The sequence below is a fragment of the Tamandua tetradactyla genome, chromosome 18 (assembly GCF_023851605.1).
Source record: "Tamandua tetradactyla isolate mTamTet1 chromosome 18, mTamTet1.pri, whole genome shotgun sequence".
NCBI lineage: Eukaryota > Metazoa > Chordata > Mammalia > Pilosa > Myrmecophagidae > Tamandua > Tamandua tetradactyla.
Window position 1 is genome coordinate 73,606,775 of NC_135344.1, and position 144,179 is coordinate 73,750,953.

A 144,179-nucleotide genomic window follows, 5' to 3' on the forward strand; every position below is an offset into this window, starting at 1 on the left:
CGGTCAGTGTCCCCAATGAGGTGGCGAGGGCGTTTCCCCCGCGTGATTTCGCCCTTTCTGGAGAGAATCCAGAGAGCCGGAGACGCTGGCTGGGAACAGGACCGAGACTCAAGTTCTCCCGTGCAGGGATGGATGGGTTTAGACAGTAAACTGATAAGCCCCGGCCTGTATTCCACAGGGTAGATTTCATATTATTCATCAGCCTCCAAAGCATTTGTTTTTCTTTTTTAGCGCGGTCGAGAGCTCCCAGGAGCCCCAAGCAGGGTCAGCGCGCTCCACCCATCCGCCTTCAACGGACGTCGCTTCTTCCCGCCCGCGGACCACGCACACTACACTTCCCAGCAGGCACCACGCGCTGCGCCTCCAGGGACCGGCCGCGCTTAGGCTCCGCCCCACGCAGGGCTTGCTGGGAACTGTAGTTCACCGGCGCCTTCCGTCTCCTTCCTTCCATCAGGCATTGCCACTTGGAAGACGGTGATGCGGGACCATCATAAGGCTTCTTGTTTCGTAATCGGAGCTAACGCGAGAGAATATTGCTCCTCTAGCACCACGGGGCGCCCCGTTTCCTCCCACAAACCTTAGCGCCGCCCCTGACCACGCCCGTTCCCTTGACAGCTGGCCCGGGGGCTCCGGCCACTGCCGAGGACTGCAGTGCGCAGACGCATCGAGATCGCGCCGTGCTGGGCGGGTCTGGGGGCGGGGTGAGCGCCGAGCGGCAGGCGGCGGGGGCGCGCACGTCTGCACGCAGCCCGTCACGTGGGGCGCCGGGATCGCAGTGCGCGCGGCCGCGGCGGCTGGTGTGGGGTTGAGTCAGTTGCGAGACCGGAGCTGCTGACCCGTCCGGCGGCCGGCCCAGCAGCGCCAGGGCGGCAGGCGGAGGCGAGCTGGGAGCCGGAGCCGGGCTCGGCCGTAGAGCGTCTCCAAGCCCGTGCCTTCCCTGCCCCCGCCGGCAAACCGCCGCCGCGGGCGCGCCCCCGCTCTGCGCTGTCTCCGATGGCGTCCGCCTCTGGGACCATGGCGAAGCACGAGCAGATCCTGGTCCTCGACCCGCCCACAGACCTCAAATTTAAAGGTGGGCAGCGCGCGGTGGAGCTGACGACTGTCTCCCCTCGGGGGCTTGGCGTGGGGTCCAGGGGGCGGCGGGCGCGCGGGGTGTTGGCCTGACGGGTGCGGCGTCCCCTCCCCCACGCGCGGCCCTCCGGCTCGGGCGCACTCGCCGCCCCGCCGCCTCCCTCTCCGCGGTCCTCCTCCCCGCCCTCGCTCCTCGGTGCGCGCGCCGGCCGGGGGCGGGAGGGCCGGCCTGCTCCCGCTGCCGCTCCCGGCCGGGTCTGGCTCCCGCGCCGCCGCCATCTTGAGGCCCGCCGGGCGCTCCGGAGTGGTCCTCCCGGCCCCGCCGCTTTGGGGTGTCCCTGGCGGTCTCATCTGCGTGCTCCTCCCGTTCCGACCGCTTTGGGTTGTCCCCCTCGGCCTGACCTGGAGGTGCTCCTCCCTGCCCGACCCGGGTGCTACCCCCGGTCGGCTTCGACGTGCTCCCTTTGGCCCCGGGTACTCCTCTGGGTTCGGGGTACTCCTCTGGGTTCGGGGTGCACCTCCCCCACCGCGGCCGGGTCGTCCCCGCCGCTGGCCCTTTGACCTCCGGGCCGTTCGGAGGCTGCGGGCGGGCAGCGACCTGAGAGCAGCGCGCTGCGGTCCACGGGGGAAAGGGCGTGTGAGGCGGCGCCAGTTGCACCCGTGGCTTTCTGTCCACCGGGCGGGAGGTTCGGCATCGAGGCCGCAGCTCGCGACCCAGCCCCGGAGGGACACGGTCCCTCTGCCTCCTGCCGCCGTCCGCATCCCGGGGGAACGCCGGGTACAGCCGGCCTTTTGCCCGGAGAGGGTGTTGCTGCTCGACTTGACTGAGTTAATAACTCTCCTGTTAGGCGTTGGGAGCCCCGAGTTCTTCTGGTTATCACCTACCTGGTTTCGTTGTAAATGACGTGCGGGGAGGAAGGCTGGGCGCCAACTTGAAGATCTGCGGTGGGAGCGTCCTGGTGGTGGGGCTTCCCGTCCGCGGTGGCATTTCAGTTTACCTTGCGTGCAGAGCCCTGTCTACTCCGGTTCAGTTTAGCCCTTGAGCTGAGCGTCTCTGCTGCGGAGTCTTCAGTTTGTGGCATTTGCCTTTGGATTTGCGGTTTCCCACTTCACCGTGAAAAGGCTGTGAACGTTTCGCTCGGCTTCGTAAACGTCATTAATTTCTTTTGCAGCAACACCCACGATAAACTTACTAGTCTAACTTAGTGGTGCTTGAGGAATCCGGGGGCTATTTCGTCCGTTTGCGTTTCAGTATGTAGACGGAGGGTAGTTTAGGGAAGGAAATTAAAAAATGAACATTTGTGGATTTTTTTTTAAAAGAACTGCTGAAAGATTGTGACGTTCTTGAGTAGACTCTTTTATCCTAAGTATAGAGTGAGCTCCCTTTTGGAAGTCGTTATCTTGTATTTCAGTTTCAGTAGCTTACAATTTTGTAAGGTGTATAGCAGTTCCAGCGTTAAGAGAAGTTATTGTTGTATAAGGTCGTATCCAAAAGGAAAAAATACATCATTTTTCCATAGAAAATTTTAAATTAAAAAATTTTTTTGGAATAGTTTTAGCAAGTTCTTTTCTCTTTCACTCTGGAATTATGAGAGTATTGCATAACTTTTTAACTTTGCAGTTCTCTTAGTACATTTGTAAATTTCTTTGAATGGTAATGTGAGTTGCTTGTTAGGTAAGGATTTGATTTTATAGACAACTCTAAGAAGTATTTTGAGGTGCAGTGAGTGCATGACTTTCCATAGTTTTAGCTGAAAAAAAAACTTTTGAGGAATCCAAAAATTATCTAACTCAAATATCGATTATCATAAGCTGAGGAATTTTAATGTAAACTATTATGTGTGTTCTTTCTGCAGTTTAAATATTTTGTTTTCGTCTTTTGACAGCCTGAATTTAAAGAGAACATTTCCTTTATCTGATAACCAGTGTGTTGGGTTAGAAGCATTTAAAAACCAGTTTAGGCCAGGAATTGTCCACAGTTTGAAGGTTTCTTCCTAGAGTGGTTGTAATGCTGTCATAGTAAAAGAAATAATAGTAGGTTAAAAAACAACCCCAAACCCTACATGATGACTACATTTGATTAATGATGTTCAGCAATGAGTAATTCATTCAGCAGGTATCAGCTTATATTGGGGGAGTCATTGCTAATCAAGGTAGAGAAAAGATTCCCATGGTTAGTTCATAGTTTAATGGGGAAGGCATACAATTAAAAAACAGTAAAATGTGTTAGGTTTTGTCTTTGCCCTTGAAGAACTTCCAAGACTAATCAGGGAGACAAAAAAGGCAGGAAGATGCTCTAACAGAGGCACAAACATATCTATAAGAAAAGAGGGCCCCGCTTCTTTTCTACTTCCTCCTCACATTAGAGTAGGAAGCCTTAAAGGAAGAGACTAGCTATGGTAGGTGGGTGGTAGGGAGTGGGGAGAATGGCCAAAGACAATGGTTGAGTAAACTCACTGATGTGAAAGAATGCTTGGCATATACTCCCCCCCGCCTTTTTCTTTTTATTAGAGAAGTTGTAGGTTTATAAAAATTATGCAGAAAATAAAGTTCTCATATACCCCTTTGTGTACACGGTTTTCGCAGTTATCAACACTTTGCATTATCATGGTACCTTGTTATAATTGATGAAGTATACTTATAGTATTTATAATATAACTATAGTCCATAGTTTACATTGGGGCTCACTGTGTTGTACAGTTTTCTGTTTTTGTTTCTTTAAAATTTTAATTTTCACAACATACATTCCCTAAAACTTCCCTTTTTGACCACATTCAAATATGTAATTCGGTGGTGTTAATTATATTCACCTTGTGTTACCATCACTGCCATCCATTATCAAAACGATTCCATCAAACTAAACAGAGACTTTATACTAAATCTTAACTCCACAATCCCTGCTTCCATACTGGTCTCTGGTAACCTGCATTCTAGCTTCTGACTCTGAAATTGCTGCTTCTAATTATTTCTTTCCAGTGAGGTCATATGATACTTGTCCTTTTGTATCTGGCTTATTTCACTCAACATGGTTTTTTAAATGTTCATCCATGTTGTTGCATGCATTAGAACTTCATTCTTTTCTATGGGTGGATAATAGTTTTTTATGTGTATATACCACATTTTGTTTATTCATTTATTAGTTGATGGACACTTGTGTTGCTTCCATCCTTTGCAGTTGTGGATGGTACTGCTGTGTATGTCGGTGTGCAAACGTTGGTGTCCCCACTTTGGTGTCCTTGCTTTCAGTTCTTTTGAGTATATACCTAGAAGTGGGATTGCCGGGTCATATGGTCCTTCTGTTCTTAGCTTTCTGAGGAATTGAATGTAATTCTGAGGAACTGAATGTAATTCCCACCATCAATGAATGCGTATTCCTATTTTTCCACATCCACTCCAAACACTTGCTATTTTCTTTCTTTTTTATAATGGTAGCCATTCTCGTGGATGTGAAATGGTATTTCTTAGTGGCTTGGTTTTGTGTATCCGTAATGGCTAATGATAAGCATCTTTGCATTTTGGCCATTTATGTAGCTTCTTTGGAGAACTGTCTATTCAAGTCTTTTGCCCATTTTAAAAATGTGTTCTTTGTTTTTTTGTTGAGTTGTTGGGTTTCTTAATAAATTCTGGATATTAAATCTTTATCAAATATGTGTTTTCCAAATATTTTCTCCCATTCTGTGGTTGTGTTTTTACTATCATAAAGTCCTTTGCAGAAAGTTTTTAATTTTGATGAAATCCTGCTTATCTTTTTTTTTTCTTCTGTTGCTTGTGTTTTTGGTGAAAAGACAAGGAAACCATTGTCTAACAAGGTCCTGATGATACTTCCCTATGTGTTTTTCTTCTAGGAGTTTTAGAGTTTTTATTCTGAAGTCTGATACATTTTAAGTTAGTTTTTGTATACCGTGTGGGGTAGGGAGTCCAGTTTCATTCTTTTGCATATAAATATCTAGTTTTCTTGTGCCATTGTTGAAGAAACTATTCTTACCCCATCGAATAGACGTGGCTCCCTTGTCAAAAATCAAATGGCCATGAATGTATGAGTCTATTTTTGAACTCTCCGTTTAATTACATTGCTCTGTATGTCTGTTCTTGTGGCAGTACCATGCTGTTTTTAATACTGTAGCTTTGTAATAATTTTCAAAATTGGGGAGTGTGAATCCTCCAACTTTGTTCTTCCTTTTCAAGATATTGGTTGTTTGCAACCTCTTACACTTCCATACAGATTTGATGATTGACTCTTGCATTTCTGCAAAGAAGGTTTTGGAATTTTGATTGGAATTGCATTGACTCTGTAATTTGGGTAGAATTAACATCTTAACAGTATTTAGTCTTCCAGTTGGTGAACAAGGACTGTCCTTCCATTTACTTAGGTCTTCTTGGATTTCTTTTGGCAGTTTTTTCTAGTTTTCTGATTATGAGTTTTGTATATCCTTGGTTAAATTTGTTTCTAGATACTTGATTCTTTTAGTTGCCATTGTAAATGGAAGTGTCCTTGATTTTCTCTTTGGATTGTTCATTACTAGTGTATAGAAATACTACTGATTTTTGCTTGTTGATTTTGTACCCTGCCGCTTTGCCGAAATTCTTGGTTTTATCAAGAAGGGGTGCTAGATTTTGTCAAATGCTGTCTTTCTCCATCAGTTGAGATGATCATGTTTTTTTTTTTTTTCTTTGCTCTATTAATATGGTGTACTAGATTAATTGATTTTCTGGTGTTGGCCCAACCTTGCATGCCTGGAATAAATAAATCCCACTCGTTCATGGTGTATAATTCTTTCAGTGTGCTGTTGGATTTGGTTTGCTAGTATTTTGTTGAAGGTATTTGCATCTATATTTATAGGGATTTTTATTTATATTTATTGGTCTGTAATTTTCCTTCTTTGTAGTATCTGTATCTGGCTTGGTGTAAGGATGATGTTGGCCTCGTAGAATATTAGGAAATGTTCCCACCTCCTCAATTTTTTGAACTTTTAAGCAGGATTGATATTAATATTTCTTGGAATGTTTGTTAAAATATAACAATGAAGCCATCTGTTCTTAGATTTTTCTTTCTTGGGAGATTTTTGATTACTGATTCATTCTGTTTACTTGTTTTGGGTATGTTGAAATCTTGTTTATCTTTTTGAGTCAGTTTAGATGGTTTATGTGTTTCTAGAAATTTGTCCATTTCATCTAGATTGTCTAACTTGTTGGCATGCACTTGTTCATAGTGTCTTCTTATAATTCTTTATATTTCTGTGGTGTCAGTAGTAATGTCCCTGCGTTCGTTTATCTTTGCTCTAACTTTTGTTTTTCCTTTCTGCTTGCTTTGAGTTTAGATTGCTCCTCCAGGTGTGAGATTAGGTCTCTGATTTGAGAACTTTTTTTCTAAGTATTTTAGGGTGTAAATTTCTCTCTCAGTACTGCCTTTGTTACATTCTGTAGGTTTTGCGGAAGATAATTCCTTATTTCCCTTGTGATTTCTTCTTTGACCCATGCTTAAAAGTGGTGTTTAATTTCTGCATTTTGTGAATTTTACAGTTCTCTCTCACACTGATGTCTAGCTTCATTTCATTGAGGTCAGAGAAGACACATTGTATGATTTCAGTATTTTAAGATTTATTGAGAGTTGTTTTGTGACTTCATATTTGGTCCCATACGCACTAGAGAAGAATGTATATTCAGCTGCTCGTAAGTGAGGGTTCTGTGTATGTCTGATAGGGCTAGTTGGTTTGTAGTATCATTCAAGTTCAAATCTTTTATTTTCTTATTGGTCTTCAGTCTAAATGTTCTATCCAAGTGGTGTATTGAAGTCTTCTACTATTAATGTAGGGTCATCTGTTTCTCCCTTCAAATCTGTCAGTATTTGCCTTATATATTTTGTGGCTCTGCTGGTAACTGCAGGTATAATTGTGATATATTCTGGAATTGACTCCTTTATCAGTATGTAGTGACCTACTTTGTCCCTTCTAACAGTTTTTGACATAAAGCCTATTTTATCTAAGTATAGCTTCTTCAGCTCTCTTCTAGTTACTGTTTCATGAAATATTTTTTTCCAAGTTGCACTTTCATTCTACTTGGGTATCTGAATTTAAGATGAGTCCTTTGTGTAGTTGGTTCATGCTTTTTTTAATTTTTTATCTCTTCTGCATTTTTGACTGGGAATTTAGTTCATTTACATTTAAAGAACTACTGATAATGCAGGGCTTTCTTCTGTCATTTTGTTATTATGTCTTTATAACACCTCTACCTTTTTTGTCCCTCAGTTCTTCTATTAATACCTACTTTAATGTTTATTTTTTGTAGTTTATGCCATTTTGAGTCCCTTCTCAGTTATTTCTGTATTATTTTTCTTGCATTTCTTTGGTTACCATTGGGCTTTGATATGACATCCTAAATCTATAGCAATCATATTTGATTTGATACCTACTTTAATAGTATGCACATATGTAGTTTCCATACCTCTCCTTCCCTTGACCTTTTTGGTGTACTTGTTACGAATTATATTTTTATACATTCTATGTCCCAGACCATGGATTTCTTATTACTTTGTGCACTTGGATTTTAGAACATGTAAGATATAAAAGCAGTGGAGTTAAATACCAAAAAATACAATGCAATGGTACTGACATTTAAAATTGTCCATATTGCCTTTATTTAGAGGCGTTTATTTCTAACGCCAGTTGTATTCACTGTCTAGTGTCCTTTTCAGTCTGGAGAACTCCCTTTAGCATTGTTTGTAGGACAGGTCTCCTGGTGATGAATTCCCTCAGCTTTAGTTCATCTGGGAGTGTGTTAATCTCCCTCTTATTTTTGAAAGACAGTCTCACTGGAAGCAAATTCTTGGTTGACAGTTATTTTCTTTCAGCATTTAAGTTGAAATGCTCTCATAGTTTCTGATGAGAAATAGTGCTTAATCTTACTGGGACTTCCATGTACATAATATGTTGCTCTTTTCTTGCAGCTTTTAGAACTCCCTGTCTTTGGCATCCAACACTTTGAGTACTATATTTGTCTGGGCATGGTTGTGTTGACGTTTATCCTGTTTAGGGTACTTTCGGCTTTTGGAATGTGCATATTCATGGGGCTTTTTTTTGTAAGTTTGTAAGTTTCCTACTATTATTTCTTTGAATGTTCTTTCTGTCCCTTTCTCTGTTCTCTCCTTTGGGATTACCAAAATGCGTATATTTGGATGCTTGGTGGTATTCCACAGGTATTTTACGCTTTCTTCACTTTTTTCATTCTTTTTTTTCTTTCTGCTCCTCTGCCTGAATCGTTTCAGTTGTCTTGTTTGAGTTTGTGGGTTTTTCTTTCTGTCAGTTCCAGTCTGGTTTTGTAACCCTTTCCCTAGAGGGCAGGTTTTCATTTCAGTTATTGTGGTCTTTTAACTCCATTTTTTTGGTATGTCGCCTTTTAAAAATGTCTGTCTTTATCGAGATACTCAAACTGTTCCTACATTATTTTCCTTATATTCTTTAGTTCTTTGTCTGTGTTTTCCTTTTAAATCCTTCAGCATATTGAGGGTCTTTGTTTTCCTTTAAGTCTTCAGTGTGTCCAAAGACTGGTGTCACCTTTATTGATAGTTTCTGGATTTTTACCTTTTTTCCTTTGCATGAACCATAATTTCCTGTTTCTTTTGTCTTGTAATTTTGTGTTCATCACTGCCCATGGTTATACTATAAATGGAATTTAGTCTCTGAAATGTCTGTTCCTTAAGTTTGTATCCAGCTAGTGATAGGACAGAGATTTCCTTGACTGCCAGGTGTTAAAAAAACAAGCAAACTACAGCAAAAATACTTTTCTACAGTCTTTGCCAGTTGGTGTTGAGTTGGCTGTGTTCTCCTTCAGATTTAGCCCTTTTATTGAGAATATCAGCTTGAAGTAAATGTGCAGTACAGGGTTATTTCTAACTTCTGAACCTGGTTCTTGTCTTGGGCTTGTTCATATTCTTGACCTTAGGAATTTCCTCATTTACAGGAATTGAATTGTTCCCTTCACTCTCTCTAAAACGGATTTTTCACCGTCTTGGGTCCTCTGTCGTGTTACTTAAAGAAGGTAATTTTGTCCCAGGCTGCTCCATCTTAGCTGTTTCTTAGACTGCTTCAGCTATCCTCAGACTCCTTCTTCCTGAAGTGCAAGTTTTCTCAGAGGTTAAGCCAGAGCCAGGTATTCTGATTCACTTTATCAGGTTGCTGCCCAGTTGACTGGCACTGACATACAGCCCCTCCAGTATGCACATAGGGTTTATTCTTTTTTTCCCATTTTTTTTTTTTTAACATGGGCAGGCACCGGGAATCGAACCTGGGTCCTCTGGCATGGCAGGCAAGTGCCTGCTGAGCCACCGTGGCCCGCCCTATAGGATTTATTCTGTTCCCTCTGGAACGGGGCCAGGGACCCACAATGAGAACACAAGCTAGCTCTACATTGTGCCATGGAGGGAGTGGCCAGCAATGGTGCCATGAACTGCTTCTCCCATTTTTTTTAGAGCAAGTAGGTAAAAAAGTTTATTAAGTGCACATGCAGAGAACGGAGCATGCGGGCACTCTGGCAGATGATGAAAGATTTCTCCCAATTTTAAAACTGATTTCTTGATCCAGCTTATACCCTGTTACTGTAACCCCTTAAGTATTTTCTGCTGTTTTGAGAAATATGGCTTCTCAATTTTTGCTACTTGTTTAAAGATTCTGTAGGGGTATAGCATGTTGGAGCATCTTATACCACCATCTTGGTTGAATGGAAGCCCAGTGATATACTTTAATGTCCAGTTGTTTGTTGTGGGTCTCAGTTTAATGATGGAATAATAGGGAATATTGGGAGAGTAGAGGGATAGAATGTACTAGGAGGTGTCATTTGATATCTTTTGAGTCATTTATTCTTAATGTTATTCATTTAGCCAAAGGGAAATAGTTTGTTTTGATGGAGATACCTCTTTATTCAGGTATATGAGTCGACATAAGTGAGGAGGCTCATTTAGAATCAACAGTCTGTTTAGTTTGATGATGATATAAAAAGGCACTTTATTCTGACTTGTCCTAAATCATTTGTAACTTTTTAGTTTAAGTGAAGGTTCAGTTTTGCAAAATTCTTTGTCATCTTCTAGTTCGCTTATTTAAATGATTTTGACTGTATTTGTCTAAGGTGGTTTCTCCAGAAGTGACTCATTTAATCATTTTGAGATTGGGCAGTGAGTTTTTCTGTTATAGGCTTAACAAAATCGTCTTGGTATGAATTATCAGTACTTTGCACAGTTGTGGAGAGGGGTTTATCAGTTATACTTCAGTGCTGTTCATTTTGAACCGTTGTTAATTTATGAAACTGCTTTTATAATGTAATGAATTCTAAAGCAAATCTTTTATTGTTTTAATAAAGAAAAAAAGGTAGATTTTTAAAAATACTGCTGTTTAAACTTTGGCAGTAATTTGACCTCGAGTTCAAGACTGAAGCACAAAGGATGATATAAAACATTTCTGTTTTTGCTGGCTCTTTGGCAAATTTAGGTGTTACCTTTCACTTCCTTCTGTTTTACAGTGGGTACACCAACATGCCTGGGGTAGTTTCTCCCCCCAAACACATAAATGTCGTCTTATTACTACGTTACATATAAATCTTTCCTTCCATGATGTGCTACATCCTCACTTATTAACACCTTCGTGCTCATCTGAAAACATCCAAATCATTCCGATATTGTAGATTAGTTACCTGATTAAAGTTTTTTCCCCAAGTTTTAGTTTTTTAGTTTTTATTGTGAAAACATATATACAACATAAAATTTCCCATTTTAACTGCTTTCAAGTATACAGTGCGAAGGTAATAATTACATTCACAATGCTGTGCTATCATCACATCGTCCATTACCAAACTTTTCTATCACCCCAAACAAAAATTGCAATGGTTAAGCAGTAACTCCTTAGTTAACCTCCCCACTTCTAAGCAGTGTTCTGCTGCCTGTGTGAATTTGCATATGCTAGGCATTTTATATTAGTGAAATCATACAATGTCTGTCCTTTTGTGCATGTCTTATTTCACTCAACATGTAGCAAGTATCAGAACTTCATTCCTTTTTATTGCTGAATACTATTCTATTGTATATATGTACCACATTTTGTAATCCATTCATCTCTTGTTAGAAGCTTGAGTTGCTTCCACCTTTTTGCTGTTGTGAATAGTGCTATCACCATTAGTGTATAAGTATCTATTCATGTCCCTGCTTTCAGTTCTTTTGGGTACATACCTAGAAATGGGATTGCCAGGTCATATGGTAATTCTGTATTTAATTTTCTGAGGAACTTGCCAAACTGTTTTCTGCAGTGGCTGTACCATTTTACATTCCCATCATCGTTACTAATTCTCTACATCCTTGCCACAACTTTTTTTGTTTTTTAAAAGTAGTCATTCTCTTGAGTGTGAATGGTATCCATTGTGGTTTTGATTTCCATTTCTCATTGCATGGGTTGTCTTTTTGTTTTCATGATAATGCCCTTTGATGCACAAAAGTTTTTAATTTTGAAGTTTCCTTTTAATCTTTTTTTTTTTCGTTGCTTGTGCTTTGGTGTCATATCTAAGAATTTATTGCGAGAATCCAGTACAAGGTCCTGAAGAGATCTCTCTGTTTTCTTCTAAGTGTTTTATACTTTTAGCTCTTATATTTAGATTGGTTTTTTTTGAGTTAATTATTGTATGTGGTGTGAGGTCAAGGTCCACTTTGATTTTTTTTTTTTTGACGTGTGGATCCCAGCGCCACTTGTTGAAGGGTTTTTCCCTGACTGAATGGTGTCTTCTTTTTCAGAAATCAGTTGGACACGGATGTGTGAGTTTATTTCTGAATGCTCAGTTGTATTTTATTGGTCTGTATGTCTGTCCTTGTGCCATTACCACTCTGCTTTGGTTTCTGAAGCTTTGTAATAGGTCTTGGAATTGAAAAGTGTGAGTCTTCTAGCTTTATTCTTTTACAGGATGGTTTTGACTATTCTGGGCCCTTACCCTTCCATATGAACTTGATGATTGATGTTTCCATTTTTGCAAAGATGGCTGTTTTTTTTTTTTTAACTTTTTAATTGTGAAATACAGCATACAAAGAAAAGAGAAAAAGCAATAATTTTCAAAGTACACTTCAGCAAGTAGTTATAGAAAAGATTTCAGAGTTTGTTATGAGTTTCCATTCTATTTCAAGTTTTTCCTTCTAGCTGGAGGAAAATGTTGGCCTCTAGAAGAAATGTCAGAATTGTGAGTCAGCATTTATACTCGCTTGTTAAATCGTTTTCTCTGTCATAACTTCTCCTTTCATCCTTTTCCCAATCTATAGGAATCTTCAGGCAGTGCCCATTCTGACTTTTTGATATTGAGAAGGGTTGTTGTTACTAAAGGATAAGGGGATGTAATTAGTTGATAATCTTGGAGAGGCTGATCCCTTTGGGTTTTAGGATTTATCTGGCCTAGGAACCATATGGAAATTACAGGTTCTAGGAAAGCAGACTTAGTGCATGAAGCTTTTATAGAGTCTCGGTTCGATCCCTATGTATTCTTAAGAGTTAACAGGAGTGATATTGGTTGGGGTTTAGCAAACCATTACAGTTAGCACTGTCTAACTGAAGCTTGCGTAAGAGTGGCCTCCAGAATAGCCTCTGGACTCTAGTTGATTTCTCTTAGCCACTGATGCCTTATTTTATTTCCCTTCTTTTCCCTCTTTGCTCAAGAAGGCATTGTTGATCTCACAGTGCTAGGGCTAAACTCATCCCTGGGAGTCATGCCCCAAGTTGTCAGGGAGACTTTTACCCCTGAAATGTCATGTGCTGTGTAGTGGGGAGGATGATGATTTTCATTATGGAGATGGGCTGAGAGAGAGAAAGAGAAAGAGAGAGAGGCCACATCTGAGCAACTAAAGAGGTTTCCTGGAAGCAACTTGTAGGCCCTGTTATGGGTAGTCTTACTACTCTACTACAGAAATAAGTTTCATAAGGGCAAGCTTCAAAATCAAGGGCTTGGCCTATTTTCTTATGAGTGCCCAATGGTTGAGAGGGTATCTGGGGTTTCCCAGATGGGAAAGTTTGATTGTTCTGTGTTTTTCTTTTTTTTTTTTTTTGCCTTTGGACTGTCAAGGGACTCTATCCATACTTTGTAATTATCAGCCCACCATAGTCTGAGTTGTATCCTGGTATTACATTAAGCTGTACAGAACATTGCAAGGCTTTGTTCCTGTTTTGGACTCCAGGAGTTTGAGTTGTTTAAATGAGCTATCCAGACAGGTTGATTAGATTGTGTGTTAGAGAAAATTTAGTTTCTAGACATAAAAAACCTCTCTGCCTTTAGTCTCATATGTATGTGAGGATCTAGAGTACATACACTATCATCTTTTACCCTGTATTCTGATTTTCCTTAGTCCCAACCAGATTGGCTTTGTTTTTATCTTTAATTGAGGCCTGATCTCTTTTTTTGGTTATTTTAACTTATTGTATTTAGCCGTGCTAACTTTCAGGGCTGCAGCACTCCATTTCTGAGTCTTAGGTATCACAGAGTTACTCAGGGTTCCAGGGAAATACCAGCTGATAAACATAGAGCTCTGGTCTCAGAGTCTAGAAATACACTTAGAGCTTTAGACAAAATGTGGCCGCTATAAGCGCTTACAGTTTAAGCTCCAGTTTTCTTAAAAGTATGTTCTGAAAGAGACCTTAGCATATTTGTTCTTTTGTTTCTGGCTTATTTTGCACAGCACGTTGTCCCCAAGGTTTATTCAGTTAATTGCATGCCTTTTGATGTCCTTCCTTTTTTTAGCCGCACCATATTCCATCATATAGATGTATTATAGTTCGTCATTCTGCTCTCAGTTGTTTCATCCTTTGGCTCCCTCCATCTATTGGGCATCATGGATAATGTCCAAAATAAGCAAACATGTCTTATGGCATCCTCACTTGGTTGTGCAGTCAGCAGCATTCTTAATTTTAGACAGTTTTCATTGGTCCATAGCAACAATGACCCGAAATCATCACCAAATATCGAATCAAAACTACCCTTATCACTTGTCCCACCCCCTCACTTAATTGCCTCTGGTAATACTGTGTTATTGTTGATGTCTTCCTGTTAACAGTTGGCCCTAGGCTATTGGTTCTTTGAGATTGCATTGAATCTGTAAATTGCATCGGGCTGTATTGGCATTTTAATAATATTAACCTTCCAGTTCATAAGCACTGAATGCTTTTTCTTTTGTCTTGCCTTTTTAAATTTCTTTAAGCCGTATTTGCTAGTTTTCCATGTACAGATCCTTTACATCCCTAGTTAAATTTATTCTTATTGATTTTGTTTAGATGCAATTTTAAATGGAATTGTTTACTTGATTTCCTTTTCGGAGTGTTCCTCTAATTTTGCTGGTCAGAGGATCATGTTTCATCAGACACTTTTACTCTCATGTCATCAACCACTTATCTTTTAAGGGGTAAGTACACCAAAATTTTTCATATTAAAAACAAGCAAATAAAAAGTACTTCTGTAACTGTTAACTCCTTTAGCATGCGTCTCTCCCTGTCCTTCATTTTCTTTGCGTTCTGGTTTCTTTGAAAAGTAGCCCATGTTCAACATCTCACAATCTTTTCATTTCATGTTTATTCCTCAACCTGCTACTGTCCTGTTCCTTTCCTCATTACCTACTAAGTATCTGCCCTTTTTAAAATGTCCAGTGATCTGATTATCAGCAGCATTGATCATTTTCAGCTTTCACTTGATCTCTTTGGTGGTTATCATTATTGACAGTTCTTTTAAAAACAATATTTTTGACTCAATATCTGTGACACCGTTATCTTCTAATTTTCTTTACTTCCTTTATTGTCTCATTTGTGGCTTTTTTTCTTAAATGCTTATGTTTCTGAGATTCTGGCTTGGTTTCTTTTTTGTTTCAACTCTGAACTTTCCTTATTCAATTTTAAAAATGTTATTATTTTGTTACTCTTGATTCACATACCATACAGTCCATCCTAAGCGTACAATCAGTGGCTCTTGGTATAATCCCATAGTTGTGCATTTACCAGTATAGTCAATATGAGAACCTTCTCATTTCTGCTGAAGAAAACAATCCTATAATCCTTATATCCCTCTATTATTGACGTTTTAGTATAGTGTCTTTGTTGTAATTAATGAAAGAATATTACAGTGTTACTGTTAACTATAGCCCTTAGTTTACATTAATTGTATTTTTTCCCATATAGCACCTGTGCTGGTTTGAAAGCGTTCCCTATCTCAGAAAAGCCATGTTCTTCTAATCCTGATTCTGTAGTTTAGGGTGGGACCTTTTGATCAGGTTGTTTCCATTGCAGTGCGAGGCACCCAGTTGTGGGTGTGGCCTTTGATTAAATGAAGCTGTGAGTTCACTCATTTGAGATGGGTTTTGATTAGTTTACTGGAGACCATAAAAGAGTGGACAGAGGAAAACATTTAGGAGAAAGCTTAGACACAGATGTTTGGAAATACAGAAACCCCAGGAGACGCCAGGCACTGAGAGAGCCACCAGAGCCCAGCATATGTTGCTGTGTGCCTTTCCATGAGATGAAACACAGAATTTTGCCCCAGAGCACCTAAGTCAGGACCCTAGATGCTTGGAGAGGAAGCCGTTGGAAGCAATGAAACAGGGAACAAGGACCAGCAGACACCAGCCATGTGCCTTCCTATGTGACAGACGCTGGTTTTTCTTTGGAGTCGGGGTATTTGTCTCTGGATTCCTTAGTTTGGACAATTTGTGTCTTTTTTTTTTTTTGCATGGACAGTGAGGATCGAACCTGGGTCTCCGGCATGGCAGGTGAGAACTCTGCCTGCTGAGCCACCGTGGCCTGCCCAGTTTGGACATTTTTAAGACCTTAGAACTATAAACTCGTAATATAATAAATTCCCTTTATAAAAGTCATTTAATTTCTCATATAATGCATTCCAGTAGCATTAGCAAGCTAAAACAGCATCCTGTTATTAATGCCTTATACTAGTGACTTAGGTTTATACAATTAACCACTAGCATTGTCCACTCTAGGTTTCCCTAAGTTATACAGTCCCAGTTTTCATCCTCTAGCTTTCCTTCTGGTGACATACAACACTATAGCCTTTCTCTTTCAGGCATACCCACAGTCAGCTTTGTTAACTACACTTGGGGTATTGCTGTCATCACACAGCATTGTGCTTTCCATTTCCAAACTTTTGCAATCAGCTTTACCAACACTCTGTACTCCTTAAGCATTGATCACCGAATCTTTTCCTTCTTTGTTTCCTGATATCCTATGCTTTTGACTTTAACTCTCTTATGATAGTTCATATTAGTGAGACCATACAATATTTGTTCTTTTGTTTCTGTCTTATTTCATTTAACATGATGCCCTCAAGGGCTTCTCTTTCTCTCCCTTGATCTTGTAGACATTGATACAACCCAAATCTGTATCTTAATTCAGACTTCACATTCAGTTCTGGAACTCATACCAGCTACTAATTGATTATCTGAATTTGAATGTTCTTTGGCATCTCATACTCAGTGTATTCCAAATTGTTTTTTCACCCTTCTTTTCTTATTTTTTAAAATGACATCGGAATTGTTCGTGCCAGAAATTCTGCACATTTAGTAATTAAAATCTGTATTTTCACCTTCTTGAGGTATCTCTTGAATGTATTTTCTCGAATACATCCCTGTTTCTAAATTCATCTACTTTTTTTTTAAATTTAGAGATTACTTCATTAGTTTCTGTAATCAAACCCATGTGGATAAGACCTTACATATTTCATTCAGTGTGCTACCTTTGAACGAATGGAAAAAAAATTAAGTTTAATATTTCTAGACTACTATGGCTGTTAATTTCTGTACAATGCAAACTCAACATGGTATAAGTGGGATACTTTTTCCACAGTTGGCAACACAGCTAAAGTTTCCAAAAATTCAAATTACTTGTATATGTATGTGTGTGTGTGTATATGCATATATATGTATACATATAAAGACCAATAGCAGTATGTTATGCATTAATAGCAGCAACAACTTTTCCAGGTCTTCAGTCATCTGAACAAATTTATAGAGACATCCAGGACACTCCATTCAAAAAGAAAAAAAGCTAAATATGCCTTTTTTTCTACATCCTCTCCAGCACTTGTTATTTTCTGTTATTTTGATAGTGGCCATTCTTGTGGGTGTGAGATGATATCTCATTGTGGTTTTGATTTGCATTTCCTTAATAGGCAGTGAAGTTGAGTATCTTTTCATGTAAATTCATCTACTTTTTATTCATTCAATTAGATAACTAAACTTGCATGTCTGCTGTATGTCTTGTATGGTGATTAAATGTTGGGCCTAGTATTGTGAATAATTACAGTCCCTGTACTTTATGGGGCAATTCTAATAAGAAGTAGGCTCTAGACATAGATAATCAGAAGAATGAAATATTAGAGGTACTGAGAATGTAAGATAGGGAGCTTTGATGTGGTCAGGGAAGACTGTCATAATTGAGTTAAGATTCCAAGAATGATTAGAAGTTATCCAGGTGAAGAAGATAGGAAAGCACAGTAGGGACAGCGTGCACCAAGATCCTGTGGGAGGAGGGAACATGAGACATAAGGCTGAAAGATGTAAGAGGTTAGTTTGCATTAGCCAAGAGGTGTGTGATGCTGTAGCCAAGAGGTGTGTGATGCTGTTTTAGTAGCCAAGTTAGGAGTTTTATTTTTAAGCTAAGCCACTAAGGGGTTTTCTGTGAGGAAGGAGTGCTTAAGGTAAAGGAATGGAATGATATTATATTTCCATTTAAAAATATATAAATATGGTAGCAATGTTAAGTAATATTAGAGGGGAGAAAGATTAACAAGGCAGCTGGAGTAGTCCAGGCAAGAGAGGATGGCTTGGATTGAGGTGTCATGGTGTTGAAGATGGTGTAAAGTTAGAAGGTAAAATCAGTGGGACTTGGTGGCTTTTTTCAGATGCACGAGAGAGAAGTGGTAATATCATGAATGTTCCTGGTTTACATAGTGGAGGAATGGTAGCAGTACTCTGAGCTAAGGACCTGCATGACTGGATAAGGACCAAATATGTTTTATTTGGAGGAGTATGGGGAGAAGTAGGAGGAAGATCATGATCTCATCAGATATGTTAGATGTGTTGAATTCATTAGTTCTGTTTAGGTCCTTTCAGGATACTGAAGTGGTGTCAAGTAGGCCTTTGGTTTTTATGGGAGCAGGCTGGACTTGGAGATGATTTCTTTTTTTTTTTTTTTTTATTTTTTTATTTATTTTTTTTATTAATTAAAAAAAGAATTAACAAAACAATTAGAAATCATTCCAATCTACATGTACAATCAGTAATTCTTAATAACATCACATAGTTGCATATTCATCATTTCTTAGTACATTTGCATCAATTTAGAAAAAAGAAATAAAAAGACAACAGAATAAGAATTAAAACAATAATAGAAAGAAAAAAAAACAAAAAAAAACAAAATTTTGCTGGATATAGGAGTCTTGGTTGGCAGTTTTTCTCTTTTAGTGATTTAAATATATCATCCCACTGTCTTCTAGCTTCCATGGTTTCTGCTGAGAAATCTACACATAGTCTTATTGGGTTTCCCTTGTATGTGACAGATTGTTTTTCTCTTGCTGCTTTCAAGATCCTCTCTTTCTCTTTGACCTCTGACATTCTAACTAGTAAATGTCTTGGAGAACGCCTATTTGGGTCTATTCTCTTTGGGGTACGCTGCACTTCTTGGATCTGTATATTTAGGTCTTTCATAAGAGTTGGGAAATTTTCAGTGATAATTTCTTCCATTAGTTTTTCTCCTCCTTTTCCCTTCTCTTCTCCTTCTGGGACACCCACAACACGTATATTTGTGTGCTTCATGTTGTCATTCAGTTCCCTGATCCCCTGCTCAAGTTTTTCCATTCTTTTCCCTATAGTTTCTGTTTCTTTTTGGAATTCAGTTGTTCCATCCTCCAGTTCACTAATTGTAGCTTCTGTCTCTTTAGATCTACCATTGTAGGTATCCATTGTTTTTTCCATTTTTTCTTCTTTGTCCTTCACTCCCACAAGTTCTGTGATTTGTTTTTTCAGATTTTCTATTTCTTCTTTTTGTTCAGCCCATATCTTCTTCATGTCCTCCCTCAATTTATTGATTTGGTTTTTGAAGAGTTTTTCCATTTCTGTTCGTATATTCAGCATTAGTTGTCTCAGCTCCTGTATCTCATTTGAACTATTGGTTTGTTCCTTTGATTGGGCCATATCTTCAATTTTCCGAGCGTCATCCATTATTTTCTGCTGGTGTCTGGGCATTTGATCAGATCTCCCTGGGTGTGGGACCCAGCTGGTTGAAAGGTTTTTCTGTGGAATCTCTGGGCTCTGTTTTTCTTTTCCTGCCCAGTAGGTGGCGCTCGTGGCGGTCGTTTGTCTGCGGGGCAGTCGGCCCGGGAAACCGCGCGTGGAGGCGGGGGTCGCTGGCCGTGGCTTGGGGGAGTGCCGGTCCAAATTGCCCAGCTGGCCCGAGACGCCAAGCGTGACGGGAGGGCCCCGCTATCCAATGTTCCCAGTCTGACCGGGGAGCCACGTGCGTGGAGGGGACCCCAGACACCAGCCACCCCAGCCGGGAAAACGTGCACCCCTCGGGTATCTCACAGCAGTGGATTCTCCCTACCCGTTCAGCCGTTCCAGAATGGGGTACGCTGTCTTTTTTGGTCTCTGTCGTGACTCCGGGAGCTGTTTTGTATTGTTTCTGTTTCTTTAGTTGCTTTTCTGGAGGAGGAACTAAGACCCGCGCGTCTTACTAAGCCGCCATCTTCTAGCTGGTCCGTTCAAGACTTTTAAGGACTCTATTTTTTTTCTTCATTAAGACTTCCAATTTGCTGTCTATATGTTTTTCATTATCCATCACCTCCGCAGAGACATACTTCCTTTCTTATCCTCTTAGATTCCGTGGTCCACCAGCCTTACTCCTCTCACGCCCCTTCCTGCTTCCTCCCCCATTCTGACTACCTTAAAGCTAATCCTACAGCTGTCTGATTTCTTTTTAATAACCTTTTTTTCTGCCAGTCATCAGACTTGTCTTCTTTTCTTTAGTGTCAGTTCTCTTCAGGCTGTCCTACACATTGCTGTTAGAACTACCTTTTGAAAAATGCAAATTTGATGTTGTTGCTTCTTTGGTTTAAGAGCCAGTAATGCTTTCTCAGTATGTATTAAAGTCCAAAATGCATGGCCTATCTGCCTATTAGTTTCTACCATTTCTCTTTTAGCTATAGTTTTGGCTATGTGAAACCATTTTCTCAAACACTCCAAGCTGTTGCAGGACGTCTGCACATGATTTACTTGGAATATTGTTTCCCTCACAGCTATGAGGCAATCTTCATTTCCAGAATCACTTCCTCTTGTGAGGTGTGCTTTTATTCACCCAGTCCACATTGGCCAGTGTTCATTGGCCAGTGTTCTCTAAGTTCTTTAAACTGTTGAAGTTTCTGCTCACCTGCAATAACAGTACCTACCATATTATATAATATCTATGTTTACGTGGTTATCTCTTCCAAACTATACTGTTAATTCCTTGAGGTTATGCCTCATTCCTTTATCTTTGTATCCATAGTAATAGGATCTGGTGTTGATTAAATAAGACATGATAAAATCTTTAGTTCCGGTGTTTTTAGTCTCGGAGCGCTTCTCATTTGGGTTTTTCATCTGCCTTTGCCATCCAGTGGTGGTTAACATTAGTATTTTCAGAAAAGGGCCAGTGTGGGGTATTTTTTAAAGAATTGAATAACCAGTAGGTGTAAATTGTTAATTTTTCATCTATAAAGTCAGAGGTAGGACTAGGTGAGTTCTTGGGTGGTGTTCTGGCCCTAAAGGTTTGTTATTATATGGCAGATATAGATAAAGACACATAATTGCATAAGAAAATTCAGTTTATCTTATGAAGTGGAAACAGAGATAAGGAATTGGGAAAGCATGATTTAAGTTTTTCAGAGTTTGGTATTTTGTGATCGTTTATTTTGTTGTTGTTCATATATTGTATTATTTACTTTTAAGATTTCCTTTAAGTAAGTCCTTCCTTAATTAAACTGCCTGTTAGCAGGAACCCTTTTATTTCTGATGGAAACTTCCAGACCTCTCTCTTTCTTGTTGCCTTTGTACCTTACCTTGACTGATCAATGAAATCTTTTCTTTCAGAGGAGATAGGAGATGATATAGGATGATGGACCTTGCTTTCCTTCTTCCATTAAAAAGTTGGTTTGAAAGAAAATTAAATTGAAGTGTGGGCTTTCTATTTGGAAATATTTGCTAGGTTTATTCTAACTAAAATGTGACAGATCACGCGGAAAAAAGTCTTAAGCTTTTTATTTATGAAAATTTGCAAACATTCATAAAAATATTACAACCTCTGTGTACTTAAGTTTAATGTCTTCATATATTTAATGATTTTAACATTTTTTTAATGTTAAAACATGTTAACATATTTATTTCTTCCTCCAGTACTTTAAGACAAATCCTGGATATCATAACATTTCATCCCTAAGTATCTGCGCTTGCATTTCTATTAAGAAATTGGGACATTTTCTTTCTACATAATCATGATATCATTATTACTTAATAAAACCCAAAATAGTTCTGTTAAGATCATCTACTATTTAGTCAATTGAAATTTTCTCAGCTGTATGCTTGTTGTTCAGTTGGTTTGTTTAATCTCTCTGTTGCATTTGGTTGTCATGTCTAAGTTTTCTTAATCTCGAACAGTACCTCTTTCCCCATCTTTTTTAGCAGATGAACTTTATTGCATCTTTAAAATCAAATAGGACTGGTATCTTCTTGTTTCCATTGCTGCACAACTCCTTACATCTTATTCATCAGCCTGCTGAACTATTCCTTTTTCAGAGACATAGGTACCATCCCAAATTTTCTTATATCCTTGTTTTTCACTCTTGTGGCTTGATGAATCAAAGTAGCTGAATTCGACACAAGTTCAGTGTCATTTCCTTCAAGAATTAACTCTTCTTTCTGGGTCTGGGATACTGAACAGGCCACACCTGGCCTCATCTGAACCCTGTGGATGTATTTTTTACCCAAGAAATTTATGATTTCAACCAGAGGCCCACTCTCCTGAATAACAACCTTGATGAGGAAGTGAGCATACACAGACCTCATCTTGTAACAGAAGTCCAGCGTAACAACTGTGATCATGTTCTGCACATGACTCCAGATAGTGCGAACTGTAGCCAGCTTCTTTCTATTTCCCCACCATTTGTCAACCCGAAGCCTCTTCTGTTTCTTCCCACGTAAACTGAATTCTACACTGATGTGATTGAAGCCCATTTGCAGGGTTCCTCGGGCGCACTTCACAATAACTGTGCATCCCTTCAGCATGATGTCGACGTTTTCTGGAATGTTGACATTCTGGTTGCTGAGAAAGGTCTTCATTCTTGCAGTAGATGTGGCCAAGAGAGGCTGTCCCCCTTTCTTTTTAGTCATGCCATTGACTTGTTGAAAAGGCTAGAATGTCCCTTATTCTAGATATGTCTGAATAAATTCAGAGTTAAATCTAAGGGCTTGATAGACTTAGGTTTCAATATTATTAAAAAATACTTCATAGATGTGTCACATCAGGTGTAGATAATGTCTGTTTGTCCCACTTCTAATGATAAGTTGATTGACAATGATAGCCTTATTCCTTCCATTGGAAAGTTGTATAAATATGAGCCCATTCATAGAAATACATACCGAGAAAAAAGACTGGACATAAAATGATGTTAGCAGTCACTAGTTCTGCTTTAGTATTAGGGGGTCTTTTATTTATGTATTTTTACTTTTACTTTTTAATTAAAAAATTCAATTTGCTTTTAATTTTAACTTACTTTTACTTTTCAAAAATTTCTATTTTGAGCATGCAGTACTTTTTTATTAATTAAAAAAAATTTTTTAATTAAAAAAATTACAGGACAGAAACGCAAACATTCTTAACATTTGCTTATTCCGTTCTACATATATATTGTATTCACAGTATCATTACATAGTTGCATATTCATCATCATGATCATTTCTTGGAACATTTGCATCAGTTCAGAAAAAGAAATAAAAAGACAACAGAAAAATAAAACAAAAACAGAAAAAAAGAAAAAATTATACCCCTTAACCCTCCATATCATTGATCACTAGCATTTCAAACTAAATTTATTTTAACATTTGTTTCCTCTATTATTTATTTTTATTCCATATGTTCTACTCATCTGTTGACAAGGTAGATAAAAGGAGAGTCAGACACAAGGTTTTCACAATCACACAGTCACATTGTGAAAGCTATATTATTATACAGTCATCATCAAGAACATGACTACTGGAACACAGCTGTACATTTTCAGGCAGTTCCCTCCATCCTCTCCATTACATCTTGACTAGCAAGGTGATATCTATTTAGTGCGTAAGAATAACCTCCAGGATAACCTCTTGACTCTGTTTGGAATATCTCAGCCATTGACATTTTGTCTCATTTCACTCTTCCCCCTTTTGGTCGAGAGGGTTTTCTCAATCCCTTGTTGCTGGGTCTCAGCTCATTCTAGAGTTTTTCTCGATCCCTTGATGCCGAGTTTCAGCTCATTCTAGGATTTCTGTCCCACGTTGCCAGGAAGGTCCACCTCTGGGAGTCATGTCCCATGTAGACAGGGGGAGAGTGGTGAGTTTGCTTGTTGTGTTGGCTGGAGAGAGAGGCCACATCTGGGCAACAAAAGAGGTTCTCTTGGGGATGACTCTTAGGCCTAATTTTAAGTAGGCTTGACCTATCCTTTGTGGGGTTAAGTTTCATATGAAGAAACCCCAAGACTGGGGGCTCAGCCTATAGCTTTGTTTGTCCACACTGCTTATGAGAATGTCAAGAATTCAACTTGGGGAGGTTGAATTTTCCCCCCTGTTCTCACCATTCCCCGAAGGGGACTTTGCAAATACTTTTCCACTCACTGATCAAATCACTCTGGAATTCATTGGGGCATCACTCTGGACAAACCAACAAAATCTCATGACCTACCCAAGATTCTATGTACTTATCTTGTTAAACCAACTATCTACATAAGTTATATTAGGAGACATGCAGTGCTTTTTGTATAGTAAGAGGAAAATTGCTTAAAAATTAGCTGTTAGGTAGGTTATACCTGTGAAAGAGTAGATCAAATATTTCATTTCTCTGTCTTACTTGTATTAATTTTGTTTTCCATTAATAACTTAAGTCTTTTTACAGTCTAAAATCTTTTTTTGTAATAAGGCAAGGTACATAAGGCTAAATAGAAAATGGGTGTAACTTATAACCATCAGGCATCAAGCAGTTCACAAGTGAAAGTACATGAAGATAAATAGAAAAGCATCTTTACCTGAAAGTTAAATCTAATTTAGAACTGTCCTGAAAAAGTTTGTAAATTGTAATTGTACATAAATTTGCTGTTGCATTATTGTTGGCATCAGTTGATGGTTCCTGTAAGAAGTATGTTTTGGGGTATCTGTTTAGTCTACAGTTTATTTCTCTGAGCAAGGCCCCTGCCTACTGACTTTACTAAAGTGGTAGATAAGTCTCAGCAGCCAGATTAGTAATTAACCTTTTCTGTGATGGACAGCCAGTAAATGTGCTGATGACTGACAAGTCAGAATTCTGATACCTAGCCTTTAAACACAGCTAGTTAGATAAATACTGATGGGCATTAGACTTAAAGTGATACTAACTTGGAGATAGGGGCTGATTTGGGCCATGTGCAAAAAGAGAAGCATTGAGAAGAGGCAGAGAAAAGCAAGAAGCAGATCTCATGATCCCAGGGATTAGATTCTCTTGTATGCATCCTCTTCCTGTGAGGCCAGATATACTACATTTCCTGTCATTGAGATGCTTATATCTTTTTTTTCATCACATGGTTGTACTTTCATCACCATAACCATTTCTTAGAACATTTGCATCAATTCAGAAAAAGAAATAGAAAGAAAAAACCTCATATATACCATACTCCTTACCCTTCCCTCTCATTGATTGCTAGTATTTCCATCTATCCAATATATTTTAGCCTTTGTTTCCCCTATTTTTTTCTATACCCCTCTTTATTCCCTTTCATTGATCACTAGCATTTCAATCTGCTACATTTAACATTTATTCCCCGTTATTTATTTTTAATCCTATCTTTTACTCATCTGTCCATACCGTATATAAAAGGAGCAAGAGATGCTTATATCGTCTTAATAACCTCTTAAATATGATTGTTTTTCATAATAAAAAATTCTGTTTTGCAAGATTGGATTTTTTAGTTTCTAAAAATGCTTTCAACTTTATGATTCTGTGACACACTTCACTTTATAAAAATAATCTAGACAGTGTCTTAAAAATTTTGTAAAAGAGACATCCATATACTTCTTTTTTTTTTTTTTTTTTTAAAGAGAGAGGGAGGAAGGGAAGGAAAGACAGAGAGAAGGAAGGAAGGATGGAAGGAAGGATGGAAGGAAGGAAGGGAAACATCTTTAAACATTTTCTTGTTTTATTGTATTTTGTTTGTTTGTTTGTTTTTTTTTTACATGGGCTGGGGCCGGGAATCGAACCGAGGTCCTCCGGCATGGCAGGCAAGCACTTTTGCCCGCTGAGCCACCGCGGCCCGCCCCTTTTTTTTTTTTATATGGATTCATTTTTAATGACCACACAGTATGTGCCACTAAAGTAGATCTAGTTTGCTTATCTGCTCTGGCATTTGGGATGTTCTCTTTTACTACAGTTGTTATGAACACTTGATACTTTTTCACAATTCAGGTTTTAATGAAACAGAGTTTAGTAATGTGTATTTCAGCCTTTAAGGGGTATGATTAGATTCAATTACTCCTTTTTAAAAATTGAGATGTGAATTTAAGAAATTATTAATAAGAGAGGTCTTTAAAAATATGAGTTTGCAATATAGTTTGATAATTTTTGGCAGCCTTTTATTGTGTAGCTGTATGTCTTTTTACATATTTATTTTATTTTAATTTTTGGGGAAATCTGACAGAATTGGAGTGACTGCCATACTTTGAAGGTATAGGCTACCTTCATATCATGATGTGTATTTCCTGTTTAGTTTGTTTCCCTGTGAAAAAATTTTTCTTTACTATTTTATAAAACCTGTGTGGGAGAGAGAACCTCTTGGTCTTGTTTTCCAAGTACTTTTCTCACTGCCAATAACTTCAGTAACAAGAAAACCCCCCAAAGATGTTTAGATGTTTTTCTGAATCTTTTCAGCCTTCACCCCCTACTCCCTAGATCTTTACAAATAAAAGATTTTATGAACAAGTTAAACAAATACTGGTACATGTTTAAAAGTCCCTTCTGATTATAAAAAGAAAATTGAAAAAGTATGGAGGAGTGTAAAGTAAATAAAAATCACTCAATTCTACCCCCTGGAAATAACCATTGTTACACTATAGATTATTTTTCAATGTTTTCTGTGTATAACTGTATGTTTGTATTCAGTATTTTTTTAAAGGTCATTGTGATTATTTTCTCATATTACAAATATTTCCCTTTTACAAAGCAGGAGCTTTATATCTATAAATGATGCTAAAACATTTATTTCAAATTCTCCCAAAACGTCCATTCTCGTCTATTTACTCTTAGCGTACCTATTTGGATTCTCAGAATTAATCTAGACTCTTTAATTATGAACCATACTTCTGTAGTGATCCAAAAATATTTGTACCTATTTCTGCCTTAATAAAAAATGTTTAAGTAGCATGCACATTTAATGCTCAGTCTTGAACACAAACTGGTCATTTTTATATAATTTTTTCTGTATATGTACATCTTATTTTTCTTTGGACGGTTATATAATGGACAGATATATAATTTATATAAAAACTGTTACAAGTCAAAATGCTCTACTTCCCTATCAAGATAATCTTTGTTCATTCTCACTCCTTGTTTTCAGGATTGTGTCTCCAGAATTGTTGAAGTCAGAGAGAGCAGCCTGTGCATCACAATGTCATAAAAAGCACTCCTAAACTGTTTAAGGTAGCTGTTTGCAAAGTGTGCAAGAGGTAGTGATGGTTTCAGGATGAATTATTTCCAATCTTTACCATAGAGAAGATGATATTCCTTAATTAAGCAATAAAAATCAATCATGGCACATAATTTTAGAGCTGAGAGTTGCTTCTGAGATAATTTCGTCTGCTAAATTCTAAAATAAGGGAGGTGAGAGTGGCCTAGGCAAGTTAAGTGATTTTCCTGGGGTTAATTTAGTTAGTAGTTTCAACTCTAAATCCTAATTCAAAATCCTAATTCAGCACACTCCATTATGCTTTTTAAAAAGGTTCCTACAATATTGTAACACGAATTAGCTTCCTGTTCTCCACAAAAAGCTTCTAAAGGAATGAAGAGAGTAATTGTTTTGACTCGTGACCTTGGCGCTTTCTCATAGTAATATGATGGGTGAGCATTTAATAGTATATACCTAGAACAATGCTCTATTTTATGAAAATGGTACAGGAGAAATAAGAGGCATGGTACCTGCCTATTGACTGTCTCTTCTAACTAACAGCTTTAAATCCCTAGAGTGGGAGTACCTTTTTCTTTTGTTTGTTTTTTGCATAAACATACACTGCTGTTAATTGGGTTTTGGAGATTTTTCATGGTACGTCCTGAAATCGTTTATTGATTATATAATACGAATAATCAGGGACAGAGAAACTGAGGAAGTAATTGATGCTTTTTTACTTAAAGTAAGGAAGTCTGGCTTTTATGTAAATCTCAGGATCCATAATTTTGTAATAATATTAGTGAAGCTTCCTTATAATTGGAATGTTTTTAGTACTTGAATAGCTAAACTTTCTTGAATAAGACTTAAGACTCATTTTCTTTTACTGGAAAATAGTGTTCTTTTTAGTTGTATAGCAGTATTTGTACAACAATATTTATTCTGTACCTACCATGCCAGGCATTGTTCTATCTGCTGATGATATAGCAGTGAACAAAAAGAGTCAGTCTTTGTGGAACCTACATTCAAGTCTGAGATTACAGTGTGTTTGAGAAAATGTATAGAAAAGGTAAATTAGTTACTTTCTTTTTTGAATTTGTAATATGTATGTTTTAGGGCTTTCCTGGATGTAAAACATTTAAAATATTTTTTTATTGTATTGTACTTACTTTAGGAAATGATCAGCATTGACCTATGAACCAAGGGAAATAAAATATCCATTTAGAATTTTTGCATATATTACTGATTTGGCTGCAACTTAAGGCTATAGAAATCTACCTGGAATGCTTATGAATTAGGAAATATAGTTAGGTAATTCACATAAAATGCATATAGATCTTTTTTTGAAGTTCAGGCTCTGCAGTCAATCACACTGGCCTGGTATGACTTCTCACTTCCATTGCCTTATAGTGTATAACCTTGGACAGGTGTTTTACTTCTCTGAATTTGAGTTGACTCATCTGTAAAAAGGAGGATAATAATAGTAAAAGTATCTATCTCTATGGGGTGTTAGGATTAAATGACATAATTCATACAAAGTTCTTGTTACATAGTGAGTGCCCAGTAAGCACTAGCTATATGAAAATGTTTGTTATTACTGCTATTTTTACTCTTACTGATGCTGCCATTGCTACTTTTACTGTAGAAATTTTTTTCAATTTTTAAAATTTTATTTTGTATTGTCAAACCAGAACAACATACAAACATGAACACTGTTAACATACAAACATTCCATGTATAGTGTACCATCAGTGGCTCACAATATCATCACATAGTTGTATATTCATCACCATGATCATTTTTTAGAACATTTGCATCACTCCAGAAAAGAAATAAAAAGAAAAAAGAAAAAACTCGCACATACCATACCCCTTACCCCTCCTTCTCATTGACCACTAGTATTTCCATCTACTCAATAGATTTTAACCTTTGTTCCCCATTTTTTCTATACCCCTTACCACTCCCTTTCATTGTTCACTAGTATTTCAGTCTACTCAATTTATTTTAACATTTGTCCTCCTTATTAATTTTTATTCTGTATGTTTTACTCATCTGTTGATAAGGTAGATAAAAGGAGCATCAGACACAAGGTTTTCACAATCACACAGTCACATTGTGAAAGCTGTATCGTTGTACATTCATCTTTAAGAAACATGTGGCTACTGGAACACAGCTGTACAGCTTTAGTCACTTCTCTTTAGTCCCTCTAATACACCTTAAAACTAAAAATAGGATATCTGTAAAATGCACGGAATGAACTCCAGGATAACGGTTGACTCTGTTTGAAATCTCTCAGCCACTGACACTTTATTTTGTCTCATATTTCTTTTACCCCTTTTGGTCGAGAAGATTTTCTCAATCCCTTCATACTGAGTCCCAGCTCATTCTAGGATTTCTGTCCTTCGTTGCCAGGGAGGTTTACACCCCTGGGAGTCATGTCCCATGTAGAGAGGGGGAGGGCAATGAGTTTGCTTGCCATGTTGGCTGAGAGAGAGGCCACATTTGAGCAACAAAAGAGGTTCTCTGGGGGTGACTCTTAGGCCTAATTTTAAGTAGACTTGGTCTGTCCTTTGTGGGGATAAATTTCATAGGAACAAACTCCAAGACTGAGGGTTCGGCGTATTAATTTGGTTGTTGCCACTGCTCGCGAGAATATCAGGAATTCTCCAAATGAGGAAGTAGAATTTTCCCTCTTTCTCGCCATTGCCCCAAGGGGACTTTGCAAATACTTTTTTATTCACTGTTCAGATCACTCTGAGATTTATCAGGGCATCACTCTGGACAGACTTTACCATAGAAATTTTTAGTAGATATGCTGTATACTATTAAGTATATATTTAATTGCATGATTATTTACATTTCACATGAGAAACTTTATTTAATGATATATTTACTGATTTTGCTGAATCTGTGTAAACTTATTATAATCATTACCATGCCACGTTATTTATTTAGTTGAACTGCGCATCCAGTCCTCCTCATTAGGTTTTTCATCTTTTTACTTCAGGTAGGAGGATGAAGTAAAAATGTAATGGTTGAAATAAATGATTGATAAAGACCTACAGTCCTAATGTTTAAAATAAAACATGCCTTCTGACATTTTTGTTGTTGCTTGCTGATTAGAAAGAATCCATGTTCCCATTCAACTGTACTTAGGTATGTATTCACTCAACAGATAGGTATTTAGCTAATATGACCTAAGGCCTGTGTTAATTATTCCAGATCATTTAGGGATAGATGAAGTATTGCTTCACATGGAGCTTATAGTCTATTTGACTGAGCTAGAACATGTACATAAATGTACATAATTAGTCCTAGATAGAAATAACTGCTAGGAGAGGTATAGATAGAGGCCACAGGAATTTGTGTGGTCAGTCATGTTTCTTAAAGATTTAGCAGCCAGGGCCTCTGCTCCTAAGATGTGTGGAAAGGGTAAAGATCATGGAGAATTGTTTCCTAGCAGGACCTCAGCTCATGAGTAGTTAGTGTAAATATGGAAGCCACAGACTTCATGAATGTATATTCGTGTACTTTTCTCACCCCTCTCCTTTCTCCTTTTCCTGTTTTTCTTAAAGCTGCATCTCTGGGGACTTTTCTATTTCTGAAACACTCAATATATATTGTGTATTAAATTAACATTTGTTTTTATTTTGAACTCATATAAATGAACTCAGCTTGACATTTCAAGAAAATTATCAGTAATTCACATAAAATATGAATGGATGATAACCACTTTTTGGGTTGTTTAATCAGAGTGCTTCTACTTTTAGCTTTTTTTTTTTTAAATTATATTACTTTTAGCTGTTTTTAACTTAATGTTTTTAGCCTTTAAGAGTCAGGGAGAGTGGGCATTTTACATGTTACAGGCTCGTGAGTTACTAATGTGTGTCTGTCATGCACTTTCTTACTTTTTCTCTCTCACTCTGCTTGTACTCACCAAGTGATAGCCTTGTCAGCTTTATTCCAGAGTAATTTGAATAGGTAGAGACAGGACCTGAGAGGAAGAAGAATATGCCAGAGGGACTAAGTAAATCTGTATGATACGTGGCTGAGAGAGAGGAAGATTACAGAGCTCTGTATAGGAAGGAGAAGAATAGGAATTGGGGATGTAGAGAGAGTTTTTGGGTTTGTTGTGTGAAAGGCTCTTAGAACAGCACCAGGTTTGAGGTCACTGGTGGGTGGAGGAAGAGGATTTGAGAAACTTGTAGGTTATGAACTAGATCATCTTTGGTGCTATTTGAAAGACACAAATAAAGTAATATTAACATTTAAAAAATAAAAAAAAGAGCCAAGGAATGGGAGAATGAAGTTCCTGTCATGGAAAAGGAAATCACTGCTGAATGCGAAAATCTTAGACATACAGTCTGAATAAAAAGGGCATTTCATGCTGGAAAAAGATTTTGTCATTTCAGGGTCTGCCTTCTGGGTCAGCTGCCCTAATTTATGTTCTGACATTTTTGAAATCTCAGGTTCCATGTTTTTTTAAACTTAAGCCCAAACTTTTTTACACAAAGGCCACATTTGTATATGTTAGATTCTGTCTGAAGGTTAGAATTTGGGGCTGGAAATGGTATTTTAGTTTACTACAGTGACACTTGTAGTGGAGTTAGTACAGATTAATAACTTGGCAGGCACTGTTGTGGCCATTTAGAAAGGAGATTCAAGGAAGAAAATAGAGTTATTTTGATTGGTTGTAGATATTTTTTTATTTTGCAGTTTTTTTTTTTCAGAAGCGGTTTTATTTATACACCATACATTCCATCCAAAGTGTACAATCGGTGGCTGTTAGTATAATCACAGAGTTGCGCATTTATCATGACAGTCAGTTCTAGGATATTTTTCATTGTTCCAAGAAGAAAAAAACCCATGCCCTTTAAACTTCCCTATTGACACTTAGCCTTGGTGTGGTACATTTGCTATAATTGATGAGAATGTTGAAATGTTACTATTAACTTGTAGTCCATAGTTTGCATTAGGTGTATTTTTTCCCATAACTCCACCTTATTATTAACACCTTGTAATAGTAATGTACATTTGTTCTAGTTTGTGGAAGAACATTCTTATATTTGTACTATTAACCGCATTCATTGCCTACAACAGGGTTCACTGTGTTATATAGTCCTGTTTTATCCTCTAGCTTTCCCTCTAATGACATACATGCTCTCAACATCTCCTTTCAACCCTGGTTACACCACACTTTAGTGCTGTTAATTACGTTCACAATACTATGCTACCATCACCTCTGTTTCCAAACATTTACGATCCATCTTACTAAAAATTCTGTGTATATTAAGCAACAGCTCCCGTTCTCTACCCTCATTCTATCCCCTGATAACCTATATTCTAGATATTAACTCCATGAGTTTGTTCATTATAATTAGGTCCTATTAATGAGATCATATCATATTTGTTCTTTTGTGTCTGGCTTATTTCACTCAAGATAAATGTCCTCAAGTTTCCTCCATGTTGTCACATGCATCCGGACTTCATTTCTTCTTATAGCTGAATAATATTCCATTCTCTGTGTATACCGTATTTTGCTTATCCCTTCATTTTTGATGGACACTTGGATTGTTTCCATCTTTTGTGTGGATACCTTTTTTTTTTTTTTCAGTAAGAGTTCAAGTAAATTTAACCTGTCTGCATGGAATTTCCTTGCTTTATATGAAATATTACATATAAACAATAAAATGTCATCTCTAACATGAAGTATATTTCAGTGCCTCCCACTGGCTGTAAATATTATTGCCCTACACATTATGCAGCTACTACAGTGCCATTCTGGGGCTTAGGCCAGGTTCAGGGCCCATCCTTCTTGAGATTGCCCTTATTCCCATACCACCCATGGGTTCAGGGGTTCCCAGAACATTGCACTTCTCATAAATTGGCTACAAATTTTCAAGTTGGATAGTTTGCTATAAGTACTAACAGAATTAAAGCAAAAAAAGAGAGAAAACAATACAAATCAGAAAAAGCCAAAGAAAGATGCATAGGGTGAAGTCTCAAACTCAAAGCTTTCATGTCTTCCTCCCAAAGAGTCAGAACACATCATCAGATGTATAGTGCCAATCAGGAAAATTCTCTGGAGCTTCCGTGAACAGAGTTTTTGTTGAGGTCTCATTTTGTAGGCAAGACTGATGGAATTAATGCCCATGTGATCAGACTCAGCCTTCCCTCTCTCCCCTCCTCCCACTTGCTCCAGAGATGTCTGGCTGATGTAGTATGACTTGGTGCAAAGCCCCTGATCATACAGTGGGCCTCTGGCAGGGCCAACACCCCTCTCCCTGTCACTAAACACCCGTGAGGTTGTCCCTACGTTGAACTGAATAACAGACACTCCTTTCAAAGGTAAGACAAAAGATGTAGAGGTCATCTCTCTGGGAACAGTGACAAAGACCAGCCAGATTCTTTCCTGCAATCATATTTTGCTCAAATTACAGATAATCTTAAATTGGGGTTTTAATAATTGTTTTCTGCACATTAAGTTAAGCTTTTGTTTTGGGCAAATAATAAGAATTTACGCATATATAAGGGATTAAGCTTTAGAGAGCCACAAAACATGAGTATTTCCTGCAGAAATTACTTCAGATGTTCACTTTCTCATCAAAAGTGCTTTTCGGGAAAAGATGGCAGCTTAGTAAGGCATGCGGGTCTTAGTTCCTCCTCCAGAACAACTAATAAAGAACTAGAAACACTACAGAACAGTTCGTGGAGCCACGACAGAGACCAGACACACAGTGTGCCCCATTCTGGAACGGCTGGACGGGCTAAGAGACTCCGCTGCGGTGAGGTCCCCGAGAGGCGCGCTCTTCCCCGGGCCGCGGCGGCTGGCGGCCGGAGCCCCTCCCTCCCTCCTTCCCGGGCTGGCTGGGAGCTTTGAATTGGCGGTTCCCCAAGCCGTGGCCCCTCCCCCATGCACAGCTTCCCGGGCCAGCTGGGAGCCTCGGAGCGGCGGTTCCCCAAGCCGCAGTGGCTGGCGACCAGAGCCCCTTCCACACACGCGGCTTCCGGGCCGGCTGGGAACCTCGGAGCAGCGGTCCCCCAAGCCGCAGCGGCCACCGCCCCTCCCCCACAGACGACTTCCCGGAGGGAAAGGAAAGAGTCTCCAACAGTAGTAGAGACTGAGTCCAACCTAACACCAATAGTGGCATTAATGAACAACTTCTGACTACTAAAAATAGGCCCTCAGCTCAGGCGAAACTTATCAAGGCGGAAGTCGCCGATTGGGCTAACTGAAAAAGAGGAAAGGGGGCAAAACAGAGCCTTCTGCGGCTGTTTCTACGGAGCCTTCGTTGCCTCTGGGCTCAGTGCTGGAATTACACAGGTTGCAACTGCCCTGAACGCAGAAACAGGCTGCTTTCAGGGCTCTCTACCACCTGAATCTTCCCCACGGGAGGGGTGAAACGCAACTCAGGTGGAATGCCTCTCTAAGGAATTCAGATCCCAGGACTTCACAATTTGAAGCCATTAAAACCAACCTACAACCTTTCCTCTGTCTCCACCACACACCCAGCAGTGAGAGTCTTCGAAAGTTAAAGGAGCCACAATATCTTTTACTGGTGGGACCCGCAGACAGACAAGTACTATATACTGGGCAGGATAAGAAAAACAGAGCCCAGAGACTTCACAGGAAAGTCTTTCAACCTGCTGGGTCCCACACTCAGGGAAATCTGATTAAATGCCCAAACGTCAGCAAAAAAATAACAAATCACACCAGGAAAATTGAAGATATGGCTCAGTCAAAGGAACAAACCAGTTGCTCAAATGAGATACAGGAGCTGAGACAACTAATTCTGAATATACGAACAGAAATGGAAAACCTCTTCAAAAACCAAATCAATAAATTGAGGGAGAGCATGAACAAGGCATGGAATCAACAAAAAGAAAAAATGGAAAGTCTGAAAAAAAAAAATCACAGAACTTATGGGAATGAAAGACACAGTAGAAGAGATGAAAAAAACAATGGAAACCTACAATGGTAGATTTAAAGAGACAGAGACTAGAATTTGTGAGCTGGAGGATGAAACATCTGAAATCCAAAAAGAAACAGAAACTATAGGGAAAAGAATGGAAAAATTTGAGCAGGGGCTCAGGGAATTGAATGATAATATGAAGCGCACAAATATACGTGTTGTGGGTGTCCCAGAAGGAGAAGAGAAGGGAAAAGGAGGAGAAAAGCTAATGGAAGAAATTATCACTGAAAATTTCCCAACTCTTATGAAAGACCTAAAATTACAGATCCAAGAAGTACAGCGCACCCCAAAGAGATTAGACCCAAATAGGCGTTCTCCAAGACACTTAATAATTAGAATGTCAGAGGTCAAAGAGAAAGAGAGGATCTTGAAAGCAGCAAGAGAAAAACAATCCATCACATACAAGGGAAACCCAATAAAACTATGTGTTGATTTCTCAGCAGAAACCATGGAAGCAAGAAGACAGTGGGATGATATATTTAAATTACTAAAAGAGAAAAACTGCCAACCAAGACTTCTATATCCAGCAAAATTGTCCTTCAAAAATGAGGGAGAAATTAAAACATTTTCAGAAAAAAAGTCACTGAGAGAATTTATGACCAAGAGACCAGCTCTGCAAGAAATACTAAAGGGAGCGCTAGAGTCAGATACGAAAAGACAGAAGAGAGAGGTATGGAGAAGAGTGTAGAAAGAAGGAAAATCAGGTATGATATATATAATACAAAAGGCAAAATGGTAGAGGAAAGTATTACCCAAACAGTAATAACACTAAATGTGAATGGACTGAATTCCCCAATCAAAAGACATAGACTGGCAGAATGGATTAAAAAACAGGATCCTTCTATATGCTGTCTACAGGAAACACATCTTAGACCCAAAGATAAACATAGGTTGAAAGTGAAAGGTTGGGAAAAGATATTTCATGCAAATAACAACCAGAAAAGAGCAGGAGTAGCTATACTAATATCCAACAAATTAGAGTTCAAATGTAAAACAGTTAAAAGAGACAAAGAAGGACACTATCTACTAATAAAAGGAACAATTAAACAAGAAGACATAACAATCATAAATATTCACACACCGAATCAGAATGCCCCAAAATACGTGAGGAATACACTGCAATCACTGAAAAAGGAAATAGACACATATACCATAATAGTTGGAGACTTCAATTCCCCACTCTGATCAACGGACAGAACATCTAGACAGAGGATCAATAAAGAAACAGAGAATTTGAATATTACAATAAATGAGCTAGACTTAACAGACATTTATAGGACATTACACCCCACAACAGCAGGATACACCTTTTCTCAAGTGCTCATGGATCATTCTCAAAGACAGACCATATGCTGGGTCACAAAGCAAGTCTCAACAAATTTAAAAAGATTGAAATCATACACAACACTTTCTCGGATCATAAAGGAATGAAGTTGGAAATCAATAATAGGCAGAGTGCCAGAAAATTCACAAATAACGTGGAGGCTCAACAACACACTCTTAAACAATGAGTGGGTCAAGGAAGAAATTACAAGAGAAATTAGTAAATATCTCGAGGCGAATGAAAATGAAAACACAACATATCAAAACCTATGGGACGCAGCAAAGGCAGTGCTAAGAGAGAAATTTATTGCCCTAAATGCCTATATCAGAAAAGAAGAAAAGGCAAAAATTCAGGAATTAACTGTCCACTTGGAAGAACTGGAGAAAGAACAGCAAACTAACCCCAATGCAAGCAAAAGGAAAGAAATAACAAAGATTAGAGCAGAAATAAATGAAATTGAGAACATGAAAACAATGGAGAAAATCAGTAAGACCAGAAGTTGGTTCTATGAGAAAATCAATAAGATTGATGGGCCCTTAGCAAGATTGACAAAAAGAAGAAGAGAGAGGACGCAAATAAATAAGATCAGAAATGGAAGAGGAGACATAACCACTGACCTCACAGAAATAAAGGAGGTAATAACAGGATACTGTGAACAACTTTACGCTAGTAAACACAACAATGTAGATGAAATGGAGAAGTTCCTAGAAAGGCATGAACAACCAACTTTGACTCAAGAAATAGACGACCTCAACAAACCAATCACAAGTAAAGAAATTGAATCAGTCATTCAAAAGCTTCCCAAAAAGAAACGTCCAGGACCAGACGGTTTCACATGTGAATTCTACCAAACATTCCAGAAAGAATTAGTACCAACTCTGCTCAGACTCTTCAAAAAAATCGAAGTGGAGGGAAAGCTACCTAATTCATTCTATGAAGCCAACATCACCCGCATACCAAAACCAGGCAAAGATATTACAAAAAAAGAAAACTATAGACCAATCTCTCTAATGAATATAGATGCAAAAATCCTCAATAAAATTCTAGCAAATCGTATCCAACAACACATTAAAAGAATTATGCATCATGACCAAGTAGGATTCATCCCAGGTATGCAAGGATGGTTCAGCATAAGAAAATCAATTAATGTAATACACCATATCAACAAATCAAAGCAGAAAAATCACATGATCATCTCAATTGATGCAGAGAAGGCATTTGACAAGATTCAACATCCTTTCCTGTTGAAAACACTTCAAAGGATAGGAATACAAGGAAACTTCCTTAAAATGATAGAGGGAATATATGAAAAACCCACAGCTAATATCATCCTCAATGGGGAAAAATTGAAAACTTTCCCCCTAAGATCAGGAACAAGACAAGGATGTCCATTATCACCACTATTATTCAACATCGTGTTGGAGGTTCTAGCCAGAGCAATTAGACAAGAAAAAAAATACAATGCATCAAAATTGGAAAGGAAGAAGTAAAACTATCACTGTTTGCTGACGATATGATACTATACGTCGAAAACCCGGAAAAATCCACAGCAAAACTACTAGAGCTAATAAATGAGTACAGCAAAGTAGCTGGTTACAAGATCAACATTCAGAAATCTGTAGTGTTTCTATACACTAGCAATTAACAAGCTGAGGGGGAAATCAAGAAACGGATTCCATTTACAATTGCAACTAAAAGAATAAAATGCTTAGGAATAAATTTAACTAAAGAGACAAAAGACCTATACAAAGAAAACTACAAGAAACTGTTAAAAGAAATCACAGAAGACCTAAATGGATGGAAGGGCATACCGTGTTCATGGATTGGAAGACTAAATATAGTTAAGATGTCAATCCTACCTAAATTGATTTACAGATTCAATGCAATACCAATCAAAATCCCAACAACTTATTTTTCAGAAATAGAAAAACCAATAAGCAAATTTATCTGGAAGGGCAGGGTGCCCCGAATTGCTAAAAGTATCTTGAGGGAAAAAAAAACGAAGCTGGAGGTCTCACGCTGCCGGACTTTAAGGCATATTATGAAGCCACAGTGGTCAAAACAGCATGGTATTGGCATAAAGATAGATATATCAACCAATGGAATCGAATAGAATGCTCAGATATAGACCCTCTCTCATCTATGGACATTTGATCTTTGATAAGGCAGTCAAGCCAACTCACCTGGGACAGAACAGTCTCTTCAATAAATGGTGTCTAGAGAACTGGATATCCATATGCAAAAGAATGAAAGAGGACTTGTATCTCACACCCTATACAAAAGTTAACTCAAAATGGATCAAAGATCTAAACATTAGGTCTAAGACCATAAAACAGTTAGAGGAAAATGTAGGGAGATATCTTATGAATCTTACAATTTGAGGTGGTTTTATGGACCTTAAACCTAAAGCAAGAGCACTGAAGAAAGAAAGAAAGAAATGGGAACTCCTCAAAATTAAACACTTTTGTGCATCAGAGAACTTCATCAAGAAAGTAGAAAGACAGCCTACCCAATGGGAGATAATATTTGGAAATGACATATCAGATAAAGGTCTAATATCCAGAATTTATAAAGAGATTGTTCAACTCAACAATGAAAAGACAGCCAATCCAATTACAAAATTGGAAAAGTCTTGAACAGACACCTCTCAGAAGAGGAAATACAAATGGCCAAAAGGCACATGAAGAGATGCTCAATGTCCCTGGCCATTAGAGAAATGCAAATCAAAACCACAATGAGATATCATCCCACACCCACCAGAATGGCCATTATCAACAAAACAGAAAATGACAGGTACTGGAGAGGATGCGGAAAAAGAGACACACTTATCCACTGTTGGTGGAAATGTCAAATGGTGCAACCACTGTGGAAGGCAGTTTGGCGGTTCCTCAAAAAACTGAATATAGAATTGCCATACGACCCAGCAATACCATTGCTAGGTATCTACTCAGAGGACTTAAGGGCAAAGACACAAACGGACATTTGCACACCAATGTTTATAGCAGCATTATTTACAATTGCAAAGAGATGGAAACAGCCAAAATGTCCATCAACAGACGAGTGGCTAAACAAACTATGGTATATACATACGATGGAATAATACTATTCCATCAGCTTTAAGACAGAATAAACTTATGAAGCATGTAATAACATGGATGGACCTAGAGAACATTATGCTGAATGAGACTAGCCAAAAACTAAAGGGCAAATACTGTATGGTCCCACTGATGTGAACCGACATTAGAGAATAAACTTGGAATATGTCGTTGGTAACAGAGACCATCAGGAGTTAGAAATAGGGTAAGATAATGGGTAATTGGAGCTGAAGGGATACAGACTGTGCAACAGAACTAGATACAAAAACTCAAAAATGGACAGCACAATACTACCTAATTGCAATGTAATTATGTTAAAACACTGAATGAAGCTGCATCTGAGCTATAGTTTTTTTTCTTTTGTTGTTTTTTTTGTGTATATATATATATTTTTTTATTTTTATTTTTTCTCTATATTATCATTTTATTTCTTATTCTGTGTCTTGCTATTTCTTTTTCTAAATCGATGCAAATGTACTAAGAAATACTAAGAAATGATGATCATACATCTATGTGATGATATTAAGAATTACTGATTGCATATGTAGAATGGAATGATTTCTAAATGTTATGTTAGTTAATTTTTTTTAGTTAATAGAAAAAAAGTGCTTTTCATTGTTTTATGTCCTGTTTGTAGGTTTTATCAATCAATGATCAGCTGTTTTGTCTTTTGAATTTAACTTTTATTAGTTTGTATAAAGGAAAAATGTGTACCTTTCAAAGAATTAGCAGTATACTCACTCAGGACAAGATACAAAAATGTGTCAGCAGCCCAGAAGCTTTCCTTGTGCCATCTACCAGATAATGCCTCCTTCCTCTGCAAACTTAACCAGTAACCTGACTTAATAATGGTAACTGATTACTAAGGCAGGAGATGGTGGGTATAATGCAGTGGTTCTTAACCCTATTCTATTCAGTGCCCCATTTTGATATTTTGTAATGTTCCTTTACTACCCTAAAATCAAATTTATATATAAAATTACCTGCCAACAGATATAATTAATGATTCTAACTATAACATAAAGGAAACATAAAAAGAAATTTAACAGTGAAATATGCATTTCAGTTTGTATATATTTACACTAGAACACATTATGAAGTAGTCAGCTGCTTGTACGTAATTATAACGATTATGTTTCAGTTAAGAGAGGACAAGAATTACCTAAATATTATTGACAGTTTTAACATTTTGAAATAAAGTAAGATCATTTTCTGGGAACATGGCACTTTACAAATGCCTGCTGAGTGATCCAGATGTGTTATATTGGTGATTGATTCAAGGGCCATGAGTGGCAGTGCTGTTAATAGAATAATTTTCTGAATAATTTTTTTAAAGGCAAACTCACCTTTTAAAGTTTCTGTTTTACACAATAAATGCATTCCTGGAAAATTCAGTGTATATTAAAACTTATACAATGCTGTGTTTAAGTATAAAATGAAGCTAGATAACAGACTCACATAATTATAAAGAGATTTTTCACAACTTTAAACTTCTGAAGGTTCATTTGGCAGGATGAGGGTGTAATGAATCCCCTGCCCTGGCACACCCCTAGCCATCCCAGCATCATCCAGTCATATTGTTAAAACAGAAACATTCCGTAGAGGGCTTTCCCTATAACTTTAAGTACCTCTGAATGATTTAGGATTGTGTTTTGTAGCACTTGCAGTAACACAGCTTTTCTTTTCCTCTGTTTTTTGAGAAACTGTAAAGGCAGGTTTCATCAGCTCTTTTTAACCAGCAAACTTCAATGCGGTGGTGGGCGGTCATTGATACAAATGAACCTCCGCCTAAACCCCCTTCCCCACCTCACACTTCGCCCCCACAAAATCCAATGTAAAACTTTTGTGACTGTGTGGCTCTGTTTTTCTAAGAGAGGATATAGCTTCCATCAGATTTTAAAAGATTTAAAAAGAAAGTACCCACAAAAGTAGATGAGATGTTTTCTTTCCAAGACCTTTTAGCTATTAAATCTGGTTATTTTTTATGCTAATGGTCATTAGAACGTGCTAATTTTCCATTTTAACCAGGAAAATGGGCTCAGATTCTGAACAGTCTGCTAGGAGCAACCCTCATTGAGAGGCTTGGTTAGAGGGACATGTAGAGCAGAAAATCTGAAATTGATTTATTAGGTGTGTTTCTTATAGGTAATTTTACATTTTTCTTGTAAGGTTAGCGTGTCAAGAATTTTGTTTTAATTAGTGGGCTTTTTTCTTTTGACCTCTGTCTTCATTTTGAGATAGTTTGTATTTTTATGTCTAGAAAGACCACAATCTATAATTTGATTTACTAACCCTGCTAGGCAGTATCATAAAATTTAAGTACTATTCCTGAATTCATTCAATTATTGTGGAGTTTGTTGATGAAAATCGACACTGGTCATTTTTTTGTAATCAGTTTTTAACAAAAACAGTAATTATTTTATCTTATTTGGATAATTGGTGCTTTCCTCTAAAATTAGGGGAGAATTAAAAAATTTTAAATAATTATGTTGTGAAAATATAGGGTTCAAAATACAAATTTTGTGAAATGTTGCTTTTGTCGTGTTGTTACGAAAAAATTGGATTTGTTTTAATCTATGCTTGCTACTAATGTTACAGCCCTAATTAAATTAGGTGTACAAAAACTTAACACATTCTCTATTTTCAGTAGTATATGGGCTTTGAGAATGTTAAGAAAATGAATCTATGTCTTATTTAAAAATGCTTCTCAAGCCAACCATTTTGTGGATTCCTGAGCAAAATGGACAGATTTGAACTTTCTTCTTTATACTTAGCCGCCCATTGTATGGTGGGCTGTTAACCAGCAATTTGTCAAAAAATGCAAACAATTGAGATTGAAGAAAAGCAGCAAAAGGTTTAAGATAATTTACAAATTGAATGATTAGTTAACTTGGCCATATAATTAAAAGAAGCTTCAAAGATTGTGCTCTGTAGACTACATTTTATCCCCAAAAAACCCAGTGGTTATTTTACATAAAGTTTTCTTTTCTGTAACTTGATTGTCTTTACTAGCTTTCTTCTAATTTTCTCCTATTTCTTTTTCCTCCCTTTCATCCCAGTTTCAAATCCTTATTTTTTAGAAAGTATTTTACAATTCACAAATTTTAAGCATGAAATAATATCATTTCACTTCTTAGCACTTGAAATAAATCCCTTGCTTTTGTGAAGTCTGCTTGTAGACCAATCAGTCATTTTTCTTTTCCTCCAAATGCTACATTGAGCAGATCTGGTTTGCATCTGCCATCTTCCAAAGGCCTCTTTTTGTCTGGCTGTATATTTTTCCCTTCCAACCTTTGTCTCAGATAGTTTTGCATATTTAACAAAATGGTAAACTTTGGGATAATTAATTAGAGAGTTTTCTCAATTTGGACTTCCATAATAAAATTTTTTTAAGTTTTATTTTAAAACTTCATATATTAAAAATTGCCTTTATAATAGTTGTCTTTGATTTTCAACCTTCTAGCTTTTTATGTATTTTTTTTAGTATGACTTAAAGCTAACGTTATTTTTAGAACCATTGCAAATTGTTTGTAGAAGTTAGGAGTGTATAATTATTGCTTCCTACTCTTTAAGCTTATCTTGTCTAAAAGCCAGGCATTCATTTTGTTGTCTTAATCTGCAAAATCTGTCTCTTGATTTTTCTTCAGCTAAGAACAAAATGGCTGTAATCTTATATTCTTTTTTTTTCAAAAAATGAATTATACTGATTCAGGATTTAATTAATCCAGGCTGGACTGGATCAGCTTTTTGGGTTCTTTGTTCTACAATTTTATATTTGGGATCAAAGCTTAGAAACTTCTTATCTGGAGCATGTGGCCGCATTGTTTAAATATTTGAATGAATAAGTGAATGAATCATCCCTGATCCACGTGAAGTAAGAGCGCTGTTGTCATTGGGTGTAATGTGTTCAGATGTAGAGAGTCTTGCAGTTGGCCTAATAAAATGAACTTGGAAGATTTGCATTGGTTTTGCAGACCTCTGAAAAATCCTGATATATTAAGTAATGTGGTAAGAGCATATTGTTTGAATAAAATTAACTTCCTTCGTCTGTTGAAACTTTCAAAAGGATTTTTTAGATAGAAATAATACATGTTTACTGTAGAAATTTTGTAAAGGATGGCAAGGAATGAAGATGGAAATAAAACTCATTTGTAATTCTGCCACATGGAGAAAAATGCTGTTAACCATTTGGTATATGTATTCTTTTAGACTTTATTACATACTTTAAATAAAATAAGGAATATATACAGCTTTAATTCTGCTTGTTTTTTAGACTGTGAATGCGGTTACATCTTTTTCTTTTTAATTTCTAAACCTTACAGGCCCCTTCACAGATGTAGTCACTACAAATCTTAAATTGCGAAATCCATCGGATAGAAAAGTATGTTTCAAAGTGAAGACTACGGCACCTCGTCGGTACTGTGTGAGGCCCAACAGCGGAATTATTGATCCAGGCTCAACTGTGACCGTGTCAGGTAGCAAACCTTGTCGTGAATTTATTCGGTTTTGAGTTTGGATGTTTTATGATAGTTCAGTTTGGTTTAGTTTATAGGATTTAATTTGAAGGGATGGAAATAGTTCTTATTCTGGCTTTGTCTTTGATGTCCTTCTGTTATCTTAACCATATCCAAACCATTGCAAAAAATTTTCTCACCCGTATCTCATGTCCTTGTGGGAGGTATGGGCAATTTGTAAGTAATTATTAGTAATTACTTGTAAGCAATAAGTAGTTATTGTCAGTTTAACCTTTTTATATCTATGTTATCTCTATAGCCCACCACTGCATTTTCTGTCCTTATATTTATTTTTGAAATATTGAACCATTTTTGTTACTGATCATTCAAATCTCTAGCTTTTGTTACATATCACATGGAGCTACAGCAGCATTCTTCCCATTCTTTAGCTTAGAAATATATAGTGCCTCTTTGTTGCCTGTTGCATCCAATCAGATGAGTCTTTTCTATCTTTCACTGCAAATGCCAATAGTGTTCTGCCCTGACAAATTTGAGGTGATTTGCTTACGCTTGGTCCCTGCATGTAAGGTCTCATTCCTTCCGTGGAGTCTGCTGGTGCCCTCTGTCATCTGTTCTTTTTTTCCCCTCAAAGCCTGAGACAGCACTCCTTGGCTGTTTCATCAGGTATAGCTGAGAGATAGGAAGCAAGTATGAAAGAGTGTTTCAAAGTCCATGAGTTTAAGTTGGCTTATCTTCCATAGAGAAGAACCCCTTCTTCAAGCCTCATGCAGAGACCATTTACTTCTGTTTTATAGCAGTAGTTTTTATCTCCCACTGTGTCTTGCACAATACATGGACCTCTTTGGGATCAGAATCTGTGGGTGCGTAGTCTGGGCATGTGTATGTTAGGAAAACACACACACAAAACAAACCTGCATAGATAATCTTGGTAAGACTCCTCATGTGCTATAATTCTGTATCAGTTGTCTTGTTTTTAAGTCCACAGCAGATTAAAACTAGCAAATTATCAAAGAGTGAGCACCTAGAGCAGTCCCATCGAGAATATTTAGAAGTGAAGTCTGACTGCAGGGGCAATAAAGGGAAAATTATAGTATGAGCTCTTGGCAGTGATAAATCCTCCCTAAGGTATAGCTTGAAACACAGAGCTAGGTGGCTCTAGAAAGATGTTTTATTGAGTCGAGGTCAGGACGTCTGGGAAGAATGCTTTCATATTTGTTTGTGAAGTTGTTATCTTAGTCCAGTTGATCAGTTCCTGGGAAATATGAATGGGAAATAAGAGAGTTAAAGAAATGAGTGCATATATGCTATTCTGTGTCCTTTCTGTGTTGCTTTCTGTGTCCTTAAGCCTTTAATTAAATTGAAAGAAGATAGAATTCTGTCTATATGTTTAAAAACAGTTTTTGGTACAAACAGTGGGAATCCATGAAACTGTTTAGAACAACTTTCTCTTTGAGGGTTCTGGATTGTTGAAGTTTTACTGTATTAGCAGTATTTCTTAAGAAAGTTTATACTTCTCAAAGCTCTTTTACCCACATAAAACCCTTGTATTGAGCACCAGACTTATTAAAAAACTATAAACAATCTAGTCGGTAATTGCACAGCAAGTCCTCAGATTCCTCTCTTAACAATTAGCATGGAGCACTTCCATGTTTTGCTGTAGTACCTTTTCATATAAGGAGTTAGTCAAACATGCTTTCTTCAGCAACCTTCTCTGGTTACCTATCTGTGCTACATACTCATTTCTTTTTTTGTTGTTTCTCTGTCCTTTTAGCAGTTCATATTAAGGGTGTGCTCTTTTAATTGTACATATTTATATATTTTTATTGTCTTCCTCATGTTAAATGGTCTGCATCCTTAATTAGAATATAAACATCATAAAGTTATAACCATATATTAAGTTTTCTTTTTATCCTCAAATTTTTGGTTAATAGTAACTAGCCTCCAATCATTGCTCGGTGACTTTTGTTGTAGTTTATCTGAAATCTGTGCATTTTCTCAGATATACCTTATAAATGCGTTTGCTTAATTGCATATTGTCTTTTATGTACTTAACTGCATCAAGTGTTGACGCCATCACACCTCAGAAAGAATCTAAATATTAACAGGGAAATAATTTCCGCAATACATGTACCTATTTTTCATAATTGGTCATTCATTCTTTAGCTTTTGTATTGAATTTCTGTTGCACAAATTTAACATGACTTAAAATCACATTGAGCGTCTAAAAACTCTTATAGTCCTGCTGAAAGTGATACATTCTTACAAAAAAAAATTTGATTGTTGGGACCCTAATCTAAAACTTTTCCTTCTATACTCTGTTTCTTTAGAGTCAGATTTAAACAAGTTGACTAGGTATTTATTTAAAATTCATTTTAGAAAAAAAAATGTTAAATGAAAACATTAATAAGTATCATAAACTCATATTTATTTCTTAATAGTCATTTGTTTATTTTGTGGGTTGTTAAAGACTTAGCACATCAGAAAGGTGGACAATATAAAAATAATTGCTTTCAATAAAGCTGATTCTGGATTTTTCATGTAAATCCAGTGTTTGATTTCTTGACTCTATCCTGGTTTTCTTTAAATTTTCATGTTAATGAATGAGGTAATAGAAATGATAAGCAAACAAATACAGAAGACAGTTTAATATGTTCTTTTTATTTAGTAATGCTGCAGCCTTTTGACTATGATCCGAATGAGAAGAGTAAACATAAGTTCATGGTACAGACAATTTTTGCTCCACCAAATACTTCAGATATGGAAGCTGTGGTAAGTATAGAGTTTGAACTAAAGATTTTTGGCGAATGTTGTTTAAACTGTTGATTTCATTTTAGCTCTTAGAAGAGAATTGTAATTAAAAATTTTTAAAAAACAATTTCAGGAATGAAGCAATTTTGAAATTGTGTTTTTTAGAAGCAATTTAGGGATTTTACTACTAAGTAGAATATCCTGTAATCTTTAGAGAGTTTAGTGTGATTTCAACACATGATAGAAGCTCTTCTCAGGTTTGTATAAAAAGTTCTGTGGCATTACCAGGTAGTGATGATGGCAGGGTGATCAGTGCATAATGTAGTGTGTCCTGGCTGGGCCATAGGCTCCATCTCACTCTTGCTCCAAGCATCTACTGCCGATGATTTGGCTGTCTCTTGAGGTGAAACCTATTTGTCGCATTCATAACTCCTTTATCTCATATTTGGTTTTGTTTGCTTTTAGTGGAAAGAGGCAAAACCTGATGAATTAATGGATTCTAAATTGAGATGTGTATTTGAAATGCCCAATGAAAATGATAAGTTGGTAAGTAGCAAAATCTAAGAACATAAGAAAATTGAAAGATCTTAAGCTCTCAGTTACTTTGAAATTAATTTTGATTGTGATTTTGGCTTTGAGGGGATGTGTTAAAGCTGTTCCACTTGCTAGTATTCGGTGCTTGTTTTATTTATATTTAAAACAATTTGATATGCTCTTTCATTTTTTAGCATTTTGTTTGCCCAAGAAGGAGGAAAATAGGTACAAGCTGCATGATGGAAAGATTCATTTAATTCTGCAAACTTTTTACCACTTAAATCACTTCAAGTTTCTTCTAGAATGAGGCGTGTATATACATAAAGATGAAATAATAGACATAAACTACTTTTTGGCAACACGGGGATAAAGGTGTTAATTTACCTGGAAAAGCAGTTGGCTATTCCCGGGTATTTTGCTCGATTTGTTTTCGGTCAAAATCCAGCTGATTTTATTTTATTTTATTTTTAATTAGAAAGGTTGTAGGTTTTCAGAAAAATTAGGTAAAAAATACAATGGTCCCATATATATACCCCTTATTGTTGACACTTTGCATTAGCGTGGTACCTTTGTTACAGATGATGAAGGAATATTAAAATATTACTGTTTATTATAGTCCATAGTTTGCATTAAGTATATTTTTCCTATACACCACCCTGTCATTAACACATTGTAATAGTGTCATACGTTTGTTATAATTCATGAAAGAACAGGTTTATACCTGTGCTATTAAATCCAGTCCATTGTCTGCAACAGGATTCACTTGGTACAGTCCCATGTTTTATCTTCTAACTTTCCTTTTAGTAGCATACATGACCCAAAACTTAACCTTTCAACCACATTCTCTTCATGTCCCTGCTTTCTCTTCATGTCCCTGCTTTCAGTTCTTTTGGGCATTTACCTTGTAGAGGGTTGCAAGTGATATGGTAATTCTTTACTCAGCTTCCTGAGAAACCACCAGTCTGCCTTCCACAACGGCCACATCATTTTACATTCCCACCAGCAGTGAATGAGTGTACCAATTTCACCATATCCTCCTTAACACTTGTAGTTTTCTGTTTCTTTAATAGTGACCATTCTAGTAATTGAAGTGATATCTCATTGTGGTTTTTTTTTTTTAAACTTTTATATTGTATAGTATAACATATATACAAAACAAAGAAATAAAAAAAGCAGTAGTTTTCAAAGCACTCTTCAACAAGTACTTACAGGACAGATCCCAGAGTTTGTCATGGGCTGCCATATGATCCTCTCAGATTTTTCCTTCTAGCTGCTCCAGAATATAGGAGGATAGAAGGCTTAAATATTTTTTTATTATCACAATCAACTTTTTTCCTTCTTTTTTTTCTGAAAAATAACATATATGCAAAAAAGCAATAAATTTCAGAGCACAGCACCACAATTAGTTGTGGAACATATTTCAGAGTTTGACATGGGTTACAATTCTACAATTTTAGGTTTTACTTCTAGCTGCTCTAAGACACTGGAGAGTGTAAGCTGTATCAATTTAATGATTCAGCATTCATATTCATTTGTTAAATCCTATCTTCACTGTTTAACTCCACCATCGCCTTTAATCTTTCCATCCCTCTCGTTAGGGGTGTTTGGGCTATGGCCATTCTAAATTTTTCATATTGGAAGGGTCTGTCACTAATACGGGGAAGGAGATGGAACTATCTAATGTTCTGGAGAGGCTTGGGTTCTCAAGGTTTCAGGACTTATCTGTACTAGGAACCCATCTGGAGGTTGTAGGTTTCTGGAAAGTTACTCTAGTACATGGAACCCTTGTGGAATCTTATATATTGCCCTCAGTGTTCTTTAGGATTGGCTGGAATGGTTTTGGTTGGGGTTTGGCAGGTTACGATAGATAGCAAGGTATAACTGAAGCTTGTGTAAGAGCAGCCTCCAGAGTAGCCTCTTGACTCTATTTGAACTCTCTCTGCCACTGATACTTTATTAGTTACACTTCTTTTTCCCCTTTTGGTCAGGATGGAATTGTTGATCCCACAGTGCCAGGTCTGGATTCATCCCTAGGAGTCCTCTCCCACGTTGCCAGGAAGACTTTCACCCCTGGATATCATGTCCCATGTAGAGGGGGAGACAGACTTAGAGACAGTGAGGCCACATCTGAGCAACAAAAGATGTCCTCCAGAAGTAACGCTTAGGCATGCCTATAGGTAGTCTAAGCTTCTCTGCTACCTACATTAGCTTCAGAAAAGTAAGTCTTAAGATTGAAGTCATGACCTATTGATTTGGGTGTCCCTAAAGTTTGATGCAGTATCAGGGGATTCCCTGATGGTAAGTTTTAATAGTTCCCTATTCTTTCTCCCATCCCTCAAGGGAATTTGCCAATACTGTTGGATTATCTGCTTAATATACTCTAGGATGTATCCAGGCATTATAATAATCTATACAGGACTAAATGACCTCTTTCTTATTCTGGGCTCCTTGTGTTTCAGTTGTTCAAATGAGCTATACAGATGGGTTGAGTTAGATTATGTGCAACAGAAAATTTCAGTTTCAGACCAGATGTGTTCCATGTGTTCATTCACATCGTTGCATGCCTCATGACATTTTTCCTTTTTGTATTAGCATAACCTTCGTTCATAAGTGTACACCATCATTACCAGTCTACTTCTCAGTCAGACCATCCTTCAGCCTCCTGCATTCATCAGGCATCATGTATAGTGCCCGAAGTCCACAGTCCATCAACGTTCTCAATTTTAAATAATTTGAGTGTTCCCAAGAGAAAGAAAACCAATAAACGCACCCTTGCCAAATAGAAAATCTAAACCTCCTTCTAACTCTTATTATTTACCTCTTCCCCCATTATTTACCTCTGTTGTTGCTGTGGTAGTGCTGATGTTTTCCTTTTGAACATAGCTCATAGCATGGTATAGCAGTTTCCCCCAGTACCCTGGACTGAAACACTCTTTGTACAAGAATCATATCTTTGAAGTAATTCTTGCGAGAACTAATTCATATTTCTAGTGTTAGTTAGTGGGACACATAAGTCTGTACAACCTCTATCAGTCTTGAGGACTATGCTGTTTTGACCACTGTAGCTTTGTAATATGCTTTAAAGTTGGGAAATGTGATTCCTCCAGCTTCATTCTTCTTTTTCAAGAGCTTTTTGGTTATTTGGGGGTCCTTTACTCCTCCACGTAAATTTGATAATTGGCTTCTCCATTCCTATAAAGTAGGCTGTTGGAGTTTTGATTGGGATTGTGTTGGATCTATAAATGAATTTGGATAGAATTGATATCTTAATGATATTTAGTCTTTCAGTCATGGACATGGAATGTGCTTCCATATATTTAAATCTTTGATTTCTTTAAGCAGTGTTTTGTAGTTTTCTGTGCACAAGTCCTTTACATCCTTGATTTAAATTTATTCTTAGATGTTTAACTCTTAGTTGCTGTTGTAAATGGATTTTTTTTTCTCAGACTGCTCATTACTAGTGTATAGAACGTTAAAGGATTTTGTGTGTTGCATCCCTCCACTTTGCCTAAAATGTTTATTAGTTTGAATAGCTTTATTGTAGATATGTCAGGACTTTCTATATATGGGACATGTCATCTGCAAATGGAGAAGGTTTTGCTTCTTCCTTTCTGTTTTGGATGCCTTTTACTTATTTTTCTTGACTTACTGCTCTAGCTAGGACTTGCCAGTTCCAGATCTTAAAGGGAAAGTTTTCCGACTTTCACTATTGAGTATGATGTTAGGGTTTTTTTTTCATATATGCCCCTTGTCATATTGCGGAAGTTTCCTTGTATTCTTATCTTTCAAAGTGTTTTTTGAAGAAAGGGTACAGGATTTTGTCTACTCTCTGGACCCCAAAAAGACATGCTCTTTCCAAATGCAAAATACATTCATTCCAGGTGGAATGTGGTGGTCTGAATCCGTGGTGGACCCCAGAAAAGCCATGCCCTTTGATCCTTATTCATTATTGCTGGGTGGGAGCATTTTGATTGTTTACATGAAGATGTGACCCACCCAATTGTGGGTGGTAACTTTTGATTAGATGATTTCCATGGAGGTGTGTCTCTACCCACTGAAGGTGGAGTTGCTTGCTGGAATCCTTTAAAAGAGGAAACATTTTGGAGAGAGTCCCTTTTTGGTAGAGCCATGTGAAAGCCAGCAGACGCCACCATGTTCTCCATGTGCCCTTTCAGCTGAGAGAGAAACGTTGAATGTCGTTGGCCTTCTTGAACCACGGTATCTCTCCCTGGATGCCTTAAATTGGACACGTCTATAGACTTGTTTTAATTGGGACATTGTCTCGGCTTAGAACTCTAAACTAGCAGCTTATTAAATTCCCCTTGTTAAAAGCCATTCCGTTTCTGGTGTATTGCATTCTGGCAGCTAGTGAACTGAACAAAGATGATCATATATATTTTTTTCTCCTTTGATTTGTTAATGTGGTCTATTACAAAATTGATTTTGTGTTGAACCACCCTTGCATGCCTGGGATAAAACCACTTGATCATGGTATTTAATTCTTTTGATGTGCTGTTGGATTTCACAAGTAATTTGTTGAGGATTTTTGCTTCTGTATTTATTAGATTGGTCTGTAGTTTTCGTTTCTTTTAATATGTTTATCTGACTTCGATATTAGGGTGATTTTGCCTTTATAGAATGAGGTAGTGTTCCCCCTCATTCTGTTTCCTTATTGATCTTCTGTCTAGATGCTTTATCTGTTGATGAGAGTGGTATGTTGAAGTCTTCAGCTATTATTGTAGAGATATCTACTTCTCCCTTCAATTTTGCCAGAGTTTGCCTCATGTATTTTGGGGGCACCGTGGTTAGTGGATTGCCCCTTTGTCTTTTACAACAATTTTGCATTTAAAGTCTGTTTTTTCTGATATTAGTATAGCTACTCCAACTTTTTTTGGTTACTACTTGCATAGAATATCTTTTTCCAATTTGTCATTTTCAAACTATTTTTGTCCTTACTGTAAGTTGAGTCTCTTGTAGACTGCATGTAGATGGATCATACTTTTTTTATTGGGGAGTTTAATTCATTAACATTTGGTGTTATTACTGTAAAGGCAGTACTTAAACCATTTTATCTTTTGATCTTTATATGTCATACCTTATTTTTGTCTCTCTTTTTAACCTTTTAATTACATTTACTGATACTCTTCATTTCTACACTCTCCTCCAACCTTCTCTCTCTCCTGTCTTTTCTTTTCAGCCTGCAGAACTCTGTAGTTTTTCTTATAGGGCAGGTCTCTTGTTGACAAACTCTCGGTTTCTCTTTGTCTGTGAATATTTTAAACTCGCCTTCATCTTTGGAGGACAGGTTTGCCAGGTAAGTAATTCTTGTCTGCCAGTTTCTTCTTTCAGTATCTTGAATAAATCATACCACTGCTTTCTCAGATCCCATGTTTTCTCATGAGAAATTGGCCTTAGTCTTTTTTTTTTAATATTTTTATTGGTAAATCTTAACACACACACATGGCATATAATCAGTGGCTTACAATATCATTACATAGTTTTGTATTCATCACCATGATCATTTTTTAGAACATTTGCATCATTTCAGAAAAAAAATAAAAAGAAAAAACTCAGACATACCCTCCACCCCTTACTCCCATTGACCATCAGTATTTCCATCTACCCAATTTATTTTAACCTTTGTCTACCCTGTTCTAGTTGGCTAGCTGCCAGAATGCAATATACCAGAAATAGAATGGCTTTTCAAAAGGGGAATTTAATAAGTTGCAAGTTTACAATTCTAAGGCTGAGAAAATGTCCCAATTAAAACAAGTCTATAGAAATGTCCAGTCAAAGCCATGCATCCAGGCAAAGATACCTGGAAGTATCTTTGAAAGAAGGCCGATGAAGTTCAGGTTTTCTCGTACATGTGAACATAGTGCTTCTCTCTCTTTTGGAAGGGTACATGGCAAACACGGCATCATCTGCTACCTTTCTCTCCTGGCTTCTGGTTTTATGAAGCTCCCTGGGAGGCGTTTTCCTTCTTCATCTCCAAAGGTTGCTGCATGTGGACTCTCTGCTTCATGGTGCTGCAGCATTCTCTGCTCTCTCTGAAACTCTCATTCTCCAAAATGTTTCCTCTTTTATAGGACTCCAGTAAACCAATCAAGACCCACCCAAATTGGTGGAGACGCACCTCTGGCCAATCCAGCTCACAACCACTCTTGATTCAATCACACCCCAGGGAGATGATCTAATTAGTTTCAAGCATTCAATGCTGAATAGGGATTAGAAGAAATGACTGCCTTTACAAAATGGGATTAGGATTAAAACATGGCTTTTCTAGAGTACATAATCATTTCAAATCAGCACACCTGTTATTTATTTTTATGCATACTTTTTACTCATCTGTCCATACCCTAGATAAAAGGAGCATCAGACACAGGTTTTCACAATCACACAATCATGCTGTCACATTGTAAAAGCAGTCATCTTCAAGAATCAAGGTTACTGGAACACAGTTTAACAGTTGCAAGTATTTCCCTCTAGCCACTCCAGTACACCATAAACTAAAAAGGGATATCTATATAATGTGTAAGAATAACCTCCAGGATAACCTCTCTACTCTGTTTGAAATCTTTGATCCATTGACACTTTATTTCTTCTCATTTCTCTCTTCCCCCTTTTGGTCAAGAAGGCTTTTTTGATGCCAGGTGCTGGCTCATCCTTGGATTTCAGTCCCATGTTGCCAGGGAGATTTATACCCCTGGGAGTCATATCCCATGTAGAGCGGGAGGGCAGTGAGTTCACTTGCCATGTTGGCTTAGAAAGAGAGAGGCCACATCTGAGCAACAAAAATGGTTCTCTAGGGGTGATTCTTAGGCCTAATTTTAAGTAGGCTTTTAAGCAGGAATATATTTCATTGGGGCAGACCCCAAAACCAAGGGCTTGGCCTATTGATTTGGTTGTGTCCACTGCTTGCGAGAATATCAGAAATTCTCTAAATGGGAAAGTTGAGTATTTCTTGCTTTTTCCTCAGTGCCCCAAGGGGACCTTGCAAATACTTCTTTACTCACTGACCAGATTACTCTGGGATATATCGGGGCATCATACTAACCTGGACAAACCAACAAAGTCTCATGCCCTATTCAAAATTCCATATACTTATGATGTTTAACTAAACTGAGCATACAAGTTAAATTAGGAGATGTACTACCCAAAATATAAATTTTGCAGCAGATAAGCATCTCTCCCTTTGGTCTCGCACAGAAGTTGAAGTTTTACAACATGGACAGTATCATCCTTTACCCTATATTCTGATCTACCCCAGTCCTATCCATATCAGCTTTATTCATATCTCTAATCTGATCACTTTTTCAACTTTTTAAACAGTTCCTGTATGGTGTAGTGCTGAGTTTCATAGCTTCATAGCTCTAATTCTGAGTCTCAGGTGTCATGTAAATACCCGAAGTTTCTGAAGACGACCAGATTATAAACAAACAGCTCAGTATCTCACAATTTAGAAATAAGTTACAACTTCTGAATATATGTGACTACTGTAAGAGCTTACAGTCTAAGACGCTTTACTATAGGCCCCAACCTCTGATAACCCATGTTGTCGACTTCAGTTCATTGAGTTTTTATATAATAATTAGTCCGTATGAGTGAGGCATGGTAATATTTGTCTTTTTGTTTCTGACATTTCATTCAGCATAACATCCTTAAGGTTCATTGACCTGGTTATATGCCTCACAACTTCATCCTTCTTGCAGCCACTCAGTAGTCCACTGTATGTATTCACCATGGTTTTCCCTTCCATTCCTCAGTTGTTGTGCCCTTAGGCTGCCTCCATCCATTGTGGATTGTGAACACTGTGGCCATAGATGCCAGTGTGCATATGTCCGTTCATGTCCCACACTTAGTTCCTCCAGCTACATACTGAGCAACAGGGTTTCAGGAACATATGTCAGCCTTGGTCTTACTCGGTATCCCTTGTATATGATGGATCGCTTTTCTCTTTCTGCTTTCAGGATTTTCTCTTTATTACTGGCATTTAACATTCTGATTAATATGTGTCTCAGAATGTGTCTATTAGGATTTATTCTTTTGGAATACATTGTTCTTGTTTGATATGTATATTTATATCTTTCATAAGAATTGGGAGATTTTTGGCCATTATTTCCTCAGCTATTCCTTCTGCCACTTTTCCCTTCTCTTTTTCCTTCTGGGACACACGACACATGTTTTTGTGTGTAGTTTGCTGTCATTCAGTTTTATGAAACTTCATTTTTTTTCCCCATCATTTTCTCTATCTGTTCTTTTTGCTGTCCATTGCCTTATCTTCTAATTTGCTGATTCTTTTCTGTGCTTGGTTATATCTATTATATGCCTCTACAGTGTTTTAAAATCTCTTCTGTTGTGCCTTTCACTCCCGTAAGTTCTATTATTTTCTTTTCATAATTTCAAATTCTTCCTTGTGCCCACCCAGTGTCTTCTTGGTTCAGTCTATTCTAGACTTTTAGAATTGCCTGTATTTCATGTCTGCTTCTGTATGTGTATGTATAGATACAGAAATCCATATATGTAGGGAGATACATTAACAAAAAAGAATCTCCTTTGTTTAACTGATCTTATTTTTTCAGCTCTTCATCCGATTCTTGCCTCCATATGTGATACAGTTTTTAAGATTGCACTGTTTGTGGATTTGTTTCACCGCCAGGGGAAATCTTCCTTTTTTGTTTTTTCTCTGGGCATCTTGATCTCTTCTGTTTTTTATTTGTCTTTATAGTTTTTTTCCTCCTATTTTAAACTTTCTTTTCATTGCCTCTAGCTGCTTTTGCCTTGAGGGCAAATTCTGGGAAGAGGATCACCAGCTAGAGGACTTTCCAAGTCAGTATTTCCTAGCCAGAGACCCTGGGCATATGGGGCATATACCAGTTGCCAAAGAGCCTTGTGGGGAAAGGGTTAGGGAAGATGTCCAAAAGCCTTTTTGACAGCTCCCTGAAGCTAAACTTTCCTGAACTGCTCAGCAGATGGTACTCTTCAGCAAACTTTTCCCTGCAGACCTAAGGAAATCCTGCCTTTTAACCACTTTTGCCACTGTTGGGGTTGGGGTTGAAACAGTGGCTGCGGTGATCTGTGTCCATAGCAGGATCCCTGTCCATAGCAGGCTAAAACCACGACTCCAATGATCACAATTTGCCGATTAAAAGGTGTGATCAGTACCCGGCCTTTCCCCCTACCCACCATGTTCTTGGGGAAGAGGACTTCTACATCCCTCATAGTTGCAGCAGCCAGTGTGGAACTGGACCAAGGCAGCTGACTAAGAGTGGGGGTTGCGTGCTGGCCATTTTACTCACAGTGAAGTAGTATCTTAACCTTTTTGTCTCTGTCTTCCCTGGATCCTGTACAGTGCTCCCCTGTCCTCCACAGTCCCAGAACAGTTATTTTAGACAGTGTTTGCCTGCCTGTTAGCTGGTTTTGGAGGAGGATTGAATTTTGCAGCTTTCTATTCTACCATCTTTCCCAAATGTTGACTGTTTTATTAATGCAACTGTTACCTATTGATCACTACCATGTGTCACATTCATTGCCTGTGTGAGGATAAAATCGTGAACAATAAAGCAAGGTCTCTTGGGTCTTACACAGCTCATTAGTTTTGAGGCCATGAAAATGTCCAGATCAAGGCATCATCCAGATGAGGTTTTATTCCCGAAGACTGGCTTCAGTTATCCTTTGCCACACTGCTACCTAGGTACGTGGCGCCATCTTCTGTACTCTCTCTTCTCTTCTGGATTTGTTGATTTCAGCTTTTTGCTTCTGTGGTGTGTGCTCTCTCTCCCTCTTCCCCCCCTCTCCCTCCCTTCCCGTTGGTTTTGTTGTTGGAAAATGTACAAACCAAGGCATCATCCTGGCTCCTCTGTCATGTAGCAAGGTTCGTGGCCTAATTTTATTCTTTAGAAAATAATTTTTTTAGGTAATTTATATTTAGTATGAGGTAAGTGAAATTTGAGGGATATGTATGTGTAGTTTAAAAATAGCCTATGAATACATAGAATGGGTTGTGTTTTCTGTTTCACTTCTGAACTGCAGATTTGAATATTCCTTTTTCTGTGATTGTAGACTTGAGGTAAGTTTTTTTGGAGACTTGGTATATATGGTAAGGATAAACAGAATTGTCACAATTTGGTTATAATCTGATGTAATTGTTGCCTTGATCTGGAAGCCATTTGCCCTATTGAAAAGTAAATTTGAGATTAGTACGTGGGCTCAATTATTGTATTGATCTTTTGGGATAAGGTGAAATGAAAAAGTCCCTGAAAGGTGGTTAGATATTGACTAAATTTTTTATACTTTGTTTTTTTTAAACAGTATTTTCAGGTAGTTGCCCAAAGCAAAAACCCACACTACATATACTATCAGAGACAGTGAGAATGCAGAAATTCTTATTCTATAGTAGCGATTCGATTGCACATTTAAGCTTTCCATTTAGATTTTTTTTTGTATACTGTATGTCATGGACTGGGAATCAAACCCGGCTCTCCTGCATGGCAAATGAGAATTCTCCCACTGAACTACCTTTGTACCCTCTACCCACCCCATTTCAATTTTACTTTCCCTTTTGCTGAGGCTGCTTAGTAACTTCAAAGTACTCAGTAAACTTTCTTATTCTAGGCCAGGATCAGATGACTGCAAAAAAATTGATAAATTTCCATCACTTCAGCTATTTGGACTTGAGGTATAGTTATTGACCAGTTGAATTGTAGGGAATATCTGCTAAAGATAATGGTTTCTTATTTTAGAGTAAAAAGGCTGTTTGCTGTTTGAAATTTATTTCTGAGTTGCAAAGATTATTTCTCCTTTCCCATGTTTTTAGAATTTTCTGTATTCCCCCATTCAATCTTGGCTGTCAGTCAGAAAGACAGAAAATGCAAAGACCTTTTTTTTCTTGCATCTGTAGTGGAAACCGGATAGTGTTTTCTTTTTTTAACATTTTATTTTGAAAGTATTAAGACACCTAGAAAAATAGAAGACAGTGAACTCCTGTGAGCCTATTACCAGGTTTAACAATCATTTGTTTATGGTTTATCTTAACTTCTCAACTTACCACCACTTCCCAACTCCAGTCTTTTTTTTAAAAAGGCGAAACCCATGTTAAATGGACAAATTCTAAAATTCTGTTACAAAGTTCCATATAATTTCATCCATATTACTTCATTACATATCTTCCAAAAGTAGGGACTTCAGGAAAAAAAGAGCTTAACCAATGGTATTACACCTTTAGAATTTAATAACTGATTCATTAATATCAATCTAGCCAGGTGGCATTCAGATTTCTAATTGTCTTACATATGCCATTAAATTATTTTTTTGCAGTTTATATGAATCAAGATCAAAATAAAGTCCACATACTGCTGTTGGGTGCTGTCTTTCTTAAGTCTCAATCTATAGATCCCTTCTCTCTGTTTTTCTTCTCACAAATTATTTATTAAAGTAACTGGGTTTATTATTCTTTAGACTTTCCTACTGTCTAGATTTTGCTGATTGTACCCTTGTAGTATCATTAACTTTTTCTCTCTCCTTGGTAGTTCCTCAAATTATAAGTTAGATCTAGAGGCATGATTAAATTTAGATGATTTTACTGGGGACAGGGAGTAGGTGATGGTGAGGCAGATAATGGCTATATGTATTGTGAAGTTAGCGGATATGTAGTTTGTAGTTGAATAGTTTTCAGCTAGGAACATTTGGCAATGCCTGGAGACATTTTTGCTTGTTAAAACTGTAGGAAGTGAGGGGAGAAGGCACAGGACTGCCTGCCAACAGCTAGTGGATAGAAGCCTTGGTCTTTCTGTGGTATTATTTGTAAAGGCAGGATAGATACCTGAGTTCTTCCCTTCAGATTCAGGTTTTATAAAAATGAGTTGGTTTACAAGCATCCTTCTGACCATGTACAATCTACCTCCCAACTCATGGATTTAGACATGTTTGTGTTTCAATTTCTTGCAATTATTATCCTTAGTCAGCTCAAATTGACCAGTTAGAGGCTCTTCAGGTTTGAATTCTGAGTCCTTTTGACCCTGGTAATCTTTGGTAACTTTCTTAATGTCTGAGATGGCAAGATTTATCCAGGCCTACTGGATAAATTATCAGCCACTACTTCAGGAAACGCTGGTTTCTTTCATTTGGAGATGGTATTTTAAGAGCACAGTCTGGGTATTGGGATTAAGGTAATTTTTACTTTTATCAGATTTCCTTAAACCATGATCAGTCGTTTTTCTCAACCAATTGTCATGAAAGGCACTTCCATGACAGTCATGATACGTTACTGGTAAAGTCTTGTCAACTGCACATAGGATACTTACCCTTTTATTTTTTGTGGTAGTGGTGGTGATTGCATTTTTTTTTTGTATGCTGTATGACGGGGTCACATTTCGTTCTTTTTCTGTGTGAGCACCCCATTATTGCAGCACTGTTTGTTGAATTTTGTTTGTTGGTTGGTTGGTTTTTTTGTTTGTTTGGGAAGTGCATGGGCTGGGAATCGAACCCAGATCTCCAGCATGGGAGAATTCTATGGTGGTTGCATTTTATGGTTAGGATATGTTCTTGAAGAAGCTGGATAATTCAATATGTACCAGATACAACTCTAATCCTGACAGGGGCAAGCAAGAACGTAATTTTTGTTTATGACTGTTAGGATTCTGTTTTTTTTTACATGGGCAGGCACCGGGAATTGAACCCAGGTCCTCTGTTCTTGCCTGCTGAGCCACCATGGCCCGTCCCTGTTAGGATTCTTGATCAGTAATTTTAGTGTTTGGTTTCTTGTTTCAACTTTTGCTTGTAAATGAGGCTTTAGCATTTATTGTGTCATGATTACAAATTTATGTAATTTTAATGTGTAAAAATTGTGTCTACACTATACATAGCTTACAGGTGTCTAATTTAGGGATTTAGTGTGCATAGTTAAAGAGGGACTGAACTTCAGTTGTGTTTTTATAAGGCAATATTTCCCAAAGGGTATCAGGATGGAAAGGGCCCTCTGGTCAAATGAGTTTGGAAAAATACCAGGACACCATGACTCCTAATAGGAATCGTGCTGTGGGTTTGTGAATTAAAAGCTGTGAGAAGACCTCCAGCAAAGATTTGCTTGACCTAATATTTCTTTTTTTTATTTCGTGTAACACCATTAACATCTCGTGGGATATTTTGTGTTCTGTAAAATGCACTTTGGAGACATTGACAGTCTCTTCCTAAACTCATTCTTGTGGTGGTAGTAACCTGTAGATTCTACGAGAAATGTTAATTGCTGAGAAATATCTTTAAGTTCAGTGCAGCCTGACACAGACCAGTTCTATCTGGGTTGTTGGTTGATTATGTGACTTTCTGTAAAGTCATCAATTTAATGTTGCATCAAACCTCAAAGTGTCATATCTGAAGCTTTTATAATAGTATAAAATATATAATGTTTTTGTTTTTGCCTGTTTATTTTAACAGTTAAGGATGAAGCCTTTTTTGTATCTGTATAAAAACACATAAAATACTCATCCTAAAATAACACTTCATACACAACCAGTTCAGTATGGTTTATAGATGAAGTTGATAAAACTGCTTAAAAATAGTGTCTTTGACATTTCTTTATGTTTAGTATTCTAAAAATTTTTGGTTTACTTTGAAGCTGTTAACCACACTTGACATTTTACCAATTTCTTAAATGTATTGTGTTTCATTTTGCACTTGACATCTGATGACACATTTTCTAGAAAAAACATTCATTTGTCTTTATTGGTCTATAATCAATAGACTGAAGGACTGTAAAGAACAGGGAATTTGAGGAGTCGTATGTGTAAGGACATTTTATGATTAAGTATGCTTTATTTTCTGTAGAGACAAAGACAGATTGGAAGACCATGCATCATTAAGTAGGATGAAAGTCTCTTAGTTGTATATAATGACCTGGGTATCAATAAGTATTACTTCATTCTGTTCCAAACTTTTTCCATAATACTATTTTTATCCATATTGAAAGATTGATAGGGAGAGAACTGTGGAGATTATGGTGTATCAGAATGTTATATGAGTCTTTAAAACTGTTGTTTTGGTTCTGGAAGGGGTGTGTGTGTGTGTATACACGTGTGCATGTGTGTATTAGAGGGGTGTTGAGTACAGGAAAGGCTTAAAATTATTGCAGTTTTGAACATTAAGGGACAAACATGTTCATTTAACTTAAAAACAGGACGTAGGTTAAGTGTTATCAAGGGTAAGACAACTTGAAAATGCTTATTTTTCTCATGTTGGCAAGTATTAATTACTTAAAAAAAACTTAATTGCCATAAAGTTAGAGCTTGAAGGTAACCTTTTTATATTATGAGGCTAGCATACATTTAATAAAGTTTATAAATTTAAGAAGTGAACATATGCAGGTTGATCATAGCGCATTTTGTTTGAGAAATGATATAAAAAGCTAATTCAGAACTTTTGTGTTTTTTTGCCTAAACATAGGTATTATTTCTTATGTGTAACACATTTTTAGAGAGTAAAATGTGAATGTTTTAAGGTCTAATGCATTCTGTGTTAGTCATTCCCAGTATTATGCAGGAGCAAACAGAGTTTGGTGCGAATCTGAGAATATGTTTCCCCTGCCACCTCAGGGTATACCTTCACCAGGGACTGCCATGGCTGTTACTTCACTGAGCAGCATCAACAACACAGTTGCAGCCTCTGCCAGTTTTAACATGAAGAATGACCCCAGGGGACTCAATGTGTTCAAACAGGAGAAGCAGAAGGTTTGTCATAGGGAGCTAAGAGACTTAGGAGTCTACTAGTGTTATTAATTAAATTACTGTTGATACTAGCAAATAAGTGGTATTGTGAGTATTATATGAAGTTAAGTTGAATTTTTCAGCTATCTTTTCAAATTACAGTAGAACCACCACTTATCATGCACATAACTTTTCCTGTTATAAAAAGGTAAACTCAGTGCTTGATAAAATCTCAGTAGTGATCAGGGCTAATGAAAGTGGAAACACTATTATAAAATTGGTGTAATTTTTCTAGTCACTGAGATTTTCAGGAACATACGCTAAAAAAAATTTTCTTATTTTATTACCTTGTAATGAAGCCACTAGGCACCTTTGTAGCTTGAGTAGGATAGTAGACATAGCTGTGAAGGTGTGAACTAGCAAATACTGCTCTTCAGGTAAGCTTATATATTAAAAGATAAATGAAGTCACTAATCTGTATTTTGTCATCAATACAAATATGTTATTGTTAGGTTTTTATAATGCCCCAGGTAGGAGGATGTGTGGCTAAAACCCTAAAGAACTTAGGTCATAATTGAATTCATTCGTGTTTTCATATTTGTGTGTGTGTGTCGTGTGTGTATTTATTACATTCTCTCAAGTAAAGTGACAGCACTTTTAAAAATTGTGACTTTTTGGTGTGCTGTATGATTGATTCCCTTTACCATATTTTTTGCTTACTGAGTACTGCAGGAGCCCCACAGTTCTATTTTTTATTTTTTTGCATGGGCAGGCACCGGGAAACGAACCTGGGTCTCCTGCATGGCAGGTGAAAACTCTGCCGGTGAGTCACTGTGGCCCACCCAACGCCACAGTTTTAGCAGGTTGTTTGTACTTTGACTTGCCAGAATAAATAATACATATATATTTTAAGTTTTTTTAAAAAAATCCGATCCTCTGTCTAAATGTGTAATACTTTTTTGATTTGAATATTATTTACTTCTGAGACTCATGATCCTAGAGAAACAGTAAATTAGCTGTTGGGAGTAGAAAAAGTCTTAGAATAAACTTATTACTCAAATACTATTTTTTTTAAATTCACAGGTTAAGGTCTTGAATTTTGCCTCTGACATTTCAGACCATAGCTCCTGGCATTAGCTTTTTGATGTCACAGATTGTAGCCCCATAGTTACCGTTCTTTAGCTTGCTTTTTCTTTCTAAGACTTCATTGCAGAAACTTGTGTGCCTTATGTTTATTTTACTTTTTCCCTCTATTTCCAATTCCTAGAACCTCCTTTTTGTAAACATCTCCAAAGGGCTTATTTGAAATTTTGGAATTGAAATTCTGATGTGTGTTGAAGCAGAATACAGAAAAAAATTCACCTAAGAGGGAGAGGGATTACTGCAGAGAGGCTAAATTACAGAATTAGAGTGGGAAATGTAAAAGATATTGTCTTGTATTGTATATTATTGATAATTGGTATCACTGCCCTGACCTTTTGGCTTATTGTAAGTTGCAGTGTCGAATAGAATGTTAACATAATGTTAGTAGTATCCATTACTAATTTTCATTACTATTTAAGAGTCTTATGCTAAGACTATTACTAACATTCATTACTATTTAAGACTCTTATGCTAAGAGTCACAGCATATTGAATCTCTCTAGTTTGCTTGTTTCATGGTTCCAAGAGCAACCAGTCTCCTCTTTCTGGACCAGTCTGAAGCAACTCTGAAGGAACAGGCTGTTTTCTGGGAGCCAAACCTCACTAGTGGAGCTCCTGAGTGGTAGCGTAAGCTTCAAGTCTGGCACCAGGCTCTTCAGATTATTACTACACCAAAGCTCAACACCCCCTTTTTTTTTTTTAAAAAAAACCCCTAACTAAGTTAGGTTCTATATGCTTATACTTTAAATATTCATAAATAAATTAGATTTCTTTGCATCTGCTATATATGTGGACTGGTTTGTATGGGGACTAAATAGCATGTGGTATAACTATCCTGTGTAATTTGTTTCATGATTTATGTGGCTCACTTGGGGAGTGGTGTAAGTTTCACTGTCTTTTTTGTATTCTTTTCTAATGTTTACGCTCCAAGTTGGTCATGGTATTTCTTCTCCTTTTTGTTGTAAAATCTATATAACAACATTCAGAAAAATGTCAATTAAAAAAAATTCTCTACTGCAGAAGAGATATTCATTGACATGTTATTTGAAATCCCAGAGAGTTGTAAGCTACCTATCAAATGTCTTAACAAGAGTGAAGTGTTTAAGTAATTTTGGTAAGGCACTGAACAGAATATTTAATAACATCTTATGTCATTTAAAGTGCTAATGAAAAAGATGTGCTTATAAGTGACTAAAGCCAGATTAAAAGTGTATGCTGACTTTTGTGCATATGAAAAACATTGGAAGCTAATATATAACATTATAGTTAGGTTGGGATGATGAGATAGTAGGACTAATCCCCCCCCCCCATTTAAAATTGTCTAGAATTTCAGGAATTTTATTTAAAAATAAAAAGCCAATTGTGAAGAGCTCACTTCTTCATTTTAACTGTTTTCTCTTTATTGTTGGCCTTAGATATTTCCTTTTAATGTTTTAACCATTTTTTTTGGTACGAGTATAATTTTTTCCAATTCTTAACCGAAACCTGAAGTTTCCCCCTTTGCCATATTAATTGACTGTTGCATTCTTCCAGAGAGAGGCCACATACCACTCTCCTTTTCAGAGGTTGGACTTATACTAGGATAGAATTTGAGCACACTTGAAAAATCATTTTGAAATTACTTCTAATTACTCTTAAGAAATAGGAAAGAATATTGGTGGAGCAAATATATTTGAAATAATTTTTTGAGACTAAATGGAGGTGTAATTGTTTGGGAGCAAGGGAGATGAGCGTGAAGGACAAGAAAGCTAGTAAAAGAGAGACCCAGAGAAGGAAATTGGAGTAGGGCTACTGCGAAACTCCTGAAGAAAAATGGAAAAATCTTAATGCTGGCAGGTCAGATGTTTTTAGTGCTTTACATTAGAACCTCATCATAACATGATTACTTTTTTTTTACATGAATTTAGACATATTGATAAAATCGAATCTCCTTACTAAGAAATACTAGTCTTGTCTTTTGAATAAGCAATTTAATTTCACTTAACGTAAATTTGGCAAAGGAGATACTGTGGTAGGTGTGTGTTCTATAACTATATCTTGTTCATGAGTCCTGTGGAGTGCCACGAAGCTGGTTTTGTAGATGTTTATCTTAGCAGTTTGTATCTTTTTATCTAAAAGTTAAATTTTTTAGCAAGTATGGATTTTAATTAAAATTAAAAAGAAGACATTGAAGTAATACTGTTAACACATGTGATGGCATAAATGACGAAAGTTATTGAAACTACAGACTCTGGAATATTTAGACACTATCCTATGTATTTATTTCCAGGCCTTTGTAACTGCAAAAGGGTAAGTGTTGAGAAGAATTAAGATTTGGGAGCTCATAGGTTTAAAAGTGTCTGTGTATTACGGTGGTTCCATATTGAATCACACTAATTAAAGCAGTATTATTAATTATGTGAAAAAATCCTTTATGTTTTAAGCGTAACATCACAGACTTCTCATCTTCCCTTTTTTTGCCAGTATAATGCTTGTGTTCTATATCTCACCTTTAATGTTTGTATCAGTTATTTTTTTTTCCCCATTAATAAATGTTAGGTTTTCTTTTAAATGTTTTTCTTTAAATTGTCTCCTAATTTCATTGACGTGATTACCGCAGTGTTCCCCGTAACCCCTCTCAGAACCTCATTTGAATTACAGAATCAGAGCACTGAAGGAGAACTTCATATTTCTTTTTGAATGGTATCAGTCATTCCACATACTTTCATTGAATTACTACTGTTGACCAGGGTACTGGGTTTAGGGGTAAATATAGAGAATTATAAGAAAAGCTCTTGCTCTTCCAGCCTTGGAAGTGTTGTAGGGGAAAACTTTTAAAGATAAATTATTATAACATATGATAACTGCTGTGTAAGGTAAGTGCAGAGAGTTACAGGAGAGGAGGAAGTTGTGGCTGCTTATTTCAGCTTACCAAAGTGCTACATTTACTGATTCAGTCCGTTTAAAATTGTTCACAGATGACCATAATGTTTAGTGTGTGTGTGTCTTAATCTTACTAATGAAATGGAAAATTGTCAAAGCTTTTTATTTAAAAGTTTTTTGAAAGAGAAGGATGTGGAGTTGAAATTTTGTTTTAAACCTGTAAGGAAAGTTAGTTAGCTTAACAGTTCCTAATATCTTTGCAATGCAGAATGATATGGAACCTAGCAAAGCTGTTCCACTGAATGCGTCTAAACAAGATGGACCCATGCCAAAACCACATAGTGTTTCACTCAATGATACTGAAACGAGAAAACTAATGGAAGAGTGTAAAAGACTGCAGGGAGAAATGATGAAACTATCAGAAGAAAATCGACACCTGAGAGTAAGTCCTACTTGTTGAAAATGAGTTGATTGAAATGGAAGTGTAGGATATTTAGATATTAATAGCCTATTATATCAGTTTTTTAATTTATCCTTGGTCAATTTTTCTTTTGATTATGTCTTTGATTTCCCTTTGATGATGTCTTGACTGGTCCTCCCTACCCCCCACCCTGTTTAAAAAATTTTCCTGTGGCTTTTCCCTGCCTTTGAGTTACTCTTGTTAAACGTGCTGGTTTCTATGGCCTGGCCTGGGAGCTGGCTTGCAGGGTTGTTTTTGTTCACATTCTGGGCCTGGGGATCGAGCGGCTGGAGTTTCCGCTGCCCTGGTGGTAGCCGCTGGTCGCTTGTCTCTGTCAGGCGCTGCAACAGTGCCCTGGTGTGAGTATGCTGTGAGTGCAAAATGCATACCGATTTTAGAGACTTAGTTTAAAGAAGAATGCAAAATTCCTTTTTAATACTATTTCATAATAAAATAATATTTTGGATATATTGGGCTAAATATATTATTAAGATGAATTTTCCTAGTTTCTTTTTACGTTTTCAATGTGGCTATTATAAACTTTAAAGTTTACATATGTGGCTCACTTTTTGTCAGATATGCTGGGCTAGAGCATCCTGAAGTAGTCTGTTTTATCATCCCTCTTTCAAGACCTTTAGGCTACCTTGAAATTCTATTCCTACCCACCAGTATGTACACATACCACACGCATCTTTTGGTACTCAGTTCTTTTTAGTAGAGTCTTTTCAGGAACCCTCTATCCCCAAAAAAGATAAGAAAAGTAATTTTGGACTGTTGTCTTCTTTGTGTTCCTACTAGCCATGTAACATCTTGCTGTTCCTTTGTTAGAGGTCTTTCTCAGGAGCAAGAGCTGTGTCTCAGTAATCTTTACATTCATACCCCATGGCCTATAGTGGTCATTCCATATGTTCGAATGAGTAAATGTTTGGACTGGAGAATGAGGACTAATTTGAATGTGTTGAGTTTATTAATGATTTGTCTTCGATAAGTAATTGCTTGTTAAGCAATTAACTTGTTTCAAGATCTGAAAAAATTGCTTTAAATTGCTTTTTGGGTTTTCAAGCTCTTCACATCAAATTCGATGATACTAAACTGTATATAAGTAAATCGAAATTATGGAACTTGATCTGTATTTGATTATTTCATCTGTTCAATGTATATGAGTCAGATACTGTTTCTTGAGTTGATCTGTGTATTCTTATTTGCAGAAATAATTTTTGTGGCTAATCTCTTCCTATTACCTAATACCCTCTGCAGGGGTCCTCCCACCCCCAGTTCCTGTTTGGATAGTGTAAAGAATATTTCCATTTCATACTCATACCCCCCACCTCATGGATTTCCAGGATGCTGCTCTGTTACTTTTACTTTATCTGCCATAACTTACATTATTCTGTTCTTTTTCAAAAGGCCCAAGTGTATCTCTTGGCAGAAAAAGGAGGGATGGAAAAGATGGGGGAATGGCATAGATGTTACAGGGCAGAAAAATAGGAATAATGAACAGGGAGCTGGAGGGCTTTGTTCCTGACCTCTACTGTTTGTATGCTGATGTTCTAATTACAATTTCATTTGAAAAAGGTTTTTGCTATTGAGAAAACAAAATCAAAGAACTTCAGAGACCACTGGCTTATAGAATTAGTTTCAGGCTTTTTAACGTTTCATACATAAGGCCCATCATAATTTGTTGCCAGATTAACTTTCTCCCTTGTGTCTGATCAGTACTCTTTTTTATTCTTCTACCCCTGTGGTTCTTAATCCAGACTTCGTGCATCTGAACCACCTTGTGAGCTTTTGAAAAATACAGTTGACCAGGCCCTCCCAGACCTAAAGACTCAGAATCACTGGGAGTATAGCCTAAAGGTTTTTTCTGAAGCAATTTTTAATTTTGATAGTATATGTTTTATTATATATAATAGCATGTATTATATATATATAATACATCAAATATCCTATTTTAACCATTTTTGAGTATACAATTCAGTGGCATTAAATACATTCACAATGCTGTGGTACCATCATCGTCACCCATTACCAAAACTATTTCCATCACCCAAAACAGAAACTCAGTCCCTATCAAGCAATAACTTTCCCCCTCACGCTGGCCTCGGTTAACTGCTCATCTATTTTCTGTCTCTGAGAATTTGCACATTTTAAGTATTTCATATAAGTGGGAATCATACAGTATTTGTCCTTTTGTGTCTGGTTTATTTCACTCAACATAATATATTCAAGATTCATCCATCTTGTAGTGTGTATCAGAACTTCATTCCTTTTTATGATTGAATAATATTTCATGGTATGGATTTACCACATTTAATCAGTTCATTTGTTGATGGGCACTTGAGCTGTTTCCACTTTTGGCTACTGTGAATAAGGCTGCTCTGAACATTGTTGGACAAAAATGTCTTTTTTAGTCCTCCCTGCTTTCATTTCTTTTGGGTATATGTCTAGGAGTGAAATTGCCAGGTCATATGGTAATTGCGCTTTTTGAGGAACCACCAACTTGTTTTACCAGTGGCTCCACCATTTTACATTCTTAAACATTTAGGTTTTCTAAAAAAGTTTTCCACCTGTTTGTCATGTGTACATGGAATTGAGAACCATTGATCTCTACATATGACTGTTGAGAATAAGACAAAACAAATTATCAAACCAACCAGAAAGTCCAACAATGCAAATGAAACAGTCCACCAGATGTATTATTTTTGTTAGTGCTTATAAGCATACTAGAAGAATCATTGTGAGAAAATAAAAATTAGCTTGGACTGAAGAACTAAAAATCTGTTTGCCATTCGTCAGACTGGGATAACAGAAACAAAGAAGCAAAGTTAACAACTATTATTTTTTTCAAAGGTTACACTATAGCTAGTGAAGTAGCATAACTTCCTACTTTGAAACCTTGTCCTTTAAGATCATAGACTGTCAGAAACTTTGCTGTGTGAAGCTTTATCAGTGAAGGATCCCATTCTTTCTTGGAGGATCTCATGTTGACAAATCCACCGCCTCAGTTTCCAGGCCAGGTGCAGAGCTTCACATAAGGGGTTTCTAGACACAGCACTCTACATCTATCTTAATTTTAGTTTCCACAGAAATAGTATTCTGAATCTGTTTTGCAGGCCAGAACCTTTATACACAGCCTTGCTTTGCTTTGAGCCTGTATAATACTGCTTTCTGTAAATTTTACCATAAATTCCCTCCCCAAATCCTATAATCACCCTATCTCTTCCATTGGTGAAATAGCCCACTTGTCTGTCTCTCTGCCTCATGGTTTCCCTAGTTGCAAACCCATCTGCTGGATTTACAGATTTATTCCTGTAATTTTTGACTGATTAGGCTCAGACAGATGTAACTGATGTAAAACACTGTGCACCACCTTGGAAATAAGTATATGCATAGGACTCTTCTTTAGTTAATTTTAGTGGGATTTTCATTTTATTCACATAGAGCCATATCTGAATTTTTGGTTTTAGGAATATATTTTTCAGCTTCAGTTTTTTTAAATTCCACTTTGAGATAAAATTTACATGGCATACTTACACCACGGTATTAAGTTCACAATTTAGTGTGTGTTGGTAAATTGTGCAGCATCACTACAATCCAGTTTTAGGACACTTCCATCACCCCAGAAAATTTTCTTATGCTGCTAGCGGTAATCACAGCTCCCTCCCCCAGCTCTGGCCAGCTGCTTATCTACTTTCTGACTCTATAATTTTCAGCTCCAGTTTTGACCAAAGATTCTTTAATCTCAAGATATGGATATTTGTCTCTAAAGCCTCTTTGTTTTGCATTTTTCCTAGGATGAAGGCTTAAGGCTCAGAAAGGTAGCACATTCGGATAAACCTGGATCAACCTCAACTGCATCCTTCAGAGATAATGTCACCAGTCCTCTTCCTTCACTTCTCGTTGTAATTGCAGCCATTTTCATTGGATTCTTTCTAGGGAAATTCATCTTGTAGAGTGAAGCATGCAGAGTGCTATTTCTTTTTTTTTTCTCTCTTGACCAGAAAAAGATTTGTTTACCTACCATTTCATTGGTAGTATGGCCCACAGTGACCATTTTTTGTGTGTACAGCGTCATATAGGCTTTGCCTTTAATGATCTCTTACGGTTAGAAAACACAATAAAAAAAAAAACTGTTCGGCTACTGGACAAATGGTATATTCCCACATCACCAATAGCAAATGTCAGTTGCACATTCAGTCCTTTATGAAATTCATAAATAAAAAATTGTTCTTTCTTTGTGGTTTTAATAAGAGTTCAAGAATTGTTCAGAGTCTTGTAAATGTTATTTTAATAATCCCTTTAAATTTTATCTGTTGCTGTTACCTCTTGAAATATGATTTATTTAGATTGCTAATCCCACTCATTCAGGAAATGCCAAGAGGTATTCTGTGGGGGAAATGGTGCCTCTTACATTGTAAATTTTCTCCTTTACCTTTGCTAATATCATGGCAGAATTTTTCTTATCCCCTGTGAGGCAATTGTTGACTGAGTTTTTCATCCTTATGATCCTGTCCCATGGTATTTAACATTAAAAAAAATAATAAAACTGTTAACAGATTCTTGCTCGAGAACTTGTTTGTGTCTGTCGTGTCACTAGATGGGGATCTCAGGGAATCCAGTCTGTGGTGATTTGAAATCAGTAACATCTTATCTTGTACTGAAACCCTTCCGGGAATTACAGTATCTGTTCTGAAGTCCTCATCCTGTTAAGGAAAGGAACTGATCCAAATTTTTTCAAGCTTCTTATGGTATTTTGGAGAATCACAATCGTTTATCTTCAAAAGAATATGAAATAAGCAAACGCCATGAGAATAAAAGTGCTGTAAATTTAGTCAGTTTATGTGTATGCCATATGGCTGTAAGGCATTTAAGTTACTGCATTCTTACCAGGTTCTTTTAGTATCTTCTTGAGGAAGAATAAGTCACCTTTATTTAGTCAGGTATTTTTTAGCCAGCTTAATACTTCTTCCTAATAAAAATAGGTAAAAGTAGGTGTTCTTCTTGCCCAGTGACACTCAAAATGATTTCCATTATGGAAATTTGGAATTTCGAGCAAGCCTTGTGACGTTTCTTTGTGAAAAAATGGCTGTATCCTTTGCAAGTCTTTTAACCATATGAACACGTTTTCAGCATAAGTGTGCGTTATAGGATCTGGTGTTTTCCTGCACATCATCTCATGTCTTCATTTATTGCATTTGAATCAGAATAGGACATTTTGAACCAAGAAAATACATTCAGTTTTTGGCTGAGTACAGTCAAATGCAGTGAGTTTTGATTTTTGAAAATAGGGGTTGGTTTTGTAACATGCATTTCAACCTGCAAGTGTAGAGTCACTTTGGAACTTGATGTGGTGCAGTGAGGTATCCCAGGCCCAGGTCTGTACACATTTGATAAGAGTGTAAGGTTCTCAGATGTTCCAGTTGCCTTTGCGTTTTCAAGTGTGTTTAAAATTTGTCAGATCAAATGTCATTGTGTTCTGTGGTATCTTTTATAAAATCTCTTGCCTGTGTTAAAAAATTATTAAAAAACAAACACAAGTAATGAATGCTCTTAGCATGCTCCTACAGGTAGTTTTCGTTGTTTTGTGCTTTGCTTTCACTGTAAGAAGAGCTCCTTCCTTTTCTGATAACTGCAGCAGTATACTGGAAGTAAGTCTTGCATTTTTGTCCCATAAATGCAGTCAGTAATTCCTTGGCCTAAAGCTCTATTTAATCTACTTATTGTTGATAGGTATCAAACTTGAGAATTCACAGCACTTTTTAAAATTTTAAGTTCTTAAGAATTTAGCATAATCGGTTCATTTTATGGGAATGATCCTTAGAATTCATTTTGGTCAGCCCCTCTTTTTTATAGGTAAGGAATCAAAACCTTATGAGGATCAAGAAAACTTGCCCAGTGTCTCACAGGTAGGTACGGAAAGAGTTGAAACTAGGAATCTGCTCTCTTAATTCCAGTTCATTGTCTTTTCTGGCAACTTTGTAGAAAAAATTTGTCTTAATTTTATAAATGACCAAAATAATGAGTGTAAGATGGTATGTGAAATTTTCTATCATGAGATTGTATTATAGGGTATTGAGTAATAGTTTCATGTATATGTTTGGTTTTAGTGTTTAGGCTAGAAATGGCCCTCATAATCATCGTGAAATACAGTGTATTTTTAGATAGGTGTTTTGCACAATGCATTCATTATATAGTCATTGGTTTTGGGATAGGCTGTAGTCTGGATAGCTCCAAAATAGAAGTATACATGGGTTTAACTGCTTTATATGTCAGGAGACTGTCTGATGAGGAGATTCTTAATCTCTATTCTTTTTAATTGCTGTATAAAATATCACATTATTTTACTACTGCAATTACTTTCAAAGAATTCAGTTGTATTAATTAACTGATAATACATAGATTGTCTTCATTTCTTACATGTTTAGGAATTTTTGCTTTGCCTGCCTACTTGCTTGTGTATGTTAAGCATGTGGGCAATACACTGTTGCTAATACTAAAACTACAATCAAGTAACCAGTACCTTAAGTTCATATGTGATGCTCAATGCACTACCTTCCTTCTTCCTTTCTAGAACTAGTACTTCAACTTTGCCAATTCTAATATATACAAGAAACAAATTTAAGAACTATATTTTGAGTGTATGGTATGGTATGTTAACTGTTTTTTTTCTTTTAAGGAAGTGACAAGTTAAAAAAGATGTATCAAATTCAGAAGTTCTGGTCAAAGAAAACTACATTCTTAATTTCTCCCTCAAGCATCTTGGCTCAGAAGTTCTTCTGGAATTACTTTTGAAATACAATCTTTCAAAATATACTACTTTGAAATTACCTTTTATTAAGAAGGAAAAAAAGAGAACAGTTATTTTGGGGTATATCCCCAAGTTGTGATCTCCTGCCACTTCAGAAACATTCAAACAATAGTTTTTCTAGAGCTTTGCACATTCCTATTCACTGATTTTGGTGTGTGCATAGATTTTTTTTTTTAATTGACCTTTATGAGGGTTAGGAAACAATCAATGCTTTACCATATGGAAGAACATGATAAATAATCTTTTGTTTTCTAGCTTTCAAGGGAAACTCAACTATTGTGTGAATAAAAAAACTTTAAAAATGTGGCGAAGCATCATTTTCCTTTCCTAAAAGCAATTTGAGTTTGACAGATTTTTTTTTTTTTTTTAATAAAATCTGACAAGCATTACTAATAGCTAGTTACCGACTTGAACTTGCTGGCAGATAGTTACTTGCTCAGTGACCTAGAGGTTAAGTACTTCTAGTAGGAAATGGGGGTAGCTGGTATGTCAGTCTGTCCTCCATATGATGGCACAGTGTTGGTAGAAGCCACACTTTTGGTAAGTTCTGTGCAGAAATAGAAGCATCTTGGGCATCTTGGAATGAGCTGCTTGCTTAGGGGTTGGTGCAAAGGAGTTGAAACTTACATTGTCCTTAAAGAAAAAAGAAATTTTTCTTCCCACATTTCTGATTATAGAAATACTTGTATATTTTAGACAATTATGAAAATAAAAGGTAAGAAATAATGGTGAAGTCTGTGTTCCAGCAGTAGCAATTGCTGTGAACATTGTTTCTTTATAACGCTCTATAAGTGTAGAAAGAAGTTACATATAGTTTGTGTGTGTATATAAATATATATAAAGGAAAAAAAAGAAAAGTTATTGTAGGGTATATCCCCAAATTGTGATCTTCTACCACTTTAGAAACATTCAAACAATCGTTTTCCTAGAGCTTTGCACATTCCTATTCAGTGATTTGGTGTGTGCATAGATTTTTTTTAAATTGACCTTTATGTGGGTTAGGGAACAATCAATCCTTTCCCATATGAAAGAACATGATAAATGATATATATGTATACATATGCTGAATAATTTCTCTTGTTCATTGAAAGCCAAGTATAATTTAAATGGCTGTGAAATATTTTTCTTTGTAAGCACTTTATTTTTGCAGTCATTTTAATCATTAAGGTTATGAACATTGATTGGCTGGAGCTCTAGGTTTTCTAGTTACACCTTTTCTGGTTACCTTCCTATTGTCACATTTCTTTTGCCCTAAAACTCAATTTCTTTTTCCATTTATTTCTATCTGTTAACACCCATCTTGGAAGAAGGAACAGAAACAATTAAGATAACTATCACTTTTGTTTGTTTTCAAACAAAAACAAAAACATAAAAACATAAAAATACTGAGGCCTGGATGACACTCCCAGAGATACTAGCTAGATTGGTCTGGCATGGCATTTACATACCATGGTAACTTTTTTTAACCTGCAGCCAGAACAGCTGTTTTACAGGCTGCTAAATGCCAAAGCCAGATAGAAAACAGGTCTAAGATCTAAGTCCTATATAGGGGAACTGTGTTGTAAGAATTCATTTATTAGTCTTTTAGAAAAATTGCAGTCCTCTATGGGTATTGCCCAGTGCAAAGGCTGTGTTACACTGAGGAGTTCTAGGACACCAGTAAGTAAAGGTGAGAAGTCTGCAAGAGTGAAAAACGGTATGACTTTTATGGTGTTTTTTTTTAGCCTAACGAAATACAAATTTATTCTTTTTTTTGGCTCAAAGTAGTCAAATGGTTTGTTCACATTTGTTAAAATCAGATCTGAAACAATGACATGCATAAAAGAACAGATAAAATAGTTACTTTGCTGCAGTCTATCATTAAAGTTACATTCTCTGCTCTTCACTGATTAAGACAGTAGTTACGTGGATTCAAAATGATCTCAGCTGGAAAACAATCTTCATTGAAACATGCACATCTGGTTCACCCTCATTTCAAACTCAAGACATAAATGGCCTCTTTAAGCCTTTATGGTTTGCTTGCTTCATTTTCTTCTGATATCGTTTTCCAGATTGGCCCCTTGATGTGTTCTGGTAACTGTTCTAATTTTGTCTTGGCCCCTTGATGTGTTCTGGTAACTGTTCTAATTTTGTCTTTGCTTCTTCAGGTAAGTTTTGCTGTATATTTTCCAAGTAGACATCTGCTGTATTTCCAGTTAGATATTCTAACTCTAAACATCTGTAAAGTGTTCTCATTTCATACTGAACTCTGTGCTTCTTGAAAATATGTACTGATTTGAGAAGAGTAAATCATTCTATTTACCTTGGAGGTTTGTGTACTTTAATAGAGATAGCAAGTTCTTTAGCAGCAAGCATGGCAAAATATTCATAACTGTCCAATACGGCATTATCATGGCCTTTTACTAAAACTGACGACGCTTATATAATGTGGTTCATCAGAAATGGTTATCATAGGTTTAGACAAATCCTTGGGAACGTCAATATGTAGGTTCAAAAACTGTACCCACTTCATATTGGTACTGAGAAGAAAACCACCATTTTTGGCTGTACTGCTCTTAGAACTGTTTACAGAAAAGTTCCCTGAACCCTGACATTAAAACTGTAACCTAAGAACATGGAAGTACAATAGTGTTCTTAAAAATAACATGGAGGTGAAGATAACATTTTAGCACAAGTAAAGTTTAATTACAAGCGATGGTCACCTTCCAAAAGCTCCCGCACACCAAACTGCTGCTCCGGCCGCCATCTTGCGGTTTCGATGTGGTGGTTTTTTTTTTTTAATGTGTTTTTAAATTGTGAAATATATATAAAAAAAAAGTAAATTTCCAAGTACATTCTAACGAGTAGTTTAAATTACAGTTTTAAAGTTTGGTATGAGTTACAGTTCCATGATTTTCATGATTTTACATTTTTTCCTTTAGCTGTGCTCCAAGACAGTAGAGACCAACAGAAATACCAATACAGTGATTCAGCAGTCATACTCATTTATTAAATCCTATCTTCTGTTACACTCCTTCTCCTCTTTAAATAATATATATATACATAAAAGCAATAAATTTCAAAGTACATTGCAACAATTACTTGTAGAAGAGATTTCAGAATTTGGGTTACAATTCCACAATTTTAGGTTTTTATTTCTAGCTACTCTAAGGTACTGGAGGCTAAAAGAAGTATCAGTATAATGATTCAGCATTCATACTCATTTGTTAAACCCGACCTTCTCTGTGTAACTCCATCATCACCTTTGATCTTTCTCCCACTCTTTAGGGGTATTTGGGCTATGCCCATTCTAACTTTTTCATGTTGAAAGAGGCTGTTGATAATATGGGGGAGGGGGATGGAACTAATTCATATTCTGGAAGTTGGCACCTCTGCATGTCAAGACTTAAACCTGGTCCAGGGACCCAGCTGGAGGTTGTAGGTTTTGAACAGTTATCTTAGTGCATGGAAGCTTTGTAGAATCTATAATGCCCTAGGAATTCTTTAGAATTGGTAGGAATAGTTTGGTTGGTGTTTGGAAAGTTATGATACGAAGCAATGTGTAACTGAAGCATGCTTAAGCTTGACCTCCAGTGTAGCCTCTCGACTCTATTTGAACTCTTGCAGCCACAGATAACTTATTTGTTATCCCCCCCCACCCCCCACTTTTTGTTCAAGATGGCATTATTGATCTCACAGTGTTGATCCCCAGTTGATCCCGTCTCATCCCAGGGGGTCATCTCCCATGCTGGCAGGGAGACATTTATCCCTGGATGTCATGTCCAACATAGAGGGGAGGGCGGGCAATGGTTTCACTTGCAGAGTTGGGCTTGGAGAAAGACCATATCTGAGCAACAAAAGCAGTCCTCCAGAGAAATATCTGAGAAACAAAATAGGTCCTCCAGAGATGACTCCTAGGCATACCTATAGGTACTTAACATAAGCTTCACAAGAGCAAGCCTCAAGATATCAAGAGCTTGGCTTATTGATTTGGGTGTCCCTAATGTTTGGTACAGTGTTTTCCCCGGTGGTAAAGTTTAACAGTTCGTATTTTTTCTCCCATCCTTCGATGGACATTGCCAATACTTTTTGATTATCTGCTTGATACTCTGGGATGTATTCAGGGATTACATTAAGCTTTAAGGATTAAAGGTTCTCATTCTTATTCTGGGCTCCCTGTGTTTGGATTGTTTAAATGATTTATCCAGACGGCTTGAGTTAGATTATGTTGCTACAGAAAACCTAGGGTCTGGACATAATACGACTTTCTTCCTTTGGTCTCAAAGAGTAGGTGAAGTTCTAAAATACATACAATGTCTTCCTTACCCCTGTATCCTGAATTACCTTAATCCTGACCCGGTGGACTTCATTCTTCACCACATTTCCCACAGGTTCATTTACATGGTTGCATGACTCTCAACTTTGTTCCTTTTTGTAGCAGCATGGTGTTCGGTCATGTGTTTACACCATTGTTTGCCAATCTACTTCTCAGTCAGTGCATCTTTCAGCCACCTCTATCTACTGGGCCTCATGTATAATGTCCAAAGTTAATAACTCTCAGTTTTAGATAACCTCATTGTTCCCAAGAGAGAGATAGCCAAAAAACACACCCTCACCAAATAGAAAATGCAAACCTCCCCCTAACTCTTGTCCCTCTCCCCATTATGTACCCCTGGAATTGCTGTGGTGCTCTTGATGTTTTCTGGTAAAGCCCAAAACATGCAATATCATTTTTGCCCCCTGTACCCCGAAATTATACTCTGTACAAATTCATACCTTTGCAGTAGTTCATGCAAGAACTTATTTATATTTATAGTATTAATTGGTGGGACACATGAGTCTATACAACCTCTTTCATTTTCACCTTCAATATGGTAATATTACATATAGACCTGCTAGTGAACTGCCTTCTGTCTGTTCCCTTGCAATTAAGTTCAACTCATTAGCAAACTGTTCACCCATATCAAGCTTCTGTATATTTCTATGTCCCCTGTATTCTGTATTATAAGCCTCCTATTTTACCTTCACCATGGTCATGAAAGTGGAATCATACAGTATCTGACCTTTTGTGTCTGGCTTATTTCACTCAGCACTATGTTCTCAAGGCTTGTCTTGTGGCCCAAGACATCATTTGTCTTATTGCTGCATAATATTCTGTCATATTGTATATACCACATTTTGTTAATCCACTTGTCTGTTGATGGCACTTGGGTTGTTACCAGCTCTTGGCAATTGTAAATAGTGCTGCTATGAACATTGGTATCCGAATCTGTTTGTGTCACTGCTTTCAGCTCTTCTGGGTATATACCAAGTAGTGGTAATGCTGGGCCAAAGGGCAATTCGATATTTAGTGTTCTGAGGAACCTCAAGACTGTTTTCCATAGCAGCTGTACTATTATACATTCCCACTAGCAGTGCAGAAGTGTCCCAATTTCTCCACATCCTCTCCAGCGCTTCTAGTTTTCTGTTGGTTTACTAGCAGCCATTCTTAGAGGTGAGGTGGTATCTTACCGTAGTTTTGATCTGTATTTCCCTTTTAGCTAATGAGAGTGTGCATCTCTTCATGTGCTTTTTAGCCATCTATTTGCTCTTCAGTAAAATATCTTCATATCTTTAGCCTACTTTATAATAGGGTTGCTTGTTCTTTTGTTGTTGAGTTATATGATTTCTTTATATAGGATATCAAACCTTTATCTGATATGTGATTTCCAAATATTTTCTCCCATTGAATTGGTTGCCTCTCCACCTTTCTGACAAAGTCTTTTGAGGCACAAAAGCATTTGATTTTGAGGCATTCCCATTTATCTTTTTTTTATTGTAGCTTGTGCTTTGAGTATAAACTTTAGGAAGCTACCTCCTATTAGTAGTCTTGAAGGTGCTTCACTACATTTTCTTCTAGGAGCTTTATGGTACTTGTTCTTATGCTTGGGTTTTGTCCATTTTGATTTAATTATTGTATAGGGTGCAAGGTAAGGGTCCTCTTTCATTTCTGGCTATTGATATCCAGTTCTCCCATGCACATTTATTGAAAAGGCTATTTTGTCCCAGTTCATTGGATTTAGGGGCCTTGTCAAAGGTCACTTGACCATAGATTTGGTGGTCTATTTCTGTCCTCTCGATTCTATTGGTCAATACTTATATCTTTGGGCCATCACCATGCAGTTTTGGCCACTATGGCTTTATAATAAATTTTAAAATGAAGAAGTGGTATCCCTTCCACTTCATTCTTCTTTTGTAGGATGCTTTTAGCTCTTCGGGGTCTCTTTCCCTTCCAGATGAATTTGGTAACTAGCTTTTCCAGGTTTTCAAAGTAGGTTGATGAAATTTTGGTTGGTACTGCATTGAATCTGTAGATCAATTTGGATAGAATTGACATCTTAGCTACATTTAACCTTCCTATCCATGCGCAGGGGATGTCTTTCCACCTATTTAGGTTTTCCTTGATTTCTTTTAACAATGTTATGGCGTTCTCTGTACGAGTCCTTTACATCCCTAGTTAATTAAGTTCATTCCTAGATACTTGATTCTTTTAGTTACTGTTTTGAGTGGAATTTTTTCCTTAGTTGACTCCTCAGTTAGGTCATTGCTTGTGATTAGAAATGTTACTGATTTTTACACATTAACTTTATAACCTGCCACCTTTCTATATTTGTTTATAAGCTCAAGTAACTTTGTTGTAGATTTCTCAGGATTTTCCAGGATGTCATCTGCAAATAATGAAAGTTTTACTTCTTCCTTTTAATTTGGGTGCCCTTTATTTCTTTTTCTTGTCTGATTGCTCTTGCTAGAAATTCTAGGCCAATGTTGAATAATAGTGGTGACAGAGTATCTTTGTCTGGTTCCCAATCTTGGGAAGAAAGCTTTCAGCCTCTCACCATTGAATAATGAGTGATGTTGAGGAAGTTACCTTTGATTCCTACCTTTTGAAATGCTTTTAATCACAAAAAAGATGTTGAATTTTGTCAAATGCTTTTTCAGTATCAATCCAGGTGATCATATGTTTTTACCTTTTTATTTGTTAATGTACTGTGTTATATTAATTGTTTTTCTTGTGTTGAACCATGCTTGCATTCCTGGTATAAACCCCACTTGGTCATGGTATATAATTCTTTTAATGTGCTGTTGGATTCAATTTGCTAATTTGTTGGGAATTTTTGCATATATGGTCATTAGGGAGATTGATTTGTAGTTTTCCTTTCTTGTAGCATCTTCACCTAGTTTTGGCATTAAAATAATGTTATCTTCATAAAATGAGTTAGGTAGTGTTCCCTTTTTCTCAATTTTCTGAAAAAGTTTGAGCAAGACTGGTGTTAGTTCTTTTTGGAATGTTTGATAAAATTCTCCTGTGAAGCTATCCGGCCTTTTCTCTGTGGGAAGATTTTTTTTTTTAAAGATTTTTATTGTAAACAACAAACAAACATGCAAACATTCTTGACATACAAACGTTCTTGACATGGTTATAATCAGTGGCTCATAATATCATCATGCAGTTGTGTATTCATCACCATGATCATTTTTTTTAACATTTGCATCTCTCCAGCAACAGAAATAAATAAAGAAAACATTTATACAAATGCCATTCCCCTTACCCCTCCCTCTTATTGATCACTAGTGTTTCATTCTACTTGGTTTATCTTTGTTCCCCCATTATTTATTTCTTATCCATATTTTTTACTCATCTGTCCATACAGTAGATAAAAGGAGCATCAGATGCAAGATTTTCACGATCACACACATTGTGAAAGCTCTATCATTATACAATCATCTTCAAGAAACATGGCTATTGGAGTACAACTCTACAGTTTCAGGTACTTCCCTCTAGCCACTCTAATAGACCATAAACTAAAAAGGTGATATCTATATAATATGTAAGAATAACTTCCAGGATAACCTCTTGACTCTGTTTCATATCTCTCAGCCATTGACACTTTTTTGTCTCATTTTTCTCTTCCCCGCCTTGGTCAAGAAGGTTTTCTTGATCCCTTGATGCTAAGCTGTAGCACATCCTAGGATTTCTGTCCTACATTGCCAGGGAAGTTCACACCCCTGGGAGTCATGTCTTATGTAGAGCGGGGAGGGCAGTGAGTTCGCTTGCCGTGCCAGCTGAGAGAGAGAGAGAAAGGGAGAGAGAGAGACTACATCTGAATAAAAATATAGGTTCTCTAGGGGGTGACTCTTAGGCCTAATTTTGGTAGGCTTAGCTTATCCTTTGTGGGGATAAGTTCCGTGTCAGCTGAGCAAGAGAGACTACGTCTGAACAAAAAAAGAGGTTTTCTGGGGGTGACTCTTAGGCCTAATTTTAGTAGGCTTAATCTATCCTTTGCAGGAATAAGTTCCATAGGGGCAACCCCCAAAATTGAGGGCATGACCTATTGATTTGATTGTCCCCACTGTTTGTGAGAATATCAGGAATTCTTCAAATGGGGAAGTTGAATTATCCCCCCTTCCCATTCCCCCGAGGGGGCTTTGCAAATACTTCCTTATTCACTGTTCAGATCACTCTGGGATTTATTGGGGCATCATACTCACCTGGATAAACCAACAAAATCTCATGCACTATTCAAGGTTCCATGAACTTATGATGTTCAATTAAACTGTCACTTGTTAAATTAGGAAATGTACTAGTCAAATATAAACTTTGCACCAAATAAACATTTCTTGCTTTAGTCTCGTACGGAAGTTGAAGTTTTAAAATATAAATGATCATCTATTTTCAGCACCCTGCAATATTGACATTCCTTTGTTCTACATGCACAAACATTTTTAAATCTGTATATTTAGTCACTATCATTGTATTCTCTAGGCATTCCTAAATTATACCATCTCAGCCTTTATCGTCTATCTTTCCTTCTGGTTTATATGTGTCCCCAGCCCTTCTCCCTGTGTCATTCTCACATTCATCTTCATTCAGTGTATTTACATTATTGTGATACAATCAGATAGTTTTGTGCTATCCATTTCTGAATTTTTACAATCAGTCCTGCGCACAATCTGTATCCCTTCAGCACCAATTACCCAATCTCTACCCTATTGCTATCTTTTAATAACCTGTGTTCTTAACTTAAATTCTCCAAGTTCCCTCATTAATGTTAGTTCATATCAGTGATAGTTCATATCACTGAGACCATACAGTATTTGTCTTTTTGTTTCTGGCTAATCTGACTCAGCATGATGTCCTAGAGGTCTGTCCAGGTTGTTAAATGCTTCATGACTTTATTACGCATTGCAGCTGCATAATATTCTATTTTATGCATATGCCACAGCTTGTTTAGCCACTCATCTCTTGATGGACATTTGGGCTGTTTCTTGACAATTGTAAATAATGCTGCTTTAAACTTTGGTGTGCAAATGTCCGTTTGTGTCCTTGCCCTCATGTTCTCTGAACAGATACCGAGCAATGGTATTGCTGTATCATATGGCAGTTCTACGCTTAGTTTCCTGAGGAACTGCCAAAATGCCTTCCACAGTGGTTGTACCATTTTACATTCCCAATAACTGGAAAGTGTGCCTCTTTCTCCAGATCCTCTCCAACACTTGTCGTTTCCTGTTTTTTTTTTTTTTTTTTTTTTTTTTTGCTAATGGCCATTCTAGTGGGTGTGAGATGATATCTCATTGTGGTTTTGATTTGCATTTCCCTAATAGCCATTTGTATTTACTCTTCTGAGAAGCATCTCTTCATGTCTTTTGCCTATTTTTAAATTGGGTTGTTTGTCTTTTTGTTGTTGAGTTGAACAATCTCTTTATATATTCTGGATACTAGACCATTATCTGATATGTCATTTCCAAATATTGTCTCCCAGTGTGTAGGCTGTCTTTTTACTTTATTGACAAAGTTCTTTGATGCACAAAAGTGTTTAATTTTGAGGAGTTCCTATTTCTTTCTTTCTTCAATGCTCATGCTTTGGGTGTAAAATCTAGAAAACTGCCTCCTATTATAAGATTTATAAGATATTTCCCTATATTTTCTTCTAAAAGTTTTGTGGTCTTAGATCTAATGTTTAGGTCTTTGATCCATTTTGAGTTAGTTTTTGTATAGGGTGTGAGATATGGATCCTCTTTCATTCTTTTGCATATGGGTACCTAGTTCACTAAGCACCATTTATTTAAGAGATTGTTCTTTCCCAGGTGAGTTGGCTTGACTGCCTTATCAAGGATCAATTGTCCATAAGTGAGAGGTTCTACATCTGAACAATCTGTTCAATTCCATTGGTCAGTATACCCATCTTTATACCAGTACCATACTGTTTTGACCACTGTAGCTTTGTAATATGCCTTAAAGTCAAATAGTGTGAGACCTCCTACTTCATTTTCTTTCTCCAGATATTTTTAGCTATTTGGGGTACCCTGCTCTTCCAAATAAATTTTTTTATTGGTTTTTCCATTTCTGCAAAGTAAGTTTTGTGGATTTTAATTGGTATTACATTGAATCTATAAATCAATTTAGGTAGAACTGACAACTATATTTAGTCTTTCAATCCCTGAACACAGTGTGCCCTTCCATTTATTTAGGTCTTCTATGATTGATTTTAGCAATTTCTTGTAGTTTCCTTTGTATAGGTCTTTTGTATCCTTAGTTAAATTTATTCCTAAATATTTTATTGTTTTGGTTGCAATTGTAAATGGAATTTTTTTCTTGATTTCCTCCTCTAATTGCTCATTATTAGTGTATAGAATCATTACAGTTTTTTTGAGTGTTGATCTTCTACCCTGCCACTTTGCTGTACTAATTTATAAACTAGTAGTTTTGCTGTGGATGTTTTTGGGTTTTCAACCTACAGTAATAGATCACCTGCAAATACAGTTTTAATTCTTCCATTCCAATTTTGGTGCCTTATATTTCTTTTTCTCATCTAATTGCTCTGGCTAGAACTTCCAACACAATGTTGAATAGCAGTGGTGATGGTGGACATCCTTATCTTAGTCTGATCTTAGGGGGGGATCCTTTCAGTCTTTCCCCATTGCGGATAATGTTAGCTGAGGGTTTTTCATATATTCCCTTTATCATGTTGAGGAAATTCCCTCCTATTCCTATCCCTTGAAATGTTTTCATCAAGAAAAGATGTTGAATTTTGTCAAATGCCTTTTCTGCATTAATTGAGATGCTTGTGTGTTTTTTCTGCTTTGATTTGTTGCTATGGTATATTACATTAATTGATTTTCTTATGTTGAACCATCCTTGCATTCCTGGAAAAAAATCCCACTTGGTGTATAATTGTTTTAATGTGCTGCTAGATTCGATTTGCAAGAATTTTGTTGAGGATTTTTGCATCTATATTCACTAGAGAGATTGGTCTTGGAATTTTATTTTCTTTTAGGATCTTTGTCTGGCTTTGGTATAAGGGTGATGTTGGCTTCATAGAATGTTAGGTAGCCTTCCCTCCTCTTCAATTTTTTTTTGAAGAGTTTGAGCAGGATTGGTACTAATTATTGAATGATTGGTGGAATTCATATATGAAGCCATCTGGTCCTGGACTTTTCTTTTTTGTGAGCTTCTTGATGACTGATTCAATTTCTTTACCTATGATTGATTTGTTGAGATCATCTATTTCTTCTCGAGTCAGTGTTGGTTGTTCATGCCTTTCTAGGAAGTTGTCCATTTCATCTATGTTGTCTAGTTTATTAGCATAATGTTGCTCGTAGTATCCTTTCATTACTTTCTTTATTTCTGTGGAGTCAGTCATTATGTCCCATCTTCCATTTCTGATTTTATTTATTTGTATCCTCTATGTTTTTCTTTTTGTCAACCTTGCTAAGGTTTCATTCATTTTATTGATTTTCTCAATTGTTTTCATATTTTCAATTTCATTTATTTCTACTCTAATCCTCATTATTTCTTTCCTTTTGCTTGCTTTGAGGTTAGTTTGCTGTTTTTTCTCTAGTTCTTCCCAGTGAACAGTTAATTCTTTGGTTTTTACTCTTTCTTCCTTTTTGATATAGGCATTTAAAGTGATAAATTTCCCTCTTAGTACTGCTTTTTGCTGCATCCCATAAATTTTGATATGTTGTGGTTTCATTTTCATTTACCTCAAAATATTTACTGATTTCTCTTGTAATTTCTTCCTGGACCCACTGGTTGTTTAAGAGTGTGTTGTTGAGCCTGCATATATCTGTGAATTTTCTCGCCCTCTGCCTGTTATTGAGTTCCGACTTCATTTCTTTATGATCTGAGAATGTGTTTTGTATGGTTTCAATCTTTTTAAAATTTATTGATACTTGCTTTGTGACCCAGCATATGGCCTAACCTTGAAAATGATCCGTGGGCATTTGAGAAAAAGGTGTATACTGCTGTTGTGGGGTACAGTGTTCTATAAATGTCTGTTAAGTCTAGTTCGTTTATTGTGTTATTCAAATTCTCTGTTTCTTTATTGATTCCCTGTCTAGATATTCTGTCCATTGATGAGAGTGGGGAATTGAAGTTGCAACTATAATGGTAGAGGTGTCTACCATAATACTTTTCAGTGTTTTCTTCCTGTGTTTTGGACCACTCTGGTGGGTACATAAATATTTATGATTGTTGGTCTTCTTGTTGAATTGTTTCTTGTATTAATACATAGTGCCCTTGTTTGTCTCTTTAAATTGTTTTACACTTAAAAAGTCTAATTTGTTGAGATAAGTATAGCTACTTCTGGAGATTGTTTTTACTCTTTTACCTAGGATTTTCTTGCTGGATGGCTTTGTTCTCTATGTGTTCTCTGACATTCAGTTCAGCTTATTCTAGACCTCTAGCAAAGGTTTTATTTAACAAATCAGAATTTTTCAGTTCTTGATTTTCCATTTCTTGCCCTGCCTATATGGAGCTCTGTTTTTTTTTTTTTCAGGATGGTCTACTTTGATATTATAGACCCCAGTTAGATTTTCCCAGACCAGATTGGCCTTCTCTCAGGGGAAAGAGTCACTTGTATCAGTTTTCCCTCAGGGTGAGAACTAGCAGGTTGACAGATTTTCCCATGAAGCCTCTAGACTCCGTGTTTTTCTTTTCCTGTCCAGTATGTGGTGCTTGTCTGCCTATGGTTTTCCACCAGTGTAAAAGTGATGCAGTGCCTTTAACTTCAGCAGACTTTCCCTGCTGGGGCATGGTTGAGACAGAGGAGAGGTTGTAGGCTGGCTTTAATTGCTTCAGTTTTCCAGTCCCTGGGGTCTGAGTTACTTGAGGAAGGAATTCTCCTTGAACTGGGTCCCACCCCTCCTGGGGAAGGCACAGCCTCCAGGGAATTAGCTCCTTTCACTTGAGCTGCCTCTTTGCCTGTTAAACAAACTCCATTCTGCCCTTGGGTCAGTTGGAGCCTGAGCACCCTTGCTGTTCTATTTAATGAGTTGTTAAGAAGTAGAAACAAAGCAAGAAAAAAAAATCCTTTTCAGAGCAGGACCCCATTCACTAGGATTTGTTAATCCAGAGCTTAATTTGGTACGTTGTTCTATGTATCTGCAGGTTTTATGTGCGCCTCCGTTTTTTTTAGGGTCTGGTCCTTTTCAAGTATTTTGTGCTGCCAACTCCAAAAATCCTTTTTTTGTGTGTGGGTGTTTTTTTTTCCATCCGTCCTGCCCCCTCTGTGCCAGGGCAAACACTCTGGTACGTTTAGCTCTTATTTGAAGTTTATCTGAGCTGCAGCCCTATTTTCAGTAGTCAAAATTTGTTAATTATTTCTGCACTTGGAGCTTGGTTGAACTAAGCCCCTGCTGCTAGTAACGTCTCTTTCCCTCTCTGGGAACCAGCCTGTGGGGGTGGGGCGCTGGCCTCAGTGGCTTGGGGGACTTACAGTTCTGTGAGGAATTGCAGCTGGTCCAGCTTGTACAGACTGGTATATGCTGTATCCAGTCACTGATGTGGCCCCAGCAGTTGTTCTGTACTGTTACTGGCTATTTACTAGCTGCTCTGGAGGACAAACTAAATTCCACTTCTCACTAAGCTGCCATTTTGGAACCTCCTCTTTGGACATATTTTTGATGATTGTTTAATCTCTTTACTCATGATTGATTTGTTGAGATCTGCTATTACTTCTTGAGTTAGTGTAGCTTGTTGGTGTGTTACCAGGAATTTGTCCATTCCATCTAAGTTGTTAGTTTGTTGGTGTATAGTTGTTCATAGTATCTTCATGATTTTTTTTATTTCTTCAGGGTTTGTTGTCATTATAACAACCCCCTTCTCATTTCTGATTTTATTTGTTTCCTCTCTCTGTTTTTCTTTGTCAGCCTTGCTAGTGGCCCATTGATTTTACTGATTTTTTTGAAGAACCAACTTTTGGTTTTATTGAAGCTTTTGTTATCCCATTCATTTAACTCTTCTTTAAGCTTTGTGATTTCTCTTCTTCTGTTTGCTTTGGGATTAGTTTGCTGTTCTTTCTCAAGTTCCTCCAGGTGAGCAGTTAAGTCCTCAATTTTTGCTCTTCTTTTTTAATCTAGGCATTTAGGGCAATAAACTTTTCTCTCAGCACAGTTTTGTTGCATCCCATAAGTTCTGATATTTTGTACTCTCATTTTCATTCATCTCCAGATAGCTAGTGATTTCTCTAGCAATTTCTTCTTTGACCCACTCATTGTTTAAGAGTGTGTTTTAATCTCCATATATTTGTGAAAGCTTTTGTTCTTTGGTGGTTGTTGACTTCCAGCTTCATTGTGATCAGAGAAAGTGCTTTGGATAATTTCCATGTTTTTTAAACTTATAAAGACCTGTTTTGTGACCCAGCCTATGGTCTCTCCTGGAGAATGTTCCATGAGCGCTGGAGAAGAATGTATATTCTAGTGTTTTGGGGTGTAACGACCTATATATGTCTGTTAGGTCTAATTCATTTATCAAATTGTTTAAGTTCCCTATTTCCTTGTTGTTCTTCTGTCTGGTTATTCTGTCAATAGAGGAGAGTGGTATATTGAAATCTACTAGTATTATTGAAATGTGTATTGCTTCCTTCAGTATTGCCAATGTCTGTCTCATGTACTTTGGAGCTTCTTGGCTAGAAGCACAGGCATTTATGATTGTTATTTCTTCTTGGTGAATTATCCATTTTTCTAATATCACTCTTTGTTTCTTATGATGTCTTTACATTTAAAGTCTATTTTGCCTGATATTAGTATAGCGACTCCTGCTTTCTTTTCTTTACAGCTTGTGTGGAACATCTTTTTTCCATCCTTTCACTTTCAATTTCTTTGTTTCCTTGGGTGCAAGATGAGTCTCTTGTAAGCAGCATTTATCTGGATTATATTTCTTAATCCATTCTGCCAATCTGTATCTTTTAATTGGGAGGTTTAGTCTGTTAACATTTAAAGTTATTACTGTAAAGGCATTTCTTGAATCTACCATCTTATCCATTGAATTTTTTTTTTTTTTTTGGTCAGATCTCTATGTTCTTTTCCTTCTTTCTCTACTTATTCTTTAAGTGACCCTTAGTGGTACTCTTCAATTCGGTGCCCTCCTCCAGACCCCTCTCCTGTCTTTTTTTTTTTTTTTCCAACTGGCAGAACTCTCTTTAATATTTCTTGTAGAGCTGATCTCTTGTTGACATATTCTATCAGCCTTTGTTTGTGAAAAGTTTAGTCTCTCCTTCAGTTTTGAAGGGCAGTTTTGCTGGATACAGAATTCTTGGCTGTAGTCTTTCTCCTTCAGGATCTTGAATATATCATACCACTGCCTTCTTGCCTCCATGGTACCAGTTGAGTAGTCTAAACTCAGTCTTATGTGGTTTCTCTTGTATGTAGTAGATTGTTTTTCTCTTGCCACTTTCAGAATTTTCTATTTCTCTTTAACATGACAGACTGAATAGTATGTGTCGTGGAGTAGGCCTATTTGATTCACTCTATTTGGAGTTCTTAATCTTCTTTGATTTGCATAATTGTGTATTTTATAAAGGTTGGGAAGTTTCCCCCATTATATCCACTAAATTTTCTAGCCCTTTACTCTTCTTGTCTCCTGGGACACTGATGATTCTTATATTTGCGTGCTTTGTTTTGTCCATCATTTCCCTGAGATTCAATTAAAATTTTTCCATATTTTTTTGCTATTTGCTCTTTGGTGTGTTCAAAATCAGTTGTCCTGTCCTCTAGTTCAGTTATTCTTCTATCTCTTCAAATCTGCTGTTGTGTGTCTCTAGTATATTTTTTGTTTGGTCTACAACATCTTTAATCTCTGTGATAGCTGCTATTTTTCTGTTTATTCTTTCAAATTACTGTTTATGCTCTTCTAGTGTCTTCTTGATCTCTTTTATGTCATTAGCCATCCCACTGATTTTATTTAGTAAAGTTATATGTACACCTTTGATTAGTTGATCCAAAGTCCGTGTCTCCTTCAGTGTTTTAGTTTGGTTATTAGACTGGGCTGTATCTGTTTGCATCTTCATATATGCTTAGTGATCTGCTATCTTTGCAGCATGTAAATATCTTGATAGGGTTGCTTTGGGTGTTGATTTCTTTCAGTAGGCTAAAGCTTTGTATTTGTGGGATGGGTGTGGAGCAGGATGTGTGGCATGGGGAGGGACATAACAGGTGACAGGCTGTGGTGCAGGTATGTGCACGGTCCAGGGCTCTGTGCTACTCCCTGTGAGTATAGAGTGTGGGTAACAGTGTTGTGGTCACATGCTGCAGGGGCTGTGGGGTTGAAGTGCAGCTCAGGCAGGCCTTGGAGTGCTGGAGCCGGTTGGGACATGGGGGGCACAGAGGTAGCAGCAGGAGGCAGATGAGGGGGCTGAGCAGATGCATGGAGGTTGGTATGTGGGCAGGATGTGGGTGGGTGCATGAAATGTGGGTAGTGGATGTCAGGGTGTGGGGCACAGGAGGTTGGGGCACCTGTGTATCCTTGTGCAGGGGGAGGGGGTACAGGGGTGCGGGATGTAGATGCGCGAGTGTGTGTGTGTGTGGGGGGGGGGCACAGGCCACGGATGTTGTGGGATGTGTGTCGTTAGGGGATGATGGTGGGCAGGGCCCTGTTGTGTATCCACCTGTGCAGAGTTGGGGTGGGGTAGAGGTGCCTGCTAGTGCAGGGCGGAGGCTATGTAGCACGGATGTGCCTGAGAGCACCTGCCAAGTGTGGAAGGACACATGTGCATGAGGTGGGGCAAGGTTGTGCACGTGAGTGGAGTAGGGGAAAAGGGTAGAGGGTCAAGAGGTCCCTGAATGGATGCATAGGTGTCTGCCAGGGGGGTCGTGCAGGTGTGTGCATCTGAGGGCCAAGGCCGTAGTGTGCACGGTTCTGGGTGGCAGGGCCCTGGTGTGCATGTGTGCAGAGCTCAGGGGCAGTGGGATGAGATTGTGACTGCATGGGCTGGTTGCACAGGTCAGTACTTGCTCAGAGCTGAGGGGACATGGCATGAGTGGGTGTGTGTGCGCGTGCACATGTCTGGGGGGCCGGATGCTGATGTGTGCAAGCACTGAGCTTTGCCGGGTGGCCAGGCGGAGTTGCGCAACTGCATAGGCTGGATGCGGGTGTGGCCCGGGTATGAAGGTGAACACCTGCAGCCTGGATGTGCAGGTGACTGCCCAGGGAGGGGGAGGGGGGTCGAGGGATGGGGTATGGGGACGCAGGCCTCGGGGTAGGTGGGGCGAGACTGCGCTTGCGTGGGAGAGGTGGGTCGGCGTGGGACAGCCTTGTGCGCATGCGTGGTGAGGTAGTGTAGGAAGGGGATGCGTGGGGTGGTTGTGTGGGGCTGGACGAGGGTGATGCGGGGATGCGTGGGGAAGTAGGGCGGGGCAGGGATGCTTGAAGGGCGGTGGTGGGGTAGGTGATGGGGTTCAGGTGCTTAGAGTGTGGGGGGAGTTGCGGGTCACTGGGTGGGAGTGGCACGTGTGACGGTAGCAGTTCAAGGAACGTGGCTTTCCTCCTTGTCCCTGTCTCCCTGCCTGTGCATCCCTGAAGGCTCCGTCTGGAAATGGATGCTAGGCTATTCGTACTAGCTGGCGGGTCTCCGGTTCTCAGCATCTCAGTTCTGCTTTTTCAACCAGGGCCTCCCTATGTGGTGTCAAAGACCCTCCCAGGTCTGACACCCTGGAATCACTTTCTAGTTCTTTCTTCTGTCCCTTCTTTAGCTGTTCTTTGCACCAGGGGTGAACTCAACATGTCTTATGCCTCCATCTTCTGGGAAGTCCTGCCATCTTCCCGGAAGTTGGTGTTCAGTTTTAATTACCACTTTCCTGACACCCAAAATGACCATCTTTACCCACTTGAAAAGTTTATTTTGCCTATTGTCTGTTTCTCCAAGTTGTTTGAAGGTACTTATTGCTATGTGCTGGGCTTTAGTTTTATGCCAACTCATTTAATCCTCCCATTGTGTGTGTGGGGAGGCAGGGTAGAGAACAGTTTTAGAGAGTTAAACTTGTTCAGGTTTACGCAGCCTGGAGGTTACAGAGGCAGGACTTTTCATGGAGGTAGTCTGGCTCTAGAGCCCATCCCCTTAACCATTGTAATCAACCGTGCTAGGAAATTACTTGTGTGCTGGTCCAAGTCAAATATTATCTCCTCACAAAAGCTTCATCCCACTTTGAAGGAAGTACTGATTGTTCTTTGTGGAAACTTTTGGTCTTAAAATTTTCAAAGCCTTTTTTTTTTTGCGCCTTTATATTCCCACAAAGAGATAAAGAAGAAATAAACTGCTCACTAACAGCCTCAACTCCTGAACAATACCAACGCTAACATTTTTAAATAAATTTATTGCTGTACCATAAGAAGGCTGAAGAATTTGTGGAAATGGTCTGTGTGCGTGGCAAGGCTGGAGAACATGTGACCTCGAATTCTTTTCTATAATGTCTTTTAAAAATTTAATGGTTATTTAAACCAAGTGTTTGACTTTTGATAATTGACATCGTGGTCCAAATTCTTGTTATTGTTTATGGCTCTATAAAGAGTAAAGGCTGGAGTGCAAGGGTGGTTCAGTGGTTAGAATACCCGCCTTTCATGTGGGAGACCTCGGTTTGATTCCCAGACCATGCACCCCCACCCCCCCAAAAAAAGAGTAAACGCTGTAAAGTAATATAGGCATTTAAGGGCCCTGAGGAAAAATAAGTATGTATCTTTTCTCGGAGAGAGGTAATTAACATGCACATTCTTTAAAAAAATATTGCAGAGGATTAGAATTGCAAGTAAATTGAAATCTGTTTTACATTCCAGAGCAATAAGAATTTCTAATTTTAGTACATTATTGTTTCAAGAAGTAGAGGTAGTTAGGAATTATATAAAAAGTTTTTAAATAGTTGGGAGGGGCACACTTCCTTTTTTTTTTTTTTTGCTATTTTGATCCAAAGTGTATGGAAATACTTTGCACACCATAGAGGGTGTGCATCTAATTACTTTGAGTTACACCTAGGGGAATATTTCACTTGAAATCAAATTTAAACTTGAGAATCGAAGGAGAGTTTTGTTGCTGCGTATTTGTTAGGATGCTTTTGTGTACCTTAGCATACAAACTGAAGTCTCAGAAGAGAAGTGTGCACAAGTCACTGCTGAGCCTATTTTTGTGTTTGTGTGCTACAGACTATACCTGTGTGTGCACTTGTGTTTGTGTGTGCATGTCTGTGTGTGCTTGATGTGGTGTTTTTTCTTGCATGTTGTTTTGAAAATGAAGAAATGTCATAAAAACCTGGAATTCCTACTTTGGAAAATTCAGGATTTGGAACACAGGAATTGCTATGTCACATGGCATCAATTTGTTGGAGCTGAGTTGCAGTTGTACCTAAAATACAGGACTTTTCATTGTTTTTATACTTTTGTTTTGCTTATTTGTTGGCTGCATGATTCCTGCATTCCTTTGAATTTGTGGCTCCTGGTTTAGTTACTCATGTATTAGATACTGAGTTCTTACCCTGTGCTGGGTGTGCTTGGGGTTTGAGGAGGGTGGAAAGTAAGGTAAGATTATCCCAGATTAGGGTTTAGTTCCAGGTCTTGGGATCCAGGGGGATCCTACTCTCAGGAGCCAAAAAATACTGAAAAATGTTTGTACACAGTTGACGGATGATTGGGCCCAGAACATCCAAAACATGGTAAATTGAAACAAAGGTTGGAGGAGCAGGAAAAGCTACTTCTGTAGAGTGCCTACTCATATGTCAGGTATTTTATATCAACCGTTCTCATTCTCAGAACAATCTTTCAAACTTTTGGTTTTTTACCAAAATGAGAAAAACTCAAGAGTAATGGGCTTGTCCACATTTACTGTGTAGAGCCAAGTCTTGGCCCAAGGATGTGCCCAGTGCCACACTGTGTTGCCTTTCAAAAAAGGAGGAGGAATACAGTGGGACAGACTTAATGGCATTCAGTTCAGTAAAAATGAGTGCTTACTTTGATCTCAGCCGTACTAAGTATTGGAAGTGTAAGTTAAAAACTTTGCTTTTGAAAATCATAAAGTCAAGGAATAATGTACCTAAAAATGCTTACACACTACTCTTAGTGGCTAGGAGTTGGGGGTGTGCCCACAATTTTGTTTCAGAATTTAAGGTACTTTGAAATTCAGGCTCTTTACAGCCAGTCTTTCAACCAGTTAACCTAGATTAAAAACTATAAAGTGTATTTTCGTTATTGTTTCAAATGTTAAGCCTGAGTAACTTGGGGAGGAAGTGTATAGAAATTATGAGCCTGGGGTCTGGATGGAGACATGCAGGTTATAATTCTGACTCCATCATGTTAGTTATTGCCTTTGGCAATATATTTCCCTGTGCTCCAGTTTCCTCCTCAAAAGTGGTATCATAACCATTGGCCATGAAGGGGATCAAATAGGTACAGCTCTTAGAACAGGCTTGAACCAAAGCAGATGGTCAACAAATGCTAGCAGTTGTGTATGTGTGAAAGGACCACTGGCGAGATTGTAGACAATGGCCGTTGGACTTGACATTTTAATTGAAGTCATTAACTTCAGTTCTGCCATCGAAGGCATTATCTGACAGTATGCAGCAGCTGTTGGTTGAGCCCCCATGGAGAGGCAGGATGACACACAGCCTAGGGTTTGGAGGATACACAGAATTTGGTCTCAGTTCCGCCTTTGGACTGTGACCTTGAACACTTACCCTCTCCAAAGTCTCCGCTTCTCATCTATACATACCATCTTCTGATTTTTAACCTTTCTTGTAGCCTTGTAGGGGTTGTGTAAGGACTGTGTGATGCATGTTAAAGAACCTTGTATAATCTCTGGTACACAATAAGCATGTATTAAAATTGCATTTTTGCTCTTTTAATCATATCAAACAGGATATAGCAAGAATTTAAAACTTAATAGCTGTTTAATGATAATGGGAGATCTTGAATTAGAAAATATAAAAATAAAGATGGAGGCTATTGCAGCTAAGCAATCTGAGTTGATAAACATGATGCACTTTTTGTGATTTATTTTGTTCTGAATATAAAGGTAACTGGATTATAGAAAATTTGGAAAACAGAGAAAAGTATGGGAAACAATTCCAATGTCCCACTCCCCAGAGATAACTAATTTAGCTTTTTTTTTATGCCTAGGTGAATTATCAAACATATTATATATTTAGTATAAATATACATTAATAGTTTAAAAATCAGTGTGTTTTTGTAAACAAATTAACATATTGAAATAATTCACTTCTTTTTTCGGGAAACAATTTTTAAATTGTTGCAAAAAATGTTGCAAAACCCATTTGCCTTGGTGGGCCATGTCTCATGTCCAAAGGCACCTTCACCCGCAGTTTGTAAATTGTGGGGAAAGGGGAAATGGGGGCTTTCTGACTAAGGCTCAGGAATCAGAATGCTGGCTTTGCTGTGCAACCTTGGCTAAGTCAGCCAACTTGTGTCTCCATTTCCCCATCTGTGATATGGGGTAATAAGAGTACATTGGTACCCACTGGAGAAGATGCTTCTTGGGGTTAAATGGGTTAGTGTCTGAACAATGGCCGGTGCATAGTTATAGCCACCTTCATTGTCATCATTATTGACATTAATTCTCCCATAATATAATTACAATTCGTTTAAAAAAATTAAGTGAGCAGATCATGCTGAAATGAATTCACTGTTTAAATTCCTGCAGGTAGGAAATAGGCAGCCAGGGCTTGAGTTCATCTCAGGAAGCTAAACCTTTTGTACCCTCCTTGTTCCTGATATATATAGATATATATATATATAATATTCCCCCCCCCCCCACTTAGAAATCCAGAATTCTAATTTCTATTGAAAAATTAGAAGACCTGGCCACAGGAGGCCCACATTACTGCCAAGTGTCAGCCCCCCCCCCCCCTAAATCTGGGGCTTGCACTCTGGTTTCTCTACACTCCACATGGGGCTGGCCAGCGGGGAAGGAACAAAACCCAGTGGACTAGAGGCTGTCCTGTCCCAGGTCTTTGGCCCCAGGGACCCCTCCCCCATCCCCCTCAGTTTTCAGCACGTGGAAGGGGCAGAATAGGACAAGCTGACTGGCAGGGTGGGCAGTCCCAGGCGGAGCCCCTCCAGCCTCCTTCCAGTGGTGGTCTATTGCTGGCAGTGCCCCAGGCACCGCCCACGTCCTGTGCCCTGCCTCCCTGCAGGGCTGCTGCAAACTTGTGGCTTGGCGGTCTGTTGCATCCTCTGGGAGCTGGGCGGGAGCCTGAGGCTTTGTCCTGGGCCCGATGGCACAAGCCGCCTTCCGGTCTAGCCAGCTCGGCCCAGTGGGCACCAGAGGGTGGCAGCCTTGTCACAGTCAACGCGGCGCTGCGAACCGTGCAGGGAGCGTCTCCGCCGCCAGGGCTGGGCCCGGGGCCTGGCGGGGCTCAGGCCTCCCGCCCGCTCCATCCTGACCTTCTCCTGTTTCGGAGACGCGATCAGCTTCTGTTCCCGCTTGGGCCGGCTTGGGCCAGGCAGCTGGTGAAAAGCCCTGTGCCCGCTTGTGATTTCCGAGGGAGGAAAGGCCGGAGGCGACCGGACCCCCGTGGCACTGCTGGCGGCGCCGCCCACGCCCGTGCTGTCGTGGGGGGCAGCCCCTTGTCCCCGGGCTGCGTCCCGTTGAGCCCGCAGATGTGCTGCTGAATCTTCTACCCGCTCAGGAAGCGGTGCGTGCGGGGCACGAAGACGCCAGGGCGCGTCTTCTGGGGGCCACGTCACCAGAGCCCCAGATTGCAGCCAGAGCTGGGAGAAGCAGCCCAGGAAGAGGCAGGCAACCGCGAGGTGCGCGATGGAGCATTTCCCGGGGAGGCCGCTGGGGAGCCGCTGGACCTGCTGTCCTCCTGCAGGGGGTCAGAGAAGGGAGGCGGCGCTTGGATCCCGCCGGGGAGAGCTTCATTTGGCCTTTGCGAGACCTGTTGCAAGCAGCATATGGATAGGACTGGTGAATGGGGGTGCACACGTACGATGACAAGAGATCTAGAAAGTTATCAGGAGAGTATGTTTGGGGTGACGGGGTGGTCATGTTGGCGTCCTTTCCATCCTAGGTCTTAGAGAAGCATCTGCTGTGATGTGGTCTGCTGAGACGCTCAAGACCGTGTTGGTTTGGAATCCAGTGATCATTGTTGAAGCATCCGCAGATTAAGCAGAGGAACTTTATTTGGATACGTCTGAACATTTGTGAAAAATATTGGGAGCTTTTTAGTGTAAAAATGGTGCTATCTTCCAAGTCCCCAAATTGACTCCTGGGCATCTCAATAAGAATGTGAAATTTCTCTTTATGTGACTTTACTCTGACTACTGGGGAGTTGCAAGCTCCTTTCTTTTTCATTTTCGGGCTGGGCTTCCTTTCTATGCAATATAAGAAACCACTGGTTTGTTAGATACTCACTTGAAACTGATCTGGATCCTTTTAATAATCTTACTGGGGTAAAGAATTAGCACAAATTTTCTTCTGGGGAAACCCCTAACAATCTTGAAACTATTCCAAAACGTGAAACAAATACAGACATGGAAACAGGTCTCTCCCAGGTGCAGCCGACGTGGCGGCATGTGAGGAACTATGGGGTTGCTTCCTGCTCAGAAATACCTTCCTCTCCAGGCTCTAGAAACACCTCGACTCCCCACCTGCCTGGGCTCCCAGCTTTACAGCTACTCATCAGTCAGGGTGGAGAGAAACAAAGGAGAGCAGAAGCCATGCTTATTCAACGGAATAGCTGAGCCTGGAACCGTGTAAGACGTTTATAGTTTCTGTAACCTCTCCATTCTCTCTTTTTGTACTTTTACCTCGCTGTCCTTCCAGGAAACTATCAGTTTCTTCTTGCTGCTTTAACAAACTACACAAACAGCTGTCAATATTTTTCACAAATGTTCAGACATATCCAAATAAAGTTACCCTGCTTTATCTGGCTGATGCTTCAACAGATCACAGTTTGGGAACCCAGAATTCTAATTTTAACATTTTGTCACATTTGCTTTATCATTCTTTCTATCTATCCATTTTCTGAACACTTGAGTGTAGGTTGTACAATTCATGTTCCTTGAATACTTAATACTGCCACGCACATTCCTTAAGAACAAGGATATGCACTTATATAATCACCTTAAGTGCGGTTATCAAGTTCAAAAAATTTAACATTGAAAAAGCTTACAGTCTATATCCCAGTTTTTTCATATGTCCCCAAATGCCCCTTTAAGCCTTTTCTCCTCCCTTGCTAGATCCCATCCAGGATCATGTATTGCATTTAATTGTTACTGTCTCTTTACTTGCTTTTTCTTTTTTTTTTTTTTAATTGTGGGAACATACCATTTACTGGGACAAATCACATTCTCAATATTGCGGTACTCTCATCACCTCCCATTATTAAAACTTCCCATCTCCTCAAACCGAAACCCTATACCCATTATGGATTAACTCCCCTTTCCCCATGTGTCCCCCACCCTGGCGAACTGAACTCTACTTTCTGTCTCTGAGCTTGCAGATTCTTCAATATTTTCTTTGTGTTACCAAGGGGCTTAAATGTAACACCCTAAATATATACCTGTCTCATTTGCTTTGATACCAACTTAACTTCAATATAACATATATGTTCCTGTACCCTGCCATTCTCCCGTCTTTATGAAGTTCTTGTCGCAAATTACGTGTTTATACATTGTGAATCCCAAACCTATGATTTCTCATTATGTTTTATGCATCTGCCTTTTAGCTCAGGTAGCAGGTAAAAAGTGGCATTACAAACCAAAAATATAATCATCCAATGAGCAGGTTTTGGACTCTTACTCTCTTCTCTGCACACTTCTCTCCTGGTAATCCATATGTCTGGGTGGGGGGAGCTTATGATTTTCCATATGATTTCTATGCTGATGACTTCTAAAGTTATGTCCCCAGTACACATATTCCTCCTCAATTCCAGACTTTCATATCCAACCACTTGAACGTCCACTTGACACTTCAACTAGATGTTCCCAAACGGAGTGCCTCGTCTCCACTCACTCCCACACCAGTTCTGATCAGGTGGTCTCCACCCAGACCTGAGCCCCCCTCTTCCTTTCCCTTATTTTCTCAGCAGTCTTTGTTAGTGCTTTAACTGCGATCTTGTCAAGTGGAGACGTTTTTCCTTCATGCCCTCAGACTTCAGAGCCGGGAGCTGGTTTCCTTCTTCATTTTCCTTGCCTCCTTCTTGCAGCAGCTACTGCCATTTCTAAAGTACACTCTCCAAATGGTCCCACCTGCCCCTTTCTAATTAGCTGCCACCCACTAATCACAGTCTGGTTACTTCCCACCCATTTGCCATTTCCACGCCTTGCAACCACCCTCCCCACCCCATTTCCACTGTTCTCGGGACTCAGTGGGGACAGACTTCAGTTTTTGACCATCTCCAGTAGTCCTCACCACCTCTGCCACCCCCTCTCATAGTCTCTTCATGGAGTGTATTGTAACCTGAAACAGGCACATCTCCCTGAAATACTGACTGCAGATAACTGCTTTTCAATCACAAATTTCTGTTCTTTTTATCTTAGTTTCAGAAATAACCCTATCACCATAATTTTTGACTCATCTAACTCTTTCACCCATAAAGCCCACCACTTTCTCACTAAAGCAGAAGCTTTTTCCTGGTTTCCTTGTCCAGATTTGATTTTACCATCCATTATTTATTTATTAATTTTTTAAAATTAATAGTTTTATTGGGAAATCTTCACACATATGTAGTCCATACATGGTATACAATGACTCACAATGTCATTACATAGTTGTGTTTTCATCACATTTGCATCACTCAAAGAAAAAAAAAAGAAAAAGAAAAGAGAAAAACCTCATGCATCCCATACCCCTTATCTCTCCCTCTTATTGACCACTAGTATTTCCATCTACTCAATGTACAAAGGAGTTTTAATCAACCACTATACATTCACAGGCACCACACATACTTATGCTAGGTTTTCACTTCTATAAAGGACCATTTGCAGAAGTAAAGTCTTAGAGATACAAGATAAGTTTATCTAAATAGTTTTAAGAACTGTTCTGGATATTTTTTTAACAACAGCAGTTTTATTCTATACACGCAAAGGCTCATTTCACCATAAAATCACTTTTTTCCCCTCCAAGTTTACAGATTATTAAAATTGTTGAGACCACTTGGTTTAATAGCCTGTGTTCCTGAGTTGGAATTCTTTGTAATTTTTGAAGAAGAGGCTTGCAATTTCATTTTGTACTGGGCCCCATGAATTACATAGCCAGTCCTGCTCTGAGGCAGCCATTGCTGTCAATTTCTTGTTTGCCCTTCCAGAAATTTTCTACATATATTTACAGTTTTATGTCACATAAAAAAAGGGGGGGGGGGTGTGTTTTGGTTTGCTAAAGCTGCCAGAATGTAATATATCAGAAATGACCATCCATTATTTTCACCCCTCCTTAGCCAATATTCTCAACTCTGTTGCTGCCAAGTCCTTCTACCCCAGTCATTGGGCAAATACCAACGCTCTTGGGGTGCACAGAAAGGATGGTCCTAGAAAGTGCAGAAGACTCAGTGACTCTGGGCATTCTCCTTCATTTTATCTTAGGGCTCTTTCAGTATTGCATTCAGGGTGTATATAAGACCAAACGACCCCAACTTTAGGAGATGAGCCAAAACTGGCCTCTTGGTGAGTCTGTTGGGACCCCAGGAGCTGGAGTGAGATTTTTCTGTAAAGAGACTGGTGTGTCCATCGCTAGTCATTCTGAGAAGTGGCTATTTGGAAAAGAGGTGAGCCGTGTGCCTTGACAAAGGAGGATTTCCTCTGCTCTCCGGGCCCGGACCACTGCACTGTGGGTGGTGAGGAGACTGGCCTGGGGTCCCGTGGAACTTGGTTTGTTCCCAGCAGGGGAGATGGTGGTAGCAGAGCCCTGGGGGGCCCCACCAACCCTAGGAGGGCAGGGTACCTTCCCTGTCCGAGGGAGCGTGGCTCTTCCCTCAGCACAGCTCACGGGCAGGCCTTGGAGGAAAGCGGCTCCAAGCTGTGGATTTAGAGTAGATCCTGAGGCGCTGGCAGTTTTCCCGAGGAATGGAAATATCTTCCTTCATCCTTTGGGGCATCACTGGACGAGTCAGTCGAGATGTTCTCCAGGTGTGGGCATGGGAGACGGGGCTGGGGCACGCAGGCCTCTGCCAGGAAGGCAATGCCACAGCTGTTGTGACTATGGCTGGGGGTGGGGGCTGGGGGGAGGCTTGCACGTCATTTGCTCTCAGGAGGTGGCCACAGTTGAAAGAGAAGGAAGACTCGATTCCTGGCAGGAAGCAGCACCCTTTTGGGTCTGTTGAGCATTTAGGGAGGAGGCCACACGATTCCTGAATCTCCGTAGTCTGAGTATGAAAATATATGTGGCCTTACTTTGGATGATGATCAAAATTCAGCAATCATGGTTTATATGCACGTTTTATTTCTTTTAATATGGGAATAACCTCATTGAATTTTGGGGGGATCACAAAACTTCTGTCCTACTGGGAAAGAACCTGCAGGGAAGAGCACATCTCTCAGTTCCAACATCACACTGAACACGTAGCTTGGCGTTCTCCTCTCCTTGTCCTGAAATGCTGGCTGTTTTGCTAAATCACCTTTTCTTAGAAAATTCTCCGTAATAGCTCAACCTCCATATTTGAACTCTTGTGACATGTTTGCAATGGGGTCTACAGCATTTATTAGATTCAGGTGTAACCCATGTTTGGAGTCTTTTTTTTTTTAAGCCTTTCTAAAACTAGGTAATTCAGCCAACCATATTTGGTTTTCCCAACCTCCAAAGCCTTACCAATTTTATTATACACTTACCAATATAAGTGGTACCACTGAATATTGAGGCGAACAAGTGAGGGCTATTCAAGCGCCAATAGACCGCTCACCTCCAGGGGGCGTCCTTGTCCTGGAATTCGGCATTGTACCCGCGGAGGAAAGGGGCTGAAAGCTTTTCCAATAAGCCATGGGAAGATTAGGCATTCACAGAATGTTTTGTTTCAGTTGGATGCCTCCGACTCCCTCCTTCCCCCAATCCTTTTCTTTTTCCTGCTGTTAAACGGAAGCACCTAAAACACATACGAGTCACTTTTTAAATAGTAAATCGCGGGCTGATGAATTTTAAATGATTTGCTGTAAAACCGAATCCTGCCACCAGGTGGCAGGGTGGATTTATGTCTTGAGACTTTCTGAACAGTGGAATACCCAGATTGGTTCATCCAATCTGCGCTGCTGTGTGAATTACAAGACCCACTTCTGAAACAAAATCAAACTATTATGCTTTCTTTTCAAACTGTAATTACTAACTGAAGGAAGCTTATTGTCTTGCTCCTGATAGATGCATGCATCTCCCTTTAGGAGGTATCAGATAGTAGCTATAAAGTTTGTTCACTATAAAATTGGGTTAATTATACTGATAATGTGGATAAACACTTCCGAGAAGATTTCATATAGTGATACCTTTAAATTCATTAGTCACTTTCATCTGCGTGACTTTTGTTGCAAGCATTAATTTTTTATAATGCCTATAATTACAGAAGGCATTATGCATTAACTGTATCTGATCCTTTGCACAGGAGTTGAGTAACTGTTGGTGATGCTGAACTTGATGAAGTCTGGATTCCATGTACATCTCCACCCCGTTCCGCACCACACACACACGCACGTTACACATGCACACACACACGTGTACACATGCACACGCACACGTGTACACATGCACACACATAGGTTAACATGTAAATGGCCTGTCCTTTCTGCAGAGTGGACCTTTGGCCAAGGGGAGAGCAAAATTTCAATCAGGGCTTAAAAATAGCAATAATTTGAAAATCAAATCTACTCAATTTTTAAATTGGTTTTTAAAAAATAGAAGTGTCTTTCAAGCCAATGACCTCAGGGCATTCCATTGCAGTTTTAACCAGTGCAACAGGATCAGTAGCTCCAAACAGAGGAGTGAGGGCTGTTTCCCCAGGAGAGATGATTACAGGGTTAGGAAGCAGTAAAGGGTGCCTCTCCTTAGGTGGAGGGTGGATGGCAGGCTCCTCTAAGGAGGCTGGAGGCCAGGACACTTTCTTCAAGGCAGGCTGGATGCTGGGAAGCTTTCCTCAGGGCAATCCAGTACAGATCCTTCTAGCAAAGACGCAGCAGATTCCAGGGATCCCCTCTCCCGTTGCCATTATTATCAAACTATATATCACCACCCCACATTTTAGGATCCCATTCTCTTCCAGTCAAAGCCCTTACTTCAACAACAGACACCCTGCAAGGTTGAGATTTTAGTTTACATTGTAAATCTGCTACTCACATAATGAGGCTTTGTGTCTGGTTTTCAGAGATCTCAAGTCTGTTACTAGAGGACATAAGATTTTCTTCCAGGGCACATGTGGAAACTTTCACTTCATTCATATGGCACTGAGGTTTCAAATTTGAAGCCCTCAGCTCATCCCTTTCCCTCATCACCATATCCAGCATTTCTAACAACAATCAGCCAAATTCATTACACCTCTTAATTCCACAAAACTCTGTAAAGGTGTCAAAAACATCATCACCCACGGCCCTGCCTCATGTAAGCATACAATTAACAGAATTTAATGGTATTTTGAGTATCTCTTTTGCCAACTCACCCCATGGACTGTCAGTGCCATCTTGATTATTGGAAACAGCCATTAGTGTCTGAGTTTAGTCAGAGTAGAAAGCCAGTTGTAAAAACCCATTTTTAAGATTCTGTTTCTCAAGAATCACTCCTGGTACCAAGCTGTGGGTGTCTGGGTTCTCTAGAGAAACAGAACTAATGGGGGTGATCTGTAAAGATGAGATTTATACAGGTGTCTCATGCAACCATGGGAATGGAAGAGTCTAAAATCCACAGGGCAGGCTGTGAAGCTGCCAAAGCGGGAGGCTCACTGGCTAAAGAAACTTTTTTTCAGCCTTCAACTGATTGGATTATCTCATTATGGGAGATATGCCTTAGTTGATTACAGATGTAATCAGCCCTGGATGCCATCAACTGACTGATGGCTTAATACACCGCCTTCCAGTTAATCAGCCAGCCACGAAATCTCCTTGCAGCAATGGTCAGCCAGAGCTTGCCTGACCAGACAACTGGGCATCATCACTTGGCCAAGCTGACACCAGAATCTAACCATCATGATCTGTAATCACAATGTAATTGTTTTTCAGTTTACTGTTTTGGAACTCTAATGAGTGTAATCTCATGAATTTAATTCCTTCTGTAGCTCAGTTTAGCTCCTGCTTTTCTCTGCTCTCCGGCAGGTATTGTGTGTGTGTGTGTGCCTGGTTTTGTGCACACCTGTCTGGAAAGTATCTTATTTAACATACACCAGTGTTCATGCATTCGACACCTCACCTCACCACACTTGAAAACTCGGAGGACTTCTAGTCTTGGCTAGTATCATCCTCGTTGAATGCCTGAACTCTACCTGGTAAAAAGGCCAACCAGTCTGCATCAGGTGAGAGCTGGGGGGTTCTGGTTAGAGCAGGGCCCCGATGAGCTTGATCAAGGGTGAGGGCCAGTGTGAACTGTACACCTTCTCTGTGCCTGCCAGTTTCCTCACATCGTGTCATTAAGTCCTTCCAAAGAATCCATAGCCTCCCCTGTCACAGGTGAAAAGGCAGGTTTAACAGGTTTGGGCAGAACAGTGGGTCCTCAAAGATGTTCATGCCCTAATACCTGGAACCTGTGCATATGTTAGGGTACATAGCAAGGGGGAAGTAAGGCTGCAGGTGGAATGAAGTTTAGTAAACAGCAGCCCTTAAAAAGAGGAGATGATCTTGGATTATTTAAGTGGAATCAATGTCACCACAGGAATGCTTCAAAGTAGAAGAGGCAGAAGGAGAGACGGCACTGTAGGAAGGACTTGGCACCACCTTGCTGGTTTTGAAGATGAAGGAAGGTGGTGCCGTGAGTCAAGGCGGCTTGGTGGCCTCTAGAAGCTGGGAAAGACCTGGAAACGGATTCTCCCCTTGAGTCTCCAGAAGGAACCCAGCCCTGCCGATGTCTTGATTTTAGCCCGGGAAACACATTTCAGAATTTTGGTCTCCAGACTTGTGATACTAAATTCATGTTCTTTTCAGCCACCAAGTTTGGGGTTATTTATAACAGCCCTAGAAAGTTAGTCCACCAGGGTTATATACTGGAGGTTACTCATGTAGTCTAAACCACCAAATCCTAGCTCAGGTTGCTGAGGAATTGTAGTCTCTTTGTCCCCTGGATAGAGAGAAGTCTCACCACCCTCTATCTGCTAGGTAGAGAATGAGGGAAATTCACTTTTCCCTCTGCTTGCTTTGAAACTTAGTCTTGCTACATTAATTAATAAGAATCCCTTTAGGCAATGCTGTGTTTTTGTTTTGAATAATTGCTCAGTCGACTCTTTTTATTTCGTCCCTGTTCCCCTGCTCTGATATGGTGGACAGAGTATATGTGTGTCAGGAGCTGGGCTGGCAGTGGGGCAAGGGGTCCCTGCTCCCTGTGGGTCTCTGAGGCCTCCTGAGATCAGTCACATGCCTGTCCCTCCATCCTTCTTCCCAAGTCCGACCCCCCATTCTCCCCTCCATCCACTCCTTCTCAGCTTTTGGTCCATCGTAAGATGGTCTGGGGGTAGAATCGATTTGAGCTCTCCAACTTTATCTCTTTGAAGGCTAAAGAAAATGCCAATAACCTTCCCAGTATCTAAATTTGAGTTTTCAGGCCTGTTTTCCTGCCCTCTGCTGCCCCAGGGCACTAAGTTTGAGGCTCACAGTGGACCATGCTTTAAAGGGAGCTATTAAAATGCAAGACTTCAGTATTTGCTGAACCTCTAGCAGAGACTGAACTGGAATCAGAGTCTGGTCGCTGTCCTCACAACCCTCACTCATCATGCCCCAGAGCACTCAGGTGGGCTGCAGCGGGACAGAGGCTGGCATGTCTTGGTGGCTAGGAAATCCCTCAGAAGGTGAGAGTCTGGGGGGAGGACCGCAGGTTTCCCTCTGGTAACTAAAGGGGCATCTTCCCCTTGGCCTGGCACGGTCTACTCGGAAAAAAGGAATTACTCACCATCTCCAGACATGGCTCATTCTGCCAAAAGCTGTTTGCACTAGAAAGGAGAACAAACACTGGCCTTGGGGTGCCCCTGGGAATGTCTGCATTTCCTTAGGCTGGATGTGGGGAGGGAGGGGCAAGGCGGGGCTCTTAGTTTCATTAAATAGTTTTTTCTAAGGTTGAATAAATACCTTACCTCTACCTACCTCGGTGGAAAGGAATACAGCCCCAGGACATTTTCAATGTTAACTTTTGGGGGAATGGTTTTATGTTTACCCCTTAACGTACCATTTCTAATGTCTTTTTCTTCTAAACAAACATATTCTTTTAATTGACCAAAAAGAGTAAAACAATCTTTGTGGTGTCCTAACCATATTCCATAAATTCAGAATGGAAGCATCTGTGAAAAACAAACCATCCAACCAAAACACACTGTATAGACTCTTAGAGAATAAGATGTAATTTCTAAGAAGACTTTTACTGCTTAGAATAAAGTTATTTTGGAAATCCAAGCAGGGATCACAATGAATTTTTACATATGAAGTTAAAATAATGAACTTCACATGGCTTGGATGGCTGGATGTGCAGACACTTCTCCTTGCCTAACTGATGTCTGTATTTCCTTTCTTCTTTATTAACAGAACCCCTCTTTTGTTTGAGGGCAGTATTGTGCCCAAATAAAATATTTTATTTCATGACCTCCTTTGTTGCTGGGGGAGGGGCAAGTGATACTGCTCTGAATAAGCAGAAGCAAGCAGAAGACTCCTGGAAATATCTGGGAAAGTTTATGTTCCTATTTTAGCTTCCACTCTTTCCCCCTTGTGTTAGCTTTCCTTTTTCCAGCTTGGAAAGAGAGTTTGATTGGGCTCAGCTCTGTACCCATCTAGAGAACACGAAGTCAAGACTTAAGAGAAGCATAGACCTGTCGGTCCTGGCACCTTGAGTGCTGAACCAGCGCCAGCTGGCTTACTACTGGGTTTCATGTGGCATGAGAAACAAACATAGCAACCTTATTTGTTTAAGTGACTTGTGGTCAAATTTTCTGCACTCCTAATTTTTACATTTCACCAGTACAAATATCATTCAATTCTCTTATTTCATTTATTAAAACACTTCAAACAAAGCAAAATAAAACAACAAAAACACACTTCAACTGCCACAGGCCTATATGTGCAGGAGTCTAGCCCCTCCCTCATGAAGCCTGCTACTTTTCCCAGTTCTCACAATGGACCAAAAGTATTCATCCTGTCTCCAAATCCAGGCAGAGAGAGAATTGGAAAACCTGTTTGCCCCTGGCAGAGTCTTTTGCTTACCATGTGATTTTGTTGCTGTCGTTGAAAACTGGTCCTGAGCAGTCTGATGTTTCCTAACCTGCCTTTGATACAGGCATTTCTTTTTGTTAAATCTGAGAATGTCTTATTTTACATGCATTCTAGAAGGAAATTTTTTGCTGGATATGCAGTTCTAGGTTGGCGGTCATTTTCCTTTATCCCCTTACAAATGTCATTCCATTGTCTTTGGCCTTCATTGTTTCTGTAAGAAATCAGCCATCAGTTTATTTTTTTGCTCTTTTGAAAGAAAGTGTCTATTTTCCTCAGGCTTATTTAAGTGTTCTGCTTGTTTTTGGTTTTCAGCAGTTTTACTATGATGCAGTGAAAAGGTGTGGGGTTTTGATTTGTTTGTTTATTATTCTGTCTGGGGTTTGTAAGACTTGGTGAATTGATGTCTTTCATCAGTTTTGGGAAACTCTCCAACATTATCACTTCTAAGTTAGCTTATATCCAAATTCTTTCTTCTCTCTTAATAAGGCTTCCATTATCCATGTGTTAGACCTTCTCATTGTACCTCCTGTGTATCTTACCCTCTCTTTTATATTTAGTCCTGTGCCTTTCTGTGCTTTATTGCTGGATTTTTTGGGTGATTTTCCTCTCACTCTACTGTTTCTCTCTTCAGCTATGACTCATCTCTAGTTAAAACTATTTACTGAGGGTGGACCATGGTGGCTCAGCAGGTAAGAGTGCTTGCCTGCCATGCCCAAGGACCCGGGTTCAATTCCCAGTGCCTGCCCATGTTTAAAAAAAAAAAAACAAAAAAAACTTATTTACTGAGTTCTTAATTTTGCTTACTGTATTTTTCAGTTCTAGAATTTCAAGTTTAGAATCTTCCTTTTCTAAAAACAGCTTTCAGTTTTCTGACAAAATTCTCAAGCTTATCTTGTACCTCCTTCAACGTATTGAGGATACTTATTAAAATTCTGTGCCATATACCTCTATATCTGCAACACAAATGGTCGCTTTCCATTCTGTTGTTTTCTTGGTTTTTGCTCATGTTTTTTTAGTTGTCTGGTGTGCTTGGTTATTTTTATTTTAATCCTAGACTTTGCATGTGAAAAACGGTATCCTAATTTGGACTAAGGTGATTTTATCTTCCTACAAAGAGGATTTAAGTTGATGTAACCTTAACACTTTCTGCACAACTAAAATCAGTTTTAAAAAATAATGTTGCTTGGGTTTCACCCCCAAAGATTCTGATTCTATTGGTCTGGAGTTGGGCCTGGACTTGGGCATTTTGTGGAAGCTCCCCAAGCTCCCCAAGTGATTCTAATCTGTACCGGGATGGACACCTGCCCTAACAAAAAATATGACAAAAAATTTTATGAAAAGGGAAAAAAACAACTCAATTGCTTAATCTCATTTATGAATATGGTTTCAAAAATAAAATATTAATAAATAGTATGTGATCATCATCAAAGAATAAAGCACTCTAAGTAGGCCATATTCCACAACATACAAATGGCTCCCTTTCAGAAAGCTTTTTATGAACACAATTTGTTACAGTGCATTTCTTAAGGATAAAATGTAGAACACATCAATAGATGCTGACATTTAAACAACCACATAGTAACTGTTTGGTAGATATTAATAGTTACCATGACCTGGTTTCTCTCTCCTCCCAGATGCACAGAGGCCATACTTCCCAGTCTCCCCGCAGCCATCCAGGTAGAGTCCTGGGAGTGGTTTTGGTGAATGGACTGTGGAGGTATGTGTCGCTTCTGTGCCAAAGCATGGAAGAGTGGATGTGAGAACTCCATGTGCCTCTCTCTACCATGGCGGCTCAGGAGGCTGCAGGTTGGCATGGCAGAGTGACAGGTCTGGAGCAGCCAACACTACGTCACTTTATGGAGGACAGCAAGCCTGGAGGGTTGTCCAGACCCTCAGCTGGCTTTGGGGGAGTCAGAAATAAATGTTTGTTGTGTTAAACTGTGAGGATTTTGGAGTCGTTTGTCACTGCAGCATAACTTCTCTGGACCAGGGGTTGATGGAAAACTTTTTCTGTAAAGGACCAGATAGTAGATATTTTAGATCTTACAGGTCTTACAGCCTCTGTCACAATAATTTGACACTGCCATTGTGGCAAAAATTAGCCATAGGAAATATGTGAGTGAAGAAGCAAGGCAGGATTCCATCAAAATTTAATTTACAAAAACGGATGGTGGGATCGGTCCTTGGACCATAGTTTGCTGACCTCTGCTCATGAATGCTGTATTTGCCTACTTATATCTAATTACAAATATAATTCTTAAATAATAAAATCCTAAAACCATTTCAACTAAGGAAAAGAGCAAACAGGGCTGTCCATATTGCCATTTAATAAAAACACTACTTTGGAAGTTCTAGTTAATGCAAAAATGCAAGAAATTGGAATAATTGGTGTAAATTTTGGAAAAGGAGAAAACTATATCTTTTTGCTGATAATTCCTAAGACTCAAATGTCAAAATGTTAGAGACTGATAGTTTGTCAAAAACTTTTTTCGTGGATAAAGCAAGTTGAGTTCTGCTCATGCGATAAAATTCAATTCAATAAGCATTTGTTGAAAAATTAATATTTTACAATTTCCACTTCTGTCATGTCAGTCCCTTTATGAAAAACTTCCATTGGTTCCCTATTTCCTATGATATCAAATCTCACTTCCTTTCTCTGCCTTCTAAGGCTTCCCATAAGTAAGCAACACACTATTTGAAAGATTTTTTTTCCTGAGTGGAAATTTTCTGTGTCAGTCAGACGTTATCTCCCTTTCTTAGCTGTGCTTATTCTCATGTCTGTTTCTTTACACAATTGTTCTTCCATTCTGGGGAATAGCACAATGGCTGAGGACAAAGTGCTGGAGTAGTGAGGTTTGGGTCCAAATCTAGCACTTTTTGTATAAGCATGGGTGAGATTCCTGACCTCTTTAAATCTCGGTTTTCTCATCTGTAAAAAGGGAACTTGTTGGGGTATTAGAAGGATTTAACATGGTATTTGTAAAGCATTGAATGCAGAGCCTGACAGTGGGCTAACACTCAGAAATCTTCCAATGCTGCAACTTTATAAGAAATTTTCTAGGGAAGGGAATTACAGGGTATGAATATTCTCAACCTCAGTAGGCATTGCTAAATTTCTTTACCAAGGACCATGTCCATTCATAATACTTCCAGCAGTATAAGCAGTATAAGTCAGCTCTTGTTTCCTTGTGTTCTTGACAGTATTCGGTGTTGTCAGAGCTGGTTCACCACATAAGTATAAATGGAGACCAAATACCACGTGTCGAAATATATGCAAGTTATTAATGAAGATAATAAGCTTCTAAAAACGATAATTTGACACTGCCATTTTGTCAAATTGTGTCGCTTCTGTGCCAAAGCATGGAAGAGTGGATGTGAGAACTCCATGTGCCTCTCTCCACCATGGCAGCTGAGGAGGCTGCAGGTTGGCATGGCAGAGTAACAGGTCTGGAACAGCCAACACTGCGTCACTTTATGGAGAACAGCAAGCCTGGAGGCCCTCTTCCTTTGATGGCTGTATCTTCATTCTGACCTGGAAAGCCACCGTTGAGTTTAGAATTCTCTGATTCCTTGGAATTCATGCCTGAAGGTGTCTGCCTGGAGAGCGGGCCCAAGTTCTTAGCCTCATCCTGTCCACTTCCTCCCACTCCAGCCTAACATGTTGGAGGCCACCCCAGGGGCTGACCCCAGCCCCAACCATACCCTAGGTGACTAAGTGCCCTGTCCTCAGGGAGAGAGCCTCCAGGGAGAGGTGTGTGGAGGTCCTAGCCTCAGAATCAAGGCCATTTGGGTAGGGTGTGTCAGGGCTCTGGGTACCCATGCTTGGTGAGCACATTCCTTTGGCCCCATCAACTCCTTTCTTGTGGGAAGAAGCGGCAGCAGGAGGAGGGTTGAAGCAGCTCCTTCTGATGCCTGGCCCATGGCAGGTTTCTCTTATCTGGGTCTAAGAGCACTCCTACTGGGCCAGACTCAAGGATTTTGTCCATCTGAGGGGTGTGAAACCGTTATCTCATTGTTTTCACTTGAACATCCCTGGCTATTGGTGAGGCTGAAAACTTTTTCACATGTTGATGGAATTTCTGTTGAGTTACTGACTTATTCCGTTTTGATGGTTTGACCAGTTCTTTAAGCGGTTTGAGTATACGCTAATGCTTTGTCTCAATAAATGTTGCTGATTCCTTTCCCACCCCCCGTTAGCCCTTATCACTTAATGAATATGACATTTTGAGGTAGTCAAGTTTATCAATTTTTTTCTTTGTGAGTTTTGTTCAAGAAATCCTCCCATGATACCGAGGTCATAAAAATATTATTCTCTATGTTTTTCTAAACATTTTGTTTTTCACACTTAAGTCTTTAATCTCCCTGGAATTTAATCTAAATGCTTTATATGGATTTTCACATTTATTTCTTACTAGAACCTGTGAATTCGATGTTACTATTTCCTAGTTTTCAAATGAGGATTTGGAGACTCAGTGTGCTTAAGTGACTAGCCCTAAGTCACACAGCTGGTAAGGGGCAGAACCACAACTAGAGTTCGAGTTCCTACATCCTAGAACATACGTAGGATTTTTAAAGTAATGGAGATTTATAGGAAGAACAACCATTAGAGTGATGGGAATTTTGATTATCCAGATAGGTCACATGGACAAACAGAGCTATACACATGAACCTCCTGGGGACCAGAAAATAGCTTGGGAACTGCATGGTTGTTATATTTTCTCTACACCTATGCAGTACTTATTACATACCAATAACTGCACTAAGGATATTATAAATATTAACCTCATTTAATTTTTATAACAACCCTATGTGGTAAGTACTATTATTAGTATCCATTTTACAGATGGGAAAATGGAAGCACATTTAAGTTACTTGCCCAAGGTCATGCAGCCTGTTGGTGGCAGAACTAGGATTTGAGCCTAGGCTGACTAGTTCCAAATAGTCAGTTCTACATCATTGCTCCGTTGGAGAAGCACTGTTCTAGGGACCCAATCATGGGTGATCACACACTTCCCCACCCAACCAGACCTTCTATCCCATACTTCAGGGCTTTGTCTTTGGCTCACTCTTCTTATTCCTGCTACTACTGCTCAACTGTCCTTTTTCTAGTGTCTTGAGGGCAAGATCTGATGGGTTCAGTAGGCCTCATTCCATTAAATTGTCTCTGTTGGCCAGAGCTCTTGAGCCAGGCCCCATCCCAGCCTCTGGATAGTTGATCAGTCAACTTCTTTTGGGTGGTGTTCCCCAGACATTGTGATCTAATTGGTCTTGGCGGAATGGGCACAGGTGGACATGGCAGCTCTTAGAATTGTGGACGTGGGCCCAGCAGGCCTTTGGGGGGGCGGATAATAGAGTTGTCTTTAGTTCCCAGGTGTGGGCAATGCATGGGGCTTAGCATCAGCTCTTGAAGCAGGAGTAAATCCTTCCAAGGGGACCTGGGCCTTGTCTTGATGTGGTCCAGGAATTTCATCACTGCTCTGTAACAAGCACGAAGATCACACTGACGTGCTGGAACACTCTTCTATCTTAGCATGCATAGCAAATCTGTAAAATGTGGCAGATTTCCTTCAGGAGGTCAGAGTAGCAGGCTTGATGCCATCCCCACATGCTCCCTGCCCTTTGGGTCGTTGTCCTGGGGCCCTAATGAAAAAGGCCTCTCCCTTTGTGGGTCATTGAACAATCTCTGCCAGTGTGGTATGAATGTTTAGGCTCCACCTTTGCCAATTTCTCCAGAATGTGTCTATACCTGCTGCTTCAGGTAGTGATTCTCCTTGATTGGTTAAAAGAGCTTGTGTGGTTTGAATGCCTCCGTCACGGAACTGGAGGTCAGCAGAGTTGGATGTTGATTATGTCCTGAAATGAAGTATCCTCTACAGTGGTTATTAGGTGTCTTTAGGACTATACTTTGAGCAGAAGCTGGGTTGGAATCAGTATTCTTTTTTTTTTTTTTTTTTTTTTCACATGGGCAGGCATCGGGAAGTGAACCCGGGTCCTCGGACATGGCAGGCAAGCACTCTTACCTGCTGAGCCACCGTGGCCCGCCCTGGAATCAGTATTCTACTGGGTTTAAAGACTGCTCTTCTCAACACTTCATAAATTCATTTCCTATTGAGTCAGACTACACTTTTCAAACTCTTACAATAGTTGCATAACTTAGTTTATGAATGAAGGCAAAAATAAGTAGGTGCTACCAAAAACCATCAATGAAGCTCCTTTCCGTTTGATATTTGAATAGCTTAATGAGTGCTTTATCAATCAGAAATGCTTGGCCACAAGTGACCAAAAAAAAATGGGTTAACAATTGCTTAAAAAATAAGAGTTTATTTATTTGTTTTAAGACATAACAAGAAGTCTTAAGATAGACACTGCTGACTATTGGTTAGTGACTTGATGTCAGAGCCAACATTTCTGGGATTCTCTTGGACTTTCCTTACGGAGCTGAGATGACCCTGCCACTCCATCCACCAAATCCATGGGAAAAAGCAGGAAAGGTGGGGGGATGTAAGGTCTAGAGCAACAGACTTCTATGTGGGTTTTATTAGGTTGGTCTCTGTTGCATGTTGACTCTTAGTGTCCATCTGCAAAGGAGGCCAGGAAACAAAGCTTTTGTCTACAGGAAGAGGCGGTTGGGACTTATGTGTTGAGTAACATCCACTTCACCTGTATACATGCATCTATATTATCTTGTTAATCTTCACTACAACCTTGAGAGATGAGTTTTATTTATAATGAGAAAATTGACTCAGCAAGTTTGCAACAAATGATTGAAAGGGCCGCCTGCATGTGCTATTTCCTCTGTTATTTTTCCCTTTAGGTGTTTGTGCACACACAAACACTGCTTCTCTGTCTGTTACACCCTGTCTCCAGTCAATAGAGAGAAAAAGTTGTTACTGAGGTAGGGTTGGGTAATATCAACCACCCCCGGTGCGGTGGTTCAGAGCTGTATGTACCTGGTAAAACATGTTCTTAAACTTAATCCATTCCTGTGGGTGTGAACCCATTGTAAGCAGGACCTTATGATGAGGTTACTTCAGTTAAGGTGTGGCCCAGGATGGGTCTTAATCCTATTACTGGAGTCCTTTATAAGCAAAATGAAACTCAGATAGATAGAAGGCTGCGGGAAACAAGAAGCTGAAATTCAATGGAAACTGGAAGAGAAAGAGAGGCCAGGAGAGGCAGCCGTGTGCATTGCCAGATGACATGGGAGCCCAGGACCAAGGATCTCCAGTAGACAGCCCCAGAATGCAGTCTTTGGGAAGAAAGTATCACGTTGGTGACACCTTGATTTGGACTTTCTCTTAGTCTCAAAAACATGAACTAATGCATTCCCATTGTTTAAGGCAACCATTGCATGGTATTTGCTTGAGCAGCCAAGGAAAATTAAAACACCTGGCTTGTTAGTCACCAATTGAAGCAGATGATGTCACTTTACTTTTGCCACATTACAAATCATTCCAAAGCACAGAGGACTAAAGCCTTAAGCATGGATCATTGCTGAACATCGTTGAGTCAGCCGGGGCCTCCTCTGGTCTTGACTGGGTTCACACACATGTCCATGGTCAGCCATGAAGCAGGAAGACAACTCTGCTGATCTTGATCAGATTCCCACATTTGATCAGATTCCCACATTTGGGGACTGGTTGGCTGGAAGCTGGTCTGGGTCTTGTGAACCCTGGGCTCTAAGCCGACAAGTTTCATCTCTGCTCCATCTTTATCAGTGAAGCAAGTCACAAGACCAGTCCAGATTCAAGAGGTGGGAAAGAAACTCTACCTCTTGAAGGGAAGAACTGTGTAGCGACAGTTGCAAAGGGTGCGGGTGGAGGAGGGTGGAGAGTTGGCTCATTTTGGAACCAATCTGTGCACATGGACTGTCACTTTTGAAGGAGCCATTGCTAAACGTTGGCTGGAACTACTGGTGTGCAGTGGCTTATGCCAATATTGTCCTCATATTAGCCACGATATGAAGGTAAAACATATTTTACATTTTACAATGACCTCATTGTTGAGGTCTTTGAGAGAAAGAGGGTAGAGGTTGTAAGGATGCTCGTGTACATCAAGGAGCAGGGGATAGAACATAGATCATTTCTTGGATTCTGGCATGTAAAGGGCATGCAAAGAAATCTTTTCAATTAATTAGTTAAGTTAGAGAGTGAGGAAATTGAGAGTTCAAGCTGCCCTCCACCACAGTTTACAAATGCAAAAGAGCTGAGATAGCCTGAGCTTTATCTCCTCTCAAACAGTCTAAGTGCCTGAAAGAAGCAAAAATAAGAAACCATTTTCTTTTCACTCTACTGTGGGTATGGAAGGTGGGATCACATTGGGCTTTTGTGTCTGCCCTTAGACTTGGGAGACTTTGGACACCATCCTTACAGGCAAATAAGATGGTGAAGCTGAGAGCATGGAAATTCATCCTCCTGTTATTAAGTCTGCAATGGATACCCTGAATGCATACCCAGATGCTTTTAGGAAAAAACAGCTAGGTTGTTCAGTACAAAGGGAGCATCTGTTGAATGCTTATGAAACTTTTGGGGTCCTATATCACCAGCCTTCTTGCTGTAATTATTAAATGTCACCAGTCATGCTTCACTTTTTCTGGTGGTCTCACTTAATTGAAATCCATCAATCACTTCAATCAGTTCTTCAGGATGTATTGAGCTCTGGTTGTGTGCTCAGCACTACATTTATATGACCTGTTCTCCACCTTCAAAGAACTAAAAGTCTAATTGGAGAGAGCCATGAGATGGATATCACTACTCATGGGTAGTGATAGCAGAAATCAAGCTGTGTGGGGCTGGATGCCAGGCCAGCAGGAACTGGAAAGGGGGAGCCGCTTTGTATGGCTTCATGGAAGTGCTAAGGTTGAGCCGGACCTCAAGAGACTGGTGGGGTTTGGAGAAGTGGAAGTAGGAGGGAGGGCATTCGAGGGGTGGGGAATCATGGGGGAAGATGCAAGAAGGTGGGCAGGAGCCTGGGATGGGTGGGGGACAGTGAGGGTCCCAGGTTGATCAGGGATGCTTGGTGAATGAAAGATCAACTCTCGTCAAGTAGAAGATTCCATGGATCCCACTGCTGCTGGGGTAGTGGGGAAGGGGGAGGAAATGGAGATGATGTATGGAGCCTCCCAGGACTTCACTGCACGGCAAGTGCTTGGGATGTGGGGGAAGGACCACACTCCTCACCCCTGGTCCAGCCTTCTGTGGGATCTGACTGCAGAGGGATCTGTGGGTAAAAAGTCTGGATGATGTGGGTCAAGGTCAGTAACCTCCCTGCCTTGGCTTCCTCGGTTATGAAATGGCCATCAGGACAGGTTGTTGGAGCATATGTCCTTAGCATGTTGTCCGATACAAGTGTACATATATATATACACATATATATGATCATTAAATATCATATGCAATATAGTATATATACATTTATATTTATAATGGCCTTCAAACCCATGAGCTTGTCTCTGGTTCCTTTTTCTTAGGAAACCTCTATTTGGAAAAAAAAAACCATGGGTGATGATGTATCTTCAGGTAAATAAGAGAAAATAGATTTGATTCAAATAGTGTGTTACACTTTTGAATGCATGTACATTTCCCTTACTAATCTTAACTTGCTAATATCTTATTTCATAGATGAGGCCATTGTGGCACATAGAACTATGTGAGTTTTCCATCATTCAACACCAGGGGAAGAGTAGGACTAGACTTCTCCACCCATCTTACTTGAACACTGGCGCTTCTGTGACAAGGGGCCTCTTAAAGACACAGTGGAGGGGCGGGCCGCGGTGGCTCAGCGGGCAAAGTGCTTGCCTGCTATGCCGGAGGACCTCGGTTCGATTCCCGGCCCCAGCCCATGTAACAAAAACGGAGAAACAGAATACAATAAAAACAAGAAAATGTTTCCCTTTCTTCCTTCCTTCCTTCCTTCTATCCTTCCTTCCTTCTCTCTGTCTAAAAAAAAAAAAAAAAAAAAAAGACACAGTGGAATCTCTTCTTCATGGTCTCAGGAAATAGGACCACATATTTTCAGTGTCGCTTCTTTGACAAAAGTCACATCATGTGTTTGTTCTTAAGGTAATTCCAAGCTGCATCTCTACCGGCCTTAAAGCAGATGGTGGGATTTTGTGAGCTATCTCCCATCCCAGGACCTGCTGACAAGTTCAGCAGCAGGGCTTAGAAGAGCTGGGCAGTATGTCTACCAGCCTGCCCCTTTTGCTCTGCTTAGCGATTCTGGCAGAAATGACTGGTTCTGGTTACACATTCACAGCATTCTAAGAATGAAATGGAATGATGTGGAAAACAAGAGGGGCTCTCTGTGAAAATCCAGTACAATTACAGGGTGGATAGAGAATACCCTTCTACCCACACAGAGCAGCTACCACTCTTTTCCAATCTGTACTTTTTTGTACAAAAAGGGCTCCGATGTGGGAATGTTTTCTTTGTTCGATCTAGACTTGTCTAAATGACTGACAACATCATGCCTTTGGACTAGTGAGTTGCATTCAAGCCCACTTTGGTCGTAGTCATTATTTCTACCACTTTTTACATACCGAATAGTTTATTAAGATCAGGGAAGAAAAATCAACCCAAATTTCATCTCCAATTCATCTTATTTACAAAGAAATGTGCCAGCCGTTGGTCTCTGAACCGGCAGGGCGAAGGAGCCCAGACAGATAAATCGGTGGGTGTCACTTGGGCTTTTTTACTGAGCAAACAAAGCCCTGGAGTGCAAACATAGGCCTTTTGTTCCAGCCTACACGGTTCCAATCCAGTGTTGCTTCCCTAGGGGACTGCCTAAATGGCTTCTAAGTGTGCTGGATGAACGTGGGGCAGCACCGACATTTATTTCAGGCATGAAAGACAAATGTGCTCAATTCCCTCACCACCTACGGCACCGCGGGGGCGGGACTTGGCCCCCCTCCCAGGGCCAATCTGCTTTCCACTCTTCACACCCCAGCTCCTCTATAGAGGGGCCCCATGACACGGAGGGGAAACTTGGGTGGCCTCCATCCCCCAGCGACCCCTCGCTTTGATGTGTGCGGTTTCTGAGCCGACTCTGCCAAGAGACGTGACACATCCTTCCTCCACTCCACACGCAAAAATACGCCTTTTTTTCTTCATGTAAGTTATTGCAAACAGACAGAGGCAAAAGCTTCCTCCCAAGTTTGAAGAAATTCCCTCTTATGAACTCTTGTCCTTTTAGTGAGCAGGAAGTAAATCCATGCAGAACAGCTTTGCGATTGCATGGGCAGATATCCGAAGAGGAGAATATGAACTTCTTCTTATAATGTCAGATTTCACGCTGGGTGGAAGCGCTTTAATCCTTCTGCCAACGCTTTCTTTATTTCTGCCCTCAATCCTGGCTGCTTGTTTCATCTGCTTATGGTCTTATTTGCATGTTTTTGCCCTAACCCCAAGTCTGTGTAATAGTATAAAATTAAATCATCTGTGGGTCTCTCGCACTTGCCCCTAAGTCCAACACTCAGGGTTTGATGCCCTGGAAATGCAGAGCAGATTTCTAAACCAGTGGTCAGAGAATGGACACCACTGAGTACTTTACCTCTCTCTCTCTCTTTTTGATACTTTGTGTTTTTTAGAGAAGTTTAATTTTGGATAAAAATTGTGTAAAAAAAGTGCAGGGAGTACCCATATATCTATATCCACACCCCACATATGCACTTTCCCCTATTATCGTCATCTTGCATTAGAGTTGTCATTTGTTACAATTTATGAATCAATATTAACATATTATTCCATAGTTTTCATTACGGTTCCCTCTTTGGGTTGCATAGTTCTATGGATTTTGACAAAAGAGTCATATCACACATCTACCATTACAGTATCATGCAGTTTCGCTGCCCTAAGATTGCCCTGCACGCCACCTATCCCTCCCTTCCCCAAGCCCTCGGCAACGACTGACCTTTTTACTGTCTCTGTAGTTTTGCCTTTTCCAGAATGTCAAATAGTAGGACTCATATACTATGTCTGTAGCCTCTTCAGACTGACTTCTTTCAATTAGCAATATGCATTTCAGGTACCACTGTGTCTTTTTGTGGTTTGATAGCTCCGTTTGTTTTATTGCTGGATAAAACTCCTTTGTATGCATGTACCACAGTTAATTTATCCCTTCACCTATTGGAGGACATCTTGGTTGCTTCCTGCTATAAACATTCATATGTAGGTTTTTTATGTGGACATAAGTTTTCAGCTCATTTGGGTAAACACCAAGGAGAGTGATTACTGGGTCTAATGGTAAGACCTTTCCAAGAAGTTGCCAAACTGTCTTCCGGAGTGGCTGAACTATTTCATATTCTCACCAGCAATGAATGAGAATTCCTGTTTCTGCACATCTGGACCAGCATTTGGTGTTGTTAGTATTTTGGGTTTATGGTGGTATCTCATTGTTCGTGGGTATTTTTTTTATTACTAGTTCAATCCCTTCACTTGTTATGGCTTTATTCAGATTATTTCTTCTTGAGTCAATTTTGGTAGTTTATGTCTTCCTATGAATTTACCCTTTTCAACAAGATTATCTAATTTGTTGGTGTACAATTGTTCAGATTATCCAATCTGTACAATTTGTGCAATGTGTTGGTGTACAATTATTATAGCATTCATTTGCAATCTTTTTTCTTTTATCTTTATCTTTAATCTCTTTCTTAAGGTAAAATATCAATCAAAATATTGTAGTTGAAGACCGTGAGCGGACAAGTTAAGGAAACTCAACTCAGTGTCAGCCCTTGCACTTCCCAGTTCTGGAAACAGAGTGCAGTCTCGGTTTCTCTTCCCTTCTCAACCTCCACACTCTGCCGATTGCTTCTGTGAATCCCCATGGCTTGAAATATCATCCATGCTCCCTGATGATGAGTCAGGTGTAAGTGCCCAGCCTCCTTGTTTCCCTTCAGCTCCAGACATGCACATCCACTGCTAATGGCTGAGAGCCTTGGTGCTTATAGATGCCTCAAACTCATCATGACCACAAGGGAGCTCTCTACCTCCCATCTGTCATCCATTCCTCCCCTTTCATTCCCTACCTTAAGCGAGTGGCACCATTGTCCCCCCAGTGGCCCAACACGGAAACCTGGGGGTCATCCTTGACTTCCGCATCCAACCAACCACAACTTCCTGTGAATCCTGTCTCTTAAATGCAGCTCGAATCTCTCCTTGTCTTCCCGTGCCCGCAGGAACCCGCCCCCCCGCCACGTTACTGCACCTGTAGCCAGAGCTACCTTTTAATCCCTGCCCTGATTAAAACTTTCAGTGGCTCCATTGCATGTAGGATATAGGTTACATATGTTCACATATGTGGGTTTTCATGTCCTGGCCCCCATCTCTGCTCCTGCCTCCGTGTGACCCAAACAGGACAAGTCCCTTCAGTGTGTGATGTCTCTTTGCCTCTGGGTTGTCATGCTTCTGTCTTCTGTTCAGAGCTGCCCCTCTTCCCTAGGTAAACTCCTACTCATCCTTCATATCTCTCTTTAACATCACTCCCTCATGAAGGCCCCCGGACCATGCCTCCCTCCCCCATCTTGTCTTTCTACCCCCTAGACCCTTACTGTCCAATATGGTAGCTACTAGCTGTTTAAATCTAAATGAATTGAAATCAAATCAAATCAAATTAAAAGCTTATTTCCTCAGTCATACTAGCCACATTCCATTCGCTTATTAGCCACAGGCAGCTACTGGCTACTGGGTTGGGCAGCACAGAGAGGGGACATGTCCATCCTTTCTGAAAGTTCAATTAATAGCACTGCTCCAGACAAGAAATTCTAGGAGATCAAAGAGTGTTCTGACTTGCTCACCATGATTTTCCCAGAAGGTAGTAGCTCAGTGTCCAGTACTCAGTACCTACTGGTTGAATAAATGAATGAATGATTTATTTAGAGGCTGGGATCTGAGTACAAGATAGAAAGTATGCACACTATATTATTTTCTCAGTAGGTGACTCTGGGCATTTTATTCCTGTTGTTCCATCTGCCTGGAACGCCCTTCCCTTATTTTTCTATCTTGTGGTACTATTCTCAGTCTTCAAGTTCCCACTCACTGGGTGTGGAGGCTTCCTTCTCCTCTCCTACGCCGAACAAATCACTGCACCTCCCACCCACCTTTTTCATTTACTACTGCCAGTTTGTTATAAAACATCTTATTTTTAGAATGACAATGGCATATACAGCCATCTGCTCAGTTAGATTGTGGCTTTGTTGAGGGAAGGACTCTATTTTGAATATTTTTGTATATTTAAAATTAATCACAGGGTCTACAATGTCTTAGGTGCTAAATAAATGTTGTGGAATTATCATTATTAAGAGTTCTAGCAAGATATCAGTACTAACAGCTGCTGAGTTACTGTCGGCGAGAGTCTGTTACAGGTGACCTTCATGTATCGCCTTATCTATGGAGGTCACCGCACAACACTTCCCAGAGGCAATGCCATTTTGAAGATGACCGCAAGGCTTGGAAAAATCAATTGATTTGACCAGATGATGGTATAAACAAACTTGAACCTAGGCCTTCCTGTCTCAAAAATTTATATTTTTAACTTTCAACTTAGAATGACAAAGCTACTGAGAATTACAAACTATTGTAAAAAGCTACAGGGCTTTTTGGAAAGCACAAGGGAAATAAAAATGCATTCTCCCATATCTATCTTTCTTAGGAGGGAGTCATTTCCTTAGAACAGGCAGACTTGGAGATGGGCGGGATCTCCCCAGGCATCATAGCTTTTTCTCCTGCTGCACGCCAATCCCGAGAAAACTCCTGCTGCAAGGAAGCTGAGAAGAGAGGAGGCACAGACCTGACAAAATGGTAGTGCTGCCTTGCTGCACAGGGACCAACCCCACCCTTGGCTCTCACCCATCCCCCTTGGGCACTACCCCTTCTTCTTGCAGCTCCGCCATCTGCCCGGGAGCCCAGGAATGTCTTCTTAGTGCGGCCAAAGAGGATGCTTGGGGCTGGCCTGTGTTTTAAGAGATGGCTCAGTGCAAGAGACAGTGCCCATGTGGGCATTGGCAATCAGCTAAGCAGGGGCAAAGGGCATCTTCTTCTGAAATATGGGCCGAGGATGGGAGAGAATTGGCAGTTGTGCCGGTTGACAGGAGGAGACTTCTGGGCCGAAGGAACTGCCATAATAGAGGAACCTGGTCAGTCACTAGAGTTGTCTTTCACCCCAGTGAGTCCACCCAGGGCAACTGGATAAGTGGGAGCGCACGGGATTCTTAAAAGGGTTTAAAATAATTTTTGGGTGAAAAACTTCATGAAATGAAATGTGGGGCGGTCTAATCTCCCTATGTCCTTGGTGACTTGGCCAACCACACGTGCAGTAGCCACCCCGATGTGCGATCCCAAAGCTCTCTGACAGCTCCTGGTGGCAGGTCAGAATGTCACCACCCTCTTAGAAAGCCCGTGGCAAGTTCTGTATGGCCAGCAAGACCTCTGGAGTCTATCTCCAGAGATAGACTATCTCTGTGTTTTCTATCCATCCTCACTTCTTAACTAAGAAAGGGGAAGAAGTAGAAGTTGGCGAGTACTTTACTATTTAAAAGTACCAACCCAAATGAAATTTATGTGGATGTTGTAATTATTACTGTGCTGAATTAATGAACTTTATCCTCTCCCTTTTGGCTGGAAGAACATAAAAATCCCAATGAAAGGAAACAGATGTAGTTGCTTTGAGAATTTCCAAAGGAAACTGCAGTAAAATATGAAACATCACCGTATAAAAGCCTGACGTGTAATGGAGATGTCTTGATATTGTTTTCATTCGCCAGCTGCATGTAAGTGGGCTGCTGCCTCTGCCCAGCAGAACCTCCCACATCAGAGTCAAACAACAAAAAAGGCATGGAAATGTTGGGGGGGGGGGAAGAGCTCAAACCATACTTCTAAGGGCACTTGATTTTTCTTTTAACCAAAAGCCATCAAGAAGGAATGTGTCCATATGAAGACATTGGGGTTGATAACTAATGATGATTTACGAACAGAGGGAGAAAAACGAGGATAATCAGAAAAAACAGTCTTTGGTGATCAATTTATTTGCACCGGGTTAGCAGGCAAGTACTCTCACTTGACTGTGAACTAGGACCAGCGTGAGTGCAAACTCCGGGGTCCCAGGACAGCTGCTCGTCAGGTTCACATCAGTTAAAAACCTCCATGGAATTTTCATGTTGCTCAACCCTCATGATTTCATGTACTGTTTTTAAGGAATTTGATTCCTGGCAGATATTTGTATATCCGAGTGGCAGCCCTCTTCCCCTAGGGCATGTTGGAAGGGGAGCTATTATTCCCTCTCCCAACCCAGATCAGAGTTTTCAAACTCTGTAAAAAGTTTGCTTTCCTACGAAACTTTGGAGTATGCATAGTTCTGTCCATTTGTAAAAAGGGCCGCAGTATTTCCCTAATCTCATCTGCCTCATCTCTCTTTCTTATGCATCCTTCCCTTTCCTTCTCTTCCCCTCTTCCTACCATGGCAGTCTCAGAGACCCTGAAAGTCAAGGAAAGAAAGAACCTTAGTGCTTTATAATACTTGTGGTAGGAAAACTCAGTGATCAACTTTATAAATTTTTGGTGGAGGAATCAGTTGGGAGAGCGCACTCACCAGCGTTGGAATTGCCGAGCGAGGTGGTTTGTATGGGGATAATTTATTTGCTTGGCTCTTGGCCAATATCAGCATGACAACAAGGGTCCATGAGCTGCAGTGGTGCATACCAGGGGCCCCTTTCCTTTCCACCCTGGCCCCTGCTTGTGCCCAGGGAACTGAAGCTGGAGAATGGCTCCTTGTCATTGTCCCCAGAGCAGCGGCTGTGATAGATGCCTTAGTTCTTTCAGGCTGCCTGGATACCAAGGGCTTCAAATTAATAATTGACTAAAATTAATAGGGCAGTAATTATCTAAATGAAATATGGTCTGGCCTTCGTTTCAACTTGACAGTTCTTATTCTCCTGCTGGATTTTTTTTTTTTTTCATGTTTGGTTGGTTCAGAGGCAACTTTAAAAGGTCTTGGATGGGTGTGCCCTAAGTTTGATTTGTAGTTGAACCATCTACTTTTAAATTAAAACACCTGTCAAATAAAAGGCCCAGCTCTTGGGTCTAGAAGACTAATTGCAGGAGAGCAGGGTGGGTCTGATGGGGTTTAGCAGGAGCAGGAGGAAAACAGGCTAAAGGCTGGTGGAGAATAAAGTTGATATTCAGCACTAGAATGTGATGCTTGCCAGGAATATGAGCTGTGGCTGGGTTAATAAAAAGGGAGTATTTAAAATGAAAGAAGTGGTAGTTGTGCCTCGTTCTGGCTTAGTCGGTCCACTCAGAGGCCTGGCTGTTCTCAGGGAGGGGCACAAATGGACAAATCTCCTGTATTTTTAATAGGTTTAAGTGAGATTTGCTAAGTAGCTTGGGAGTAATCAAGCTCTTGGGTGATCCTGAAAGAAATATTTGGTTCAACTCATAGAGGGATTGCACATCCTCAAGTACTACTCTTGCCCTGCACCCCAAAGTCTGCTTCCCAGCTTCACACTTTATTTTTAATATAAAAATTTTTCATGCCTGTCTTTATTTTGCTACTCAACTACCCACACACTGGATAAAGGGAATGTCAGTCACAAAGTTTTCACAATCACGCAGTCATACAATAAAAGCTGTATGGTTAAACAGTCATTGTCAAAGATCAAGGCTACTGAATTACAGTGCAACAATTTCAGGTGTTTCCTTCTGGTTATGCTGATACCCTGGAAATTAAAAAGAAGTATCTATATAATGAGTCAGTGGTCATAATAATTTGTTAAATCCTAACTTTTGTTATAACTGTTCCCTCTCATTTGATCATTCTCTCAATCTTCAGGGATATCTGGAAAATGACCATTCTAACTTCTTTGTGCTGAAAAAGGGTGTCAACATTACAGGATAGAGGAATGAAACTGGTTGATGTTCTTGGAGTGACTGGTACCTCTTGGTTTGAAGGCTTATCTGGCATAGGAACAATCTCAAGGTTTTAAGATTCTGAGAAAATAAACTTAATAAGTAAAACTTTTATAGTGTCTTAGATAAAACGCAGGGTATTCTTTAGGTTTTTCAGAATTACTGTTGGTTGGAGCTTGGCATATTGTGACAATTTGCAATAACTGGCTGAATCTTGCATAAGAGGAACCTCCAGAATACCTCTCAACTCTCTTAGCCACTGAAACTTTATTTTGTTTCATTTCTTTTCCCCCTTTTGGTCAAGAAGGCATTGTCAATCCCACGATGCCAGGGCCAGACTCATCTCTGAGAGTCTTGTCCCATATTGCCAGGGCAACTTATACTCTTGGAAGTCGTGTCCAATAGAGGGGGGAGGGTAACAAATTTATATGCAGAGGCTGGCTTAGAGAGAGAGGCCACATCTGAGCAACAAAAGAGGTTCTCTGGGGGTGACTCTTAGGCTTAATTATAAGAAGGCTTAGCTTTGCCATTGAAGAAATAAGTTCCATAAGGGAGAGCCTCAAGATCAAGGGCTTAGCTTATTAAATTGGGAGTCCCAATTTAATTCAGGAATTCTGCAGGTGGGGAATTTTAATTGTCCCACATTTTTTGTCCAGTCCCTCAAGGGCCTTTCCAGTTTCATTCTTGGTGTACCTTTGATATCTACTGATGAACTTGCCTTCCAAGGAACCCATAATTTACTCATAGTCTGAAAGAGCTTATGTGCCCCCTAAATTATCCAATTTCCTCCTGAAGAGAGGTTCACTTGCTGGGAGCTGATAATGTTCATAACATTTGTTGAACGTCAAAACATTGGTAGGGAACATGTAGCACAGAATTCAATGCATTTCTCTCCTCTGACTTTGCCATGGAAAGCCAGTGTGGGGGAGATAATCTGAACTGAAAAAAAGGTTTGGAGAACACAGTGCCAGCCCTTCCTTCCTGGCTGATACTGTGGAGAGAAATTCAAGCAGTCTCCAAGAAATTTAACAAACAGGATACAATTGAAAACCCGGGCACTCCAAGTTTCTGATTTGGGGCTAGAACACAGTCTCTTTAAACCCAGTAGGTGAGTGCTCCTAGGGTGGAATTTATTACTTTTGCTTCTTGCAGGAGAAATTGAGATCAGAGCTTGATTGCCCTAGTGAGGATCAGGGTGTCTAGTTTAGGAACATCACTGCAAGCTGTGTTAGTTTTCATTACTTCTCTCTCTCTCCTTCCTTCAATCCTTCATTTCTTCCTTCCTTTCAACTTTTATTGTAGTAACTTATATATAATTAAAAAGTTTTAACTACTTTCAAGTGTACAATCCCATGGTACTAATTACAGTCACGGATTTGTGCAACCATCACCAACATCCATTATCCCAACTCTTTCATCTTCTCAAACAGAAACTCTGCACCCGCTAAACAGTGACTCCCCTCCTCACATCCTGGTAAGCTTTAACCTACTATATGTTTCTATGAAATTTGCCTTTCCTTGCTATTTCATATATGTGAGATCATAGAATATTTGTCCTTTTGTGTCTGCCTTATTTCACTCAACATGACAACTTCAAGCCTCATCCACATTGCATGCACCAGAACTGTAAATGCCTACCTAAGGTTAGAAAAAGTGAAAGGATAAGAGGAAAATTGGGAATAATCGCTCACATTATTTTTTCCTGTTCAAAATGGGTAGGCAGAATTGCATGGTCGGAGAAATCGAAGACCAAATTATGTAACTGTTTCTTGTTGACCCTTAGCTTGTACTCATTTTAAAGGCACGGAGATCGAGGCTGTGCCAGGATGGTCAAGCACGTCTGACTTTGCTGTGTACAAAGCTGTGGGTGTTGGTGGCTTTTGGGATGGCTGGTAAAGAGGTCCTGCTTCTGCCTTTGCAAGTCATAGGCCATATTTGATGACGAGCTGCCTTTCCTGATTATTCCCACCTTGTTTTGACGGCCAAAGGCTTCCAGCAAAGGTCCACTGATTTCAGTCTGCTTGGCCAAGCTGCCAACAGAAGGACCAAGAGCATGGAGTACACTTGATGCTGATATTTCAAGAGAGGTTTTCCAGCTGGGTCCCAAATTGTGGGCTTGGCCAGCCAGTGCATGGGGCCACAGCAGTGGGAATTACAGGGCGCAGACGAAGTTCATACCACAGCGCTGCAATACTGAGATGGAGTCAGCTGGTACTGTGGCCACCGTGTGTGTGCGCGCATGTGTTGGGTAGGATTGGAGCAAGCAGGGAGAGGAATAAGGGAGAAATAAATGATGAAGAAGAAACTGGAGAAAAATCAAGCTTGATTTATTCTGACAGCATCCGGGCCTACAACTGTAATATTATAAATCACTTTCTTACGGAGGAATTTACTTCCTGAGCTTTGCACAACTTCATAAGCCTGGCATGTGTGTGAGAGCAGAACCTAGAAATAAGAGAAGGGAAAATGATGGTTTGTACAAATGTGGTCTGAAACCACAACTTGTTATTTTGTCAATGTGAGTGGCTCTTGCAGGACAGGGGTCCCAGACTGCAGGAAGTCGGAACTGCTTAGGCATTTACTTCCAATACTTCCAAGATGCACATTTGAAAAAAGCAGAATTAAATAAATGTGGTGGCTGCATGACTTTGAACTTGGGGCTAACCAGTAAATTAAAAGGAATTTTTGATCTGGGGATGAACCTGATGTTCGAGAGTCAATAGAAGCTGGTTGTACAGGGGATCTGTGTTCAGAAATGGGATGTTCACCTGAGAAACACAGACCCAGATTCTCTTTCTCTCCTGCCTGCAAGAATAGCCATGGCTTATGGCATGGGTAGGTATGCCTCATAGGCTCAGGAGTTTTGGCTGATTTAATGAATGAGGGCTTGAATGAAAAAATGAAATCCTGGCATAACTTCTGTTGCTCTATTGTAAGGGACAAATCAAAGTGGATATAACTTACTTTACTTTTCCCAGTTTTCCCACTCTCAGCATCTTTCTTCATCTGCCCTGCTTTCAAGCCCATCTCTGCCCCCAAAACACATGCAGAGAGTTCACAGCGTTCTCTGCGGTGTCTCTCCTCCTCCAGTACCAAGGCCTGCATTCCAGAAAGACACCAGGAAGTTATGAGCTCCTTGAAGACGAGAACGTTGGCCTGTTAAACCTCCCGCTATTCCCAGGTCCTCAATGAGCCATTACTGATGAAAGAATGTATGTCCGCCCCCCAGGGGTACAAAGTGTTACTCTTCCCTGGGGTTTGCCAGGGCAATTGGTCTCAGCTCCTTTACAAGAAATGAAGCTCTAATAGTAAAATTTCAGATTTTGGAAAATGGAGCTGGGTCAGGGCATAATTTGGGGCAGTCGTGTTTTCCTAATGCCTTGTAGACTTCAGTTATGGTTCGACTGGAGGAGAAGAGTGCTTCAGCTGTATAGACAGAGCTCCTGAGCTGGTGGCTCCTGCTCCTTACCCAGTTATGAACACAGAACAATGAAGGCAAGAGGCAGGTGACCCCTTTATCCCTGTCCTCACTTCTCTGAACCTTTTGCCGTGTTGGCAGCTTGCAAGTGAGAACATGCTCAAGACACATGGGGCAGGGAGAAAGATTTGGGGCAAGAAGAAATACTTGCTAATTATTTGAAAGTAATTTAGGAGACTCGGGCAGGCCACAGTGGCTCAGCAGGCAAGAATGCTTGCCTGCCATGCCAGAGGACCCGGGTTCGCTTCCTGGTGCCTGCCCATGTAAAAAAAAAAAAAGATTTAGGAGACTGGTTTTGGGTAAAATGTTTGATTTAGATGCATTTGTACCCACAGCTCTGGGAATGGCAGTTCACATCGTGGTAGCTGTGTTTTGTGTTCCAGTAGCAGGCTGCATACAGTCGATTTTGAGGCACTGCTCAGTGTTGAGTCAGCTGAACTCTCCAGCACAGACAGGCATTCTTTGTTTATTTAAACCCTGCACTGTAAACAACTTTATCTAGTAACGACAGCACTTTTATTGTAACAAATACCCATGGAGGTAGCGCAAGTGGAAAGAAGGAGTGGGTGGTGGGATATAAGATGCCCCATAGAGCTGAAAGGCAGAGACGTGGCAGGACCTGTATCGGGGAGAAATAAGGTCCTTTTGCTGTCTTTATCTCTGTTTTCCTGAGCCCTGAACTTCACTGGGCTGTCCCTTGAAGAATGCCTTCCTGAGCCACCCCATCTAAGAGTTAGAAGGCGGTGGCCTCATAACCCCTGGTTTTAGCCATCCTACTTCTAGCCACATGCTGGAATCCCACGTTCCTGGGAGAGAGGATATGACTGACCCCACTGCGTCAGCTGCCCACCTCTGACTCCATCAACAGTGCCCAGGAAAAGTGGTAATGTGGGGCAAACAGAGCTGCTGCGGGCCTGCCCTGTGAACTGAGGGAAGGTGCCAGAGAAGGGAGGCCATCGTGCTCCGGGCATATCCCGCTCCACCCCTTGGTGGCCCTACACTCTGCCTCTCCCTCATACAACCCCAAATGACCCACCTAACTAGGTGTAACTTTCTGGTGCATGGCCAGGAAAACACCTACTTTTCTTCCAACTGGATACAGCAGAATGTTTCACCACTAGCTGCATCCACAAGTGATACCATGGGGACTTCTCCCTTTGGAATCTGTGATCTTCAGGGGACATTCATTTATCTTCTTGTTTGGTTTTTGTCTGGTCTGGGTCTAACTCCTCACTGTCTATGAACTGATAGATTTAGACATCTTCAGTTCCAACCAATATTATATTGGCAGTGAGCTGCCAATATGATAGGAAAACACATGGCAATTACAATATTTTTCATTGAGGAAACTAAAAAGTATATAAAACTTCCAGAAAAACACAATATATTGTCACTGGTCTAGATACTAGTGTATATAATATTTAAAAAAATACATGAATGTGCTTTTCTTCTTTAGCATTTTCTTTCATGAACTTCCTCCTATTCTACCAAAGACAATTAAGATTTTTAAAAATATTCTTTGTTGTGTACTATAGCATATATACAAAGCAAAGAAAGAAAAAAACAATGATTTTCAAAGCACACTTCAACAAGTAGTTACAGAATAGATCCCAGAGTTTCTGATGGGTTACCATTCCACAATCTCAGATTTTTCCTTCTAGCTGCTCCAAAACACTGGAGGCTAGAAGGAATATTAGTATAGTGATTCAGCAGTAATACTTGTTTGTCAAATCTTATTTTCTCTGTTATCCCTCCTCCTTCTCCTTTGATCCTTCTCTCAATCTTTAGGGATTTAGGGCACTGTAAGACATGGAAAGGCAATTAGGATTTTGACAGGATTGGAGGCAGGAAGTGGAAATCAGTGTGCTGCATTTGACAACAAAAACAAGAGTTTTGATACTAGAACAAAAAACAGCATTCCTGAAAATTAGGTTTTTTCAAGGAAGTAAAAAATTTTCTTTGTTCTTCTCTGACTAATATGATAAAAGCCAGGGGAGAGAACCAGCCATAGAGATTCTTTTTCTTGGTGTGGAGAAGAAATCCTTTAGAATTAAGGTTGGTCTATGAATCTTAGAACCCTCATAGGGAAGAATATATTAGCAAGAAAAGAGAGGTGGAAAGTCTGCCTTCTCCCACCGGGTAGATTCTGAAAAGAAGGAGGGACATGGAGAAAAGCCAAGGGAGTGATTTGCCAGGATCCCATTCCTGCCCCTCTCACTGGGCAGCCCCTCAAGGTGAGGCAGGCATGGATGAGAAGCAGTTTCCGAGTGAGAAGAGCCTTACTTCACTGCTCCTTCCCTGCAGGAAGATGAGGGCCCGCTACCCTAGGAGGCCCCTGAAAATTATAGACCCCCAGGAGGTCCCCAGGCCTTGGCTCAGAGGCAGATCTAACACTTCCTGGAACGAATAGGGCAGAGGAAGATGAGTGGAGGCCACTGGCTTTATGCAGAGCTGGCCAGGCGTGCAGAGGGACAACAGAGGCAAGGGGCTGGCTGGAGACCCATTGGCCCAGGCCTGACAACTGGGAAAGGTGCTGCAGCATAAATTCAGGGTATCAATTTTGGGCTGGAGGAAAATGACTTGGATGTAAGCCTCAGTTGCAGTTGCCATCAAGACCCCTGTGAAGGCTGGGTTGTTGAGTTGTCCCTCATGGGCCATGGATCCGGGAACAGGGTTGGACCAGGCACTTGGCAGTAGAGTTAGCAAGAGGCAACTGTGCAGACAAGAGGCTCCTCATCTTCCTGCAGGGAAGGAGCAGGGATTCATAACTCTAAGGGTTTATTTGAGAGTCTTGTTATACAGAGGAGCCTATTTAAACCTGAAGAGGTGGTGACAGCACAACCTGACATGTGTGAGCCCACTGCGATGGGAGCTGGTGGGGAAGAGGATGGAAGCCCCTCATGCAAATTAAAGAAATTAGATTTCTTTTGCTTGCCTAGATAAATAGCGTGGGTGAAACTGGGGCCCTCTTACAAAGCATCAACCCTCATCCTTCTGGCTAGGGAGAAAATGCACTATACCAGAAAAGGGTTGGCTTTTACAGTGGAGATTTATTAGCTTACAAATGTATAGTTCTAAGGCTGTGAACATGTTCAAATTAAGGCATCAGCAGTATGATACTATCTCTGAAGACCAGTTACCAAGAAGTCTGTTGGTCCTTCTCTCCTGGGTTTCATTGCTTCCAGCTTCTGGCTTCAGTGGCTTTCTCTCTCAGCTTCTGTGGGTGCTGTCTTAGCTCTCCAGGACTTTTCTCTGAGCATCTCTGTGTGCTTCTCTGAATTTCATCTCTTAACTTCTGTATGTGTTTTATCCTCTTATAAAGGACTCCAGGAAGAGGGTTAAGATCTACCTTGAATGAGGTGGGTCTCATCTCAACTGAAATAACCTAAGTAAAAGGTCCCACCTGCTAGGTCTATACCCACAGGAAGGGAGTAAAAGAACATGACCTTTTCTGAGGTGTATACAACCTCCAAACTACCACACCTATCCCAATGGTGCACAGTGTATCTTTGCAGCCCCTCAATTTATATCGTACAGGTGTAGCCATATCTATACCACCTGACAATCCAAACTCCGGGGACTTAGATCTGGTTCAGTCAAATGAGGTCAGAATGCTAATGCAGCCCATGAAGATGCACCTCAATGACTTGCAGGCAGTCCTTGACAGTGAGGAGGTGTGATACGCTCTGCCAGCACCTGAGAGGTCTCTATCACCATTCTCCCAAAGCAGGAGTGTTACTGCCTCCATGACCTGCTTATTGTTTCTCTCCCTGGAATGCTTCTGAAGTATCACCCAGTTCAACCAGAAGGTTCCCCTCCTTTAGGTCTATGATATAACTATACAAAGTCTTTCCCAGTTTTGTTTTCATATTTTTTTATGATGCTTACCTGCTACTGTAATTATTTTGTGCTACGCTTGGCTTTCCTTGAGGGTAGAAATTGTGACTTCTCAGCCATTGAAGCGTAAAGCCAGTGTCCTGTTTGTGTCAGGCTCAAGTATATGTTAAATTCATTCGAGTTTGTATAAAGTGATCATTTGTTAGGGAGTATCAGCTTTCTTGTCCAGATCAGTGAAAGATGAGAATACAAAACTGTTCCATGTGTGATATTCTAAGATGGATAATCACCTCTGAACAGTTAACTGGAAGCTGCAATGCTGCAGAGACTAAGCCAAGTTTTGGCTACACAATGAGAAAGAGTCACCACCCAATTGAAGACCCCAGGCCTGTGAGTCACAGAGGGTCCACTCTGTGCCAATTGCCAGCTCTGGTCAGGCAAGACCAACCTGCTTGCTGATATACATCCTGGGCATTCTCACCTCCTCTTGAGTATCTGGAATGGTAGGCACAGGCCAGCGTGGATCACTTCCTCCAGTGTGGTCCTGCACTGATGCTTACGGTCCTTCAGGAGATCTGTAAAGCCTTGCTGCCCCAGGGTAGCTTGTGTACAATGGTCCCTTCTTCTATCATCCATGGGAAGGAGGCTGCAAAAGAACCCAGGATGGAGAAGCTCTAGTTTGTGAAGTTCTCAAGAGCAAGGATGCACTGTAACAGCTACTGTTTATTAAGAACCCATATTCACTACTCATCTTTTTAGAGTGTAGAAGGTAAGTATTAATTTCCATTAGCTACAGTTCACTCCTAAGATAACTGAATTACTGAGATAGCAAGAAGCATGCCCAAGACTATGAGCTTTCATATTCACCTTTGTGTACCCCATACCTAGCACAATGTGTGGCACCCTGTAGGGGGCTATTAGCTGTGCAGTGATTTTAATTCAACTTAAGTTCTCCTTATATCTTTAAGTTCTCAACTTGTTATTTTTGTGGGTGTAAGGAGGCATCCTCTGTTCTTTTGGGCAGAAGTATAGCCAATGCTGAATGCTGGTAAAAATAATAATTATGAGGCTATGGATGACAATATTGGTAATGACACAAAGGGAGAAGGACAGATCAGAGTGGATCAGGCCTCCAGATGTAACATTATTAGCCCCTGCTTTTGCACATGGAGCCTTTTGTTATTCCATTTCCTCACAAATTACTGAAACAATCCAAGGGAAAGTAAGTTTAATGTGTGGCTGGCAATATCTAGTCTCATATGGTGATCATGGATTCCACCTAACATAGAGACCAAGCAGAATCCTCGAAATGCCCTACCCTCCCTCCTCTGAGTCTCTGTGCTGTTCTCAAGCTTTAGTTTTAGAAGCCTCACTTGGGGAGTGAATATACCAATATTGTATTTCAATCTCTGATGGTCTTTGTATCCCACCTCATTAACTCAAGGTCAGAAGTTATGCCTGAGACAGATGCCCTAGGCTTTGTTGTCACTTTGGGATAGTGTGTTTTAAACATACCGTAATGATCTTTGCAATAATGGATGGGGGCATGAGGAGGAGAGAAGGGCCGACTGAGAGGGTTTTGAGATGTTTGTAATTTCTTTGCCTATGAGTAAGACATGTATTTTAATCTTTATGAAGCCATGTCCTGCCATCTGGCCTTGTGGCAGAATCAAAGGAGAACTGCGCCTGAGATTAAAGACAGAACATGACCCACGTGTTGGATTAAATGGATAACTTCTCCCAAAGTCCTCATTAGTCAAGAGATACTATTGTGTTGCCATGGGGAGCAGCATTTTATAAACAGTGCTCTTGAATTTTCCTCCCATCTGTGTTCTCAAAAGAATTCATAAATTAGAATTTCATGCCTTGTCCTTATTTCCTTATTGCTAAATGCAACGCCTACTTTGAAGTTCCCAGGACCAACAGACTGTGAAGATTCAGTAAGTCTTATCACCTCTTTAGCACCAGTTTTCTCATTTTCATAATGACAGGGTTGAGCTAGATGATCTTCAAGGTTGCTTTTGGCTCAAAATTCAGAATTTTTGAAGACTCTTCAGATCCAGTGGGCACTACTTGAAGGCTGAAAGTGTAGATAGTAAGGTAGGGAAGGCATAGTCTCACAGCTTCTGCCCATGCGAGCAAGAGGTAGCAAGTGCAGATTGAAAGGCAGTGTTGTTTGTATCCCAAACTTCCATTATATAAAGAATCATTAAGTTGCTGCAGGTGCCTACCAGAGCTGAGAAGTTCTGGTGTTCTTTGGAGATACTATGTAGACCACCCATGTGGAGACCCACATGGAAACTCAGCTGGAGTAATGGCACAGTTTGGGGAGCCAGGAGATGAGGAGCCTTTGTCTGGCATTGACACATGTAGTTAACCTAGTCAGATGTCTTCTGTCTCAGTTAGTTCATTTGGAAAGGGGCAAGGAGGATGCTATTTGTGACCTTTCTATGTCAACAGGTCGGTCAATGGTTTGAATATGAATATCAATGTTTACAAGGTGCCTGAGCATTGACAAAGAGCTTTCCTCTTCTGATCTCTTGTGGTCCTATTAACTGCCAGGAAGGCTAACTAGATATTGTAATCCTTGTCCTTTTGCAGGTGAAGCAATGAAAAAACCCGAGAGATTAAGTGAGTTTTACATTATACTTGAGCAAGTAGGTGCAGACTTGAACCCAGATCTTTAGACTTGAAATCCTGGGGTGTCCTCTATACCACATTGTTGCTCAAGAGATTATAGACTTTGTCTGTACATACCTCTCTTCAAAATGAGGATGACCCATTTGACAGCTTCCAAGCTTCTCACCCAAGTGAGTGGCATTTTCCATCATTTTCACTCTGCATATAGATGCTTCGGTACCTGTTCCTTTCCTTGTCTATCCTCTTTATCTATTCACATTTCTCCATTAGTTGGTGCTTTAACTGAAAGGGAATTTTGGTGGTTACAATTTTATCTACTTTGTTATACATGTACTCTCCAAGGCACATTAAATAAATAAGCAGTTTTGGAAAATATCAAGGAAAATGAGCCAGGCTTGATTTGTATAAAGAACATCTGCCAAAGCAGTTTTCCTGTCCATCTTCCCATGTACCCAGGCATCTACTCATGCATCCATACACCCACCCACTCACCACCCATCCGTGTATCCACCCACCCATCCACCCGTCCATCCACCCGTCCATCCACCCACCCACCCATCCACCCATCCATCCACCCATCCATCCATCCACCCACCCACCCATCCATCCACCCATCCATCTACTCATCCAATATTTCTTGCATCCTACTATCAACCAGGCACCCTGAAAGACCTCTAGGTTACAATATTGAACAAAATCTAAACAGGACCTTCCTCTATGAATCTTTAAGTTTAATGGAAAGTGTGCTGGTTTGAAAGTGGTGGTTACCCCAGAAAAGCCAAGTTCTTTAATCCTGATTAGATTGTCTCTACGAAGATATGGCAAGTCCAGTTGTGGGTGTGGCCTTTTGGTCAGACAGAGCCATGATTCTGCCCATGCAAGGTGAATCTTGATTAGTTTACTGGAGTCCTTTAAAACGGGAAACATTAGGCAGGCCACGGTGGCTCAGCAGGCAGGGTTCTCGCCTGCCATGCCAGAGACTCGGGTTCGATTCCCGTGCCTGGCCATGCAAAAAAATAAATAAATAAAAATAAAATAAAATAAATAACAGGGGAAACATTAAAAAATGTTTTTATTGAAAAATCTTAACATGCAAACATTCCATACATGTTGTACAATTAGTGGTTCACAATATCATAACATAGTTGTATATTCATCACCATGATAATCTTTTAGAGCATTTGCATCATTCCAGAAAAAGAAATAGAAAGAGAAAAAAAAGCTCATACCCGCAATACTCCTTACCCCGCCCTCTCATTGACCACTAGTATTTCCATCTACCCAATTTATTTTAACCTTTGACCCCCATTATTTATTTATTTATTTATTACCCATATGTTTACTCATCTGTCCATACCCTAGATAAAAGGAGCATCAGACACAAGATTTTTACAGTCACACAGTCACACTGTAAAAGCTATATCATTATACAATCATCTTTGAGAATCAAGGCTATGGAACAAAGCTCAATAGTTTCAGGAACTTCCTTCTAGCCACTTTAATACACCATAAACTAAAAAAGGAATATCTATATAATGTATAAAAATAACCTCCAGGATAACCTCTTGATATTGAAATCTCTCAGCTACTGACACTTTATTTTGCCTTATTTCTCTTTTTGCCCTTTTAGTCAAGAAGGCTTTCTCAATCCGTTGATGCTGGTCCTGACTCATCCTATGATTTCTTTCCCACCTTGTCACAGAGATTTACATCCCTGGGAGTCATGTCTGATGTTGTAGTGGGGGAGGGGTGGAGCAGGGAGTTCACCTGCTATGTTGTCTTAGAGAGAGAGGCCACATGTGAGCAACAAAAGAGGTTCTCTGGGAAAGAGTCTTAGGCCTAATTTTAAGTAGGCTTAGCCTATCCTTTGCAGGAATAAGTTTCATAGGGGTGAACCCCAAAATTGAGGGCTTGGCCTAGTGATTAGGTTGTCCCCACTGCTTGTGAGAATATCAGAAATTCTCCAAGTGGAGAAGTTGAATATTTTCTCCTTTCTCCCCATATTCTCCCAAGGGGATTTTTGCAAATACTTCCTTATTCACTGCCAAAATTACCCTGGGATTTATGAGACCCAGATGTTTGAAGATGCAGGGACCAGCAGACGTCACCTGTGCCTTCTCATGAAATGCTAAGCAAGCCAGAACCCAGAGTTGTGTCTTGGAAGAACTAAGTGAGGTCCACAGGTGTCAAGTGAGGAGCCCCCACAGGAAACAGAGGCTGGAAGCAACGGTAAGGGACCAGCAGATACCAGCCAAATGACTACCCGACTGACAGAGGTGTTCCAGATGACGTCAGCCTTTCTTGAGTGAAGGTAACCTCTTGTTAGTGCCTTAGTTTAGATATTTTCTCAGTGCTAGAACTGTAAACTGATAACTTACTAGATTCCTTTTTAAAAAACCATTCCATTTCTACTATATTACTTTCCAACAGCATTGGCAAACTAATATGGAGGGTATGGAGGAATAAATATACAGTTAAAATTTTATGTTAGAAGTGCTATGATGGGGGAAAATTGGGAGATATGCAAACATGCATAAATGAGACTTTTCCTTCTCTGTCGTTAAGTTCTAAATTCTACTTTTCCTTAAAGGCCTTCTACTATGAGTGATTTCTTATCAGTGGGTATTGTCTTGGTTTCCTAGGGTTGCTATGACAAGGTATACAGATTGGATGACTTAAAGAAACAGAAATTCATTGTCTTATAGTTCTGGAGGCTAGAATTCCAAAATTTGTGGGGGAGAACACTTGTTTGCCTCCTCCTAGCTTCTGGTGGTTTGCAGGTGTTCCTTGGGCTTCAATCCTCAGTCATTACATGTGTTCCCTCTGTCTGTATATGTCTGTGACCAATTCCCTCTTCAATCATGTTGCAAATTGGATTAGGGACCAGTATAATCCAGTTTGGCCTCATTACAACAAATACCTTCAGAGATCCTATTTCCAAACACTAATGGGACTGGGGGTTAGGACTTGAACATAACTTTTTGGGGGACGCAATTCAATTCATAGCATGGATTATTATTCTGATATTTATCATATTCTGTGCTAAATATTAGTTATCCTTTTATATACATTATATTTTATATGCACACACACATTTATATATATATACAAAGCTTGATTGCTTGAACTGGAATTTTAAAATTGGCTTTTCCCAGCTTAATGATGCCTTGGTGTCTCTGGGTACATTTTACAGTATGTGCATGGTGCTTTTGTATTTGGCTGGAAGAAGTGAGTTTGTTTTAAGTTTTAATGCTGGGCCTAGGGATAAGGGAGGAGAGATGGAGGATAAAGTGGGAAATAGCATCTGTTCCTATCTTGTCTCTGGACTGGACTGGAACTCTTAGAAAGGGTGCATTTGGGGCCAGAAGTAGAGAGAACTCTTTGCATGATCGATTTTCTCAGTTGTGGGTCCCAGGCTCTTGTGATAGTGGACCTCCCCATTCCTCTCAGATCCCTGACCTCCTCTCACACCTTGAGGGTTGGTAGTTTTGGGAGTATCGGGAGACCACACGCTTGATGAAGACACAGATGTTCTGTAGGGGAAATGTCAGCAGTGCAAGTGTGGGTAACCTTCTTGCAGCCATGAGAGTAAAGTGAAGGTTTCGGTGGGTGAGGCTGAAAGTCTGACCTGGGGAGTATGGAATGCTTCTCTTGGGCACTCTGAGAGATACCCAGGGAATGGGGTTGGTGACGGTCTTGCATGTGCGGAGGGAGGAAAGAGGATGGGCTGGGTGGTGTGGCTTGCAAATACCTTCTGCCCTGCCTCTTCATGGTACCAAAGATCATTCCCAGTGGACCCCCAGTCCTCCATATACTTTGCAATACTGCACACATCAGACCCTCAAAAACCAAGTATTGGTTGATTTCTCTCTGGTCTGTGGAAGCATTAGACAGATCGGGGCTCAAAACCAGACTTCTTTTTCATTTATTAATTTTTAAAATACCAAAAAAAACCCCACCAAACAAACACAAATATTCCAACTTTTGATCATTCCGTTCTATATATGCAATCAGTAATTCACAATATCATCACATAGTTGCATATTCATCATCATGATAATTTCTTGGAACATTTGCATCTATTCAGAAAAAGAAATAAAAAGAAAACAGAAAAAAATTCATACATACTATACACCCACCACTCCCCCTCACTGATCACCAGCATTTCAATCTGAATTTATTTTAATATTTGTTCCCCCTATTGTTCATCTTTATGCCATATGTCAAAATCAGGCTTTTATCCCTTAACTGTGACTTTGTCCAAGTCACCCACTTAAACCCCACCCTTGTATACAACTTTCCTTTCAACTCAAATGCCCCCTCTCCTTCACTGCAATCTCTACATATCTAAGCACTATTATCTATTAGACCTTGATCAAAAAGTCAACTCACCACAAAAATACTTTGTATCTTACCTACTGCCTTGCACATATTAGACCCCAAATAGAGGAACTCAGTTCCCTTTCTGCAAATCTTTCCTATGCAGGGATGGCTTATATTAAATGGGCAAGGATGGGTCATTTATATCATCACTTCTGTTCACTTCAAGGCAATATTTTGCTCAAGAGCAAAAAATTCCTTTTGATGCTGCAGAACAGAAACCATTGCAACAAGTACTTACATTTTGAAAACCAAGGTTTTGACGGCTTTCCGCTGGTTAAGCAGACTCTCGTCCCACCCTGAACTCTAACCATAAGCCCTTTCTTTTGAAAGAACAAACCTAGCATTCCGGGCATATATATCATTGCTAGAAAGAGCCACAAAGGAAAAACCAAGAAAACAGCAGACTCAATTATCAGAGTCAAAACTGCTGAGCTTTTTTTTTTTCCTTTTTCTTTTGCATAGGCAGGCACCAGGAATGGAAGCCAGGTCCCTGGCGTGGCAGGTGAGAACTCTCCCACCATCACACCACCCAAGACTGCTGAGCATTTCAGAAAGCACTTTGATGAAAGTAAGCATAGCTTGTGCCCCATTCTACTCATTTCTAGTCCTTTAGGCTGTAAAGCTTACTCTGAGATTATGTTTTCTCCCTGTTTATTTAGTTGATCTCCGAGGGCAGAGAGGATTTACCCACCCTAATCCGTTCCCCATAAATCTTGCTCATGTTGCCTGCAGCCCTTCCCTGCTTGGAGTGCACCCCCTTCTATTTTGCTTCTGGCCGGTGCCGCCAGCTCCAAGTGGAAAACATTGTGCAGATTGGATGAGGGCAGAAAATTGTGCCTTTTGTTCTCGTTCCAAGGCGGGGGGGATTCCTTGGCACAATTTATTCAAAATTCCATTAGACCAATGGGATGGAAATTTCACAGCATCCAGGATTTGTGTCCTATAAGGTTTGACTCTATGTACTAAAAATGCCAAAAAGTGTACAGAGCTTTACGGTTAGTAAAATGCTTTTACACCCATGGTCTATCTGATTCTCAGAATAATCTGCAAAGTAGCCAGGACAATTATTAATGCAGGGTAATCAGAGTTCTTTTGTTGCAAGCAATAGAAACCGATTTTGGCTAACTTACGCAAAAAAATGGATTTATTGAGAGGATTTAAAGGGGCACATATAATTGGAGGGGCAGCTAGGGAACCAGGCTGAGATGACCCAGCCTGTAGAGTTTGCCTCAGTTTTCCAGAGCTGCTATGACAATTACTACACAGTGGTTTGGTTTAAACCACAAGAAAACATTATCTCATGGTTTGGAAAGCTAGAAATCCAAAATCAAGTAGTTGGCGAGGCCATGCTTTCTCACAGAAATCCACAGCATTCTGGTGCTAGCTTGCTGTAATCCTTGGGTTTCCTTGATCACATCCCTGCCCCCTGTCACATGGTGGTGTCCTCTCTGTGTCTGCTTCTTTGGGGTTTCACTGACTTCTGTGTCTGAATTTCCTCTCTTTATAAGGTCTCAGCCATACAGATTAAGACCCACCCTGATCTAGTCTGACCACACCTTGATCAACAACAACATCTTCAAAAGGCTCTGTTTACAAATAGGGTCATAACCACAGGAATGCAGATGAAGATTTTTTTCCTTATTTATTAATGAAAACAAATGATACACTCATAACCACCAACAATGGATATCTTAGTATCCATATAATCATTGTAAACCCTGTGTTTGTGCAGTAAGTTTCATAAACCAATTTAAAATTAAGGCAACAAGGAAAAAAATCTATGTATTCAGATAGTAAAGTTCTTAAATTCTGAATATTAAACACCAACTTAGATACCATTTGGTTAGCTGTCAAAACTGAGAATGTTCTCAAAATATCGAGTAGAAAGTTCCTACAGATATCTGCATTGCTATAGTAATGACCTGTGTTACTAAATATTTTCCTGGTTTCAGGAAAAATATGAATATACAAATGTTTTCACAATTAACATACGGAAATCTTAATCACCTGAGATGGATATCTCAGCTGGCTTATCCATGGGCATATTAAAAAGATAGCGGACTAACATTTGAACATGTCTATTGTGGGAGATGTGATTCCATCCCCAACACTCTCCATCCCTGGGACTCTAGTTTCAGCTTCAAAGATTTGGGAGCGAGCCTCACTGGCTTTGCGTGTGCCCTCTCCTCATCCCTGTGAAAGGCAGGGACTTTTTAGTGGCAGAGTCCTTCCAAGACTGATCAGTGAGGGAGAGTACATTTGAGGCCAGAAATGAAGGTGGTTTTTCTGAAAATGAATTTGGGATGCTTTTACCAGAGCAGGGTTATGAAGTGTGGTGGGTGAAAAACAGCGGCGTGTGCCTGTATTAGTTTGCTAATGCTGTCAGAAAGCAGTATACCAGAAATGGAATGGCTTTTAAAAAGGGAATATAATAAGTTACAAGTTTACAGTTTTAAGGTCATAAATATGTCTTAACAAGGCATCCAGAGAAAAATACCTTGACTCAGGGAAAGTCAGTCTGGGAAGGTACGTGGCTGGCATCTACTGGTTCTTGTTCCCAGGTTCTGTTGCTTTCAGCTTCTGATGCCAGTGATTTTCTCTTTAAGCATCTTTGGGCCATCACTTAGCAACTCTGGGACACAACTCTGGGTTCCGGTTTGCTTATTATCTCATGGAAAGGCACATGGTGACATCCGTTGGGCTCTGCCTGTGTGTAGGCATCTGCTCTCTTTGTCAGCACTCCAAGCATCTCCAAACATCTGTATCTGTCAGAGCTGAAGCAACTGTTCTCCAAGCATCTGTATTTGAATTTCCAAATGTCTTTGTCTGCATCACCATCTGAGGTTTCTCCAAAACATTCCCTCTTTTAAAGGACTCTAGTAAACCAATCAAGACCCACCTTGAATAGGTGGAGTCACATCTCCACCTAATCAAAATGTCATACAAAAAAAAAAAAAAGTCATGCACACAATTGGGTGTGTCACATCTCCATGGAAACATTCCAATCAAGGAATTTCTACTCTACAATACTGAATCAAGATTAAAAGAAACATGGTTGCCGCCCCCAAAATTGCATCAGATAAAAGCACATGGGTTTTCTGGGGTATATAACAGCTTCAAGCCAGCACAGTGCTTCAGTCTCCAGTTTGCAGAGAAGGAAACCCTGGCTCCAAGAAGTTCAATGATTTATCCACAGAACCATACCAGTGAAACCAGGGCTATAAATCAAACCATCCAACTGAACTAAAGTCTAGGGAGCTTTTTATTTTTTTCTTCACTTCTGATTTTATTGTGGAAGCAATATGAGAACTGCAAAGACCACTTTGAAAATATTACCTATAATTCCACCACTCTAAGTTTTGCATGTTTCCTCCTAGATTTGTCCCCAGGACTTTTTCCTTATCACATAGCTTCAGCCATGTCCTGGGACCCTTCCCACTGGTCTATGGAGCTGCTCAGACTGGTGTCTTCTAGTGACATTAGTTTTTTACAGTGCAAGTAGCAAATCTCTGACCAGAGAAGGTGGTTTTGTTTGGGGTCAGTGAAAGTTTACAAAGACAAGTGACATGCTTTTGCTGAGGTGTGCATGGACAGGGTACTATGCAGTGGGAGATAAGGACACACTACTGCAAATGGACTCTTCTTTGGTGAGGGAACCCTCGTGAAAACAGTACAACTTCATACCAAATGCCTTCCAGAACTGCATGTAAAATGCTCCAGGTTAGAAGGTAGCAACGGATTATGGGAGACATAGGCTTGAGGTCATGTGATAATCAGTCATAAGACCTGAGAACCCAGTCCATTTTTCTTGATTGCAAAGGCACTAGATTGGGTCAAAGGCAAATTATTCCAGGTGCATGTTGCTGTTCTCAAGATGAGTGCACAGTGTCTTCACACCTCATGAGTATGTCCTTGTTCTGGGTGGATAACAAATGATTCACAGCCAACAGAGTGGAGGTTCGGAAAGCCTTGGGTGGAACTTGGGCTCAGAGAAAGAACTCCAATGTATGGGAACAAGAATCTGGGCATAGGAGGGACTGTTATGTTTAAGCTGTTGAAAGCTTTTCTGTTTTTCTAGATGCAAATTTGGATTATTCTTTGCAATTTACATCTTTGGGGAAAAATGACTCCGAAGGACCTTTTAGTTATATCCTAGGAGTTCATAAGCAAGTGCCCCACAACCATGTAGCAATAAAACTCCCCTTCCTTGTGTTCTCTTCGGGTTTTGCTAATGACCAGGTTAAGCAGTGCAGGTCTGGGTCAGTACAAAGTGGCCTTTGTGGCCTGTCCCTGAATACCTGGACTCGCACACAGCCCGGGCAAAGGGTCCCTATCCCCATGGATTGGCCCTCAGACTGTGATGATGAGGCTCATGGAGCTGGGCAGTGAGTGCCCTCTGCTACCTGGCATCGAATGGCCTAGGTTCTGGAAAGGAGGTCCTGGATGACTCCTTTCTCTCTTGCCCAATGTGGGAGCAGAGGCGGTGATACTGGGTTTCTCAGCTCTTCACTTGGTACTCTGCCCAGCAGTGTGAATGGTTATTCTGATTTGCAAGTAATCAGATGTTTCTAGAGCCCTGTTAAAGGAAGGAAAAAAAATATTCATTTATAACCCAGTTCTTCAGAAAGGAACCGTTTGAATCTTCTAATCTGATAGGATAGGCTGACAGAATTGCATGTTGCATGTCGTTATGCTGACTATCAAGCTGGTTTGGGATGGGGTAAATACTTTCCTCCCTTAGTGATCTTTAGGGAGGTAGGGATGCCAGACCTGGTGAAGAGGCACCATGAGAAAAGCCCTCCTACATGGGGTTGTAGACCTTAAACTCCAACTTCCTAATCTGGGATTCTGAGAGAGGGAAGAGGTGAGCTCTTGGTCACTGCTCCAGGACACATCAGGTGGTAAGTCCAAGTGGGAGGCGAGAGGGTCTGGCCTATGTGCAGGTGTAGCTGGCATTCGCCTTTCAGATTCTTACTGTATGTTTTGTCACTCTCCAAGGCCTCAGTACATTTTGTAGAAGTTACAGCCTGATTTTAGTGTTGGGGAAACTGAGGTGGAGGGGCCTTGCTTGTTGTGTCCATGCTTGGTGGGGGTGGAGGGAAGGTTTTAGTTTGCTAAAGTTGCTAGACTACGATATACCAGAAATGGATTGGCTGTTATAAAGGGGATTTATTAAGTTACAACTTGCAATTCTAAGGCTGTGAAAATGTCCAAATTAAGGCACAAACAAAAGGACACCTTCTCGAAGGG

At 39.5% G+C, this 144,179-nt stretch overlaps 1 protein-coding gene and 1 pseudogene across 3 annotated transcripts; one reads left to right on the plus strand and one right to left on the minus strand.

The window, feature by feature from the left end:
• Positions 1-765: 765 nt before the first annotated feature.
• On the plus strand, positions 766-70,856 carry VAPA (VAMP associated protein A). Of its 3 annotated transcripts, none has more exons than XM_077135986.1 (7): positions 766-1,072; positions 43,691-43,843; positions 46,509-46,612; positions 47,057-47,137; positions 61,711-61,845; positions 66,094-66,267; positions 70,080-70,856. In XM_077135986.1, the coding sequence occupies exons 1-7, from the start codon at positions 994-996 to the stop codon at positions 70,236-70,238; spliced, it is 885 nt and encodes a 294-aa protein (XP_076992101.1). In that variant the 5' UTR covers positions 766-993; the 3' UTR covers positions 70,239-70,856. The 3 variants fall into 3 exon arrangements, with proteins under 3 accessions (XP_076992101.1, XP_076992103.1, XP_076992102.1); XM_077135987.1 differs by lacking the exon at positions 766-1,072 and adding an exon at positions 14,347-14,476; XM_077135988.1 differs by lacking the exon at positions 61,711-61,845 and having other exon boundaries at positions 767-1,072.
• On the minus strand, positions 21,803-22,438 carry LOC143662338 (large ribosomal subunit protein uL6 pseudogene; annotated as a pseudogene).
• Positions 70,857-144,179: the final 73,323 nt, after the last annotated feature.

What these genes read in the sequence shown, in the direction of transcription:
- VAPA (XM_077135986.1), top strand. Translation starts at nt 994, where the DNA reads ATGGCGTCCGCCTCTGGGACCATGGCGAAGCACGAGCAGATCCTGGTC. An exon ending in CTCAACTGTGACCGTGTCAG is followed by an intron (nt 43,844 to 46,508) that starts GTAGCAAACCTT and finishes CTTTTTATTTAG; the next exon opens with TAATGCTGCAGCCTTTTGAC. An exon ending in AAGAAAATCGACACCTGAGA is followed by an intron (nt 66,268 to 70,079) that starts GTAAGTCCTACT and finishes CATTTTTCCTAG; the next exon opens with GATGAAGGCTTAAGGCTCAG.